This window comes from Ptychodera flava, chromosome 3, assembly GCF_041260155.1.
Source record: "Ptychodera flava strain L36383 chromosome 3, AS_Pfla_20210202, whole genome shotgun sequence".
NCBI classification, from domain to species: domain Eukaryota; kingdom Metazoa; phylum Hemichordata; class Enteropneusta; family Ptychoderidae; genus Ptychodera; species Ptychodera flava.
This window is the reverse complement of record NC_091930.1, coordinates 27,666,000-27,810,178: the sequence shown is the minus strand read 5'-3', so window position 1 is coordinate 27,810,178 and position 144,179 is coordinate 27,666,000. Positions and strand designations below refer to the sequence as shown.

The window sequence follows — 144,179 nt, the reverse complement described above, 5'->3', positions numbered from 1 at the left end:
ATTTTACTAGGTTATCGGTTTGAATAAATTACTACGTTATCAGTTTGTTTCTAAGTTATCGGTAAAATTTTACTTCGTTATCGGATTTGATATGTTATAGGTTGTAACAAGCCTCTTCACCATATGATAGTTGACTTGCTTTGGCGTTGGCACAGTACACGTGACGGAATCCTTATGTGATTTAAAATGATGGCATTAGATGTATCAAGTTCAAGTGGTCAAATTAATAAACAGAGGTACTCAGTAAGGCATTTGCATATCTCATTGACAATTGACCGTTTTAAAAGACTAAACGCGCTAAAACTTTTGCAATCTTCGACAATAATAATGTTAATCCTTTCACATCAAACAAAAAGTAAGAAGATTGTTCATATGATAATTATATAATCGCGTTGATTTTTTTTATTATTTGACGTCATCGTATAATCATATAATTTTGTGTCTCGGCACGAAAAAAAACAGATTATACGAAGACGTCAAAGTGAAAAAATTCCATTGGATTATACAAATGACTCAGGGCACCGTTTAGCCGACATGTCAACTAACATAGATTACCTTTATTCTTTATAAGTCATAGTTATAGTAAAAATACCTGGTCTCACGATCTCCATTATTTGGATAATATTTGGTAATATGCCGTTAGCTGCTTCACATGTGTATCTCCCATAGCAAGACTCACTATCAACAAGAACCGTCAGTGTACTGGTAACATTGTTCCCGTCTATCTTCTCATCAACTTGTTTGTTGCTGTCGTGGCGTGAAATGAGGCCACCTTCTGTATTGTGCCATGTTAGACTTGGCGTGGGAAATCCATGCACCTTACATGTCATTTCAACGACATCGTCTATTGCGGCTGTATATGTAGCGCTTGCACTGATTTGCTTCGGAGAATCTGAGGATAAGACCAACAGGTTTGTTATCAGATAAACTGACTTAAGTATTCTCAGAAAAATCTTAATGATATGGCCCAAAAGATAAAAGTATACGTGTTTCCGCTAACTCAACTTGCCCTTATATAACCCACCGACGCTAGACATGTTTTAAATTTTCAAAACATGTTAATAAATTATTGAAATGTTATCGTATTTTATGGATCTCAGCTACCACAAACAAATAAACACTTGATCCCTGACCTATCTACACTTATTTTCGGAGAAAGCACACATTTTCATTTGATATGATCAGTGAAAAGTATATTATGTATTATATCCATGGAACAAAACAAGGCAGTAAGAAAGAAAGGACAATGCAACTTTGTACTCATATTGAATATTATCATACATATATACATACATATATACATATATGTTATTATATTATAATATATTGCCATGTAAGTCGCGCTGTGTTCCACGTAACTGAGGGGTGGTGCTCTCCATATTGCCCACTGGTTTTGCGCGAATTGAATGCCTATTAGATATATTACATTTGTAGCATTACCTTGGGACTTCCGCTTAAAAGTATTTTGCCTATCTTCGAGATTTAGGACGGTAAGTTAGACTGGATTACTTTACTATGATTCCACTGGTAAGACCCAGTGCAGTTCATAACAAAATGTTGCGGTATGACTGATGCCATGACAGTAATCTCCTCGCCAGATATGAAAAATTGATTTAATAAAATAAAGGGAAGTAAATTTATTTCATATGACGAAAAAAAAACCTTGAAATATACATGAAATTTTGATCACATAATAACAAAACGACAATGAATTATAAAATTTTAAAATTATATACAAATTCAAATGAAAGTAATTCTAAAAAAAAATAATGAATTCAATGCTGAATGTTTATATAAAAAAATATACCAACACGCAAACTAAAATGCACATAAATTTAGGATTCAGGACAATACGAACTTGATGTCGAACATACCGAAGTTAAAATCTCATTGATATCTACGAGCTTGTAAAAGTGAGCATTTATTTAATTTTGAAAACAACGTGAAATCACAATGAAAACTATACATAAAAGTGTGTAATTTCTAAATTTTGAAAACATCGAAAATGTGTATCGAAAATTGGAGAGAAGCACTGAAAACAACAAAGTTAAGGCTTTCAAAGAAAAATTAAGGTGAAGCCGCCGGGGTTTTTACAGTTATTTATTCATATTGATACTGGCTAGCTCCATCTGTCAATACTGTACTGATCTCCAGGGGGGACCAGTGTAAACGAAAATATATTATAATACACAAAACTCAAAACCGTGAAAGGAATAAAAGGCAAAAAACAATAAGATAGAAAAATTAACATCACGTGGCAAACAAAAACGAAACATGTACAATAAAAACAGCTCAATCAATAACTACACCAAATTCACATAGGAGGATGTCTTTTAAAGGCGCCCTTCTCAATCCCAGGTTCTCGCATTAGGAAATGTGTCAATAGCTCATTGACAGTTTGTCATTCTTTTGTTTTCCATTGAATATTTCATCAAGTACATAATATTTATATTAGATAAATCTGATAATTGAGTGGGGGCTTTAAGCATTTGTATAAATTTCCGTAAAGAGATGATACCGTGAAAAATAGCAGATAGACTGTTAAAATATTTAATAGCATGATAACTTAAGGAATCACATGCTTTGGTTGTTCTGAAAGAGGGTAACGTAAATCTATGATAATGACCAGTCCGATAATGATGTGTTGGTTTATAACAATCGAACATGGTTTCTAAATATGGCGGAACAATATCCCCTCCTTGATTATTTCAGCCCAACTTTAGCAATAGCTGCGGCCCATCATTAAGAAAATGATGCCGATTTTTAGTAAAATCATTCAGAATTATATTGGCTCCTCTATGATGAAGTAGCTGTAACCTGTTATTTGAGTAAAATATAATTGCGTCATTAAAAACATGTTATGATGGAAATGCACACTTTGATTTAAAACAGAGTTCAAATGTAGGTGAAAATAACTGAATTTGATGCAGCCAGATAACTGTTTAAACTACTGTAGTCTGTTTGCCTCCTTCGTTGCCGTACCTGTAATGCAACCCAACTTCCGTTGCATTAGATTACTAGTTCTAAAATTTAACGTGAACATGTCTTGGTGCAATAAGTCAGGTCAAGAGATTCTTCTATCGCTAATGTAAAAGCGGTCTTACGTTTTCCGATAATTCTTTATTGTGATATTTATGAAGTATTTTGCTATATGAATTTCCCTACTACCCTCCGAGTCTGCCCGTGAAACGGAGCTTTTTATACGGTCGATAGATACAGCAGGTGGGCAACCTCATTATTTGTTCCTGAAATACATATCAAAAACCATCTATTCCATTTTGTAATATTCTGTACAAGTAGCACAGGGGCTTCATAAATTATGTTTTAAATAATGGCAAGACTTAAATATCTTATGTTATGGTCAATTTCGTTTGCTGGACTTTTTGATAACTTTAAATGGCTTTGACTATAGCCATTTATTAAGATTGACTTCTTATCTTCATCGTTGCAAGACTGTAACTTATATGTTTACTTTCGGACCTGCTTTTTGTAAAAACAACACAATAAATATGAAACACTTTAAGTGTTATCACAAAACTTTGACCCATTATATATTTTGACGAAGTGAACATGTCAATTGACCTCTGTCACCTAAATCATAAGCAAGGTTGAATCCACTTTGATCATTTGCGACAATATGATTATTTATACGCATAATATGACACTTCAACAATTAATTCCTGTGATTGCCACGACAGTAGCCACACCGTTACTTAGAGCTGAATATTGCATAACAGATTTCCAAGTCTTTGTGAAAGAGATGGGTTGCTTTATACAGACCGCGAACATGAAACACAAAGGCTAATTAAAATGTATATAAAAACAAATACGACGATAGGAACAAAGCACAGAAACGTACGTTGTGCACCTAAGTGTTTAACTTAAGACAATAAAACACCCTGCACAGTCAAAATGTGTTCACAGTGATTCATTTACGATTGTGATAGTTTGTTTGTTTTATATTGTGCCAGTAAGCATATAAATCCCTGTGTGAATAAAATTATAAGCATTTTTTTCGGTAACGATTAAACATCCAAAATGTTAGAATTTAGAGGGGCTTGTATGCAATTTGGTCTACACCTGATTTACTACCACTGAAAGAGCCAAATATGACAAACCTGTGAATTTCACTAGATCTACAATTTAAACCACTGAAAAATAATCCAAACATGTAACACTTAAAGTGTTATTAGCATACTTTAACCCATTGTGTGCTTTGCTCTTTGTCCGCTTCCGCATCTGACTGTATATATATATATATATATATATATATATATATATATATATATATATATATATATATATATATATATAATATATATATATATATATATATATATATATATATATATATATATATATATATATATATATATTATATATATATATATATATATGAGCTGGTTTCAAATGTCGCCACCAACCAAAACATATATTATTTCTCGAATTTTAACACTACCTACAAATAGAATGGTTCGTCACAATCATATATGTAAGAGTGTCGAGCTAGTAATCCTTTCACTCTATCTGAGGATTGCAAGATGCATGAAACTTAAGTAATACATTTCAATACTTTGTACTTGAAGTAATCTGTTTATTTATAACGCTCTGCTTTTACATTGAGCACTGTAAATTCCCACGAGGACATCTGTATACTTCGATTTTATATATATAACAACATGGAGAAATAAAGAAGATCTACATCGGACTCACTGATAACACCTTCAATACGCGCTTCGCTAACCACATGCAATCTTTCCGTAATAAAAGAAATCGGCACTTACCGAGCTCTCCAAGTACGTCATGTCCCTCAAACAAAAGAACCAGGTCTTTGACATTCCGTGGTCAATTATTGAAAAAGCATCACATAAGCAAGCGATGTAATCTTTGTTATGATGTAATGCACCTCATGTGTTCTCTATGTAATCTACGCTGTTCAACAACGCTGGATGTGTTCTCGATGTAATCTACGCTGTTAAACAAACGCTCGGAGCTGGTTTCAAAATGTCGCCACAAAAACAAATATCATTTATCAAATTTTAACACCACCTACAAATAGAATGGTACGTCCCGAAAATACATATATAAGATTGTCGAGCTAAAAATCATTTCACAACTTCTTTGTGTGTGATGATTGCAGGATGCATGAAACTTAAGTAACAGATATCATTACTTTGTACTTGAAGTAATTATGTGTTATTATTTATAACGCTCTGCTTTAGCATCGAGCACTGTAATTTCCCACGAGGACATCTGTAATCTTCGATATGATTATATATATATATATATATATATATATATATATATATATATATATATATATATATATATATATATATATATATATATATATATATATATATATATATATATATTATATATATATATATATAACATCTGTAAACTTCGATATAATATAGATAGATAGATAGATAGATAGATAGATAGATAGATAGATAGATAGATAGATAGATAGATAGATAGATAGATAGATAGATAGATAGATAGATAGATAGATAGATAGATAGATAGATAGATAGATAGATAGATAGATAGATAGATAGATAGATAGATAGATAGATAGATAGATAGATAGATAGATAGATAGATAGATAATACAAATTTTCATCTCACGGCGATACACATATCTGTGCACAATAGATCGCATAGCCATTATCGGTCTTCTTTGATATTAACCACGTTGAGAAAAACTTCAAGTACAGAAATATCTGAACTAGAAGACTTCCACTGACACTCAATGTTCAAGTAGCGTTTGCGTGAAAATTGATTATCTATAAAGAGCCCGCACTGGACCTCAAGGCTATACATTAATGGCGCCAGCTAACAGCACTACATCACCTTAACTATATTTTTCTGACAGGGTTGAATCAAATACTGCTTCACTACATGAGAGTCTTTGAATGGGGCAGGTCAAGCATGAACAATGTATTACGATATTTAGATTTTTCATCTAACGCTTTTGCTATGCGAATTTCAGATTGACTCGTCGCCAAATATGCCACGATTTATTACGTATATAAGATATGATACTGGGTAATGAAGTTTCATTCATCCATTTGAGAAGAATTTTAACGAGTACTCACAGTATACAGTCAGTTTCTGTTCCATAGAAGAGGAATTTTGACTGCCATCGTGAAAAATCGTAACTGCCACGCATTTATAGATACCACCGTCTGATCCTTTGACTCCATTTATTGTATACCGTAAGTAGGTCCATTCTCATGGGCGATATATTTGCCATATAGTGACAAAGTTATCCGATAGGGCTTTGGATTCGCATTTTCTGCTTTGCAGTGAAACGTCAAATTATTGCCCTCTACGATATTCGTGTCAGGAAACACTGTCAGTCTGACATCTGAAAATATCTGTACAAATTAGAAACAATACAAAAATTGATTGATAATTTCTCTTATTATCAATGTCGCTACATAAAATGTTCGTATCATTTCAGGCATCCGTAGCATTGCTTTTATTATTACAATAACTTCATAACTATAAGATTTTACATGAGCTTACACTCACATTGCACGTAAATAACTATATATAGACGTTTCTCAAGTGCCCTTTTGTCCGTGGTAAAATATATTTGACATAGAACAGATGTATTCAACGCAGTCGTGTCTGGTGCAAGGACTTAAGGCGTAGAGTTTCAAATTGTGGAAGCAAACTACCATTAGGGCTTTACCAGTTCACCTCAACTATTTTTTCAGGATTAGCATCTTTCAAGAGGCAATAAGCAGCCACTGATGTTCCTCCACAATTCTACTGTCACCAACTGTGACTACAGAAACACTGGGACCATCTATTAAAATGAAGATGGCATATATAAAGGTCTTTGTATATGCAATGGCGTTGAAAAACAAAAAAATCTCTCTCTTCTCTCTCTCTCTCTCTCTCTCTCTCTCTCTCTCTCTCTCTCTCTCTCTCTCTCTCTCTCTCTCTCTCTCTCTCTCTCCTATACAGTCACATTGATGTTTTAAGAGACTCCTTACACTACCAAGTTCACCTAATTATTCAAACTTTGACTCTTGCCAACATTTTAAAATACTAGAAGACAAGGGGAAAGTAAAAGCTACTTACACTGGACATTTAAGACGATTTTTTCGTGACATGATAGTGTAGCCCACCTTGACATTGGCAATGTCATGTGTTGAAACTGACAGTCAAATTCTGCACCGTTATCAGACTTTTCAAGCTTTGTATTCCATGTTATATTTTTCCTTTCTCCTCGATAAGACTCTTCTCCCCGTTTCAACCAAACTAAATTCCCTGGTGCTTCCTCCGCTAAATTTATGGCACATCTAAATGCTGCGCTTTGGCCTTCTATCACCGTTGAGCTTGGATAAACTGAACAATCTGGTGTATGACCTGCCACAAGTAAATGTATCATTTTAAAATTGGTATAATCAAGAAAGTTTGTCATTTTGTGTACGCTGAGAGAGGACGACCCTCTTTTCATTCATACTAGATAGAAGATGCTTACTTACTGTTCTGCAACATCTGTTCCACTTTCAACAGCCGTTATTTCTTGGTGAGCTCCTGACTGACGGGTTGTCAATCCATTATGTGTTTGTCTTTTCTCGATATCAAAGGTTCATCCATGATACTTTGAAATTCTGATAACCAGTATTTTTTTATGCAAGGAAGTATTTCACTATCATTAAGGCAATGTGTAAGAGAATTGGGATACTGCATGCATATGAGTTGCTTATACATTTGGTCTGCATACCAACCTACCTAAGACATAAAGATCAGCAGACGATGCAATACTTTTTCTTCTTTGCGACTCACAAGTGTACGTTCCCGATAAACTTGATGTTGTATTATACACGAGTAGATTGTACGTGTTTCCCTCTATGATTAGTCCATAATGTTGTGTAGGTCCTTCTATGGTGTTCCCGATAGTTAAACGATTTGTGCCATGAATCCAGGCTTTGTTGCTGAGTGTTTCTTGAAAAGTACAGTTGAGTTGTGTGTCATCGCCATAATAAACGATGGTATTTTCAGGAGTCACAACAAACAAACTTGCGTCTGAAGCAGGAATGTTAAGATTGTCAATATGTACATGCTTGGTGTGTCAAGAGGTCCCCACCTGGTCGATTTAATACATGATAAAACATTCCTGTCTTAACCATGGCCTATCCAGAAAAGGGTAACACAAGAGACTGATACGGTCACCGGGGTATGGTAATTCATTATCTTTCATATATCCTCGAAATCAAAAGCCCTTTTATTTTTCTCAAGATATAGCTTAGTTCGTTCCCATCTTTGATTCATTTTACATAGTCGACCACTGTACAAACTTCTGCACTTCTTTCAACATGGTTGTATTTTTGAGAACTTTGTGTACTAAGGTGCTCACATTATATTAGGTTTGACAAGGGGTTTCAGCTGATTTAGTGCAATAGATACTATGGGCTTGAACAGACGTCTGTGACACGGAGGTATTCAGTAATCTTTAAAAGTTGAATATTCTCCACCCCAATAACACACAAACGAACAAAAGCAGATAAAATTTGAAGAAAAACTTATGGTAATTCATCAAATTAAGGAATTGGTAGAACTTGGGAGAGGACACAGGATAATTTGCTCAAAAAATCACTTTTCAGGAATATTAATTCAATTTTGATTAAGTTGTTTACAAAAAATTAGAATATTCCTTGGGTTTACCGAGCTTGTCAAGCAATCGTAATTTGCTTGAAAAAGTTTTGCAGGGATATTATCCAACACAAAGGTTAATAAACCTAGCGGTCATTGACACATCATTTAAACAACAAGATCTCAATTATAAGTCGATATAAATACAAACCATAATTGCGACAAATGTACAATAACGCTAATTACGTTTTACGAGGATTTTACGAAAGTTTGGACGAAAACAAGAACATATGTTTGAATGATATTAGAATGATGGAAATAGTCAACACTTAATGAAGTTACATGATAATTTTACGTGATGGGTTTGCAACGTACAGGTGTCACAGTTAAGTTTCACTGTTAATTGTGACATTGATGTTTATGATGATTCATTTTATTTTTATGTCATATCCATTGTATGCTTAAAGCAACGCTTAAAAGACATGTTTAAAATCCAATTCAAAAAGGGCATTGCAAGAAGGAATACAGCGGATCCAAGACATTTAAATCATGGTAGGAGTGTATCTTGGGCGACGACGCCTGTCCAGCTGGTCTATCGAGAAATGAAGTCTGTGTAGAACCAGCGAACTAGAACGTCTTGTGTAGCCAATACTTTGAGGATCCACACTGCCTATTAGCAGTCAAGGCGAGTCCTCGAGACAAACGATCCCAGCCCGAAAAACGAGTGGTAACAAAAGAAGTGTTAATTTATGCAAATCACCCAATTTCACGTCTTATTTTTTCTCCCGATTTCAAGATTGCCCGAAAATTTAACTCCACTCTTCCTCGGTCAAATTTTCTGAATTTTTTTTGTTTTTAAACGCAATATAACAAAACGACTATTTTGTTTTTCAACACAGTTCTTACATTTTGAGCGATAGGCATTTTAATTTTGCTAATCATGTTTTAATCACTTTTGAGTTTCAGTCTTTCAACCTAAGCCATTCTAGAATGAGGATAGATAATGCAAAATAAAGTAGTCTTTTTTTTCTATATATACTCTTGCTTCCATTGAAACATTGCACTTCGGAACAGAGTGTAACCTTTTGACTTAAATTAATATTTATCATTAAAAATTGAGGTTTTCTACCCCAAATATACAGCCCTTTATCCTTCGAATATACTATTGCTACCATACTAGACGTTAGATTCTCTGCCATTTAAAAATAATTATAGTATGAGAGGGTTTCCTTGTTACCTTATATAAGAAATATTCCTTTAAAAAGTATGTGTTTGCAACGTGCAGCTTCACCTTAAATAAAGATGAAGATAAATGCATGAATTTTGTACTCATTAAAATATCATGACGATATAGTCAACGTTCATCGAGCCACTAAGCTACTACACTTTGCTAACTTCAGTGTCTGTGCCCCACACATTATAACTTAGCCTAGCTAGCTCAATGCAAACAGTAAGCTGCCACATCGCAAATCACAGAAGCAATATGGAATACCGGAATGAAACATTTGTATCAAAAGTCAAATGAAGACTGAATTATTTTGATCAGCTATAAGCGGGAAAATGTTTGATATACAATAATATACACACATATACTGAATCTGTACATGTGTCAAAATACGTTCAGAATACACGTACGTATACTAATAAAATGCAAAAGTACAGCTTACGCTAAGTGTTCAAAGATCTGCATTATGTATACTCTTGATCTGCATAGAAATACGCTACGCATATCAACGTATTGGAATGTTCCATATGCAAAGATATACGCTACATATGCAATTTGTATTGTGTTCCATATAAGGCAATATACGTAAATATACTGAACATATACCAAGCATTTTGTCCAGTGTATTTGATATTATCTATTTAAATCATTTATTTTTCGATTCCACATCTTAAAATTCATAACGAAAATGTAACATTTCTAGGACTAGGTATGATTGGTATATACACAGTAAGCTGGCCTTGTTTAGGTAAAATCATCACGTCACCCACATTGTGCATTTGAAAGCAATTGGTTAATGATGTTTTGCTAGATCACTGCTGCAACATTCTAGATTTCAGGTGATATTGGAAAAATGAAGTGTCTCACAAACATGCAAAGGGATTTTTTAACGCTGCTATTCACTCATGTCCGGTTTCACGGTTCCGTTGTCGACTGACCTGCATTTGACCTTTTTATGAGTGATTGGAGTGCTGGGAATACTAAGTCTTGAACTAGCCAATATAGAGAGCTTGTTTTCTCTTTTTGTTTCAATATCTGCACGTTACACATCAAGTAAATCATGCATTATTAATCGTGCGTACTCTATGGTTATCAAGGGCAAAACCCTGTATCGCATCGAAGTTTGTTGGAAAAAAACTTGAATGTGAAAAACGAGCTTCAATGGGTCTGTGATGTTGAGTTGACACCTTTGAGTTTTGCATAGACTGTGAGTACCATTTTATATCAATTTCAGCCTTTTGGATGGAATAGAAAAATATCAGATTAAATTTGTCTGTATGAACTTACCAGATATCACCAACGCTAACATAAGACAGATGATTGTTCCGCTAATTTTGCGTCTCATTTTCACGCATCTCATCGGGTGAAAGGTATTTTTCCAACTGATATTATTTCCGTATCTGCGTACGCAACTTTTAGAACAATAAACGCGGGAGCAAAAGGTTCGCTCAACTGTCCCATGATACTTTTCGCCCCAGGGTGAGTATGCTATGTCATTTCATGCACGTACTGGCATGGATTATGCCTTCGCCATTGATTGCAACAAACATCGCCATGCGTTTTTACCATTTTAGGGTAACCAGACTCTTGAATTAACTTTAAACTTCATCACCTATGCGTTAAAGACTGGCTAAATTAACGGCAATTCAAAATATCCCTCTTACTAATGGCGATACTTTTTGGTAACTAAATGCAAAGCAGATGGCATCACTAGGGCTTTAACAAGAGTAAGAAGATTTATGGCAAAGCAAATATAACTAAATGCGAAAAATAACGTTACTTCTTCTCTGAAAAATTATCCTCAATGAATGTTACCTAAAGGACTAAATGCGCCTATAGCTACTCTCTCACTATTTCACCGTTGTCATATGTACCATTTCAACATTTCAAAGAAACAGTGAAGATTTAGTGATTGCAGATCGAAATTTCATATCTTTAGCATTCACCATAGTTCACCACAACTTGATAAAAATGAGACACTAAAATCAGTGAATGAGTCATATCCATAATTACCTCTTTATCATTTAGAGGAAACAAAAGAAAAGATAAACCTTCTCGCTGGTGACAGTACAAACACCCTTCTCCTACGGCATATATGTCCAGAATTTACAGTACTGTGTCAAACAATCAGTACTAATTCTAACCGTGATCAAAAAGGCGTTCTTAGAGCTGGACTAATCGGGCAATTACCAAGTTAAGATTTATAAAGTGCAAATCGTTGTAATTTACAGTATGGCAACACTTAACAGATCGATGCGTCGTTTGATGTTTAACAATTTTACTGATGAAAGTTTAATAGTCACTCCATATATCATTACATCTATCATTATCATTGTCATTATATAGGTATTGGTCAGAGTATGTCCATTTACAGAGTTTCGTGATTTGATATGCCCACGTTTATGAGTTTGTTAGCATGTAACCTGCCTTTCCCGTTGATTGTTACACCTTGGATTCCTTCGTTTAGAAGGAAAGTACTTTGATAGTAGTTATGTCTACCATCAACGTGAAGGATCATGTCTACATAACTTTAAATAAGTAAAGCAAACGAAAAATTTATAGAGAATGTTTTAAATAACAAGTGAAATTATCATAATGTCAACGGAGCAGTTCAACCGTCAAAATGAGTTCATTGCGCCTTTACCGTAAAGTCTGATCAGACCTTAAATTTTATCTACAATTTAGCTGTATAATGCTCTTAATCTCCTGTCTCCAAGGCTTATAAATACAACTCTGCCGGGGATACCTAGTCTGTTACGTATGTAGATTAGTTTCCATATTTAGATATTTTTTTCCCATTTTATTTATCCACATGTGTCATCCCACTCAGTCAAACAATCATGATGAATTTCCTATTGTCTGATAGCACTTGATATCAGTTGAATGTTGGTATCTCTCCGAAGTATATCATATATTTGACAAATCTTCTTTGATGTGGTCGTTTGATTTTGTCATTTCTAATTGTTCATATCGCCGTTTGATCCGAGATACAATATATTCTGTTGCACCGGTCAACATTTTATTAGGGTCAAAACAATGACTTGTACCGGGAACATCATTTGAGTCAGCATTATATGTGTTCTTTGTTGACTCTTCTAAATTCATAACGTTTTTAGAATAGGGTAGAATATTTGACTTATCGTTTTTTCGTTCTATCCTGTCGTCGACGTCGTCGTTCGTAACGTTAACTTACACGCGTCCGGTTCTTTTTACAACGACTGCTTCGTGTCTGTTAGGACTGTTATCTTCATCGCATCGGAATTGCGTGTTTTTATTTGTTAAGCTGCGTTATTCACAGTTGTTGATCTCTCTGATCTGTCACAATGGTTCCTTGTCGGTATTTTTTCGTAGATGTCCTTTTCTTCCGGCAGATTAAGAATGTTTTCGCCTTCGGACAGTTTGTCCGCTAAGGCCTAGAACATGAGATATATAACAGATAATTGACGTACTCACCTTTTGTCCTGGTGACTAATGCTTACGTATACGTGTGATCCTTTCAGCTAATCGAATCTAACATGATTTGAAATACCTTTCCCTATCTTCATCCTTACCATCACTTTTCCACTAACGTCTATTTCTCCAAACATATTGGTTGGTTGCATCTATCAACTTACCGAAGATATTGAGAAAGTCACTGATGGGCTTTACTTCCACTAAGGATTATTGCAGCTCCGCGCCCACACAAAATAAATGACCAATTTCGAATTATTACCTGTCAACTAATTCTATTGTCCCCGATGTTTTACTCAAATGCTTGGTAAGTCCGATGCACTTGACACCTTTCGGGAAACTTGTTCCTCACTTATCTAAAGAGCTCTTTCAATAATTTTGTACGGCCCCTTGTGCTGGTGAGGTGTTAACACATCCTTTTGCCAGTAATAGTATGACATTAAACTGGTCCAATACTCATTTTCATTCAAGGTAATACATTACCAGGTCCATGGGACATTTGAGATTTACAAATTTAAGTAGGACCATCCTGAACCACTGATAGTTAGTGGTGGGACCAGGTGTCCGGAATGCATTGGAAAGCGTACCCTACTAGCATGCTACACCCATCAGGATTGGTCCCAAAATTGTCTAAATATTGTATGAAGTGATACAATATATAAATCACTGTAATAAGTCAAAGCAGGGAACGCTGTCGCTAATCATTTGAGTGACCGAGGTGTCATATTTGGCCACTGTGTCGACATACCGACCGTAGAACTCTTGAAAGTCATAACGAGTCTGTTTGATGTGTATCCCTGTCTCACTAGTTTTGATTTCAATAATCTGTGTCTCAGTTGAAAATCAGCAAAGGAATCACAAGCCCTACAATATCTGAGAAGTTGAGACACGTACACACCATAAGCAGGTGCAGTTGGAATATTACTTGATAAGTGGGGATAATTTATGATCTCAAAATAGAAATCATCCCTTTTGTCATACACCTTTAGTTAGTATGTAGCCCATCAGTACCTACTTGTAGGAAACAGATCAAGATATGAAGCAGAGTTTTTACCCTCGGTTGTTTCGTTGATTTCCAATCATAAGGATAAATATGATGTAAGTAAGTTGATATGTCTGGATTGTCTAGACTAATCAGATCATCAATATATCTCTGCGTGTTGTTAAAACGCATTGCAAGTTTTTTAGACCCTGCTTTGTAGAGAGATTGTAGGAACTCTGCTTCAACTACTTGATTATGTATAGAGTGTAGTTTGTTGTTGAGTGTTTGGCGTGTATCGTTTCCCGTGCCATTTTTCGTGTTGATTGTTTGTGTCATATTGTATGTAGTGTTTTGGCAGAGAACGTAATGAGTGTTCCATGGCGAGACGAAGCTAGATAGGTTGTGTCTGAGACAACCTGATTCTTTGACGCTTTTGTTTTACAACGTGAGATGTTCCTTCATCAGTCGCTTGACTTTATCTGATTTTCGTTCGTGTTTGTTTGTTTGCTTTACATTTCTAACATTATTGTTAGAATGTCTTTGCTTCACATTGATGTTCCATGTGTTGAAGACGCTGTCATCGCGTCATTGGTGTTCGTTTGTGAAGTTTTGCCTTCACTAATGTATCTTTTATGTTGTTGTTTCTTCCCATTGATTGAGATTTGTATTCCTAGAATTCCTGATTTTTGATCAAGAGATGTTACCACCAGTCGCCTAACTTAATTGTGGTTTTAGGTCCATGTAAGATTGCTGCGTTGATCTCTTAATGTTTAAAATATGTTGAAGACGCTGTCACCGCGTAAATGGTGTTATCAATGTTTTTTCCTTGTGTGGAAGACGCTGATAAAGTGTCGTTTCTGTTTGTTCGTTTGTTTTTTGTTTGTCAAGTCTTGCCTTCATAGTGATTTGTTTCTTGGCGCTTTTGGTCATTTGTAGGGTGGAAACCGTATAATTGAAACAGCTTATCATTTGCTAGGACATTCAAAAGGTGCCAAGCCCTTTTTCCATTAAAGGAGTAAAGTAAACTATGCATATCTAATAGATGTGGTGTAGAACGTCGTTCCGGGCCGGATCAAAGACATTTTAACAATACTGTTAGAAATGTACAGCAATCGTACACGAACCATAAATCACATACAGTCAAGTGACTGATGAAGGAACAAGTCAGGGTTCAAAACTTAAGCGTCAAGGGATCGCGTTGTGTCTGACATAACCGATCCGGCTTTGTCTTCCCATGGCACACACTGAACATTAATTGCCAAAACACTGTATACAAATAAAACAAGTGCACTAACAAATAACATGAAGAAAACATAAAAAACACGGCACGGAAAGCAATATACTTAAACAGTCGACAATACAATAAACACACGAAAAAAACAAGGGAAATCAAGTTGTTGATGTGTGTAGCCAATTTCCCTGTATTTCACTTTTCCTTTTATTTTACTTAGCATTACTTGGCGGTTATTGTTTCAATTTAGGGTACATGATGAAAATGTTCGCATAATAAATGGCAAAGATATAATCATGTATCTCTTAGGATCCCTCTCAAAAACTAATCGGTGAATAAGTTATAAGTATTTTAGACAATAAATATGTACCTTGCTGTTTTTATTTTCATCAACAATATCGCTGGTTGTTTACGACATTCAACTTATATTTGAATGTGGTAAGGGGAAATTGATAAGTTATAATAGATAAAACCCATTCTACCTGATAGTTTGTTTTAATGATTGGCAAAAGCCATAGAGCACAAGTCATGTATATGTCAGACATGTGCTATACTGATTGTGTTATTTTTGGATTGCTGGGATCTCAAACCAAATAGATATTCACTGAAATTGGTAGCAGCATAAAGAAGTGATATTCCAAAGCCTTCTCATCAGGACACCTGGTAATCCTAATAATTACAGTTACTTAATGTAACTAACAAAAGTAATGATATGAAATATAATCACACTCTCAAAAATTTACAATCAAAGCCTACAACTAGTAGGGGCTTATTTTGAAGCCTTTGATGGAGCAAATGAAGTGTCCAACGGCTCAGTTTTGATAGAATCCCGAATTTGATTTTCGATCGTAATTGTAAACCACTACACTCTAGTAAAGAATGTCTTGTAATCATTTTCAAGAATAAAAAAACAAGCTGGAAATTCTTTTTCAAATTACTATTTATTACTATTTTTAACGTCTACTTGTGCGTGTACATAGAACGATATTCAGGAATTAGGTGTTATATATATATATATATACATATATATATATATATATATATATATATATATATATATATATATATATATATATATATATATATATATATATATATTATATATATATATATTATATATATATATATATATATTATATACTGTAGTGACGTACTGCAGTGATTCTCGACCAACAGTTTTACGCTAGCAAAATGGCGGTGTCCGGATAGCCATGTCGGGTAAAGCTAGAAAACAGGTGCTATTTTAGTGAATTTTGAGCGGATTTTTGGTCGTGGTGATTCCTAATAAGCAAGCTGTCGATGAGTGTTAGCAATTTGTAATCTGGATGGAAACATTTTCGAGATATCGGCGAACAAACTTGCGCAAAGGGTGCTTGCGGTGGATTTTGACGCTAGTCTGTTCAATATACCAGATCTGTGGTGGCGGGATTAAAATCTTTAAAGTCAAAACCAGCCCGTTAAAGGCAGGAATCCCGTCTGAAAACACCACAGATATGGACCCGCAGCTAAGTACAGATCTGCGGATACTATAAAGTACGTGTGTATTGGAACATTTTTATCATACAACATTTACCTTTTTTGAATACGATCGCATTTCCGACAGTCGATAGACGTTGGTCCTGCGTGTATACAGAACGATATTCAGGCAATCTACAATAATAATGTTTGTCGAGTGAAGTCATCACTGTGACAAGGTGAATATTCAAACGACGCATTCTATTGGTAATTCAAAAGCATTTAAACTATAATCCATGTGATTAACGCTCGTTTTACGAACATTGATCATTGTTGACGTTTAATATATACTTGATCACCCGAACCTTTAGGGTCATTAACACCTTGACTTTTACAGGAAATTTTTACAGCACCGTATATATACTAGTCGCAGCGGGGGCTGTTTAAAGTGTCAAACGTACACACCTCTGCGATAAGAAGAAACAGGGAATATTACTTTATTAAATGAAACAAGGAAGTGATATGCATGTTTGTATTCAAGTTGATTATAATCGACGTCATGCAGACATTGACTTTCCTAAAGGGCAAAGGCCCAGTAAAATAAAATATATCAAACACAAGATTCTGAGGTTTCAGAAAGCTAAAACGTGTGCCTATTCTGAAACAAATACGTCCACTATTAGGGATCTGTAAGTATTGGTTAACAACCTAATTACACAAATACACATGCATTATCATTTTGCTGATCACATCGAACCGAAACAAATTATCTGATGAGATTTTTATGTGTCACAAGGCATGTTTTGTTTTGGCCAAAGCTTGAGTACACATCAGTACACAGCCGATCTTTATGTCTAAGTTATAATTTGAACAGAAAAAATAAGTCACTTCTTGAAGTCGCACGCCATAAGAAAGTTAAAAAACCACATCAGTTGAAATTCTACATATAAGTCATAAGAAACGTTGTTTGCAGAATTTGACTGATCTACGCCGGAGAAAAAAAAAATAGATGATATCACAAATCCAGGCATTATTTTGCGGCGATTATTTCAGGGGCAAGACCACTTGTCGCGGAAGTTATTCCTTAAGAATGCAATAGGTTCGAAATATCTAAATGGCTAATACACCTTTCAAAGCAAGTAGCACAGCTATTAGCTATCCACATATACGCTTGGTATGCGTTTCTGGTATCCTTGTTCTATCTATGTGAATATTCTCCTCCTTCTGCATAAATTTCTGTCGCATGTAACGTGTTCAGCTAGTCCGGTTTCAATATACTTGTATTTGATATGGTTTGAAAACGTACGTAGAACTAACACATTATGGTAGTTTCACGGGCATCACCGGTGCATGTTAATAATTGTCAAAGAAAGACAATAATTTCATATTAAATCGATAAATTTGGCACATACAGAACAAGAACAATGTTGGAGTGTTTCCCGCTTTTCTGAGTCGTTAGTGATTAAAATAAATAAAAAATAGACTTCTGCAATAACATTAAAACGTTTGAGTAATACAATTTCGTTCCTATTTTTCTGATTGCATAATCTGAACATCTGCGTATACGGTCCTCTCCTTAGGGTCTGGCTTGAATCGCATTTTCCCCGAGCCGTTATTTGTCCATTCAAGTTCAGCATACGTCACGTCGGCTTTCGACTTCGTGGTACCCTAATCAGAGAGGAAAACGACGATAAAAGTCAAGTTGAGAAACAGACAAAGTTTGGGGAAGTCGTCAATTACGGCGATGCACAATTCAACAGAGAGATGGATACCATCTACTAAACCTTCACATTCAGCAAACCATAATAAAGTTGATTCCCTAACTTTACCCTGAATTGATGTCATCCATTCTATTCAGCGATTTGTTTCTTTTACAGATACATCACGTACTAGTACCAATGTGGACCGCTTCTTCATGGTTGTAAAGTTACGGTAAACTGTCGTCCCCTAAGAATATCTGATAGCTTTGTTTTACATTTTGCATTAATGCTAGCTCCTGCCAAAATATTAAATTAACATGTACTCACTTTCTGCTGACCAGAGACTCCGCCATCGCTCATTCCATTCTGACTTGAACTTTGGCCGTTCGATGTTTCCTTAACTTTCACATTCTCATAGGAGATTGACGTCTCTGCGCCTTTCCCTTTCGGTGTAAACATGACGTACCTTTCCCCTTGTTCTACTCTCGACGCGTTGTTCTCAGCCGTTGTCGACGACACATCAGACGATGGTATTGTGCTTGAGGATTCTACCGATGTAAGGAATTTATATCGTCTATCCATTTTGATTTTGCATGAGAATGTCTTTAGATGTAGGCACCGTCCACATTAAGGTCTCTTGTCGATGCTCTTTATGAAATGGGATTATGTGTTTTTGCCGAATATCGTGATTTCAGTAGCGTTTAAGGTAGTATGCGCATCGGGAAAGAAATTCGAAAGTCTCATTTTTTTACAATTCGTTTCTGGTCTGCCAAGTACTATGGCTTTTTAAAGCTACTGGTAGAAAAAAAGTTCCATTGTCCAATTTTTTTAAAAACAATCGGAAATTTCCATTTTTCTTCAAAGAGTTAACACAGTGATGGCGTTTTTTTAATATCAAATATCGGTAAATCTCAAATTTGCACGGTGATTCCTGACTTTTATTCTTGATTTTAAAATAGAATGGTTGAAAATGGTTGAATACTTGGAGAAAGTTTTAGCAAAAATTTAAGTCTCTCACGTTCGAGGCGCATACACTTCGTAACACAGAAGAAAGAGTGCTATCTTTAAGTCGCGATGTTCACATGGCATTTAAAGCGATGTTTTTTAGAGTGCCCCCTCAATCAAAGGCCTGTTAACTTAACAGTTGGCTTTGTTAACTTAAACGTGGAGCGATGGTTTCGCCATACAGCCGATCAACGTTAACTGTAAATGAATGCACATTTCAATGGATGGTAGTTATTAACTTTAGATGAATTATTCGCTATTTGTGGTTTCCAACACCAAGTAAGGTTTCTCGTTCTACTTGCCGTAACATTTTACGGCACAGAATATTGAACTTGTCAACAGACACACTTCATTTGGTTAATGTCTACAAGTGAAAATCTGTCCTGAGTAGAAATCGATATAAACGATGATTATGCACATAACACAATGTGTTGAGGAGCTAAATAGTGGATATCTGTCATACCCAGGGGAGTACAATAAGAATTTGCAACGGACGTAACGAATTAAAATGTAAAAAAATCTCATTAAAATCACAATAATTGTTTTTACTTTCACAAGTCACAAACTACTCACGCTCACCATTCTGTTGTTTCTTTCCATTTCCTTTGTGTAAGCATAGGACTACGGCCCCTACCAATGAGACGAGGACCACAGCAGCAAACACAGTTGCAGCAACGATGGTAAATGAGCTTGGTTCCGAAGATGGATCTTTGGATGAAAATAAGAATAATTATCACGTCGCTTGTTATATCTACTCAGAATGTTTGATTGTTTGCGTGTTTTTATTTGTTGTTTAGCTGGGTAACAAGGACCAAACAACTCAGAATCACAGCAACTATAAAATGTTCAATTTGTTCGAAAGCGTTATTAAATGCTATATACACATATATGAAGATTCGTTGTCTTTCTATTAGGTTGTTTTCACATATTAAAGGGGCAAAGTCACTACTTCTGGCTTTATTTCTGTATCCTGTGGAAAATTATTCATCTATTAAACTATTCACATGAGAATGCTACATTGTCAGTTATTAGTACTCCCTTTCTGCAGGTAGATAACACGATATGTGTTTCGATGGATGATTAGTTTCCTATTTCATTTGAATGTTATATGTCTACGCAAGATTTGAGAAGATGATTTATTAATCAATAAGTTCCAGGAAGCAAAACAACGTAAACTATTCAACTTAAAGACAGATACCTTAAATTATATAAAAAGAAAAGTAACTTTGAATCATAAACATATTCTTATAGTTTCTCTTTCTGTTCCATAGCAAAATGATAACGGAATGTTTGTGTTCATGTTGCCTATGTAGCGTACGTTTGTTTAATGTCTACTTTATAGTTGAGTGGATTTATTTGCCAACAATACCTTTGAAAGAGTCGGTGACAGTAAGTTTTATGTGCTATTATGCTGAGATCAATGCTGCAATTTTAAAACGGTCTCATATTTTCAGCTCGGTTTCCGCATCATCACCTGCTTACATTACCCCTTTGCAGAAACATCGACTGGGTTATGCGGTTTCCAAACATAAATGTGAGAAAGTACATAAAACAGGAAAAAAACCCGAATTTTTTATCTTAAAAAAACAAAACAAAACAAAAACAAAACATTTATAGTTCCCTCTGCCCCTGGCACGAACTGAAAGTCAATTTCTGCAATTAGTTTCAATAAGGTGCAACTACTGTAGCAATGTTGAGCTATGTATTTATACTTTACATTAATGAGAGAAACAAATAGCTTTGATGATATATTTTCGATCGGTATCAGCTCCCGTAATTACTGAAAACATTTTTATATAGGCAAGGCCAAGGACAATGCTGAGCAGCGGGAAGGAAAATATGGTTATTAACTAGTGAACTAGGTGTCTTTTTTGTTTAAATCTCTTACCAATCTGTGCGCCCATCACGCAGTTATTATTATAGACTGCGAAAGAAAGGCAAGGCGGTATCTTTATGTGGGTCATTGTTATGATTCAAGAAGATGTCAAGCCTTTGAGATTGCTTAGTAATAATACAAAGCCGTGTCAGCATCACCATAAACCTTACTAGTCAAACTTCGGCACAGTTTTGTCTTTCAAACGGTGTAATGACATGGGGAATCTAAATTTAAAATCATGTTAATGAGATCAATTTTGAACAAGAGGACATAATTCCGTTGACGTATGTCGAAGTCAACTTTATATGAACAGCTCATCATTTAACGTAGGTCTTTTAAAATACAACTTGAATATGGTATAGGTAGTATAACAGTGACTCTCAAAGCGAGGCGAGTGTTGTTTACGTGACAAAGAAATGGTATTTGCGTACCTTAATGTTCTGATGGAACACGGTGCGAGCTCTGGAATACATGGTTTAACTGTAGCGTACACGCTCAAACGAGACACGGTCAACCCTTCAAAGCTGAGCGCTGCTTACCGTCGGCATTTGCAGTGTGTAGTGTTTAGAATCCGTGAAAAAATGACAAAAAGTACATGTACAGATACATTACATTACACACATTACAGATATTTTCATGAACTTACCTACAATGTTCATTGTTTAGCACGACGTAAACATGGCAATGTCTATGCTGCAGATTTCTGTGTCGATTCTAATATGATGTAGTGGAATTATCTTTTCCCTTGTAACCTTTAACCTTTCGTTCTCTGCAACAAGCTTCCTGTGTCTGTATTTTTACATGTTACCTGCTATTCGATATACCCGTTGATTGTCAGCTAACATGCTTGCGTTTGGCGGTGCAAGAAAAAGGCTAGCATTTTCTTTGCGGGGAATAAATCTAGATTCAAGTGCTTGTGTAAAGCTAGAGAGCAAATCACGTCCACCTGTGCAATTTTTTACGTGTAATGTCTCCGCTTGATGCAAATATTTAAGTGAAAGCCTAAAAGTCGGGATCTACTTTTGTTTTTACAAAGTTAAACAGTAAACTATAGTGCACAAGATTTAAAAGTTGCGGCCAGATATGGGCAATCGCATACATTTCTTAACTGCATATACATCTATTCGTAAACAGAGCCAGAGCGAGATTCACCTTTTTTCCTGATATTCCAAAATGCATTGCTGTGGCTGTATCATGACCCGTGTCTTAACTCAAGACAACAAAAAATACCCTGTCCGATTATGTGTTTTTTGTTTTTTGTTTTTTTTTTTGCAGTGGGTACCGGTGTTACACAAGAATGACATAAATTTACAATAGCTGAACACGTGCCACATGTATTTTGTATCCGTCGGCGATAAAAGTATAGGACAGGGTAAAACCTTCCATACTGTTCTATGAGTAACACACTCTGCGTATAACTTACAACTTCTTCCACTGCATATGGAAACGTGTCGAGTTCAAAACACGCTGTATGTTTGTAATGACAAGCTATTGCGGTTATGGTCGTAGAGGTCGCCCTTTGGCGATCACAGTTTAATGATTAAAGGTTGAAAATATAATGGTTCCCGTTCAAATCGTATAACAACCGTTCCATCATGGTATTTCCTTCTGCTCGAGAGATAGCTCTTCAAGGAAGTGTTCGCGAGCATTTTCTTAGCATGTGTGCAAGCTTTTCGTTGCTGTTTGTTCTCATTTGTTGTTGTTTTTTTTTCTGATTTATTTGCTCTCTATTGTTTGTGGGTTGATGGATAGGTAGGTAGATAGATAGATGGGTAGGTAGGTAGGTAGGTAGGTAGGTAGGTAGGTAGGTTGGTAGGTAGGTAGGTAGGTAGGTAGGTAGGTAGGTAGGTAGGTAGGTAGGTAGATAGATAGATAGATAGATAGATAGATGATAGATAGATAGATAGATAGATAGATAGATAGATAGATAGATAGATAGATAGATAGATAGATAGATAGATAGATAGATAGATAGATAGATAGATAGATAGATAGATAGATAGATAGATAGATAGATAGATAGACAGATACACAGATAGATAGATCCTTGAATGGATTCTATATATTTACAAGATAGACGGTCTATTATTTTTTTAGCTACGTCACGAACCCGTTGAAAGGTGTTGATGGAAATTTAATCTCAGTTTTGGAAATGTGATAACTGCACAGTGTCAAATGCTACTCTCTCATGAATATAACGCTTTATGCATTTTTACATTATTCAGCGATAAAAACCGTTGAGGAAAAAGACCGACTCGTGTTTGTTTTGATATCCTACTTTAGGTATCTAAAATATGATATCAAAGCATACACGAGGCGATCTGGTAATATCCAACCGAAGATTAGAGACATTAAGGGAACTTTTGACCAACAATTATGACTTTTTTTGAAATTAAGAGCATGATACACCAAATCAGAATTTTCGATCTTGTATACATACAGAGGAAACCACTCATTGTAGTATAAATGCACAAATCTTGCAATAACGTTGTAATCAATTTCGAAGACTGGAAATTATGATCATTTTCAAATTTGTAAGTTTAATACAGTGGATATTGAACAGGGTTCACGTTATCCTAGTATTTCGTGTCTTTATAACTTTCTGGTACTCATGCACGCCTAACACTGGTCTCAACTTGGCCAGGGTAACGATACGCGTCTTCAGGGAAACTGTTGTAATAGCAACAAATTCCAAAATATGTATTAGTTAACCATGATCTCGTGACACAAATTTGACTTAATTCAAAACGTCATTACTCCATGGCGTGATCCATTAGACGGAGGAAGATCCATAAATACATTTCTTGATGTCATTATATATTCGAGATATCTGAGTAAAACACGAGCATCCTTTTTTTTCTTTTTATATTGATATCAACGTCTTCCTTAGCACAAAGTACATTTGATGTCTCTTCAGTAAAACACATGAAAACTTTTCCCCACACAGACTTAGACGTGGTGGCTGTGACCAATCTGGCTGAATTGGTCATAGCCACCACGTCTATTAAAATTCATGAGTTTACTTTTCTTGTTTACGTACATACTTATATCAGATGGAAATCTGAGGATTTGCGATTACATCAGGTTGACAACCCCCCACACAAGAGCAATGAATTAAAATTACTCTTTACAAAGCATGCGGACAAATTTGTTGGTTCCACACATGTCACTTACTCTTTACAAAGCATGACAAATTAGTTGGTTCCACACATGTCACTACAAATACAACACTAACGTTCATTGGAAAGGGACAATTTGAAGCCGCCTATTAAAGCTCGTGCCCGTGTGCAGTGATATGTTCGTCGGTAACGCTGTGAATGAAACGTGCACACAGCGGCCCACACAACATCGTAAGCTTACTATCGTGGTATTTGTACGTGCGTGGTACGTCCGTGATCGTATTTGAGTGCATAAGTTACCGCAGGCTACCATACCAGTAACTCGCGGTTACTGGAAAAGCCGAGGGTAGCCTAAACTGAATTTTCCTGTAAACGTCTTAATTTCTCTTAAAAACATCACAGCAACTGGACTGCGAGTCTCCTCTTTGAAAATACATTCGCATTTACTCAATAAAAATATATAGGTGAGTGACAAGGTTTTGAGAGGGTGTGCAACGTGCAACGTAGAAGAAGCTGCCCCAAGGCACCGTGTGTCCGCGGAAGCGGCCGGGGTGGTCCGGAAGAGAATAGGCCTATCTGCCCTGTACTGGCCGTTAGGCCGGAAACGAAAACATAAAAAACTGCTTGAGATTCAATGTTTCTAGTGTTTTTTGACAGTAAATAAGGAGAGAAAACCACACTTATGATTGATATTATTCGATGTCATTTTCTTTTTGTCATGTTAGTAAATTTGGCTATATGACTAGAAATAAAGTATCCGACACCGTTCTTTTGACAAATATCCTACAAATATCCGAGGCGAAACAAACATTTTTTATTAACACAAACAATCGGATAAGAATGTAGGAACACATTTTGAAACGAACCAAACACAAACTCGACACAAAAACATTTTGGATAGTTAGGTGGGGAGCGTCTTTCACACTTTATACATTGAACCCGACAAGATACTGACACGGTCCTTCTTCAACTGCAACTATTTTCTTCACCGCACCCTTTGTCCACCAGTAACAGTCATCGAGGGCCTCAACTTTTTCACCTACTGAGATCGCGTAATGAGCCATGTTTTCTGTATTTTCCGGTGTTTGGCTTAATTGCTAATGAAACTTTTAATTTTAAACTTTTAATTTTAATTTTTGTTTTCAAGTCAACTATCCAAGTATTTTAAGAGGGGTGATCAAAAAGGCCAGAACAGCCAATTTTGACCAACCGGGTTCAAGAACCCGGGAAAGGTGTTAAAAGTGTGCGATAGGTGTGTTTACGACATAAACATTACGAACAGTAGGATTAAGATAGGTATGAATAATCCAAACTGCCCAGTTTTCTGTGTGGGGAAAAGTTGGAATGAATCTATAAGTTAAAGATAATTTCTAGTATGGAAATATACTTGGCATACAAAAAGTAATTGACGTTTACTATGCAGGGAGCTGAATTTCAAACTAGCTTTAAGAGGCTCTGCCTAATTTTACATCAGAGGTATTATACTGTGACTGACGTTATCAGTGTTGACCTGAGTGAACTTAAATGATTAACCCTAAGCTAATGATTAAAAAGGTCAACAGACATGCCTCCTGTATATATAAGTCACCTATAGTAGGTACATATATACCTATAGCTGAACAGCTTACACTGTTACATGCATTTTTTTGGTATTTCGTTCTACCTGTAAACTACAGCTGCTGTTCCTCTCTGAAATCTTTTCAAATTCCCAGGGTTAATTTCCTGAAATGATGTCATGGAACTGTCTTTGTATTATGACATAAATTAAACAAAACAATAGACATTGCATATGAAGCATTTATCATAATACTGTTTATATTAAAATTCGTTTAAGTGTAGGGGAGGGGACAAATTGTTTTTATCTCATGTTTACAATATTTCGAAACTTGCCAAACTTGCAATAACAACTCTGATTACTATGGTGTCACCAAAGCTGTGCTATGGTGTAGTAATATAAATGGTATTGAAATGAATACATGGTATATTAGTTTATGACTATGATAAAGTAATGATATATTTGATAAAAGGTTAATATAATAGGTTGAAATACTAACGATGTTGAAGGGGAGGGGTTTTGTGACAAGTGTATTTGCAAAATTCGCAGATGTTGCAGCTTTATTGTTCTCTTCGACGTCTGTCTCTGTTAAAGTTTTTGGCTGGTTCGTTCGAAATAATCAACAGCTTTCTTCTTCAACTGATTGTAGAGTGCTGGTATCAATTGGTTCAATGGCGCCCAAGTCAATGTGAGTCTGGGAAAACAGTGATTATGAAAGTTAACGATCAATAGACAGCTGTTGTCATGCGAACTTCCAAACATTGTAAAACATTAGATGACAGATATTATCTACAAATAAAATAATTTTGTAGTTAGGAACGTCAGCAAATTTCAGTTTAGAGGCTAGATAAATAAAGAGAATCATGGCTTATTTAAACGCACTTGACAAATTGAGTCTCTCCTTGCAAAACCTTCCCTATGTACGCATCTTAGACTGTTAGATTCCACTGGACCCCTCCAGTAGACTTAAGGTTATGACTCAGTACAAGTGATTGATAAATGTTATTCTTATCACCTTTCCATCGCACTTCAATTTCTCCAGCTTGGCCGTTAATTCAGTGAAACAAGGTCTCTTCTTCTTACTTGCATTCCAACAACTCAACATGATGGCGTACCTGAGAATGATTAGTGTCAATTTTAAGGACTGTTCACTGGAGAGAGCAAACGCCGACAGAAGGGTATTTGCTATATGAAGTTACATTTTGATTTTAAGTTGAAGTTTTTTTTTTCCACACAGGTTCCATCTCTATTCCAAATTTAGCAAAATCAATTCAAATGAAAAAGTACTTTACTCGGAAAAATTACCCAACTCACACCTCTATAATCACCAATTTGAAGGTACAGGCATATATATATATATAATATATATATATATATATATATATATATATATATATATATATATATATATATATATATATATATATATATATATATATATATATATAATGCTAAACGCAGATATATCAATTATATTAGGGCTTTGTGATATTAAGGATGCAAGTTCGATGATATGATACTAAATGCCCGCAAATACCATACTTGGGTAGGGACATTAATCGTAGTAACTATGTAACTCTCAAAATGTCATCTGTATCAAATATTAGGATAAAAAATCTATTTATATACTTCTCCTACCACTGTATTGTAAAGTTGATTAATCGGTTCTTCGTATATGCCTTCGGAATCCGTGCTATTGGATTTGTCGTTGTTATGATGTTCATATATATTCATGATCACCGAAGGCAACAACTTATCAAGATCCCCTAGTGCGCCCTCGTCTGGTGGACTTGATGATTCGTCTGAATTCTTAACATACACTATATCTGTAAAACGGCGCAATGATCAAAGGAAGATATGAAAAAAATGGAGATTCGCAGAATTTACATGATTAAAAATCATTAGTAATAAATTTGAAGCGAGTTATGTGAGAGGCATTCTCCTATTACGGCATACTACCCCAATTTGCATTCAATTGAAGATCCATGTGATATAGGGAGTGTGTATGCATTTCAGTTAAGCAAACCTTTCGATGTAACGGATTGAAGGAAACCAGACAAGAAATATTAGGTTAAAATACGTGATGAAGTAAGCATTTGATTAAACAGAGAAATATCAACCCATTCCGTCCATGAACAAAGAAATAAAAAACATGGATAAACAATATGCAATAGGTTTAATATCAAAATTGCATGCAAAAAAGAAATAATTGTACAAGTTGTACGAGTGAGGTTTGTAAAGCGTGATGAATAGAGTTTTATATATGCTCACTTGTACTATGTGTTTGTGTCTTCTTCATATGCTTGCAATACAGTATAACCCCAACAATAATTGCCAAGATTGCTACCAGAGGGATAACGACTGCAGCGGTAACAGATACATCACTTGATTCTTGAAGACCTAATATAATTAAGGTAGATAAATACAAAATTTTTCATTTTTCTGTCAAATTTTCAAAATTCTCTGAGAATACGCCTTGAAGTAAGACCCAGAATTGAGATGTGTCGCCAGTTCAATATAAGGAATGCTTTCCGTGTAATTCACGATTTTTAAAAATCAAAACAAATGCACGTGGCTATCCCGGTTAAATCGGGGAGTTTTTGTAAACATTGTGGACATATTTGCATCGCTATTTGCGTAATCTCCCTTGAGTGACACAACGGTGCGTGGCACGAGCTAATTTACATAATGACGTGCTGTGACTTCTCAAAACACAAGGATTACTTCCGTCTGTAAACAATAAACCATAATTAAATGTTTGTCGAAGCCTAGTCCAATAAACAAGTATTCGTACAGTTCCAGACATAGTCTACACCAGACAGCAAGTCATTTTTCTTAGTGTGGTCAAGACATTGTGTCAACGACGATTTCTCAGCAGTGCGACGTTTTATCACTCTTTGCTTAGGGTTGGTAGGAGCCTGCACACGCCGCTTTACGGTGGTTGACGTCTTTTTCGCCATGTTAGATAAACAATTACAGTGTTCATTCTAGGATTTAAAAACTGTGGGCCCCAACTCCTGTCCCAACAGGGCCATTTTAGAAAATCGGGGGCCATCATCATCACACATTTAAAAACCTTGAATTTTCTGCAGAAAATACTATAGTCTATCAAGTCAAGAAAAGGAGAATACTGGAGATCGGACGCCCCGTTAACCAACCAAGCCTACTAGTACTGCAAAGTTGTCCCTTGTACGTACGCAACAGGCCCAACAATGGCAACAGCAAACCGTTTGGTTTGATTCAATTGTTTACGTAACTTATGTGATGAATTATTGATATGTCGGACTTGAACAACTGTACAAATTGCTAAGGACTGTGATTTTGACGACTGTGGAAACGATCATGATCAAAGCTTAGCGCACCGGTAGGATTTCTCCGAGAGTGGCCCTCGATTTGCACGCATCGACAATTACTGATACACTGATACAGCACGAGAGTGTAACCCGTACGACCTAAATAAAGTGATCGATACATCAACTTTTAAACATAACTTTACACAGCGGTGTTGTTCTATGCAAAGACCTGGCTACTCTGGAAAACGAGATGTGTCCGACCTAAAATGTGTTGCTCTTCAAAACGATCATGGATGTTTTCCTTGCAGTGCTCAACGTTTCGTTTGTATAGACGGTAGACGTTGCAAACGCTTCAATCAAACGTTTAAAGCCAAACGTTTCAAGCGTTTTTCTCAAACGCTGCCCGATCATCCTGGGTTCATCAACTATACCAGTGTCAAAAATCCGAGAGGCGACTAGCTTTCCACCATTACGCAGCGGCCAGTGCCCTGGGGCCAGTGCCGTTGTTATACTTTCATATCATCGGCCATGCCACATGCTTACGGCTCCAATACACCGTTGCCCCTACATCAGTCCTTTCTACCCAGCTCCCTATGTACCACCATATATGCTGTAGTGGGTATTTAATTGCAAAGGTTGATGCATGGGTAACTGAATCGTTTTTACATGTCACACTATGACTGGGGTAATGACCTTCGGGAGGGAGCTACGCGAATGAACTATGAATTACGTGAACTCTGCGCGATCGACCCATATAATGTTGCATCCTTAGTGGCGCATCAAACGTAGAAATGAGGGCCATTCGAGATTTTATTGCGCGAATTGCGCAATGGTGCATCCTAGAATTAATTCTGCAATTAGTGCGATAGTACAATATCAACACTATCATCTACGGTTCTGCAATGTCTATAGCGTGTGAGGGGAGTGTGATCTGGGGAACGCAAACAAGTACTTTACATATGAATTTAGGACAAGCCCGTCAGTAATGACTGCTGACGTCATTGTTTTTCCCACTGAAGCCATTCGCTGTGGCGACGTGTCGACACGCAAGGCTCCAAAAAATTGGTAGTTTTCCGCGATTTATTTTATTTTCCTGGGACTTCTCTGAACAACTGTCTTTCCAGGTCGACATCATCACTTGGTAACAAAGTATGCCCGTGTTGAGGCTCACGCACGTTTAATTATCAAATGCCGTAGCGTAGAATTATCAAAACATGGTTTTTTTTTGCGTTTTTCTCGAATTCAATGTGTGAATGAAGTACCCGTCTTTGGCACCTCGTCAATTCGCGCTCACAAAGACTAGCTGCTTGAAATTCACACTGTCCATTGGAAACATAATGAACTCAAAATTCGTGTCTGGGATTTCCTTTATGTGCCTTCCTTTTTTTTTAATGCGCTCTTAAAGGTGTTGGACGAAGGCGATTTTCAAGGAATTATAATTACCACGCCATATAATTTGAATGGAGCCTCCGAGAAAAAATCGCAGACACTGTTTTGAAGGATATTGTCAAGGCTTGTCAATGAAGAAATTCCAACCGGAAATCTTGCAGCGTGTTTGCATAAGGCAGGAAAAAACCGGTTTTGGAAGGTTCAGCAAAACGCTTGTCACGTGACTCTTATTCAAATAATGACCGTGTACTGTGCTTGGTCGGATAGCTCTATATCAGGGCTTTCAGAAAATGTATACTTTACTGGGGTTTGGGACGTGTTCAATTGAGAAAAAAGTAAAAATCTGAAAGTGTCTAAAAGGTATTTATCATCGTTGAACTCGGCATCGCACTAAAATGTCTTGTGTATGCCCTTTGTTTTAAAAACGCTTAAAATATCATGTAATAAACAACGAAATGAAACCACAAATTACGGAGAATAATAATTATCCACGATTATTTATTTCCCTTGTTGTTGTCAACTGTGTCATGGACGTAAAATAAACCTATAGACTGTGCATACACACGTTATTTGTGTCGCAAGTTTACCGGTAGCGGTACAATTATAGTCATCGTCACCTTCCCTGCAACTGTAGTGGCCCTGGGGCCGTTTTGTCAGTGATGTACCTGAATATAATCATCATCGCCGCAGTTTTGATCTGCTTCTCCAAAGTTATCCGGCGGTACTGGCACAGCAAACGACCTTCCCGCGTTCCGGAAATAACTACTGATATTCGCGCTGCATTAGTTCCGTGAACCTTGTGTCTAGTTTTTATCTCTTGACCATATTTGTTTGTATCGCAGGATTACTAATTTCGTAACTGAGTCAGGTTGATTCTTGTATCTCCACCGATCTTCACAGCATAGTCGAGCCTAGCCAGACCGGGTACGTGGGCTCTCCGACTCATGGATACCTACCAGACACTGTACCGTACCGTCGTACGCATTTCGTGACATCGACACTGCACTGATGGCCTCGCATGACGTCATGTCACGTGACCATTTCGCGGCCAATATGAATTCAGATTTTTTAAGAGGACCTGTATTTCGAGTGTTTTATGTATGAAATATAATATTATAGAAATGAATACACAAAATAATTTTTAATGATTTGGGTATTATGGCTTTTTTACTAAACAACAGTATTAAGTTCAAATTAAACAAAATCAGGTAATATATGGACTTTAAATATTCCATTTCACACACGCTACCAAGTCACCTGGGCAATGAGCACACACATTCAGTCAATATTCCAAGCTTAGTATGTTTATCACTATCAGTGGGCTGGACACTTGTTTGACAGTGGTTGGGCCTGCAAGAGCCTCTCTTTCCAGTTACCTTTATTAAAACATTACAGGCTCTTGCCTACTGACTGCCAAACTCGTGTCCTTGTCTGTTATTCTACTTCATAATTATTATGAAAAAATGAAAAAATAACAGGTTGACAGAATCCCGTACAGACGCAGAGGCATTGAACTGGGAAATTAGACGTGCGGATATTGTATCATAAAATACAAGAATAAGGAATAGTTAAATATAACTGATGTTTGTAAGTGCGAACAAGGATTTCTCAGTTCAAACAGTGAATTATTTGCATAAGATACGTTAGATCGTAACTTACTATTTTGACTTAAAGATTGACCAGGGACAGGTGCCTAATATGGGACAGGATGCGCTAACCGTTTTAAAACACCTGGCATCATTTTATGGTTCTTTTACCTCGGGATAATATATCATTTTCACGTCTTTAAAAGTGATATGTGTACTGGTATGGTATTGTTTTCATAACCTGTGCTATCCTGTACTTAACCAAACTTTGTTATTGTGTGCTGTACTTTTTGTGCTTTCATGAAAGCTTTTTCTACACTGATATTTTGTGACTGTGAAAACAAAGAATCACACTTCATCACATCTATTTACGAAATATTTAATTTCTGTGCATATCAAATAAAGACATTGTTGCAGACTAAGCCAGGAAGTTGGAGTAGACGGCCATGGTAACCTCATACCAATCTGAATAAAATCAGATGCAGAGTACGGCGACGTCTTCTTATGCGTACGCGGTATTCTCTCGCTGTCGCCTCTCACTACATCTGACCAACTCCCATGGAAGATCGCGTTCAAATCTCACGCACTGAAGCAGCCAATCAGATTGCACGTTACGCGATCCATGTAAACATCCGATCTAATTGTTATTCAAATCTGCAGCGTCAAGTACACAACACGACGCACTTTCAAATTTCAGTCTAGAATTTTGTGGCCGCTCAGCTGCCTTGTACACATTATATTGGAGTGTATAAGTAACAGGTACTGTAGAACTGATTAGCCTAAGTCGTTCACTGGGCGCTGCTCACTGTATGTGTATGTCTCAAAAGTAGCCCTGCATAAGATGCTGTGTGTTCCCGGTGTATCTATGGCCTGAGCTCCCACCACAGCCCTGCTGACTGTGCTACCACGGCGACCGCAGTTCCAATTTGGATCGCGCACAAAAAACTACATTTTCTAACTACTTTCGGCCGAAATCCGATGTATGCCTACCCAAGACACTCAATCGCTTACTCACAGATTGCAAAAAAAAATGATGTAAACCGGAGAGGTGGGACAGTTGCGAGCTCGGTCAGTGCCCACGCCAACCAACTCGGCCAGTGGGAGAGGTCGGCCACTTACACATGATCATATGATGATTGCGTACATTTTCTCTTCACAGTAAACAGATCCTTTTATACGCATGCCAATTTTAGTTTTTCGATGTTATGTTGTTGAACATTCAGAAAACAATGAGAAGATGTTCCACTCTGAAAAACACGTCGGCTTCGGCATTTCTGCAGATCGCGACTCGGAGCAGGTCGCAGGCGTATAATGACTTAATTGTTATTGTTGGATGAATAACGTTTTATGTTATGGTTTGACGGCAGTAAATTGTAAGTTTACAGAGTTTTTTTAATGGAAGGAAAACTAGATGTACCACACTGTGCGGCTGATGTCATCTAGACTTGTAGTTAGTGTTGTTCAAGCAAGTAGGTAACTTCATGGTGGAAGGAAGTTTGCAAACATCACGCTCATGAATGGCATTGGCATCGCTTTCACATAACTTTTGCGAGACCTAGAAAATAGGTATACACTGTAGTCTCATCATATAACCATACTCCTACTGGCCGAGTTCGCCTACTTGCTGACTTCTCCAGCAGGCCGAGCTCGCAACTCGAATTCTGCCACAGACCAGGGCCAAGTTCGCAACTGGCCGACCTCTCTTCTATTCAAAAATTTGCACTACTCCCACACCGTTTGTAATAGTTTACCAGCGATTCACGGTCGGCTAGGTGTCCAGGAACCGGCCATATCTTGAAATAACATACCTAATGGAGTTATCTAATGAGTTACTTGGCTGAAAGTAGTTAGAAATGGTTTATACACTGTCCAAATCAGGATAAGTCGCCGTGTATTCCTCTCTGCAGGGCTGTAACGGGAGGCCGTACATTACACCGGGACACACAGCATCGTACACACGGCTGGTCTCAAACTCTATCCGCATGATTTCCGTTTGCACAGTTATTAATAAAAGGCATGTTTCAACATAAAAATTAAAGACAGGCGATTTTAAAATTCGCTGTGCGCCTTTGTTTACAACTTGGTGGATAGCGCAGTTACACACTTCTGATTTTCATGCATCTTCTTCGTGCATATGCATGCTTGCGAGGCATACCTATTGTCCTCTGTTTTGGCCAGAGCGCGAGATTTGAACGCGACCTTCTATGGGAGTTGGTCAGATGTAGTGAGAGGTGACAGTGAGGGAATACCACGTATGCATAAGAAAACGTCGCCGTACTCTACATCTGATTTTAATCAGATTGACCTCATACATACGGAGCACTCATTTTCCTGAATTTCGGAAACACCACTGGGAGGGAGTTAGAAAGAGCAACTGAACTGTTATGGTAAAATGGTAACGACCCAAAAAATGGCAAACGACCGAGGGAGAATCCAATGGCAGGTCTGCATGGTTGCTTTACGAGTGACACCTGTACACCTGAGGTAAAAGATGCACCTAAATCAGAAGTAGAGCAGCACATTGAGCTCACTGCAGGAAAGCGCAAGAGAAAGTCCACAGAAGCTCGACTTCAGGGCCTTCACTCTGTCAGTCGAGCCAATAAGAAACTGATAGGGATCGCAACATCAGTACAAACATGACGAGCAAAAGTTTACTACATCAGAAGAAAGATCATACAACAAAAGTGAAGCTTGTGAAAAGGTTGAGATGATAACTAGATGGCAACTCCCCAAAACAGGCAATACAGGGGCATGGAAAGAGTTAGATAAGAAGTTTTCTGAAGCACTTTCAACCCTAGCCAAGTAAGGGGACCCAGCCACAAAGTTGGAAAGAAGAGGAATTTATTTACAATTTCAGGAAAGAAAAAATGGCTTAAAGCAGCAGTGACATCACCAATCAGAAAAACAAATAAACAAACAAAGTCTTGATCAACGAAGAATAAGAAGATTAAAGAAAGATTTGAAGAGAAAATCGAACGAACATCGGGTAGTAAAGACCTAAGCAGGAGATTTGCTAGATGAATAAAATACATCCTGAAAATGATCACATTACTCAATAAAGTTTGAAAATTAGACATGAAGCCAAAAGACAATAAAGAGTATTCAGACTCTCAAAAGTGCTTCAAAACAAACCCGGATCAGTATTTAAAGAATATGTTAGACACCCAGATAAGTAGGGACATCCTGATTTTTAGGAAGGAAGTAGCGGATAAATATTTTAAGACCAATTACAGAGACAATAAACGATAGTATAGATATAACTCTCTGAAGGGGATCCCAAAGTAAGAAAATCATAGACACATCTTCAACGGAAAACCTCCATCTCCGATAGAGCTACAAAAGGATGTCTTGTATAAGAGAAACAAATCAACACCATGCAAAGATGCTATTCCACAAGAAGTGCCCAGGAGTTCCATCCATTCCATCTTGAAAAATAATTTAGGATTCCATTATCCTGGAGAGTAGGCGAAGGCGTTCTTATCCCCCAGGAGGAGGACCAAACCAAACCTGAGTTGTTCAGAAATATATCATTAAAATTGTAAGCGGGAAGTTGTTTTACAATGATTTGGCAACAGACTGCTTTCATATATAGTTGGAAATAGCTACATAAATCGAGCCATTCAAATAGGTTTCGTACCAGGTGTAGCAGGATGTGTAGAACATACGCGAGTGCTGATTGATACCTTTCTAGACGCCAAACGGAATGCAAAAAAGATCGTAGTTGCCTGGTGGCACTTGGCCAATGCAGTCGTTTCGGTGACTCATGATCTTATCCACTTAGCAATTAATTGGTGCCACTTACTAGCCAGCATCCGCGAACTCACATTTTTTTACTCTGATGAATTGTTTGTTAGAGTGAAAACCAGCCAGTGAACATCTGCGTGGCTCATGTACCAATTAGGACAATTTCAAGGTTGTCCACTATAAGTAGTTCTCTTTTGATTGTGTTCAACTTACTTTTGAGCTTATGAAGACAAAGGAAATCCTTGGTCACCAATTTTAAACCCAGATATCATAAAAATATATAAAGCCTACGCTGATGACCTGACTCTCATTCCAAGAAATAAGGAAGGTTGTGAAGAGATCCTTTACCTTATGGAAGTATTTCTTAAATGGACCAGAACCTTGTGAGCTAAGCCAGCAAAATTCAGGACTATGTCAATGAAGAAGATAACGTAGTCGTAAATGACCAGGAAAAGACTACCAGGCCTTACTGGCCATATAACCCACACCTAATGATCTAAGGTAAAGATATGCCCTTTATCCATCAGGCACCGATGATATTCCTCGTGCAGCAGATCTAGAAGGATGTGATTGAAATAGAGGCAGGAAAAAAGTCACCAAAAGGATGTAAGGGCCTGATGAAAAAAACAGACACAGATAAAGTGAACAAAACTGGGAAGTTATGGATTTACGAACACCAAATTTTGAATAGAACTACTTGGGAATTCATTATCGACCGTTTTCCCATTTAGCTTGCTGAAAGCCAAGAATCAACAGCAAACCATGAACAGAAGAAGGGGACAGGATTAGCATCTGCATCGAAAGAGATATAAGAATGGACTGCAAATCAAGGCACTGACAACACATCTCAAATGCATGCAGCTTGTAAAGTATCACATCCTAAAGTACGCTGCCGACAGAGCGACACAGTATGTCCATGGCCATAAGTAAAATGAGTGAAAGAGTTAGAGACCAGAGAAAGACACTCTTTCTTTAATGAGCTATGTAGAGGGCAAAAAGGAAGACTGGGAGTTGGTTTTGTAAAGAAGGATAACAAGATTGTGGCAGGAATGATAGACAATTCGAAAGTACATAGGAATATACTCACAAAATTCGTCAAAGAGGCTACTGAGGAGAACCTGAGTGTCAATGTGTATAGCATTACACCACAAGGCTGAAGGAAAACTGCAATGCAATTGGATATTATGTAGAATCTGAATTCCAAAAAATCTCTCTGAACTCTTTGCAGGATACTTTAAAATCTCCTCTAAATCTCAAGAACTGGAGTAACCATTCCCTTGGTTTATGTAAACTTCGTGGCTACAGCAACTGTACTATGATCCATATTTTCAACTGCTGCCAGTATTACTCAGGACAGGAAGGTACAACTGGAGGCATGGTATGGTATTACACCTAAGTATGCATGGCATCCTCTTGCAATTCTTCTGGTTAATGCACCCCCAGAAAATAATCAAAGACGTGTCAGTTGTCAGGGTTAGTTTTAAAGAATATAAAATACAACTTTACCAAAAATACAATTGAAATCCGACTTTGACTAGAGACGAGGAACATATATTCTTATACCGTTACTATCAAGACTGGGAAACAGTCTTGGATGAAGATAAGAATCCCCCCATGTTTCCTCCAGAAATTGTGGTAACAGCCGAGCCACCGTATGTCACCATTTATTCGACGAAAGAAAGAAAATGCGTGGTGGAAGAGTTGACAGTTCTAGCAGAAGAAAATTTTGTAGCAGCACACTCCAGGCAAAGTGCAATTATATGATCATTCAAGAGCGCCATGATGCTGGTTGGGTGAGACAGAATATATTGCAGTGGCAGTAGGTTCATGGCTCAAGTACATGGGTCTACTCGAATAAAGGAATCAGGACGGCTGTACATAGCATTTCCATGGCAGCCCTTATAACCACCTATACACTCTGGATTGCAAGGAATAACAGAATCATTGGCAGTTGGGAGTTGTTACAAAGACCATAAGGGGCAACAGCATGGAAGCTGGAGACAAATCGCACATCCTTAGTTCGGGGCAACTGCCACCTGTTTAAAGTTCGTTCAGGTAGTCAAAATGATCCTGGGCTCGGTACGACATCTTTACTTTCTGTGCATGTCAAAAAAAGACGTCATTGCAGACCAACCCAGGAAGTGGTTTTAAACGGTCATGGTGTTTACTCCAATCACTGCATGAAAACCCAAAAATTCAGATAAATTCACATTAATGAGTTGCCTGTATTACTGTGTAATACACGTGAATTCACATGAATCCACATGAATACAGGCTTGCTGAATCCAAAAAATGGATTCTTGACTGTATTCATCTGTATATGCACTCTTCAGCTAAAATACAGATAATAATCCATGTTAATACAGTACGTATTATAGGGTTTTTATGCAGTGAATAAGTTTACTTTACCTCTCTGCTATAACACCTATGACATCCGTAAAAGTCAGAGGCTAGTTCTTGCATTTGACAGGAAACAACATACCTTTTAGCTGACAGCATAATCTAAATAAATTTGAAATAATTTCTTTATATAAATTAGGCCCACTTTTCTTTACCCAACAATTTATAAATTGTATTTAGATATGATCGTGAGCCCATGATGCATACCTCGAGCACTGCGGTCCAAAGGCTCCCCATTTTGGGCAATAATAGCGTCCCAACTTTTTTGCCACACATAAGTCGAGTATGAATACAAAAAGTCAAATCCACCTTCCGCGTTTTGTTGAAAATTTCATCAAATTTCCTCGCTGCACAGCTAGATAAAAGAGTCGCAGATTCCATTTCCCGTATATGTTGCCCTTTCCATTATGATTTTTTAAAATATAATCCCATGGTATTTTTCTCTGTTTGACGTCATCGTATACGAGTGTTTTTCGCAGAGCCATACAACTTCGTGCTGAATCGCGAAGTTGTGCGGCTCCGCAAAAAAAACACGAGTAAACGATGATTTCATCACATGAACAGTCTTCTTATTTTTCTTTTGACGTCGATGGATCGAAATTATTGTAACAAATTGCATGAATTTCGTCGCGGTTTGTGTTTTGCTTACGCGGATTACTTTCATTTAATGAGTAAAGCGGCCCGTCACCAAGGAGATACTTTCATTCATAAATCCCATTTAGCTGAAATTATTTTGATACATCGAATGCTATCTCCACCAACCGGACGTACGGATTCGGTCACGTGAACGTGTCAATCATTTTCTCGCACTTTACAGATGCCAAAGCAAGTCAGCCATCGGCGGGCATAGCTTTCAGCGAGCTAGCGACGGATAGCCATTGTATTCAAAGTTATTTAATATTTACAAATAGATTTATGAAGTATTTACAACAACATGATCAAAAATCCCACCTCCGTGTCAGCTATTTGGCAAGCTTTCCGCCTCCACTTTGGATTCAAATCTGCGGGCGCCTACATCTTAGACTTCAATGACTGTTTGGTTGAACCGGACAAACCTTCCTGAAGACCTTCATCAACGGTTGGTTTCCTTCATTTAAGACAACTTACTCATGAAAGATGACAATATCACACATTTTGGTCAGCGACCAGACTTTGACGAGGAAAGGACACCCACTCTAGAAAGCCTCACATGGTTACGATTACTACACCCTAGCTTACCTACATTAGTCAATCAACGTTATGGAAATGACTTAAAGTCAAATACACTAGAATTACTCAAACCTGACATTTCCCAAGCCTTGGACACACTGCTAGAAGAGGTGCATTCGTTGTCTGATGCAAAGGCATTACAGTCAGCACAAATACGGTCAGCACAAAATCGTAAACAACGTGCAAAAACTTGCCTATTATGTAAACAGGCTGGCAAACAGAGTTACAACCGCTTCCTTACAGCTTGTCAATACCTACCTGCTGAAGACAGGCAGTATATTATTTAAACCCGTAAAACCACATGTCTAGATGACGAGTATCCTGATGATTCACACCATGACATGCAAGAGCATTTCGGCTCCATGACTGTCACAACAGACGATACAGTTTGCACCTGTCTTGTCAATACCAAGCGTTCGCCATTTTAAAGCATTTTATGGGCACCACCCAGTCAGTTTGACACTGTACTTAGGTGCTGAACCCGATATGATCAAACTGTCTGTTGCCAGGTATATTGGCGCCATGAACAAAACAAGCCCTTCAGGCTGATTGACAAACCCCTCTTCAGGTGAAAGGTGAGACTAACTTTACAGTAACTCGTACTAACATTGACCTCACCCTTTAAGCACTTGTTTTCGAAAAACATGACGTAGATATTCTAGCTGGTATGCCATGTATGACCTCAAATAACATCTCCATTCGCCCTGCAAAACAACAAACCATCATAAAAGGGATAGATGTCATACAGTATGGACGCCTGTGCAATGAATCACACACACCACGTGCGATTCCAAAGAATGATCATCTTTGTCAACTCAGCAATGCTGTACCCCCGCAGACAGCTGCCACAGATACTAACATACCACATATCACACCTGTACGGCATTTAGCTACGGATCATCACTTCTAAAACGTTCCACTGGACCAGGATTTCATCTTATCTGAGGAAAACAGGTCACTACTTCGAAATTTACTACATCGTTACGATGATGTATTTGAACCAACTGTCATTTGATACAATGGTGCAAAGGGTCCCTTTGAAGCATCAGTCAACATGGGGCCGGTCGAGCCACCTCAGTGCAAAGGTACTCTTCCCCAATGCGCTAGAGACAAGCTGGTAGATTTACAACAGAAGTTTGGTGAACTTCAGAATGCAGGAGTTCCTTCGCCTAAAAGAAAAAGGAGTGACATCTGAATACTTAAACCCATCATACCTGGTGAAGAAGTCTCAAGGGGCAGATACAGTAAGCCACAGCCCTCACTTATGCCTGATGTCAACTCTACTGTCCACTCTATCTCTTGCTGGAAATATACTATTACCACCGACTTAACCAGTGCATTTTATCATATACCTCTCACAAATTCCTCAATGAAATATAGTGGTGTCGTCACACCGTTTTGAGGCGTACGCGTGTAAACCTGTTGTGCAATGGGGATGCCTGGATCCAAAACTCCCCTAGGAATACATCTGTGTCGCGTGTTAGGTGACTATATTCAACAGGGGACAGTTGCCAAGATCGCTGATGATCTATATTGTGGCGGAAAACACACCATGTAAAGTAGAATCGCTATGCATTCAGTCCGTTCATCGTACAGTGTACCCACCGAGGTTGTTATCTAGCGGATAACAAACCCTGTGTCCAAGCCATTGACAAGCTATGCCATGGTGAATTTTCAGCCAGTCCACGTCTCACGTCATTCCTTTCCATCGTAAGCAGATACAAAGTCACTGTTTGCCGCCTTTCCCGCTCTGCCTATATTCCATCGAACTTTGCAGGCCGCAACGCACCTACTTGTAGTGAGCCTTGTTGCCAAATATGCATATTCATACATCGTACAGAAGATTCAGTGGTCAGATCGCTATCTGTTTCTGACATAATCAACGGCCAAGTACGTCTATCCTTTGCCAACAGGGCAGCTTGGATCAATATCCTGTTAGAGTGTCATGATCCACGCCGTGTCAATGCTCACCTCAAACAGCTCAGGGAACTAGACCCTCCAAGAAACTTATAATTAATTGATTGTTGTCCCACGTGCTGTACTTGATGACCTTTTTACGGCCATACACATCAAACTAGATCATTCATTAAAACACCAGCTCAAACTGGTCATGAAGCTTCATTTTTATGCGTTTGACTTGGAGAAACACATTGACCGCGTATACGAATAGTGTCATATCCGTGCATCATTGAAGAAGTATCCGGGAAATGTTGTCCAACAGTCAATTGACAATGCCCAAGAATGTGTAGGCACCGCGTTTGCAGCAGATGTCCTCACACGTAACCACCAACTCATCTTTATAATGTGAGAAACCACCACCTCTTTCACGTCCACATGCATCATTGATTATGAGAAGCACTCAATCTTTCGTGATGCCCTCGCATGTCTCACCATGGAGCTACGCCCACTAGATGGCCCTAATGCTGTTAATCGTGTCGATCCAGCACCTGTTTCCAGGTCTGACTTCTGATGGCACTCTACACAAACTCCGTATCAGCCTAGAGCTAGGCCGGACCAAAAACCCAAACAAAAACCCAGTGCCTGAGAAGGCAGTGTATGAATTAAAGGAAGAGCTTCTACGTCAAGAGCCTGTTGGTGGTCCAGTCACTCCACTCACTTTGAGTATTGCCACCGCTCGCCTAAACTCACATATAAGGAGCAGAGGCCTTTCTGCTCATGAAATCTGGACACAGCTCGATCAATACACTAATGACTAGATACTACTCCCAGACCGCAACCTCATAATTCAACAGTACAATCAACGCTTAGTCAACCATCCATACAGTCGAAAAGCAAAAAAACCTGATGGAAAATTTCTCACGAGACTATAGACGTTTGGGACTTGCATTACCTCCATGGTGACCAGAATAAGTCGCAGGCAAGAAGCAGATACTTGGATACCAGCATTGATGGAGAATGGTGCTTCATCAAAAAGTTTGCGGGATCAAAACTGAGAGCGTCCTCCTACAAAGTCAAACGCAGCGAATGTTAAAAAGTTAAAAGCCAAGTCATTTGCTGCCCTGATAAAACCTACGTGGACCATTACTCAGAAGACCACCAGGTAACTGAAGATGCCATCCCTCTCAGTGCAAGCAACATGTCTTATGACAGTGCTAAGCCGTGCTGTCATGAAGAGCCATTACAGGAACCGCCCGCTGATCCTATTTACATATGTGCCGATGCTCCTAAGCTACCAGCAGAACTTAAAAGCTTACCTCACTCGCAGAACCGGATACATGTACATGCCCGGTGATGGCATACCTTGAGCCTATACAGTGCGACTTAGCTGATAAGTCAGTGCAGTGTGGCAAGGAAGAATCCATAGAAAAGCACTATCAGGATAGGCCGCAGAGGGACCATCACCCTCCCAAGCATTTGGAGGACTACATCCTAATATAGGATGGGTTTCACTTGACATTGACACTGTCTCACTTTCCGGAAACAATTTACTGACTTTGCTCATTAACTGTTGTTTTGACGTCTTGTGCTTCAACAGTTAGTGACACTCCCGCCTGTTTCCCCTGACAGTTTATTGTTACGGTTTGTTTAGTTTTTGCTGTTTGCATGCCTATTGTTGTGTTAAAAAAAACAAGAGTGAAAGTGGTCGCGCCCGTAGGCCTTTTTTATTTATGTAACATTGCATCATGGGTATCTCGGCCATGTTACCGTTCGGCTATTTAACCGCGTTTCAACCGTTCATTTGTGTTTGTCTCCTTACAGGCGCTAGGCCTTTAAAGTCGATGATACTGAGCAAGCAAAGAACACTTCTACCGATCAGGAAACAGATAACTCAAAGACGACTGGGCAGTTGTTATTCTGCTTTTTACAGTTGGAACTGGAAAAGTGAGTGCCCTTACGATGACTTCGCGAATGTAAAGAAATGTTGGAAGGTACATGTTAGTCGGACTGTATAAGTAAAGGCCTCAATGCTTCGCATCTTATTATCAAATGTCGGTTTAAATTTCAAGAAAAGTCAGCAAAAATCTTAACTGTGGAAACAAACTTGGATAGTAAAAAGGACGATAAATAACTATTGCATATTGATGCAATCAAAGGGCTATCATCATGACATTTCCTTTCACGTATTGGATTCTGGCGATACTAGTAGCACGCTTACATATGACATTATTCACGGCAACCAACATGTTGTTTAGCAAATTATTTCAACTTTTCAAATTTCCACAAGTGTGCGAAAGTGGATGCCACCAATATTTTAGATAATTTTCTGAAACTACGAGACATTACTCGTTTTCCGATCTTTCTCTTGATATTATTGCAATGTGTCATGATCAACGTTTCACTTTAGAAAAATGCTGAATTTCTTTTGCAGAAATAACACGAGATAATTTAACCATGTACAGGTCAAGGAGATGCAGCTGTTTAGCAGGAGCGGATATTACAATCTAATTTTGAATCCCACTTACGGTAGTTGGTTATGAATGCTTTCTGATCTGAATAAAGCGTTGTGTATTTCAGAACGGCTTCTTCACATTGACGAGATCGTCTTTGTCTCGAGATTAGGCGAACCGGAAGTTGACCAAAAAATGTATGTCGCAATCCAATTTCTTTCTGTGATTTTCATTCCGAGTGTTTTTTTTTCCACAAACGAACAGACTATAAACCTCTCGACCAGTATTTGCCATATGCATAAATCATGAAAGACAAACAGATAGACAGACAGATAGGTAGATAGATGTGGCAGCGACTGTGTATGTATAGATAGAGACAGAGAGGACAGAGGAGCAAAGAGAAACAGTACAGAATGAAATAGGGAAACAGGGAGATCATTGTTCGCCGCGTTCGTTCAGGGAAATTTAAAGTCGAAGGCGACGCTAAACTATCAGAACTCAAGTACCAACATTAATGTGGAAATTGAAATTCGAATTTTATGGTCATTGGTTTCGCCTTGAAATGATATGGTTATAATATGACATATCCCTTCGAAAAACAAATCAGCGATGATCACAAAACTATTTTAGTGGCGTCATTTTGAAGGCACGTCAATAATAAAATACAATGGGGGTATTGGCCCATTGGTCTCTTTCAACGACAGCTCGTAGTGGGAGATATCCTTGTTTTCGTGAAAACAGTCTTCATTCAGTGACAGTCACTCTCAAAGTGTTTTTTGGCTTAGCGGGACATTGCAAAAATAATGAGTACCATCGGTAAATTGCAGTTTGCAAGCAATATTAAAACAGGAACGCAGTCCTCGCTTCTAGCGTTTATGCAAACATAAAACATGACTGGGCAACAACATTAAAAGGTAGTCACAGTTGGCTCAGGTAGGGATGCCCTCGCAAGGATTCGACTAATTTAGTAGTGATCAAATATTTGAGATGGTTGTGTTGCCGATTTACTCGAAAATTGAAGACCGTGGTTGACTTTGCACACTCAGCCCTCAGTGTCACGCCGGAGGTTTTAAGTTGAGAACTTTTATTTCCGTCTGAAGATACAGAGTCGACGCCTACAAGGTCAATAATACTATTGATTCATGATAAATATGAGAAAGAGTAAAATAGAATTAAAGGTTCATTGCTTCAAAAATTTGTAGAACAGCCACACATTGCGTAAATAATAAATTCACACACCAAATTCACTTCCATCACTGACGTGCACTGTTCGCTTATCAGACCAGGGAAGGTGTATATTATCTATTTAATTTGTCAACAATTTAAACAAAAATTTCAATTTTTATCTATCATGATAACAATGCACAGTGTTCAATAAGGGACGTATTGTGCCGTCATTATCTTTGCCAAAGCAAATGTACTGCCTAACGTCGAGTATTGCAAGCTAAGAACCTTTCTTCTATAAACTTACAATCTAGTTATTGACAAAGGGGCGCTTTTTCTAAATGTGAGTTCAAGCCCTTGATTCTTAGTGCGAATCCTCGTTCATATGCAAGACAGATTTATCTATTTTTCTTTTTTTCATTCTGATAGTGACGATATCTTGAAACAATGAAAGGGAGTTAGATAATATTAAGTGAGTAACAGCAGCGATATGACTGATTGATTGGTTGTGAAAAAGGCGAAGTTTGCACGTCTCTTATTTGTTTCTTTATAAGCACTCGCAAAAAAAACACGGCGGCGCTCCGAGGGATTGGGCTCATAATGGAAATATTGATGGTGCCCGAGCGAAAGGTGAGATTGTAATTAACAACGATGAGCACCAGCTAGAAGGCAGGCAACATAAAGTGATCAATCCCGTCCTAGCGTGTGTTGTCTATTTTTATTTCACCGAACAAACACTTTTGTTTTTAATATTTTGTATAGAATGTAGCCAAGTGTCCAGACTCGACACAGTGAAACTTCAATTTCTTGCTCGATCGCATTGCTACATGAAATTGAATGTGAACTTAAAATGACAAGCAGGGACATCGTTGTTCAAGCTTATTCGTATGATGTATTAAATGTTGATATCAAATTGAAAGTCAAGCTTACTTCTCGTATATTTGTTTCAAGCAATACCTATACATAAAAAATCAAGACGATGTACAATGCAGAAACAACGCGCTGTATTTCAGAACAAGGCAGAGGGCTTTATCAGTTCATGACACTAGATAAAATCAGCGCATGCCACAGGGACATATCACCGAAAACATATTTATCACTTTTTGTTCAATATGGCGTGAATGGGCTTAACCAATCACAGCTAACGGCTGAAACGTGAAGTGAAATAATGCTTGGTAATTAAATTTCATGCATCCTAGTGATAAGATTTTCTACTCACAATACACAATCAATTTATGTTCTACAGAAGAAGACTTTTGACTTCCATCATTAAACTTCGTAAATGAGACGCATTTGTAGATGCCACTGTCTGATCCTTTCACTGCATTTATGGTATGTTGTAAGATCGGTCCGTCCTCGCGGATAACATCTTTTTCACCAAGTGACAAGGCTAGCATGTAGGGCCTAGGATTTTCATTTTTAGCTCTGCAGTAAAACGTTACGCTTTCGCCCTCTGTGATATTCGTCGCAGGAATCACCGTTTTACTGGCACTTGAAAGATCTGTACGCAGCAGGAGAAATTACAAAAGTAGTTAATAATCCATTATATTACCAATGTTTCTAAAATCGAAAGTTCTTAGATTCAACCGAATTCGCTTAATAAAAACATAGCCGCTTTTATTATTTCCAATTCATTCCCTGTGCCATTTCCGTAACAACATGAATATGAAGTTTAACATAAATTTACACTCCCTTTGCATATGGACGTCGACTGACACATCACAAGTGTTTCCCCGCTTCTGAAAACAAGTTTCTACATATAGCGTTTGTATTTATTGGAGTCGTGTTTGGTTGAGGTCTCGAGGAGTAGATTTCCGTTTTGTGCAAACGGACTGTCATTAGGGGTCTTTCGGTTCACTTCGATTATTTATTTCAGTATCATGATCTTTTGAACTCTAATGAGCGGTCAATGATCTTCTCATAATAATTGTACTGTCATAAACTATGTATACATGGGGAGCGTCTAATAATTTAACGACTCAAACTAGTCATTTGGAAGAACGACCTACATAAAACACCACCTCTCCAATTTTTTTTTCAAAGAAAAATGTTTCTTTTTTACATGTGTGTATTAAAAGTATTTACACAGATAAACTCTGAATACGAGAGAGACAGTCTGAAAAAATAATTTTAGCAGCCCTTGAAATGTATGATGTCAAGGTTAAACTTATGGTCAATACAAACCTGTATTGGCAGATTTGAGGTAGTGTGATAAACTTCAAACTGCTGCAAATCTTATATCAACGGTAAACACTATGTTTATAATTGTAGCGTAATTTAATGAAAAGTAGCAGAAAACATCGTCTATCCCTTAAGAGCAAGAACCTTTTGACCAGGATCAAACAAACGTTTTAAGGTGTTTATCGTATTGAAAATTCATGAACGACTGAGATGACCAAAGATTTTTCCTGGATAATTCTTGTGTGTTTGACTTTACATAGCGAAATTCGGATACATATGTTAAGATTCCAAAAGAAATCATCGTCTGATTAAGCAATAACCACCGCCGCAGCAGGGTATTCAGGTTTTGAAGTGGTTATTCATTTTTTCCTTCGAGCAAGATGGATAGCCATCTTTGCTGTCGATGTAATGAAAGGAACAGACAATGATCTCGTTTATTGACAAAAAGGGAGCATATATTTACTAGGAGGGTTGATGAAATACAAGGCAATCTGTATAACGTTATTCCTGTGAATAAGCCACATCGTTATTTTAGCTATGGGAGCTAATAGGGACTGGATATAAATGCACTCAAAAAGCATAAAGTAACCAATCTTTATCTTTATAAAGTGGACAATTTGGATCAATTCGCATGGTGCTTTTCAGTCCAAGTGAAATGGCTTGACAGACGTATTTCAATTACAAGGTTAGGAATGAATGTTCACTATTGATCGAAGACCCGTAGGAGTTAGCCAACGTTTTTCAGTGTCATCAATAATATCGCCGACCATCAGGATCTCTGCGTCTACAACGAGGGTAAGGTGAAAGGCGCCGAGTGAAGCGGATGTATGATCAATGGGGTTTGAAATAGAGGCTCTTTGAAATACCTGCTATGCTTAAAGGTAATCCCTGTCGGGATTTACCAAATTAGTTCAATAAACGAAAAGTTTCAATATAAAAATCCGGCAAATGAGTTTTCTTGATATCAACATTATTTGTCAAAAGCAGCTGTCTTTCGTAGCGTAAACGTCCAACATTACTGACAAAATGTGGAATAGGCTTATACTGCGCCTTTTATTAGGAAAACCCTATACAGTCATACTGATAAGTAGAAACCTTAGCTACAATATTTATCATTATTATAAAACTACTATGGAAAACAATGTCATTTTATGAGAGCTAAAAAGCCTTATGGAACACAATATCTGTACAAGGTACCGGTTGCACATGCCCGAATCCGCATATTCCGTGCATTCCGCAGTCAGCGATTTTTCTTTAAAATAAAATAATAAAATCTAATAACTACATTTATGGTGCATATTAAATCAAATTATAATGCGGAGTTCACAGAGCAAATCCAGCGTGAGTGTGAAATGTCTCAAAATAGTCTTGACGTAAGCACTGACGTGATCCCTAACAGTATAAGTACAAATATGAACCGTCCCTTATTTATACTAAAAGGATTTTCTCTCGAAGATATCAGAACGATCTAGAAGTTCTATGGATACGCTAATTGTTGTTCTTAAATTATCTTCGTTTTAAAGTAGTAGTAATCACGACCTCCTAGAAAGTGGAAAACATGACTAATTAAACTCAATTTCATGTAGGAGAATGAGCTATATAACAGGCTGCATCTGAGAGCTCAATGAAAAGGTTCTAATGGCGTCCATTGTACAATAGCCTTAATGTATCACGCCCTGAATTTACTTGTACTGAGCAGATGCAATTCAGAAGGCCTATTTTGACGCCAAGTCCCGAGTGTAAGGTGCATAACAATAAGATTTTTGCAAAATGCTGCAAAGGATGTACTTAGATATTGGAAACACCACATTCCATTTCGTATGGAGCAATACACTCGTCAATCTTTCTTTGTATTTTTGTAATAGCTTAACAGACATAACATATTGAATTTGTAAGCGTAAACTTACCAGATCTAATCACTAAAATCAGAAAGCAGATCGTTGCCTTGGCTAATGCATAATTTGATTTTACGTCCATGATGATACCACTCGTGTTCGTCGCGTCACTATGCCCACTGTGTCTTGGTCCGCCACATATACAGGTTGTGTATACCAAGCATACGTACAAGCTTGCCACAGAAGTTGCCCCTCCTTAAGGGGTGTGATTTGAAATACATCAATTTGATTCGACCTTAGGCAAAATGGTAAGCATAGGAAGTATTGCTCGTTGCGGGAATAATATGTTCAATTTACATCATATTAATACCTTAAAAAGTATGGAATGTTATGAAAGCCATGTCTGTTGACATAAATGGTAACCGCTTTTTCTGGCAATGTTTGCTCTGTAATGAAGGAAAAGTGGCTTCACACATCACTAATAGTGTCTTGTGTGTGCTTTGGTGTATTTTGTGTCTAATTTGTGTTTTGGCTGTCAGTGTGGAAATTAACAAACGGGTCGTTAATTTTTAAATAAGACATGGCGAGACGTGAACGAAGTCGGATATGTCTTTGACAGCCGCGACCCTTTGCCCCACGTTTCGAAACCAGAGTGGTCTCTTCTTCAGTCGCAAATAGATAGGGGTATATATTTCTTATTTAAATATTGTGTGCCATGTTGTTGAACTCCAACCACAATTAGCAAAGAAGACACGACTAGCAGTCAAAACCTTGATATTCTTTATCGTAATATTATCTTATTTAATTGTTGAAGCTTGACTTTGATGTCTTACCAATCTTCACATAGCATTAATGTTTATCAGTAAAGACTTCTGGGTTAGGCATGAAAAACTGCGACCACGATTTGTATTGTGTAGAGCAGAGGATCGTATTCACAGGCGGCAAGGCTAAAGATTATGAGGTTCTGCTCGTTACGGCTCTGGTGAGTATATGAGGATTTTCTAACATTACCGTCCCAAGACTACATCAAGCGACATTTAAAGCATTTCACGCTGAATTGAATTAGATGTGTTCGTTATTAAACAAGCTGCAAACTAAAGTACCTGCATTCTGCTAATTGTGTTTGTAATAATGAATGGGCAATTTCAGGAAATTTCCGAGTGATTTTGAACTCAAAACGTTCGGCAGCCTGTCACGTGGCGGCGACATTACGGTTAAAACTGTTCGGCTAAAAATGTGACAGGTTTCAATGTTGAACAGAGTTGAAATATATATTGTATTCTCCAATAAGTAAATTCGTAAAACTACTTACAAACACATTGCATAAAACAAATCCAATTGCATCGAGAACGTTACCCCTCTGAAAAGATAAAAATAAGTTAAAGTATATGTGTAGAAGAAAAGGAAAAAATTTCAAATCCATTAGAAATAGGCTACCGAGCCCGCCCGTTAAGACTGTCTATTACCTCTATTGTTGTATTGTCAAAACATGCTGTAATAAGATTCATGTTCCCCGGTACTAAATTTCGCGTACAGGTTATCAGATGAAAGTAATGAGTAATGCACTTGTTTTTCCTTTTATGTGACCCACATAAAAAGTTTATCAATACAAAAAAGGTCAACCGCCCCCGCTTTGATATAGATTTTGAGGTTAGTCTAAGTGATGCTCGCTTGCTTATTGCATACATTGTCATGACGTCTTTAACTGCTGATTAAATCGTTATTCTTTGTGTTAAATTCTCTACCTGATAATTCCGCTCCACTTATCAGCCGGACGCATATGACTGAGGACAGTGAGTTAGCGCATTTCCAGTTAATGTAGTTTACGCCTCGAAATGGCAAGTCTTGGACGTTTACGCAAATCATTCATTGACTATTTCAACCATATTCTTACTAAAACAACAGTAAAAATCACGGTTAGCAGTTCAAAGTTTTGTACAAGACAAACAAATTTCCTGACGTTTAACAATATCAGGAATTTAAAATAACCGCCATTCCTGTGTTGACTCTAAAGGGAAACAATACATTTTTGAGTTCCGAAACAAAAAAATACGGTGAAAAACCGTTCTTTCTCGGCGAGATTTAAATTAGCACCGACTATTTACATCTATATATTCAATCATATTCCGGAATCAAGTAGAGATGTGTCTAAGAGTGTATTATACTCTAACACACTTCTCTATAGTTGATTTGGAAGTGATCTGCATAGACAGTTACTATTTTGGTTTGTTTTATCTGTCTTCCGCATACAATGTATTTTCTTCCGGAGTTGGTATTTTTTGCTGACGCCTATGTGATTAGGTAGGTATTTTTTTGCAACGTTGTATAGGCACAAACAAAATTGTCATCAGACCACGAACACAGTTACTACATTATCAAGAAATGTTCAAAGCACAAACTGAACGTTATCATAGGTGACGAGCTGCAAAAAAACCAAAAGACCCGAGAGTACAATGAGGAGTTTCATCAAAATATAATATGATATATAATCACTTTACACGAACGTAGTCATTAATTGCGAGATACAGATCGGTAAATTCTCGTTAACTTAATATTCCGAATCGTTAAAATTTAACAAAGGACAATAAACCGAATCAAAGCTATATTGTCAAACAGCTTACAATAGTTATACTTTTAATAGCACATGGTCTTTTAAGATAAGGCTTGTGTTGAGGACGCTTTTGTGCCTCATTGTTGTTCGTTTGTTTGTTAGCTTTTTTCTTCTGTTATGCGTCTTTATTTTTTGTTTCTTCTCATTGATTGAGTTATGCAATCTAAGTAAGAATTCGTGTTTTTGAGCAAAATATAATGAACATCAGTTGCTTTAATTTGTATGATTGTTATTCATGTCCGATTGCTGTGCTGTTCTAATAGTGTTGGTAAAATGCCTCTGTTTGATTTATTAAAGCTTGAATGTGTTAAAATGCTAATACTGCGTTAAAGAGGTCAATGCACAACAACTGTACCTGACTTAATCACAATGAATTCACAGCAGCAGCCGATGATCAGAGTCTTACCTTGTTTGCCGCATTGTTTCCACAGTATCAGGTTCAATGGGGGTTAGATTGCCACCGACGATAAGAAATATATTTATTTCGTTTTATTCGTGAAATTTTTGAATTTGAACAATCGACCTCACTTTGCAATAGAGGTCATGACTCAACGCCATCATGCCAAACCATGCCGGTGCAAACATTGTAGGTTTATATCTCGGCTAATCCCTCAAAGGGCGGTGAAAAAACTGCCGTTTGCTGGATTACTGCCAAAGGTGAGAACACGTTGATCAACACAACGAACCTCCCGGAGAGAACTTTTGTCATGTATACCCTGATAACGTAACAAAAGATTGTCACACTTTACGATGGCTATGTTGTTAACACTTTGTCACGATTGACATGTTTAAAGGGATGCACGGCACGCTTCATAAAATGATGGTATATCCACGAATGGCGACAAAGGGAAAAACGACACAAAGATGACGGATACTCGTGTATGGATAAAATTCTTTTGCAGCAAATGCCTCAAAAAAAACATTGACAACTCAATACCAACTCTCTCCGTTTTTCATCTATCACACATCGTCTGCTTCTTGCGTGTTATGTGATTCGTGGCAAATTTCTTGATACGTTACTCATATCAGTCGCTTGTATTCAGATACACGCAGGCCGGCCTTAGTGCAGTAAACACCGTTATACACGCCGGCCGGCCGGCGGCCGATAATGTAGTAAACGCGGTGTTTACTTCAGCACGGCACGCCAGCGTGTGTCGGAAAACAAGCGACTGAGGTACTGTATAATTGTGGGAGCAAAACATTACTTTATTATTTGTTAAATTTACTTTATTAATTGTCGTCAGGCAGTTTTTTACACTGCTATCCAATTCAGATATCGCACTTTGTAACATTACAGAAGTGGCGATTTCAGAAATAAATTCTTATACGTCTTTTTATTTCTTGGTTGAACGTGCAGCTTACTATAAAACATGTATTTTTAGCTGGAACCTTATTTTACCTAATTAAGCTGTGTGTTTAAATTCGCTAATTTAAGATGCAATTAATTCAAACTGTTCTCTATATTTGCCATGCCTTCATAGCTAAATTAAGCTGCCAATTTTACTAAAAATCCAAATTGCGCAATATATCATTTTTTGTAAATTCGAATTTTAACTATATAAATTTTAAACTCAAGAACAAATACACCATTTTAACTGACATTTTGCTCATGTCATTACCACTGTGAGTGCTATCATGTTAGCAACAGGCATTTGGTCAGTCGCATTTTTGGTGGCAATATTGGTTTTTTTGCGAAAAAATTCGGTTACCACCGAATAATGTTCAAAACATTTGAACTGAAACTTTGTTCGTATTTTTTTCCTAGAGTTTGGACTTTCCAGTTTGCGAAAGGCATATGGATGGGTCACATGGTTTGGCTGCCATATTGGTTTTCATAAAATTAACAATAACCAGGATTGGATATTTAAAATTCTTCTTTACGAGATTAAAAACACAATTTAGGCTCAAATTGTATACGTAGTGTCATCGGTGCAATTCCTGTAAACCATGGCAACAGCTTTGTCTCCGCCGATGCTGCTTTCAGGTTTCATTTTATCACGTGATCTCTGAACTCTCCGACCTAACCTTGCACTCGAGGTCATGACTCAATAGTATATAAAAAAGCAAGTTAGCGATAAAATAATATTATATAGGGCTCAGCCCTTGGGGTCGCGCCAGGGGTTAAGATCGGCAATGTTATTTGTATTGATTCATGATAAAATATAATTAATTGTCACTTCATATACGTTTATATGCCAGCTATTCTCAGTTTCCCTCTGATGAAAGCAGTTCACTTACGTACACGACGTCAAACCCTGCAGCAGTGCAGGTATGGATTTTCTGTAACGTGTAAAAGTTTTGGACTAAAACTGGCAATTTGTACAATTATAACAGCCTATTGCGTTAAACAACAGAGGTATTATGCAATCATTATCATTGCAATGGTAACCACACTGCCCACCTTCCACTTGCTAGCTAAAAGCTATAGTGTTCCGTCAAAAAACTGGCAATTTTTACATCTAATTATTGACACAGGGGGCGCTTTTTTAAAATCCTATCCCAGCATTCTTTGCGCATACCCCCATTCATATGCACGACAGTTTTCTCCCTTTATCTATATTAACGATATTCTGTATCAGCGACAAGGTGCATAATAACATTTACTGGCTAATAAAAGAGGTATATTTCATAAATGGCATGTTATATAATAGTAATTTGCACGTTTTTGTTTATTACGAGTACTCAAAAAAATGGCGGCGCCCACGAAAGTAGGGCACACTTCTGGTTACTCGCATAGTATATTATGAATATGCGCATGCGTAGTCAGTAAGCCGCTGGCGCGACCATATTCACCGACGTCTTCAATACTAAACTAAGGATGCTATTACGAGAACAGTTGACCCCAAAAAAGCATTTCCCTTTGTTGAATATGACCACCTTTCAGACATCCAGTGTACGTTTGTCCTGCGTGTACAAAAAATAGAGACCCTGTTGTCAACGGTAATGTTTAGGACGTGTACTGAATCCGTGACATATTGCATCAAACAATTCTGCAGTAGCATATAAACAATAAGCTAAAAGATCCTTTTTTTGTTTAGGCGATAAAGATTTGTGGTTTTCTAGATTAAAGTCTGGAGACATACGCGCCCTCTATCCTCCGATATGAAAAGTACAGAAATGAATTGTAACATGATCCACTTTTCAATTGTTTCAATTGTATTATCAAAACCTACAGTTCCCATGTTTATATATAGTTCAGAATGGACAGTTACCTTAAGGCGATGTCTCATTTTAATGGACAGCGGGCAATCTACGCAGTAACAAATTTATCATTTTCCGGTTTATCACTTTTAAATGTCAAAATATGTTATATGCCAGTCATGCTCCCCACAAAATAGAACAGCTAGACCAAATACAAGTTATAGTTGGATTGCATTTGTCTATTTTTGCTGAGACTATCAGTCAAAGTAATTATTTGTCGTCGTCGTTGCATCTCAATAAGAGCTCATTTAATGGGATAGTTTAAAGCGCTGATAAACTTCAGGCCACTTTTGGTCTGCGAATAAGTTTGTTCGATGAAAGGCTTTTAACACATTTTATCAGTTCTGTGCTTTTTCAATAAGGATTGAATGAACAATACAAGACTCACGCCCCTTGTCAAAACGGACCATGTCCTAAAGGCCTCTCGTAACATCACGTCTTTATACACTTTTTATATCAAGATGAGATTCTTCACCGTGACAGGCATACTTATAAGGGACGCAATTTTCCTCTTATACCAACCAAAGAACAAAACCGTGAAAACCACGAAAAACACCAACGTGAAATATGGAAAGGAAATGATAAACTAGATCAGCTAGTAACAACCAAATATGAAATGAATATGCTCATGTGTTTTACAACAGGTTCATTAATAGTCAGTAAACAGACTAGAAAAATTTTAGCCTTTATACTCAACAGAACAACTTGACCTACTAATGTGACCCCTGAATGGAAAGAATGACTTTGAGATCGACAAAATTACAAACTTAGTTATCAAGCATTGAAATTGACTGCTGATGACTCGACATGTATTGACATTTACCAGACACTACTGGACACATAAAATACAGTATGACATGAATTACTGCATACTTTTTGACTGTTATGGAGTCGTGTAAAACAAAGTACCTTTGACCTGTCTTATATCAAAGTGACAAATCAACGAGCAAGGAGATGTTACGCAACATTCGCAGACCTTATGATATAATCACTAACCTAAATACAAGAACGTTAACAAAGACAGACGTTGAATATTCTGACAGCAGTTCAATTGAGCACATACGACATATTTCTGATAAGAATAGACGTGTATACGGTCTACTGAAAGAGTAACTATCTATGACGAGGATTTATTGTAATATATTTTCAATATTCCTGTCAATAAACCAAATTCATACCAATATAATCGACACCCGTGTTAGGCAAGTAATAGGAACAATCAGATATCTGTTTTATCATTATGTGTAGCAGGTTTTATCAATTTTCGCACACACTACTCTAAGAGTTAAATCACTAATTACAAAACTTTATTTAGTGTGTAAATCAGCTAATTATTAACTTGACACGCCCAATGCTTCTCAGTAAAATTAAATTTTTATTAGATCAATACCTGTTACAAGTTTCATCAAATGTAATGCTGTACGTTTTGTTTAATATCACTAATTACAAAGTTCATTAAAGATGCAAATGAACCCTTAATTAACTCCACATAACTAAATGCTTTACACCACAATTAGATATTTGTTGGATCAGCATATGCAGCAGATTTGGTGCAGTTATTTCAGAGTTATATGACTAATTACAAAAATTCATAAAATATGCAAATGAGCTATTAGTTAACTTGAAACTGCCAAATGCTTGTCAGTACAATTAGATATTTATCAGATGAATATCTGTACCAGATTTTACTGACTTGGGTGCCGTAATTTCAGAGTTATATACCTAATTACAAAGTTCATTTAATATGCAATGTGAGCCCTTAATTAACTTCACAACTACTAAATGCTTTACACAACAGAAAGATATCAGTCGGATCAGTATCTGCAGCAGATTTCATCACGTATGGTGCAGTTATATCGGAGTTATATGACTAATTTAAAAAGTTCATAAAATATATAAACGAGCTATTAATTAACTTGACACTGCCCAATGCTTCTAAGTATAATTAGATATATATCAGATCAATATTTGCTGCAAGTATCATCAAGTTTGGTGCAGAAATTTCAGAGTTATGTCACTAATAACAAAAGTTCATTTAATATGCAAATGACCAGATAATTGACATGATACTCACAGTATCATGATAATGTTCTGAGATTGTCATCTGTGAAAGGTTTCATGAAATTTTGTGCAGTATTTCTTGATATATGTATATACTGTCATTACCGTCTCCATAGGGAAACCATTGTACAGAAAAAAACGATATCGCGTAACTTCATTAATATCCGAGCCTAACTAACCAAAATCTAATCAGTTCTTGCAAGTGGCATATGGTACCTGTGTACCAAATCTGACATGAATCCGTTCAGGCGTTTTTGAGTTATCATGTAAACAGACAGACACACAGACGCACATACATGGGCGGGCAGACAGACAGACGTCGCTATGACATTAGCCTACGTTTTCACACACGTGAGCTAAAACTTAGTAGAAATCTAGGCCTTGGTGTTACTTATTGACGGGAATGCACAAGATTTATATCTATTATCATTACCTATATATGTTGGCATTAACATGTTTCAGTGAATAATTTTATAATTACTGCTCCTGTCAAAACTTTCTGCAAGCACTGTAGATGTTACATCACCTGCATTTATTTCTTCTGACTAAAACTATGTATATATTTTTGAGCTGTAGGTTTGGATACTTTGATTATACAATCATTGAAATATGTGTCATAATACATTTCACTTCAGTACTTTTTATATCAGATGATGGAGGGCGCGCGTCTCTCCAACTTGTCATCAGAAAACCACAAAGTTTGTACATACACAGGATGATAATCAACGTCATGCAGACATTTGACCTCCTTTAAAGGGCAAAACGCCGCGCAAAATAAGAGGTACTTCGTTCTGAAGAGCTCTTAAACGTGTGCTTTTTCGTCAAACAAATACATTAACTATTAGGGAACTGTACCTGGTCAACGATTTGCCTGAAGTGTTTAATTACACAAAGACATTGGAATTATCATTCCATTCATCGTATGGAAATGAAACTAGTTATCTGATAGACTGTGTGTGTATTAGAGGTAATGTTGTGACAGGGTTATATGAACTTTAGAAGTATATTTCATAGCGATAATTTGAACAGAGAACACTGACAAGGTCACTTCTGAAAAAGCTTGTCATCACCAGAATAAAGCTCCGTCAGCTGAGAGTTAATGCTTGTGTCATAAAAAGCGTAGCTAACAGAATTTGACTTGTCCATGATGGCGGCAAAAAAAAACATCAAAATGTATCAATTTTGTAGTGACTATATCAAGGGCAAAACAACATTGAAGCATTGGAGATTAGCCATATCAACTTGTCAACAGGTTTCAAATATTCGCATGCTCTTACATCTTTTATTAGAAAATAACTATTTTGTATGATAAGGAAAAAATTCTGCTAACCATGAAAACGCTTTGCATAGTTCTGGCATCTTTGTTCATCTTTAAGAGGATTTCATCTTCTTCTATAATACATTCCTGTCGCATGCTAAGTGCTCCTAGTTCAAATTGAATGTCCTTGTGTTGAGTGGAAATTCTTCTTCGGTGGGGAGCTAATCACTGTCAGTGGAACTTTTTTATCTCAACACACGAGATTTTTGTCGCTGTAATTTTGGGTTATAGCACTAAAACCTTCATCAGCTGAAAACCTCGATCTTAATGTCCTGAGCTTTCAGACACATGACATCGAAATCGTGTAATTCTGCTGATGAAGCTTGCAGTTATGCAACAAGAAATTTCAGTGACGGAAATTGTGTGTTAATATCAAAAGTTTTACTGTCAGTACTTACGTTGCATGTGGTCAGAGAACATGTGGAACTCAGATATTAAGACAATTTTGCGGTTATCATCGATGGCATTAGTGTGAGTTAATTATTGCCAAAGAAAGAATATATCTACATTTAAAGATAACCAATTGAGCACAGACAGAACCAAAACAATATTGACGTGTTTCCGCTTTCTGAAAATATGGTTGGTAAAAATAAATACAAGATAAACTTCTGCAATAACACTGAAACGCTCCAGAATCACGATTTCCTATTTTTCCGGTTGCATAATCTGAACATCTGCGTATACGGTCCTCTCCTTAGGGTCTGGCTTGAATCGCATTTTACCCGAGCCGTCATTTGTCCATTCAAGTTCAGCATATGTCACGTTGGCTTTCGACTTCGTGGCACCCTAATTAGAAGGAAAAAGACGATAGAAGCCCAGTTAAGTAACGACCAAATTTGGGGAAGTCCTCAATTATAGCGATACATGATTCAACAGAGAGATTGATACCATCTACTCAACCTTCACATTCAACAAACCATAAAAAATTGATTCCCTAACTTTACCCAGAGTTGACGTCATCCACACTATTCAGCGATTTGTTTCTTGTTACAGGTACATCAAATACGATTGCAACTAATTTAGGATAATTGGATGGTTAAGTAATGTCGATTTAATATGCAAATGTAATTTCACCTACTTTTCTTTTTATATTACGCACTTGTTTTTATGAGTAATTTGTGATATTGCAACATTTAGCTATACGCCACCTAACATTTTTGAGAAATTTGCAAACTGCGAAACTCCATATATCCGAAATTAGTTCCAATTGTGTTATCACGTACAATTACCAAAGCGGACGGCGTTTGGAGGGCCGCGTTCTGCTTCGTAATGGTTGTAATGTTACGGTAAACTGTCGTCCCGCAAGAACATATGATAGCTTCGTTTTACATTTTGCATAAATGATAGCTCCTGCCAAAAACTAACATGTACTCACATTCTGCTGACCAGAGACTCCGCCATCACTCACTCCATTCTGACCTGTATTTTGGCCGTTCGATGTTTCCTTGACTTCCACATTCTCATAGGAGATTGATACCTCCAGGCCTTTCCCTTTCGGTGTACAAAGGACGTACCTTTCCCCGTGTTCTACTCTTGACGAGTTGTTCTCAGCCGTTGTCGATGACACATCAGGCGATGGTATTGTGTTTGAAGATTCTACCGATGAAAGAAAATATTATTGTCATATAATATCTAATTATTTTGATTTTGCATGATATGTCTTGACATGTAGGCCCGTCTGCATTAAAGATCACTTGTCGATGCCCTTTATGAAATGGGAGAATATGTATTTTGGTGGAATTTCGTGAATTCAGTAGTTTTTAAGGTGGCATGCGCCTCGGGACAGAAATTCGAACTCTCAAATTTTTTACAATTCGTTTCAGGTCTGTCAAGTACTGGGCTCATTATAAAGTTCCTGGTAAAAGAAGAACTTTTATCGTACATTTTTTTAAATCGGAAATGTCATTTTCTTCAAAGAGTTAAAACAGTGATGGCGGCTTTTTTAGATATCAAATATCGGTAAATCTTTGGTAATATGTTTATCTAGCGCCAAAAATTGCAGGGTGACCCCCGAGTTTTATTCTCGATTATGAAATAGAGTAGTTGAACGATTCGTGGAAGAAGGTTTTATCAAAAGTTTAATTCTTTCACTTTCGAGGAGCAAATTGCCTTTAAAATGTTGTACACTTCGTAACACAGGACAAAATCAAAGATAGAGTGCTATCTTTAAATCTTACTGTTGGCATGGCGTTTTAAGCGATGTCGTTACGGAGGCCCCAATGCAATAACCTCAGTCAAAGGCCTATTAACTTAACAGTTTGCTTTGTTAACTTAAACGTGGAGCATTATTTTTGCCATTCCGCCGATCAAATTTAATTGTAAACGAATATACATTTCAATGCACGACAGTAGGGGAGTAGAGTAAGAATTTGCAACTGACGTAAACAACTAAAATGCAAAAAAATCTCATTAAAAATTACAATTGTGTTTATTTTCACAAGTCACAAACTACTACCCTCACCATTCTTCTGTTTCTTTCCATTGCCTTTGTGTAAACATAGGACCACGATCACTACCAATGCAACGAGGATCACAGCAGCAGACACAGTTGCAGCAACGATGGTAAATGAGCTTGGGGCTTTTGATGAAGATAATAATAATTAACACATCGTTTTCTTATATCTACTCAGTTTGCTTGTTTGTTTGTTTGTTTGCGTGTTTGCTTATTTATTGTTTAGCAGGGTAACAAGAACAAAACAACTCAGAATCACAGCAACTATAAAATGTTCAATTTGTTCGAAAGCGTTATTAAATGCTATATACACATATATGAAGATTCGTTGTCTTTCTATTAGGTTGTTTTCACATATTAAAGGGGCAAAGTCACTACTTCTGGCTTTATTTCTGTATCCTGTGGAAAATTATTCATCTATTAAACTATTCACATGAGAATGCTACATAGTCAGTTATTAGTACTCCCTTTCTGCAGGTAGATAACACGATATGTGTTTCGATGGATGATTAGTTTCCTATTTCATTTGAATGTCATATGTCCGATCTATAAATCAATAAGTTCCAGGAAGCAAAACAACGTAAACTATTCAACTTAAAGACAGATACCTTAAATTATATAAAAAGAAAAGTAACTTTGAATCATAAACATATTCTTATAGTTTCTCTTTCTGTTCCATAACAAAATGATAACGGGATGTTTTGTGTTCATGTTGGCTTTGTAGCGTACGTCTACAGTTTAGTGAATTTATTTGCCAACAATACCGTTGCAACAGTCGGTGACGGTAAATATTTATGTGCTATTAGGCTGAGAACAATGCTGCAATTTTAAACGGTCACATTTTTTCAGCTTGGTTTCCGCATCATAGCCTCACCTGCTTACATAATTACCCCTTTGCAGAAACATCGACTTGGTTATGCGGTTTCCAAAAATAAATGTGAGATAGTAGACAAAAGAGGAAAAAACAACATTTTTTTACCTTAAAAAACATTAATAGTTCCCTCTGCCCCTTGCACGAACTGAAAGTCAATTTCTACAATTAGTTTCCAATAAGGTACAATTACTGTAGCAATGTTGAGCTATGTGTTTATACTTTATATTAATGAGAGAAACAATAGCTATGATGATATTTTCGATCGTTATCAGCTTCCGTAATTACTGATTACATTTTCATAGGGGCAAGGCTAAGGACAATGCTGAGCAGCGGGAAAAAATGATTATTAACCAGTGAACCAAGTTGTTGTTGTTGTTTTTTAAATCTCTTACCAATCTGTTCGTTCATCATGCAGTTAGCTTTATAGATTGTCACAGAATGCTAAGGTGGCATCTTCATGTGGGTCATTGTTTTGATTCAAGAAGACATTTAGCTTTTTTAGAAATGCTTCACAACCATACCGAGACTATGTCAGCATCATCATAATAAAAGACTCAAACGTCAGCACCGTTTTGTCTTTCAAATGGTGTAATGAGATGGGAAATCTATGTTTAAAATCATTTTAACGAGATCAATTTTTAACAAGAGGACATAATTTCGCTGACGCATGTCGAGCCTAACTTTATATAAATGCTCATCATTTGACGCAGGTCATTTAAAATACAAATTCACTTTGATATAGGTGATACGACAATAAGTATCAAAGCGTGGCGAGTGTTGTTTCCGCGACAAAGTGATGCTATTCGCATACTTTAATTTTCAAATGGAACACAGTGCGAGCTCGCGAATAAAAACATGGATTAACTGTGGCGTTCACGCTCCAACAAGATACAGTCAACCCTTCAAAGTTGAGCGCTGCCTACCGTCGGAATTGGCACCGAGTGGTGTTTACAATCCTTGAAAAAATGACAAAAAGTACAAGTACAGATACATTACATTACACACATTACATATATTTTATGTACTTACCTAAAATGTTCATAGTTTAGCACAACGTACACATAGCAATGTCTGTACTGCAGATTTATGTGTCGATTCAAATATGATGAAGTGGAATTATCTTTTCCTTGTAACCTTTAACCTTTCGTTCTCTGCAACAAGCTTCCTGTGAGTGTATTTTTACTCGTTACCTGCTATTCAATATACCCGTGAATTGCCAGCTCACGTGCCTACGTAAGGTTGCGTAAGGAAAAGGCTAGTATTTTCTCTGCGGTGAATAAATCAAGATGCAAGTGCTTGTGCAATGCTAAAGAATAAATCACCTCTACCTGTCAATGTTTTACGTGAGTTGCCTCTGCTCGATGGCAATGTTTGGGTGAACGTGTCAAAGTCCGGATCTACTTTTGTGTTTACAAAGTTTAACGGTAGGCTATAGTGCGCAAGATTTAAAAGTTGTGGCCGGCCACATTGTGTCTAAATATTGGCAATCGCATTCATTTTTAATTGCATATACATCCATTCGTAAACAGAGCCAGCGCGAGATTGACCTTATTCCTGATATTTCCAAACGCTTTGCTGTAGCTGTACCATAACCTCGTGTATTAACTCAAGACAACAAAAACACTCAGTCTGATTATGTTGTTTCTTTTTTGCGACGGGGTGTTACATAAGAATGACATAAATTTACAATGGCCGAAAACGTGCCAAACATAATTTTTGTATCCATCGGTGATGAAAGTGTAGATCAGGGTAAAACCTTCCGCACTATTCTATGAGTAACACACTCTGCGTATACCTTAGAACTTGTTCACTGCATATGGAAACGTGTCGAATTCAAACACCCTACATGTAGCAGCAAGATGTGCGATCACTGCATAAATTTGACGGTTTTATACTAGTTTTGGGAAAAGTAGTTTAAGTTAAAGTGGGGACGTCAAATGTAATATTAAACTATTTATTGTATGTTTGCAATGACAAGCAAATACGGCTATGGTCGTAGAGGTCGCCCTTGGCGATCGCAGTTTATTGATTTAAGGTTTAAATAAATGGTTCCATTCAAATCATATAACAAACGTGTCATCATGGTATTTCCTTCTCCTCGAATGATAGGTCTTCATGGAAAAAAGTATTTGCGAGCGTTTTCTTAGCATGTGTGCAAACTTTTCGTTGCTCTTTGTTCTCATTTGTTGTTTGTTTGTTTTCTGCTTTATTTGCTTTCCTTGTATTAAAAGATAGAGTTTGTTTATTTTTAGAAATGTTAAAGATGTTAATAGGAATATAATCTCAGATATGCCAATTTGAAACTGCGCTGTGTTAAATGCTACTCTCTCATGAATATAATACCTTGTGCATTTTGACATTATTCAGCGATAAAAACCGTTGAGGAAAAAGACCGACTCGTTTGTGTTTTGATATCCTACTTTAGGTACCTAAAATAGGATATCAATACACACACGAGGCGATTAGGTAATATCCAACCGAAGTTTAGAGACATTACGGGAACGTTTGACCAACAATTGAGATCTTTTTTTGAAATTAAGAGCACGATACACCATTTCAGCATTTTCGATCTTGTTTACACACAGAGGAATCATTTGTTATTGTATGAAAGCACACATCTTGCAATAACTTCGTAAATCAATTTCAATTTTGCAAGTTTGCTACTGTAAAAGTTGATCAGGGTTCAAGTTATCCGAGGATTTTGAGTCTTTATTACATTCCAGGACTCATCTACGCTTAACACTGGCCTAAACTTGACCAGGGTAAGGATACGCGTCTTCAGTGTTCTAATAGCAACTAATGCGAAAATATGTACTCTGTAAACCATGACCTCGTGACCAGACCTCACTGATGATATTTGAGGTCACACACATATTTGACTTCATTCAAAAGGTCATTACTCTATGACGTGATGAATTTGAAGGAGGAAGATCCATAGGTACATTTTTATTGTCATTATATATTTGAGACATGTGAGTAAAACTCGAAAACCATTTCTTTTCTTTTATATTGATATTAATTTTTCTCATAACACAAAGAACATTAATTTCTCTTCAGTGAAACGATCTATCAGTTAAAGATTATTTTCAGTATGGAAATATACATGACATACAAAAAGTAATTGACGTTTATTATGTAGGGAGCTGAATGTTAAACAAGTTTTAAAAAGCTGTGCATAATTTTACGTCACAAATGTTTTTTCTGTGTCAGTGTTGACCTGAGTGAACTTTAGACGTTCAACCAGGCCAAGGTTTGAAAAAGGTCAACTGATATGTCTCCTGTACATGGCACCAATAGTAGGTACCTACATAACAATGCCTGAACAGCACACACTATTGTATGAATGTTCTGGTATTTCGTTCTACCTGTAAAGTACAGCTGCTGTTCCCCTCTGGAATATTTTCATTCAGTTTAATTTCCTGGAATGACGTCATTGAACTATCTTTGTATTTTGACGCAAATTAAACAAAGAATAGACACTTGCATATACAGCATTTGCAAAATACTGTTTATATTAAACTTCATTTAACAGTAGGAGGGAACACAGTGTTTTTATCTCGTCGAAACTTGCCACCTAGTAATAACAACTCTGATTACTATGGTGTCACCAAAGCTGTGCTATGGTCTAGTAATATAACTGGTATTGAAATGTTAATTTGATGTTGTTATCTTACTTGAATAATTGGTATATTAGTTTATGACTATGATAAAGTATTGATATATTTGATAGAAAGGTTAATATAATACGTTTAAATACTAACGATATTGAAGGGGAGGGGTTTTGTAACAAGTGTATTCGCAAAATTCGCAGATTTTGCAGCTTTATTATTCTCTTCGGCGTCTGTTTCTGTTAGGGTATTTGGCTGATTCGTTCGAAATTATCAACTACTTTCTTCTTCACGTGATTGTAGAGCGCTGGTATCAATTGGTTCAATGGCGTCCAAGTCCAAGTGAGTCTGGGAAAAAAGTGATTCTGAAAGTTAACGATTACTAGACAGCTGTTGTCACGCGAACTCGAAAACATTGTAAAACATTAAACGTCAGATATAATCCTACAACTAAAATATTTTTGTAGTTAGGAACGTCAGCAAATTTTAATTTAGAGGCTAGATAAATAAAGAGAATCATGGCTTATTTAAATGCACTTGACAAATTGAGTCTCTCCTTGCAAAACATTCACTATGTACCTATCTTAGATTGTTAGATTCCGCTGGACCCCTCCAGTAGACTTATGATTATGACTCAGTACAAGTGATTGATAAATGTTATTCTTATCACCTTTCCATCGCACTTCAATTTCTCCAGCTTGGCCGTTAATTCAGTGAAACAAGGTCTCTTCTTCGGGTCTGCATTCCAACAACTCAACATGATGGCGTACCTGAGAATGATTATTGTCAATTTTAGGGACTGTTCACTGGAGAGAGCAAACGCCGACAGAAGGGTATTCATAAAGCTTTGAGGGAAAATTAGGAACCCGTGATTTCACCTAATTTAAATCCTAAGTTACATCGAAGAATCAAACAATTGATTAGGCAGAAGGTATGGATATTGAGACACCAAAATCCAACAATGTATGCCTTGAAAGATGGTCACTCTTGTCACTAAACGAATTAGTGTCAATTTCCTCAAGCAAGTCTTATTTTATATGCATTCCGTAAATGTCCACATTTTCAACAAAAGAAGTTAAATTATTGAAGAAAATCATGTGAGCTTATTTTCTCCAGCACCATTTAATGAACTATGGATTTTGACACAATGCATGGGTAAATTCATATGTTATTCAAAGCACAATATTTTAACGTGTGTGATTAAGTAAAACTCACAATTCTGCGGAACATTGCGGAGGTTTTGGCATTCGATACCCTCTTGTACAGATGATGTCACTTTCTTGTTGGACATGCCGGCGTAAGGTTTGTTCCCTGAAAAGGTAAGAAGAAAAGTAGCATAAAATATAAATCCATTAAGTTACGTTAAGTTCACTATATAACCTACACTCAAGTCACCCCTTATAATTTTCAAACCAACTTCTATCGATTTATACTTTACGTTATAGTGATCGATGTGACATTTGTACTCACATAAATTCAGGAAAGTGTATTTCTTATTACTCCATAGAAAGAACATATTGAGTACTTACCCAAATTGGCTATTTCCCAAATCACAACACCAAATGACCACACGTCACTGTTCGTAGTAAAGGCACGCGCATCCATTACTTCTACGGCCATCCATCGAATAGGTAATCGACCCTAAAACGAGACAAAACTTACAAAACTTTGCCAAAAAAGCTGAATCCACTAAAGATTGTGCTAGATTCTTGTGGGTTTTTTTATTCTATTATAATGTTTTCGAATTATGATGGAATCCACAATTTGTTCTGCAGCTGGATTCCTACTGCCGGATGTTGATGGAAACCTCATGGATTCTACTGTATATTGTAAGAATCCTTTAAAATGGATTCTGCTATAGCCCTCTGGAAACGAAACATTTCACATGGTGCAACATAATATTTAACAGCCTTATAGATCAGATACATTACTCATGTTATTCGTCTCATCAAGAGTCAGGCATTTACTCGTTATTTTAAGGGTTTTGGTGACAGTATACACACTGCAGTGACTAACTTAGTTATTTATGTGCTACCGGAAAGTAATTTACCAACGTTCATGAAAAGTACAAATAGCATTAGTGTAACTAACAATCATACAAACAAGAAAAAGGTTACGCGAACTCACACCTTTTGAATTCAACAAATTGTTGTTAAGTTATCTATCTATCATAATGAAATAGTATAAATATCAACTATTGAAATTTCTTACTCATACAAAATAATAAAAATAATTATGGCCAATATTCTAATCATTGTTCTAGTTACGGTATTGCTTGAATAAATTAAATAGTGTCAAATTCTTTGAGAGACGGTCGGACTTCTCGAATAGGAAAAATAAGATATTTAAATGACTGCTCTTTGCAACGAATATTTAAAATTAAAACCCCGTTCTCATCGACACGTTTCTTGTCACTTTTATATGAATCTAACGTAAGTGAAAATAATTGACATCGTTATTTGTACGAAAATAAGAGAGTGTTTTATTATCACGAGCGATTTCAGCAGTTTCAAGTCCATATTCAATCTAAAATTCAGCATATCGAATAAAATTCAAAAATAAATGTAAGGTTGATACACCATGCTTCAAAGTTGCATTTGCTTACCAGTGTCCTACGCTTGTACTGGCGTTCATTCATAACATTACTGGATAATCCAAAGCCGGAGATTTTGCAGACATCATGTTCATTAAGGAGAACATTCCGAGCCGACAGATCTCGATGTACGCACTGTGGGTGAAACATGCATATACAAAAACTGAGAACGTGATTGAAGTTTATGTTATCGTATAAATTTAAGTAGGTTCTAATCAGGGTTGACGCAAACACGCAAAGAAAGGTGGTAATAGTTTGTTACTATTCAGAGGTTTATCACTGATTCATCGTATTCTTAAATCGGGTTTCTGTTTACTTGAAATATTTTATTACCTGTTTCGATGAAATATATGCCATTCCAATCGCTACTTGATGGGCATAGTTCAATAGGCTGGAGCTTCTTAGCATCCAGTTACCATTTTCATAATTGGCGTCTGTAGCTCTCTCTAAGTTACACGTCCACAGATAATTCTTCAGGTTACCCCGTGCCATGTATTCTAATATGATGCAGTAAGGTTCTGAAATACAGATCATGTGTGAAAGCATGACATTCCTAGGAAAAAAAACTAGGAATAGGCCAATTTACTTAAAGTAACGAAATGTCACGAAAAGATTCAAATTTCATTTAAATTAACAACATGTGACGACCGGGCCTTTGATGTCTTGGCTTAGTGACTGGGTACAGTACGTTGTGAGTCGGAATCCCATCGAGAATTTTGTGAATATATCGATTATAGAGTGACGAGATGTTGTAGTATGTTTGGCCTCAATTAATATTGGATGCCAATGAAGTTACTAAGCTGTAAAGTACAATATTCCGAAATGTCATATCAAAGAAAGAGTTATTACGCTAGAGAGTGATCCCTAGTCAGAAATGTTGTTTGATTTATATTAATGTCAAGTTATGTGGACTTCATAAATGTATTTTAATGCTATCAGACAAATTCCTACCCGAGTCACGACAGCAGCCCAGCAATGCAATTACATTTTGATGAGCACCAACGGACCTCATGGCAACAAGCTCGTTGAGAAAATGCTGCTTATCAGCAATGGAAACGTTATCTATGAACGTAAGGAAATGTAAGGGGAGATATATAACTTTTGAATGTATACACAAATAATACATTTCGAAAACATAAACATTTTATGTTATTTAACTTCGTAATTTTGCAAATTGCATCATTCGATTTTTTCAGTTAATATACACAATGCTATGAACAGCGTATTGCGAGACATCCTGCTTTTCAACGGCTTAAATTGACAGTTACGCACAACAAAGAAACACTGCTTTTCACCATGGCAATGAGGCTTACTGGTTTTGCTTCTATCTCACACAGTTTCGAAAACCCTTGTTTCTACGTCTTTTGAGACACAATATAAGTAAAATAGTTCTTGTCCAATGTAACAGATAACAGGAAGGCATCGATCTTACCTTTGAGGATTTTCACAGCAACAACCGAGTTTCCATCCCTTCCGGCGATGTTCCATGCCTCAGCCTTCACGACTTTACCGAAAGCGCCTTCATTCAACACCTCTAGGAAACTGAGAAACTCCCACGAGACGTCTATGTTGTCAGACCTCCTTAGGTGTGAGTATGTTGCTTCAGCTTTACCGTAAACTGATAACGGTGCGTAGTGCTTGACCTCATCCTGCCGGAAATGATCATGAAAAGAGATTGTCAACAACAGTATTCATATCAAACAGGCAAGCATGCAAAATTACGTCATAAACAAGCCCTAAAGCGATTATTTTCGTTAAAGGATAAATAAATGATATCATAAAGGCGTTAACTCTTTACTTTTTGTTTTTATTGTTATATGAAGTTTTGAGTTGAAGTTAAAGTTTTTTTCATACAGGTTTTATCTTTATTCTAAAAATATCAAAATCAATTCAAATGAAAAAATAATTTACTCGGAAATCAGAACGGTTATTAATATGGACGTAAATATAAATTCAATTTTGAGCAGAAATATCTAACTCAATGTAAAATCAGAAAAATATGCAATAAACCAGGGCGCATTATTTATCAAAGTTTTCACCAGTTTCCTGCAGTTATGAGTTATGATGCGAACTGGAAAAATTATGCAAGGTACACCTCTATAATCACCAGATTGAAGGTATATATATATATATATATATATATATATATATATATATATATATATATATATATATATATATATATATATATATATAATGCTAAACGAAAAGACGTCAATTATATACGATACTAAATGGCAGCATATACGCACACTATGGTAGTACATTAATCGTACACCTATGTAACTTTCAAAATGTCAGCTGTATCAAATATTAGGATAAAAAAACGATTAATGTACTGTTCCTACCACTGAATTGTAAAGTCGGTCTATCGGTTCTTCGTATATGCCTTCGGAATCCGTGCTATTAGATTTGCCGTTGTTATGTTGTTTATATTTATTAATGATCACCGACGGCATTACTACATCATGGTTCCCTAGTGCGCCCTCTTCTGGTCGACTTGACGATTCATCTGAATTCTTAACATACACTATCTCTGTGAAATGGCACAATGACCCAATAGAAGATATGAAAAATGGAAATTTGTAGAATTTAAATTATTAAAAAACTTTAGTAGTACATTTTGAGCGAGTTATGTGCGAGGCATTCTCTTATTACGGCATACTACCCTATTTGCATTCAATTGACTATCAATGTGATATGGGGATGACGTATGCATTTAAATTAAGCAAACTTTTTGATGTCACGGATTGAAGGTAACCAGACAAGAAAGGTTAGTTTAAAAATACATGACGAAGAAGGCACCTAAATAGAAAAAAATCGATCATTCATTCCGTCAATAAACAAAAAAATATGATAGATATACGCTATTCAATAGATTAAATATCAAACGAATATGTGAAATAACGAAATAATTATGAAAGTAACTATATTATTAAACAAATAAATGGTAGATTACTCAACAGTTCAATAGATAATTATATAAATAAGAAATCAATCAATCAATCAACAATTATAATAAAGTGTTGAATATCAATTGGTTCAGTCCAAACACAGTGCATATGTGGAATTTGCAGCGGATACTTGTAGATAATTCATACATGATATGCAAAGCATAGTCTTGTCAACTATTTTAGACCTCAAATAAATAAACAAATGAATAAATAACATTGCTTGCTTGATTAAAAATGTAAGCCGAAAAAATCTAAATCTACGTAAGGTTTGTAAAGCGTGATGGATAAAGTTTTAAATACTCACTTGCACTATGTGTTTGTGTCTTCTTCATACGCTTGCAATAAAAAATAACCCCAAGAATAATTGCCACGATTGCTATCAGAGGAATAACGACTGCAGGGGTAACAGATACATCACTTGATTCTTGAACACCTAATATTATGAAAAGAGAATATTTAATGCCACAGTCTATTAAACAAAGAGTTTGAACAATATAGCCAAACTAAATTCAATATAGAGATAATGTTTTTTACCATATTCGGCATTGCTTTTCCTAACAATCTGCATTGCTTTGGTCACATTTGGTTGTATTCCGTTCAAGGCTTGACAACTGTATGTACCGTAATATGAATCATCAGCAACAGTTACTGTCAAGTAGCTGGTGATACGTTGCTCCACAACAATGGTCGCAACGTCTCTGGTGGCATCAATTCCCTGAATGATGTAACTGTCGCCGCCAAACCACTTTATTATAGGCGTTGGATAACCGTCAGCGCTGCAGGATAACTCAATAACGTCACCTTTCTCAGCTTCCACTGTTGTTTTAATGAAAGTCACATTCGGTGAATCTGGAAAACGAGTACATGGAAAAGCTTATTTCTGCTAAGGCAAAGAGTGTGAAAAAAAGATACTTATCAATGTGTTCATTGGTCAGCAAACATGTTATGTCCCAGGCTGCTCAAAAGCTGCATATATAAGCATGTTAAGGTTACATGAGCCTCAAAAGCGAAAGACTTAAACTTTTACTGACACTTTCGTCAATGAAACTTTCAGACTTTCCCTTACTAAAGCAATAATTATAGTCAGGGTCACCGTGCAAAATTTTGTTGTAGACAAAGACCTTATCTAAGATTTCCTGATGTTGAAATCCAAAATGGCCGCCATCCCTATTTTAACACTATGGGCAACAAATAAATGTTCGATTTTCGAAAAACTAATAGAGTGAAACTTTTCTTTTACAAAAGGCTTTAAAATGAGCCCCCACAAGTGGTAGATCAGAGAATCATTGTTAGAATTTGAGCCCGAATTTCTTTCCCTGAGACGCATCATTCTACCTTAACTGCTTCGCTTGGTGAATATTTAATATGTGCAATAAAACACACACACGAACTTCACAACAAATTAGTTCCACAAAGACATTAATCTGTGCTATCTTGTAGTAATTATGTGTCTACCAAAAAATCTGCGGTTCATGTTATATTCTAAAGATTGCAACAGACAGTCCGAAAGTCCGGGTAAATAAACAAAACCAAACAGCTGATGAACTATTTCGGGAGACTACGATCTTTAAAGTGTATAAATTATCAAAAGTTTTAGCCGCCATATTGCTAAAAATTTAAATATATATACAATTATCCGTAAACGCAAGTGTATTGCAAAAAAAATGAAAGTACATAAGCTTAAATTTGCTGATCATAAAAATATTACTACTATATTCTATTCTCCAAAATTAGTTCCAATCGTGTTGCATATATGGAGCCGATTTTACTATCGGAGTAAATACTTACAGTGTACATCAATTTCTACAATGCGGTACCATTTCCCCTCGCGCCGTTGTAAAACCTGTTCCACATGACGCAAGTGTATACACCGCTTTGCTTTCGAGTTACGTTCTTTAATATCAAGTCTTGTGTTGAGGCAACTGTACTCCCAAAAGGATCTTTCCAATACACATCATCTATCTTGGTAGGGTTGGAATCCTTGTTCGTACAACGAGCGGTGAATGTGTTCCCTTCGATGAGGGGATCTCGACTCGTGACGACTATGAATACTTCTGGGCCGTCTAAGCAGCAATAATGACATGTATCATTTAGTGGATGCTCGAAATATGTTATATATCTTTATAGGAAGATGAGATTGATAGAGACAGAGCGGCATATAGGTACACAATGTATTAGATAAACAGAGGCCGTGTAGAAAAAAAACATGAAATTGGAGTTAGCAATACAGACAGAAAAGAGTCGTGTTTCATACAACTCAAGTCAAAAGACGTATATACTGGCAGAAACTAAGCATAACAATCTGTAAAGGCATAGAGTCGCATAAGGCAACATTTTACGTACAGTTACACAGTAGATGAAGCTTACGTATGTGCAGAGCGCTAATAGAGCATTACTCACATTGGACATTTATGGTGACCTTTTCAGTACACGAAATATCTCTCCACTTCCAGCTTGGTATGGTCACATGCTGTAGCTGACAATCAAAGATAACGTTGTTATCGAATCTGCTGAGTCGCGTAGTCCACTCATTTACGTGACCTTCTTGTCGATCCATCTCACTGTTACCTTTGATCCAAACAAGTTCACCTGGGGCATGAGCGTGCATACTAATTTTACATTCAAACGTGCGTTCTTCCCCAGCTACTGCAGTTGTGGTTCCAGAGACTGTACACGTAGGAAGAGTATCTACATAAAGACAAGTAATCACAAAAAGCCCTGTAAACGGGCGACGTAACTACCCCATAAATTAGATACGTTAGAGGGGATACGCGTTAGCCAATACAATGCCGCCATACGTAAACGTAAGTCCATGTCTCTGAACCTCCGTAAGCTACGTATGACATGTATATAGGTTACGCACAAGTATTTGCCATGTACGCACGGGTTTACATTATGCTTATACGATATGATGGTTTATTACTGATTAAAAGATATAAATCATACGACATTTAGAAACTATTACTCGCTTTTTTCTGTCTCGTTGTTGAATATTAAAAATGTATTAGAAGAGTACTATTTGGCCCAGCGGTTTTGACTGTGATGTCTTCGCTAGGTGACTGGGTGCCGGTATGATGTGATCAGGAATCCGATCGAAAATGTACTGAAGTAGGTGATTTCACTGTACATACCCTCAGCTGTCATACTTTAAGTTCTGATGGAAAATGTAAAGGTGCTTGTTTTTAATAGGTTGATGATAAATGACGAGGTGCATACACTTTTAGGGACGAGAGCCAATTTGAAAGAGAGCCTCTGCATAGTGAACAATTTGACCCCCCTAGTATACGAGTTGAGGGACAGAGTATCGCAGTGCAAGCAAAAGTTATTCTAGCTTCATAGGAGCTGTGACCTTTGTCAGAACTTGACAATATGCCGACAATATGGCATAATGTTGGAATTATCCTCTATCAGGTTTCAATTGTTATCTTATATGAAAAAACGACCTAGGTAGTTATGTCGATAGGACTCTAGTCACCTTCAATAGATAACGGCACCTTCAAATTAGTACCTCTCTCTCTCTCTCCTCTCTCTCTCTCTCTCTCTCTCTCTCTCTCTCTCTCTCTCTCCTCTCTCTCTCTCTCTCTCTCTCTCTCTCTCTCCCTATACTGAAACATACCTATCACGTAAACGACGCAGATGATCTTTGTCCAGTTAGAGTATTTCCACATTCATAAATGTCTTCATTTTCACGGATGATGTTGAATAAGCGGAGATTGTATTCTCTGTCATCTTTGCCGTCAACAATCTCGAAATCGCCCTCCTCGAAAGCTGGACCCTGCCCCATGTCACTGCCTCCCTGTTCGCTCCCCTGCCTTTGTACCAGGCACAATTATCTGAAACAACTGTCGTAAATGTACAATTCAGCTGTGTTGTACCTCCAAGACGAACGAGTGTGTCTTTAGGGGTCACCACAAAGAAACCTTCTACAATACCTGTTGGAGGAAGAACAGGATTAATCTTATATCAGCATCCGACATTCGACTCCACGATATCGCAATGTCATTGAAACAATGCAAGATCATAACATAACTCGTCCATAATTTTATTATTTGAATTATTTTTTTCGTGTTTATCATAACCTGAGTTGTTAAATTTGACTGCTTCTTTTACTTTCGTTACTGTGGATTTAGTTTACTTTTTTCAAAAATACATGTTTTTATTTCTTCGACATGTAATGAACTCACGAGAGTCCACAGGCATATGACTTGTTGCATTCTCAGTTCAAATGACATCAGCAGCATCATATCTTTGTTACTCGATAACACGCCCTTCAATATTTAATTGTTCAGTTTAAAACGTTGCTTTTGTGGATGAAGATTTATTCTGTGTTATCTTCGATCACGTCTGTTCCAATTTGCACCCCGCATTAACTTCTCTTTGTTGTGCCCAATTATTTTTAAGTCCATGTTAAGTATCCACCCAAAGACAGAAATAGCCTTGTAAATGTCTGTGTGTATACGAACTGATAATTGTATTACCTCGTACCATTCGGGTTATTGGGTTTGTCTTGACATCATTGTGCTTACTACAATGCTGAGATCGTAACTGAACCTTTTACGATTTTCATTTCTGTAATTCACTTTCCCTGTGGCTTAAGACAAGCTGAGCGCCTCATCGCTGCACAAAAGCAACAAATGAGCCATGCGATTCACTGAAAGGAACATGCATCACTTTACATGCTATCAAATATGACGCTAGTGCAGAAAGTCAGTTTAAAATCATCACACCAAGCAAAATACAACGGTCTCCCCTTTACAGCTAAAGTGAAGTGAAAGTATCAGTATAAGCTAGATTTGGGTCAGATGTTAGAGCATTAACCGAATCAAAATCATTGACGCTTGTTATATCGACATCGCCTTTACATTTACATCTAGTGTTAACAATTGTCAATTTGAGCAAGTTAGAAAAATACTGATGATAGTTTTAGAGATATGTGCCATCTGTGAGATTTAATAGGAATCTATAGCTATCTGCATTATCATTGATAGCAGCAGTGTTACCTGGATATTGCATTGTATTATGAATCAAACATTTACTAATATTACCACTAACACTGCACAAGCAAGTATCACTACACTTCTCAAAATCTCTTCATTCGGTAATGTTTTATATTTGAAGTTGGTAATATAATTGGATACTATGATTTAGAGGCACATTGCCGAGCCAGAGGTAAATAATTATACCATATCCATAATTAGTACAGGACTCTTAGAACAGGATTTTTGGCGATGATATATTAAGCCGATAATGCAATGGTTATGGCTTTTAGATTGATATGTTTGTGATGTTTGTCATTTTCAGGTAATATGCGCCTCGAAAGTGAAAGACTGAAACTTCTGCTCAAATTTTCCTTAATGAAACTTTTAACCATTCTTTTACAAAAGCAAGAATAAAAATCAGGCGTCACCGTGCAAACTTTGATCCTAGAGAAACAAATTACTTAAAATTTTCCGAAATTTGGAATTCAAAATGACCGCCATCCCTGTGTTAACTCTATGGGGAAAATTAAAAGTTTCGATTTTTGAAAAAAATAAGACAGTGAAAACTTATCTCCTGTCAAAACCCTTAAAATGAGACCTAACAAGTTGTAGGTCAGAAGATAATTAATAAAATTTGAAAGCCCTAGGCCTAATTGCTGTCCCCGAGGACAAGTTTGCACAGCGTAATTTCCATTATGGAGGATAGCGCCTCGGGGACAGATATTTGGACTCTTAATCTTTTACAGTTCTTTTCTAATATACCACTTGCGGGATCATTTTAAAGCTCTTAGTGTAAACACTTTTGACCAATTTAGTGTTTCGAAAATTCGAAAATTTTATTTTATTCCATAGAGTCGACACAGGGATGGCGACCCTTTTAACTTTTAAATATCTGTATATGTTGGTTATTTGTTTCTCTACTACCAATATTTGCACGGTATACCCCGATGTTGATTCTTGATTTTGAAAGAGAATGGTTGAAAGATTCCTTTAAGAAAATTTGAGCAAAAGTTTGTCTTTCATTTTCGAGGCGCATATTACCTTAAGCAGCACAGTATGAGTTTGAAAACACATAATGCCATAAGGTTAGTACGAGGTCAAACACTGTGCAATCCATCATATTCAGTGCATTGCAATGTTCGGCAGTGACTCTATTTATTGGAAGACATTGAACTCATTGCTCGAGCATTAAATGTGCAAACACTTACCGGTAAGAAGGATCGTGCAGAAGAGCGTCAACGCAGCCATCCGTGAGCCATAAATGTCCTCGACAAGATGGAATAGAATGAAGTGGAATGATGTTGTCTCGTAACCTTGTAACCTTTAACCACTCAGCAACACACTTCCTGTCTCGATGATGCCTGTTCTCATTAAATGTAATTCAAATTATATAAGTGTGCAATCCGTTCGATGGCGCTATTTATAATTCTAGCATTAAAACATTTTTGGTGACAATTCTCTTGTATTGTAGTTTGGCGTACATGTACTCGATGGCAGATTGGTGTGCGGCTGTGTATTTTTAGTGCAAATGTAATGGTTGTTATAGTTATAAATTTACATTTTTAGCTCCTAACAGAAAACCAACGCTCCAGTTTGAAGCCGGCATGCATTTCGATATATTAGTGGTATGTCTGTACTCTATGATATTTATGCTTAAATTATCACAATTATGGAGTAAAAAGAACACCATATATATTATTATGATGTAAATTAAAAATATGATCTGATAAATTTATTGCGTAAATAAGATATTTTTGAGAATTGATATGAATATTTAGTTCGAGATGCTACTCAGCAATTAAAATTCCGTGCATATTAAATGAAAGTTATTAGCGAACTTGGCGCTCTTTTCGTCTAAATGTGCAGTACAAGTAAGAGTGATCTGTCAACGACTGCCATATACGTTTGAATCAATTTCGCATATTCTCACAGAAAGGACGAAGTCTATTTTTATATTAATTGTTTTGACTTCAAGAATATCGTATTATATATACATTTGTATATATATATATATATATATATATATATATATATATATATAATATATATATATTATATATATATATATATATATAATATATATATATATATATTTTTATCACATGAACTGGCCCGAATTCCCACCTGTGTGACGTAGAACAGGACGGATAAGAAATCCGAATTACCCCTGTTGTACGTCATCAACCGGAACTTTTTTCGGCATGAGTATACCATTCGTCTCACCGCGGCCGGCTCCGAGGGCCGGCTCCGAGCTTGCGAAGTATTTACCTGACCAGCTTAGCGTGATTTGCGTAAACAATATTCAGAAAAAATAAAGTGATACTTGTTTGTTATAAGCTGTATTCAGAATGGCCTGAAAGTTTGACATGCTTGGTTAAATATTAAGGTGTTGAACTGTACTAAAAATACTATATCCTATAAACCTGACGGGCTGCAGACGGTAACTGCTGACGACTAACGATGGGGCCGGAAAATAGCGGGAACATTAGGACAAATTTTTTTGTCGTCTGCGTCGTCTTTCTCAGTATTTTGCCAGTCGGTAAGGAGCGTCTAACGTTCGCTGCTACGAAAACTCAGCAGAAAACACGGCAAAATGACCCAAGAACGTCCAGAAGATCTCGACGAAGAAATTCGCGAGCTATTCCGTCTAGCGGAGGAATTGGGAGCTACTGGAACCGATGATTTTTTGGGTATGGAGGAAAATACGCGGCCCGTTTCCTCTAACGTTCAGCCATCGCGATCGCGCTACGTCGAGTTCTCGGAGACCGACAAGCAAGAGCTGATCACCGAACAGAGGAAGAAAAATACGGTGCAGTCCACAAATTGTGCCGTAAACCAGTTCAACAAGTGGATGCGTACTATGCGACCTTCAGAAACAAGACCGATATCCGAAATTCCACCAGATGTCCTTGACTGCTATCTCGGCAGCTTTTACGCTGGCGTCCGTCAAAAAGATGGTTCTGAGTACGAACCAGACTCGCTTACGACCTACCAGCGTGGGATAGATCGCTTCCTCGGTGAGAATGGTTACAAATTCTCGATCAGCCGCGATAAAGAATTTAGCAATTCGCAGGCAACTTTGAGAGCAAAACGTGCCCAATTGAAGACCCAGGGCAAAGGCAATAAACCAAATGCAGCCGAAGAATTAACGGAACGCGAGGAGGAGCTCCTTTTTGAAAAAGGTGTGATCGGCACACACAACCCCGAAGCGCTACTATTTCTCGTTTGGCTAAACAACCAGAAACACTTCGGGTTCAGAGGCTGTCAAGAGAGCAGACAGATGCTGTGGGGAGACATCGCCTTGAAGCATACCGCTGACAACACCGAATTCTTAGAATTCAACGAGAGGGAAAATAAGACAAGATCTTCCGGGAAAGTGAACGAACAACCTAGGGCCTATCCACCGAAGGCTTTCGCTATTCCTGACGACCCCTCTCGCTGTCCCGTGTACGCGTATAAACAGTATGCGCTCCGTCGACCGCCAAGTCATCAAGAGAACGACGCGCCCTTCTATCTGGCGATAAATTACAAACCAGAACATCCATTTGGTTCAAACGTCAACCGATGGGAGCGAACAAGTTAGATACCATCTTGAGTACGATCTGTAAAAAAGCCGGTATCGATGGTAAAAAAACCAACCACAGCGTGAGACGAACAACCATCAGACGTCTGCATGACAGCGGAGTTCCCCCAACAAAACTCATGCAGCTCTCCGGTCACCGAAACGTGCAAAGCGTGAACCATTACGCGGTGAATTCGCTCGACGATCAGCAGCGGATGTCGGAGATTCTCTCGCGATCATCACGTTTAAAACCAACCTGCACTGCGTCAGAAATAACACCAAATGACAGACCGGAAGACGCCAACAACCCAGAACCGCGACCGGTTATTTCTGGGGCAACGTTAACATCGAACGTCAGCAGCAACGTCGTCTCCTCCGCGACCGCGTTTCAACATCCTGCAGCAACAGCGGCAGTCGGTGGAATATTTGGTACTGCAATTTATAATAATTGCACGATGAACGTTGCAGTAAATATCGGAGGAGCAACATCACCTCAGTCTCGGAAACGCAAACGTCGTCGTGTAGCAGTGATATACGACAGCAGTGAGGACAGCCAATGTCAGTAAGCCGGTCGGCCATCTAACCCAAACCATAAACGGCCCTTTTGAGGGCCACCACATTTTCCAAAAAGAGAACTACCGTTACTTTGTCATGATGTTCAATAATCAAAATTACCTTTTGAAAACGTAAGTTTTTATTGTTCTAACAACAATTTCTAGCGATAAGGTGCCGAATAAAAAAAGTATTCACGCGATAATCGTACAGACCAAAACAAACAGAGACGGCGAAGCTGTCATCAAATTGCAAATCGACCGGCCCACCCCGGCCGGCAGTAAGTGATTGACAGACGTTTCCTTTGCTCTGTATCGAAATTTAAGCCCATGTGACTAACACCGGCTCCCTGATTGGTAGCCTTCAAACCTTACTCACATTTATGAATGAAAGTAATCTGCATATCACCAGGAGTAACCGACCGTTCACAGCTAGATATGCGCAAGCTGGAAAGAAAGTAATCCGGCCCACAAAAATTCAAATCGATGGAATATCTCTGCTATCCTACGAAATAATTTTGTCACATTTTATCTAACGTAGAGTTCGGAGACTGTTCATGTGATAAATATATAATCCCATGAAATTTTTCTTTGTTTGACGTCATCGTACACTCGTGTTTTTCGCGGAGCCGCACAACTTCTCGCCTTCGGCTCGAAGTTGTACGGCTCCGCGAAAAACACTCGTGTACGATGACGTCAAACAAAGAAAAATTTCATGGGATTATATATAATATATATATATATATATATATATATATATATATATATATATATATATATATATATATATATATATATATATACACATTTGTTGGCGTTTAGGCAATGATCGTGACTTCTCGACATTACTCATTACGATTTACATTTGAAACTTCACTCTAGAAAGTTTCACGTTGTTTTGGCTTACCATCGTCTTACACTTGTATTGATAGTTCATCCACAACTTTGCTAGATAATCCAAAGCCATAGATTTTGCAAACGTCATGTTAAATATTTCATCACTAGTGTGATTTCTACTTTTTTCTGCCTGCTTTGACTGAAACATCGATAAACTTCTTTCTCATCAGAAAAGCCGAAATGGCATTATCGTGTATAATTCAGTGCTACATGTTCTGTTGAGGAGGTTTTTTGAAAGGTTATTACTCAAATCGAGGAATAGCAGTGAGAGATTGCGCCGGCAACGTCAGTTCGAAATCTCCAAGTTTCTTTTGAATCCACCAAGTTGAGCGTGCGCATTGTTACATGCGTCCAACAGAATGTTTGTACGTATATTCTATATTGCTATTTTAATGATTCGGTCATTAATGAACAAGATGTAACTACTACAATATATTAGTGTTTTCTGAGGACCTCTTCAATTTGCATATGAAGCAGATGCACATTGATCGGTGAACTAAGTACACCCATTAGTACTAGCCATTCAGATACATTTCACAGCATTTTTCACGATCGATGTGTACTCCCTGAGTTCCAAGTAGTGTCTAACTAAATGGCCCAGTTGCGATCACGGCAGTGTTTCTTATTTTGGAATATTTGAACTTGGTATCCTCGTTTGTCCTCAGGCTTCACACAAATATAATATTATGATATTGTGCAGTATTAAGAAGACCGTGATTACCCGTAGACTTGAAACACCGTGGTTTATTCTGGTAAGAATATGTTGAACAAGTGGAGTCGGTCCATCTCACGGCTATTATAGAAATAACGGGCGACGCGCTGACCATTAACGTTTATTTATGGGCTAGGGCGAGAGGAAAGCCAAAAATTAACGGGCGAGGCTTACAGAGCCCGTTAATTTGGCTTTCCTCGAGCCCGCGCCCATAAATAAACGTTAATGGTCAGAGCGGAGTCTGTTATTTCAATTATATTATCACGAATCGGAGAAAAACGTCAAATTTGTGAAAATTTTCGGAGCGAACGACAACAGGGCTCCAGAACTGAGCAATATGCGACGCACTGTCACGCGTGTTGTGAAATATTGGCAATTTTCAGAAAAAGGTATCTCAACTTGGCACACAAGTGCTCCATTTTATTTTGTGTTTGATCATGATTTACGTTTGAGCTGTAAAGTTACGATATTTTGAGTTGTTAATCTTATTATTCATATTCACGAGCATGTAAACAGACCATTACTGTGTATTTGTGGTCAGTCACGTGGTTCAGCTCTACCAATCAAAATGCGACAGGCAGGGCATGGTAATATAATGGCAGGTAATTGACAAAAAGCGAACTTTGCAGTGTATGTATGTACGGAAGAACGATAGCAACAGATTATTTGACACGAGTATTTATCGTGTTTACTACGTCCACAAGTAATTGTTTACCCTGATACATATTACCATGGTGACAAAAGAATTGTATAGACGGGCATTGTTTCTTCTGAATGTAATATTCGTAAATATGATGACAGAGGGTTTTTTCTTCGCTGACCCGGCGCACGCAGGCCCAATATTGTCATTGTCTAAACAATATACTTCCAATACAAGCTTGGTTTGTATATTGCCGCTGACGATAAGATTAGGATTTATTTCGTTTGACCTAAGTGTTCACTGAACCTTATGAGTGGCCTGTCACTATGCCAAAGACGGTCGGGGTCATGACCTGACTCATAAAAAAACGATGCAAAGTCAGCCGTGGAAACTTACGAGCATTTTAACACAATGTTGCTAATAATATAAATTATGCAAATACTTGCAAATTGTTTATTAGACCAAACAGCATGCCCTTTGATATAAACGAATGCGTGACCCATACATGTTCGAATTTCAAGGTACATCTTCTTAAAAAGACAGAAATCGAAAAAACCCAACATATTAATATGTTGCAAACGTTGCAAATATGTTGCATCTTGCAAATGCCACAATAATTCAAAAAGTATACTATACATGCATGTGTGAGAGAGAAGGCTTCCTCTGAAAAGTTTTCTCGTGTAATATTTGTCACTAAAAGTAAATTCATCCTGAATAAATTCACAATACATGAAATTTTCAAATAGATCAGACACGTCACTCACATAATAAACTGTCGCCATTTTTATAAGGTGGGTTTTGATCATGGTTGATGTTTAACATTTGACAGCCTCTAAAAATTGAAAGATGGGTACGCAATCTTGGACACTCCCGCTGACTATCGCCCAATCTCTCACTCTACCCCTATCCTGTAGCTGGGAGATACCGATAACAGACAGTCAATTGCAACCGACGATATAATGGGGTAAAATTTCCAAGAACCTAGAAATAGTATCATACTTTCTTAATAGAAAACATGCGTGGTTCAAAATTTATGGCAGACACATATTTGACCTCAATTACAGAACATTGCGCCGAGTCAAATGAAATTTTACTCGATTTGCTGTTTTGTTTATAGAAATACAATAAACTCGACAAAAAATATGTACTGATAACGAACAAGCTTCAAATCGCTGTTTTTACGAAATATTGATAGAACATCGATACATATTACATCCATTATTCTCTATCAAAGGGGTTTTTCACTATAGAATTTTTAATACCATGATTTGAACTAATTTGGGATAATTGGATGGTGAAGTAATGTCTATTTAATCAACAAATGTTATCTCATCTGCTTTTCTTTTATAATACACACTTGTTTTATGAGTAATTTGCGATATTGCAACATCCAGCTATACGGCATCAAATACTTTTGAGAAATTTGAAATTATGAAAATCCAATAATCCAAAATTAGTTCCAATCGTGTTAAATTACAAGTCTGTAAGTTAATTTTTTCTTTATACAACACTTAAAGAAAGTTATGCCGTCGTTTGAAGGGGAGATCAAGTCCAGTGGCCCGATGCATCTCATATGTCTAAATAAACTTATAAACAACATGCGGTATTTTCTCAACCCTGAACAGTTAGGGGCATGGTTAACTGTATTTTAACGTCAGAAGTAAAATTCTTGAAATACATAGTTCCCCCTTCCACATTTTAGTTTAAAATTACTTTGAAGATTACTTTATGAAGTACGAAAGTACGAAATTAGAACTAAAAATAAAGATGGAAATGAGCATTTACGATACGGAACAGAAACTGACTTCCATATACGTGGGTATGCTGTAGGCAGTGATGCTATGACCAATGTAGTACGACCCAGCATGGATCTCGGACTGTTATCATTTGAAAAGAGGGGGCAAAAGGTCACGGGAAATAACTAACTATGATAAATGTAGCTTTGGAAACGCAGCTATCAGTGGCTGGGTAATCTGCGTCTATGCGGGTCATCAAAAGGTCAACCCCGCCACGGATAGTTGCGGGCCGCCTCATAGCGAAAATGGGTAAATATTACTACGACCCAACTTGGTGGGGTCTTTGAACGACAAAATAAACCAAGTTAGCGTAATTCAATAAAATGACCTACACCTGTCTGAACTCTGATTATTGTTCATTCCTCATGTCCTTTTTTTAACAAATCTCTTGTTCGTTTACATATTTCGGCTGATTTTCCAAGGGCTACTCAAGATTTTCACTCTGACCGGTTCTCACTCTATTCACGTTCGAACGCATGTCGTTCTTATTAGCATATCAATGGAAGTCAGAGTTCGCTGTCAGAGTGAAAATCTTGAGTAGTCCTTGGAAAATCAGCCGAAATATGTAAACAAACCAGAGATTTTGTTACTAAAAGGATATAAGGAATGATAGCTCCGTTTCCATAGCTATGAACAATGAACCTTAAAGCCAAAATGATTGACTATGTTTTTTGTATACGTGTTGTGCCTTTAAAATGCTCCTTTCTTGTCTTCTCTAAATTATGTTTAATGCAAGTCATAAAAATGACGATATCATATGCAATTGTATTTTCAGTACATGATAAATATCCTTAGCTGTTGATGTAGGTTTCCGTGGATATTTAAGTACAAATTAGAATCATGTGAATTCTTTTTTATCAAGTACAATTTTTCTCCTTTGATGGACCTATGCAGATTCCCACATTGAGTCTCAAAAAAGGATGATGAAAATGTGATTATCTTAATTTAGGAATACACTGTAAATGCCCTTAGAAGTTAAACATGATGACAAGGTTCACTGGATATCACGAAAGTAAACAATGTTATGAATTAATTTATCAACTAAAGATATTATTTTGTGTTTATGTGACTAAGCAGCGGAGGAAAAATTTACGGTTTTACATTGTCTGTTCTTGTTCATTTATTTTATTGGCCTCAGGCTGCAACCACATTGAAATCGTTGAAAAGTTGCTACTTTCGTTTCCTGTTTTTGCCTTTGCCTTTGGATATCTGAATCTGTGCGTACTGGGTCTTCTCTCTCGGATCTCTCTTGAATCGTTGTTGCCCGGATCCGCTATCTGTTAAGTCCAGCTCCGCATACGTCAATTCCGCTTTCGTTGTACTCTAAACAAGATGTCAAAATTTGTACAAACCAGTTATAGAGAAATGTTCGACTGCGTCGATACAGGAACAAAACAAGCAATTGAACGCCTATACTGATAGCAGAAGCATCAAGCGTATTCTTATATATATACTATCAGTATTAAGCAATCGAACTCTAATACTGATAGATGATATAACACTATACGGTTGATGTATCTGAACTTGTGCCAGCTTTATTATCACCTATTCATTTTCTTCGTCTCTTCCCACAATTCTGGCTCTTTAATTGATTCGTTCGTTATTCATACAAAGCAAAATATGCCGTGACAGGCCCTGTATGGACCCTGACACATACAACCTTGTGGTACAGATCTGTGTCAGTAAACACGTCTTATTCCTGTGACACGGCTGAGGCCAGTGCTGTGATGACGTGGCTCTATACAGTGCTGCAGACACAGTGATGTGACAGGGACTAAAATTTCTGCCTGTCCCACCACTGTATTTACAGGACTGTACACAGCGATGCAAATACAGACCTCTGTCACAGGGTAATTTTTTTTAATATGCAAACAATTAGGCCCTATGCCTGTATTTATTTATGTCGTCAAAAGTGGCCCACTTTTCTAAAAATATACACCCCTGAAATCTAACATAATTTCAGACCCCGTAACAGGCCCTGTAAATTCAACTGACACACAACTGTTTGTACACCAGTATTTCAGTCATGTGGTCACAGCAGTGGATACACTCAGAAATAACATAACTATATACATTGCTTTAATACCAGGCATGGTGCAGACTTGTTCATACACCCCCACCCTAATATCTGGCAAATTTTGCAGGTCTTGTAACAGAGATAATTTTTTAGGGATTATTACAGTACTGATCAGAAACTGTTTAAAGGCATGCACTAAAATCATGCTTGTAGTTTCCTTGCTGTGCATTGTACTGGACAATGTTTGAATGTTACTTCGACTTTGATAATGTTTTAACCTTGACAATTGCCGTTAAAGACTGCAGAGGTCTTTATTACGCAATGTTCTTTAAAATGTTATCAACGGCAATGTACTCACATTTTGCAGACCAGCATCCGTGCCGCCCTTCACTCTATTCTGATCTATAATTTGATCGCGCGATGATTCGGTGAGTTCTAGAACGTTCTGATATGAATTCGATTTCTCTTCGTCGCCCCCTTTCGATGTACAAATGACATATCTCTCTCCCTCACCATCAAGTATATCGCTGCTCTCGGCCGCTGTCGATGGCATGGCAGGCGATGGTATTGTACTTGATGACTCTGCAAAAAATTATTGATATCGCGATCATATCGCTTGACATCTCCTTCATACTATTAATATGCATTAACAATTTTCAGACATACCTGTCATTGAAAGCCATTCGCATAAGCGAATTCTTGATTAGGAGTTTCGATGAAACTTCGTGAAACCAAAATATGTACTGAGATTTTTAGACTAATCTTGTTTTTTTATTTGTTGAATTTTGAAATGTACGACAAGCCAACGAAGTGTTTCAAAATTTCGTTGTTCCACATAGTCGATACACGTCATTTCCGAGCGACATTTTCCCAAGGGTTAAATGCTCTTATGGTATCATCTGTCATATTCTGCAAAGAAATCATATTTAGCAAAGTAAAGTACGCTATGTTAGAAACTGCGCATGCTTACCACGCCTTTGTTTGTTGCTATTCCGTCTGTGCCAGCACAGGGCTATCACAACTGCCAATGCAATGAGGAACACCGCACCAGAGGCCGCAGCTACAGCAACGATGGTGAATGAACTAGACTCCAGTGATGAATCTGTGGACGAAGATCGGAAGAATAGAACATCTTTTGATTTGTCCTCTTTTAAATTTCTTTTGTATTTTTGTTTGCTTATTTACTTTATTTGAATGTGACTGTTAAAAATAACTGTATAAAATGCTAAATCTATGTCAATGATCGTCAGTGCATTGTATAGGTACGTGGGAATTTTTTAAATGATCCGCTGATAAAGGCACTGAATGTAAACATAGAACAAGTTCTAACAACAAGAGAACCGAAAAACAGATTTCTAGTACACCGCATGCATGTAACATAACTTTAACACCCGTGAGAACTGAAGACATAAAAACCAACTTTAATCATTTAAAATTAAATAAATAATAACATACACTCTTCAGCCTGTCGTCGGACAATTTATGCAATCTTGCATTTTCCCATTCTGTCCATAAGATTCGACAGCCCAGGTTACTGGCGCATTATCGGACTTTTAGACTTTATTAGTAAGACCGTTGAGGGCATGTCGATATGATCAGACATTAGGGGCTGTGAGAGAGTGTAATAATTTCACTGCCATGAAGCAAAAATAATAATTTGACATTAAACTGCGGAGAATTTCTCCTCTGACTCTACCTTGCTTGATTATCTTCACGGTTGATGTAGCATTTGGGGGTATATTGTTAAACGCTTTACAAGTATATATCCCATAATAAGACTCGTCGACGACAGTGATAGTCAGAGTGCTTCTTCGTAACTCTCCTGAGTCGCCGAGGGTCGTTTGTATGTTGTCGTCATCGTTTGTAATCGCATTACTGCTGTTGTCGTACCACATTATCGTCGGCGCAGGGAAACTATCGACTTCGCAGACTATTTCAACGACCTCTCCGATGCCAGCGCAGAATATGGTGTCAATAGTTGTGATATTTGGTGAACCTGTTTAAAGGAAGGACATGATACGATAGTTTTGTTGACCAAGAACATTGACGAAATATCACGCGAATCTTGTTTTCACCACTCAACGCTATCGATACAGCTTGCCTCTTATCTGTACCACTGCTACGTACTGTCCTTTTGCATCATATTTAGTTTCAAAGGTAACATAGAAGTGAGTTTTATACTTTCAGACAGATATTCGGACTCTCAGATTTTCCAGTTTTTTTTTTCTCTACCGCTTGTTGGTTCTAATTTTAGATCGTTTGTTGTAAAAATTACATATAATCGAAGTTTTTCACCCGAAAATCTAAAATTCATTTGTTTCTCTTATAGGTTTAGCATTTAGATGGCGATCAATTCGAATTTCAAATATCAGTAAATTTTAAAGGTAATTTGTGTCTCTACTTCCAAACTTTGCATTGTCAACCCTTATATTTATTTTTTTATTTGATAAGAGAATGGTTGAAAGTTTCCCTGTGGAAAGTTTGAGCAAAGGTTTTTTTTTTAACTTTCGAGGCTTATATCAACTTCATAAAAAAATGGACATTTTTTTGTTTACCGTCATGGAATGTTGCTTCATAGGCATGTACGGTAGATTCGCAAATAAGTGTGAATGCAAAGTACTCACAGTGAACATGTATTTTTATAGATGCAGAACCACGGCCTCGCTTGCCGTTGTAAAACGTATTCGACATGACACACGTGTATTCGCCTTTTCGCCCTCTCGTGACGTTCTCTAGGACCAAGTCTTGTGTTTCGGCCACTCTATTGTCAGCAGAATCTTTCCAATACACATCATCTATCTTAGCAGGGTTTGCATCGTTGCTTGTGCAATTTGCAATGAATGTGTCCCCTTCCATGAGTGGGCCTTGACTCGTGAAATCGACTGACACGTCCGGTGGGTCTGAGCAGTAATTAAGACATGTGTCATGAGTGACTGCGCCAAACATATTGTAGATGTCTTAAATAGGAAAATGGGGCAAATAGAGATCAAGAAAGAGACGAGTACACGAATTGAGAGGTGATTATGGAGCTGCAAAAACCTGCTGTAATCTATTTGCACACGGAACGTTACATCAAAACACTGCCAAGCGTACAGAATTGTTTTACATTGCACATAAAGGCTTTAAAGCGTCTAAGCAAGTGACGTTACGTTCGGGTTATCGACCCAAACGTCACGTTTCTACATGCTCTCACAGAGTACGAAGGAACAGAGTTCAAGTTAATGATCGAATACGCAACAACAGAAGCATGTAAACAGCAGCTACACTATTTGTGGGTCACAATTTATAAACAAAGTTGAAAAGTCATAAAGGGTAGGAAGACAACGTTTTTGGTACACTCATTCGACAAATGAAGCAATCATTTGTTCAAAGCGCTGAGCGCAAGCTACTTACATTGAACATCTAAAGTAATTTTTTCTTTACAGGAAATGTTAGACCACTGCCAACTTGGTACAGTCATGTGCTGAAGCTGACAGTCAAAGATGACGTTATTATCGAATTTGCTGAGACGCGTAGTCCACTCATTAACTTGGTCTTCTTGTCGATTCATCTCCCTGTTATCTTTGATCCAGACAAGTTCACCTGGGGCACTGGCATTCAAATTAATTTTACACACAAAGGTGCGTTCTTCCCCAGCTATAGCCGTAGTACTCCCGAAAACTTCACAAGTAGGACCAGTATCTATATTCGTAAAGACAATAAGAGCCCCGAACGTTGAGGTACTGTACCTAGGGATCTATTATCTGTACGTTGTCAGTAGTATGTATCAAGGTAAAGTTGTAAGTACTCTCCGGTTCAGGAATTGTGTAATTTTGAATCCTCTTTTGTAAGTGAATAAGTCACAGTGACATTTGGTGTGTGGAAAAAGATTTTGATGGAGATTCTTCTGAACTCCCGTTATGGAGACAGAGACTGCAACTCAATTTCATCGAGCTTTGTCGTCACGGCAACATCGAACTGCTGCTACTGTAACCGTAGCTAATAAATACCATCATGATTTAACGTATTGAGGTGAAAGGGCGTGAGAAGATACTTTTCGAGTTGAGTAATGTGATCTGAGTGCGTACACTTGAAATGCTTACACTACGATAAAGTATATGGCTTAAAAGGAAAGTCTCTTATGGCCGGCTTTGGAGGGGAAAGTACAAGATCGATATTTATTAAATGTCTTTGAATCTGAGAAATGACATGTTACGAAAATATTGATCGAAGCGTAATGAGGGATTTTCATGGGAAGAACCGTAAGCTTGCATCATGATCAATGCTGGGAAAATAGAAACAGAGCTACATGTATATGTTTAATATGTAAAATTTGCAAGTAAGGGGTTTATTGTTCTACAAAGAAAAACATATGAAATGTAGAGGATTTGTAAGCACAAAGCAGAAACTTTATGATGATTTTATCCCGTGGGCCTGCATATAGGTTTATCATGACTCAAATTAAGATGTTTGCACTCGTAAGTATAGGTAACGTGAGCATCATTAAACGGACAAGATATAATTTGCCTAATCATTGACTATTCGTGCCCTTTCTGTGGTAAGCCACTGTCACCGTATCCTTAACCTTTGTGACCGCATGCTGTTAGATGATTCCCGAAGAAAGTTCAAAAGGTTTGTTAATCAGCTTAAGTTAGAATCATGATGCCCATCGCGAGAATAATCGAGGACTCTAAGATTTTTTAAAGATACCCTTATACCTACCACTTGTGGGGGCTTACTTTGAATTTATGGAGTAAATAAAAATATTTTCACCGGTTTAATTTTCAGCCTGAATATCTGAAATTCGATTTTTCGGAATAGAGATAGCACGAGGAAAACTTTCATTTTGAATTTAAAATATCGGTAAATATCGGGAACATTGTTTCCATACCACAACAATTTTGCACGGGTTTGTTTATCATTAATTTTGAAAGAGAATGGTTTAACGTTTGTTTGAGGAAAGTTTTAACAAAATTTTGAATTTGAATTTTCGAGGAGCTGATTACCTTAAGAATACGCAAACAATCTCTTCCTTTTTAAGGGGTTTGAAAGTTGTCATCCGTTCGTGTTCTCAAAGACACAGAAAGGGGTGTTTATCACTCATCATTACTATCCTTGAAACAAGGGAAACGATAGACTTGCCCTGACTTGTCTGTTAGCAGACAAATTTCGTAAAAGAATGAATTGAAGGATTAAACTTTAGCAGACTTTTGTAATGACGATAAGGGGTTTGCGACATAGAAGCAACATTCTCTTGCAGACTGTCATATTGCTGGCGGGATGTGCATAGCAGTTTACGGAATCAGGAACTATTTCTCAGGAATATTTCTCCGTGGCGATTCTCTCTCTCTCTCTCTCTCTCTCTCTCTCTCTCTCTCTCTCTCTCTCTCTCTCTCTCTCTCTCTCTCTCTCTCTCTCTCTCTCTCTCTCTCTCTCTCTCTCTCTCTCTCTCTCTCTCTCTCTCTCTCTCTCTCTCTCTCCTTTGTTGAAACATACCTATCACGTAAACGTGCGCAGATGATCTTTGTCCAGTTAGAGTATTTCCACATTCGTAAATGTCTTCATTTTCACGGATGACGTTGAATAAGCGGAGATTGTATTCTCTGTCATCTTTGCTGTCAACAATCTCGAAATCGCCCTCCTCGAAAGCTTGATCCCTCCCCAATGTCACTGCCTCCCTCTTCGCTCCCCTGCCTTTGTACCAGGCACAGTTGTCTGAAACAACTGTCATAAATGTACAATTCAGCTGTGTTGTATCTCCCAGACGAACGAGTGTGTCTCTAGGGGTCACCACAAAGAGACCTTCTATGAAACCTGTTGGAGGAAGAACAGGATATTCTGTATCAGCATCCTACATTCGACTCCACGATATTGCTATGTTTGCGGAATCATGCAAGATCATAACATTACTCGTCCATAATTTTATTATTCGAATTATTGTTTTCGTGTTTATCTTAACATGAGTTGTTAAATTTCACTAATGCTTTTACTTTCCTTACTGTTGAATTAGTTTGCTTTTTTTCAAAAATACATGTTTTTATTTCTTCGCCATGTAATGAACTCATAAGCGCAGGTTGTATTCTATGTCGTCTCCGTTTTCAACAATCTCATAATTTCCCCCTTCAAATACCGGTCCCTCCCTATCCGAATTTTCTACCCTGGGTAGGTAACACTGCTGGTGGACAGAATTGTCCCCGAGGTTATCGTTCGCCCAGTTAAAGCGATGAAATTCGTTTCTTCGCTTCGATAAAGTGTGTATGTGCGATGTATGATAGTGAGCATGCGTGCGTGAGTGCTTCACGAACTCTACAACGTGTTGAGCGGTCTCAGTCAGAAAAATGTAACAACTTAGCCGGCTATTGAACCACTCTTTTTTGGGAGTGGAGATTTAGCCGACTGGTTCTGTCTGTGACCTCCCAGCTAGGCGACTGATGCCGTATGTTGTGGGTTCGAATCCGATTGAAAACTATCCGAAATTTATTGCTTCCCTGTCCGATCCACTGCCTTTGTACCAGGCACATTCATCTGAAACACTTGTATTATATGTACAATTCAGCTGCGTTGTATCTTCGAGGAAAACAAGTGTCGCTATTGGCTCGACTTCGAAGAAACAGTGTACAAAACCTGTTGAAGAAAGAACAGCATCACTAATCAATAAATGGCATTGACCTCAGACATGGGTGACAAGCGGTATGTACGTTATTATTCGAATCACTGAACCGACATGATATTTTTCACAAATGAAAAAATGTCAACGTCAAGTGATTTTACTTCCGTCAGCCGAGGAATAAATAATTAGCTGATATAGAAAATGCTGCTTTCCTTCGATTTTACAGTGTTTTACTCTCTGTGTCTATTTTACAGCTGGTATTTTCTCTGCAATTTTCGGTTTGTGTCTATCTTGCTGTCGACCACAAAGAACTCAAACATCAAAGAATTCAAATTAGAACGTCGTCAAAGTGGAATTATAGCTATTTTAGATTAGATTATGTTTCGTGTTATCAGGGCTATGACTGTCTTTTTACACAAGCGCCAACTTATTATTGTTATGTCTGTTTCTTTCTGAGGTCGAGCTTTAGTCACCAAACCGTATTAATAAAACCATTTAGACACAACACCGCGCTGAAATTATGGTTATCAGCTTCTGAATCAGTGAATTGCATTTCTACAATTCGACTTCCTTTCAATGTCAATTGTGAATACGTCATCCCTATGTATATGTATTATCGGAAACAGTGGCTGAACTCGATGATTTCCCTTAATACGGACGTGTCATTTTAAATGTCACGTGATTGTTTGATAATATCGCAAGGAAGCCACAATTTTTGAAACTTCACGCTAAGGTCAAAATATCATGTATTGAGAACCCTGTGTCCTTGACAGCAAGTGAGAGTGTCGGCACTTAGAATATATTATTCAATCTCCAAAACCTGCCATAGCTTCCAGTGAATCAGCAATTAAAATCATCCTCCGTTTAGAACATTGATCTATGCAAATCCCGCTGGAATGTTTGTTATGCCGCTATTAGTTTGAGTTCCGATTACGTTTTCCCTGTTGGAACGAGCGTCTCGTGTCATTAAGGCCACTGAGAAAAATAGCTCCCAGAGGAGGCTTTAGTTGAACTCTGTGCCCATTGGTTTGATTCATGATGTGTGTGGGGGGAGGTATTTCCTTTAGTGTGCCTTATTATTATTATGACATGATGATCATTTCAAGCAGTCTGTAGTTTCACTCAAGAAATACTTGTCTTGCGAAACTCGTCACACATCAGAGCAGAGGCAAGCATCTCTTGATTAGCTCAAAGCAAGTGCTATTTTTTAGTTTGACTGTTTAACAAACCTGAGGAACAAACCCAGATCTGACTCAAAAGTGAAGCAAGATGTGTGCTTTACAAGAGAAATTTACGGTTGACGCATTTCGTACCATACGTACTAAACACTTCATTCCCCTCCCTCACCACATCTACATGACTAATATGGTGTGGTTTTACAGGATATCATGACAATGACTATTAGTTTGAATGCGCCACTTATGTTGTAAAAAGCTTGAGGTGGATTGCACATTTCAGCTGAACAAAACATGTTTTCACAGCAGTGTTTTCTGCGGAAATACATTCCGAATCAGATAAACTAACACGTGTAAGATTAACGAGTGTAGAAGTAGGTCAATCAAGATGCATTTGAGGTCATTCGCTATCACATGTACTGGAACGACCGCCAGCGGCTATATAGTGATGGACCAAATTGAAAGTATTACAAGAACAAAACATGTGCACTTACCTGCAAGGCACATTGTACAGAATAGCGTAATCATAGTCATGTGTTATTTCGGCAAATGTCTCCGGCAAGGCAAGGCTTGATGAAGTGAAACGATAGTTTCCTTGTAAACGTTTGACCTTTCGTTCTCTGCGATATGCTTCCTGTGTCGGTATTTATTTGTCTCACAAAATGCAATGCGAGCCTTCTCCACAAGTTTCAATCCAAACAATGTCGTGTGATGACGCTGTTGAAAGCTAATGACGTATCTTTTGTTGTCTGAACACAACAGCCAGCTTGTATATTGAAAAAAGTCTCACAAAATACAGTCCTTGGTGTTACCAGTCTTGTGCTGTGTCCAAACACTATTTATTCGCGGGTCAAGCAAATTTAAACGTGAGCGGAAACGTGAGGATGGGTTTAATTAACCTAATAAAAACAACTTTAGACTGCTCTTTGTTCGCGTCGAACACTTTAAAAATAATTGAGAAACGAAGATTGGGTGATAGCATTATTTAAGTTTGCAAAATACTTCAACCCGTTTAGTCGACAGACAGACATACATAATACTATGTACGAAATTCAGAAACCAGTTGCGTCCGTGGTATTGATACAAGTCCTGGTTTTAGTGAATTTAACAAACGAAAATGAACACATTCTTTCTAAGCTGGTAAATAGTTCAGTATTTGTAGAAAGTGTATATTACAATCTTGATTGACTTGTCAACATTTTATGTTAGGGTTTTGAAAACGTCCTTTCATTAAAATTCATGAATCAATATTGTGAAAGAGATGTTTTTAAAGTTACGTATTACACACAAACACAGCATACTGCCAGGCATCGTTGTGAAGTAAGTATCCATCTCAAAACAGTATTTATGGGCGTAGGTGGCGCTCTACACTGCTTGTCTTATATTTTCACAAATTTTGTCGCCAGCTTCCAAAAATTGTGCCATGGGTTCATTGAAGTTGTTTTGGACTTCCTAGCAAATATAACAGCACTTGTTTCCGAGTAGCTTTGTACATCCAGTAGTTAAACCTTTATAAATTAATCTCAATACCGTAAAAATCGTTAAATGACACTTGAACACTTTTTAACAGCGGATTTGCTGTCATCTGTACCGTCATCCAGAAAACATAAACCATATACTAAGATGCTACGTTATATTCACATTGTCGCAATTTCTGCAACCATTTGGTCGTTGCTGTTAATAAACCGTTACCTCGGATTTTGATCACCAACTCATGAAGCAAACAGAGTGGAGATTTTCCTCAATCCATATCAACAGCTTTTGATCCTTCGACAAAAGGAAACTAAGTTTTCTGTACACAATTAAAGTTAGATATCGTACTTTTTTTAAAATAATAACTGACACAGGTCCGTCACGAAAAACGCTTCATTACATACTAGTAAATGGGGCCTAAAAGTAAGTGACCAAACATTCGGGGCAGTTCGTGAAGTTGTGTTGATTCCGCCCGGGTGAGCGCGAGCATTAGGGAAGAAAATAAGTTTTCAGTATGGGTGACGGCTACAGAGTCTCCAACGGTCCCAGCACGTAAGGACAAGGGTAAAATGAAATATTTCTTGGAAGAACTTAAAGAAAAAAATCAGTAGCAGGTCTGGGTGGTCATGTTTTAACATGTTGATTCGCTTACTTGTTTGGAAATGTTTTTTCTTTTTTTGTCTGTGTTTAGCTAACATAACTTATGGGTGCCTTTCTTGGTTTTCATGTTGTGAAATTAAACTCAGGATCAAATAAAGCGAAAGTAAAGAGCCCGTTAAGTTATATGGTACACTACAAGTGCCTAATATCCCCCAGGACCAATAAGACTAATTACAACCACCTTGCTATAAATTGTTATCTAGGTCTGCACGAAGGGCCTTGGATAAAACGCGGGAGCGGAATACAGTGTGTCTTATATTGTGGTGATCCGTGAATAAACGATAGATGTTGCAACTAGGGGGATAGAGGTCGCCCTCTTGAGACTCCATGAATGTTTCGGTATCTTTCACAATATAAAGCGATGTAACTTTGTCCAAATTTCAAAGTACTCTAGTGCTCTTCTACCAGAGCACACAGTGTAATATGTTAACGTTATTTCAAAGATATGTGCATTAAAGATTAATTCATAGGCTAATAAGAAGCTGTTTACGTAAAAAGGCTGCCAATAGGTTTCTCGAGCTAGATTTTTTTATTATTTATTTTTATTTATTTATTTTATTTTTTTTAATTGTATTTTATTGTTTTTTGTCTTTTTAATTGGCTGGCAGAGGGAGGGCTGAAGGATAAGTTTCGTAATAAGCCGTTGGATGATTTTTCCCGCCTTTCCATAGCGAGACATGAACAAACGTTTAAGTCCAGTACAATGGATTCGACTGTTTTCTTTGCTTTGACAGTCGGAGGAAACTAAGTAACGGTGGTGATGCCTATTGAGCTGGAGATTGGAGAAGCACTAGGTACATTTTATTTGTTTGGAAAATGGGGTTCGCAGACATTTCTTTTTCTGTCGGAAAAGGGAGACTAACAAGATGATAACACTAGACTGTGGGAGTAAATTATTACATATAGCGATAGAGCAGCTACAGAGAAAACATCATTACAGTAACAGAGTAATTAATTCATATAGACGGTCGCTTTTAGAATGTTCTCGAAACAGGCTAATTGACAGTTCCTGTAGCCGTTGTTCATATACACACTTGATCGACCGGCACGATAAATGTATCAGTTACTTATACAGCGAGTTATATTGTACCTGGATTCAGATTAAAAACATCCCTACACTGCATTGATGATTGCTCTCCTCTCTCTCTCTCGTCTCTCTCCTCTCTCTCTCTCTCTCTCTCTCTCTCTCTCTCTCTCTTCTCTCTCTCTCTCTCTCTCCTCTCTCTCTCTCTCTCTCTCTCTCTCTCTCTCTCTCTCTCTCTCTCTCTCTCTCTCTCTCTCTCTCTCTCTCATAACCGACAATAGCAATAAGTCATCGTGAACTTAACATTGCCTAAGTTACGGCCAAGCGAATTCAAAATGACTCATATCCCTTTGTTAATTCCATTTGTTATATTCCGTACGTTTTCTATTACAAAATCAAACTATACTTTCAAATGTGCCCAAACTACTAGAAGGTCAACTAAAAATTAGGGAGCATGTGTATGCCAAATACCTGCTTGCGCAAATTCTGTCTCGAAAATAAATATGATCCACTGCTGTCTGGAATGGATCCATAACATTTCGTACAGAGCGTTGAGTTATGTGATCTGTGCACCACCGGAACGACGCTATGTCTACGTTTTTAGAGCTGTACCTTGATAGCCAGTGGAAACGGCCAATGCTATTGCTAATTTCTTTTTATGGATGTTGTTTTGACAGTACTGCATCGGTGATAAACATTGAGGAACTAAAACTCCAATAACATCACGATTCGGATGGACGATACAGTCTGGCATCAGCAACCACTGGACAATGGTATTTTACAGATTTCAAAGCGTCGTTACCATGGATTAACAGCTTTACACGAAGAGCTTATGATGCCACCATTTCGGATTTTCAAAATTGCTTGGTAAGATAGATAAATTGCTTTCGAGGGATCTCTTCAAAAGATGAGATAGGCTTTGACAAAAGCGGCGGGACTTATTTAAAAGCCGTAATGATGTGAAGAGGTCGTCTCCAGGACCTAAGGTGTTTGCACACTAGCGATGTCGACTGTATTTGTTCGTTTTAACTGTCAATTCGTGTGATGAGTGCGGTGTTGTCCACTTGAAATGTCGGTGATAAGAACGAGAGAGACAACGCCACCGGGTAACTGGACCCTCGGCTGACGTTTCCAGGGTATCCGCCGATTGTTCGCATTGCAAAGACGCTCACCTTTATCAGTTAGAACTACCATACCGTTCGTCTCCAAGGCATTCGTTGATTGACCAAGTTACAAGTCTTGTACACTAGTTTTGTTTGTTGTAACTTCCTTACCAACGCGGACTTCAACAAAGCAATTACTGTCTACAACGCCGGTTATTGTCGGTTTTAAACATTTTGCATATTTAAAAAAAAGCTAGGGTCAGTAATTCGCATTCGTTGTTTCATCACCACAATAAAGAACTGTACGCAACTGTCATCGCGATTAAGAGAGGCAGAGCGTGCTAAGTCCAAGGCAGAAAAGCCGGACATCATATGTAAATATTGGTTCTATTATTTACATGTAGATAAACACTAAATACTACTTATATGAGCTTTACACTGCTCACCAGACAACGAGTAACGAAAACAGGTCGTCGCCAAGATTAACACCTTGACATTGCTCGACCACCTTGATGCACCGTTGAATGCCGCTGTCTACGGAGTCTTGTTGAATTATTTGGTTTAGCCGTGACCCGTTTTATTCGGTCATGTTGATGGGGATTAACGAGATAACGTTTGGCTGTTTCGGCGCTATCGCTATGCAAGCAAAAGACTGGCGATGGCCGTTTAGTTCAATATTGCATGTTTACCTTCGCAATGTAAAGCGGACAGTCTAGACGACTCCGAAGTTACAAGGTTGACATATAATGAAGCAGAAATGTCAATGAGTACAAGATGATTGACATCATCATACCAAATTATAATAAGCTTTCTTGAAAGGCACAAAATGAAATTATTCATTAGACTAGAAGCTGTGAACTCTCTCACTAAAGAGACATGCGCATACAATTTATAGTCTGTTGACAGTTTCAACAGAACGTTCACTACCTATATCACTCGGAGCGAGACCAAGATAAGAAGGCGAACTCACACTGCACATCTACTGTGAGTTCTTCCTCACATTCCAGTGATGTCAATCGCCAACGTTAACAAAGTTGGTCACATTGTAATATAGTTCAGTGTCTTCATGCGTATATTATATACACATGCTACATCTGGTTTAGCGTCCACTTACATCAGCCTGAGTTCCATCGCATACATTACAGTAGTTGCAACAGATGGGGGCGATTGCTACTCAATAATTATTCTGTTGAAACGAATGAGTCTTTTACTAGTTTGATAACATTGACAGTTTGTCCGAGTTCAAGTCTTTCATTTTTGTTTTTTTCAGTTTGATGTTCAGTGAAAGTACATCCCCTTATTTGCTCGGAAAAGTTTTTTATTTGTCTTCAACGTCGACGTCTAAGCACATCTATAACCAGACTCCGATACTGAAATATTGTAAGTTTTGCAGATCCTCTATAAATTCACGATGACCTAACACAAATAAAAATTTGTTCTAGATCTGATATGTTTATACTGAAGGTTACAACTGAACGGGTAAATAAAGATTCTCAACTTCACATTCGACGACCGACAGAGATAATCAGGTAATGTGTGTGGACTTTTTCTCTGACACATCGTACATAGTATAATGTCAGACGACTGTCAAAGTTACATTGAACTCAATTCTGCAAGGTCGTTTACTGTGACAAATGTTGACCTTATCATAGGAGTCGATTCCATTGTCAGGGTATAGTCGTAACAGACAACATTTATGTCAATCACCAATTGGCAACAAAAGATGTCACGGTATGGATGTCATTCTCAAGTTCAGTTTCTAGGCGACTACAAATATGTTTGCGTCGCGTGTAAAATTCGAGCGAGCCAATGCAAGAGAATGTCATTGTTTTATAATATTTCAGTCTCTCTGAGTAACAAGTGTCTATGTATTCCCTGGCAACGCCGCGTTGAGAAAACTGACTAAATCTTAAATATACGAAAATGCGTTGCACGAGTTTTGACAGAAAAAATGTTTACTTCATTGTTGTTGAATCGTAGTACAAGTTCATACACGAAACGCATTTTTATGTGGCCTGAAAAAATGAGTCCACGTGGCGTGAAAAGTGTACATCAAGCTTTCCATCCGCGATAGGAGTTTCTGGCTAAGTGAATTAGTATCCCTGTTGACCATAAACTTCTAATGACCTGACCATTGAGAGACTCACTGAAAGCAGGGTGCAGTCACCATACCGTCCAAAGTTCGTCTCCGTATTTTAATCTGCAGAGAATACGACTAGCAATTTTCTTCTCTATTTATGTAATTTCTATTTTTTACTGAAAACTCCCAAAATCCTGTATTTTTGACTACCGAGGTTTAATTGTTACACAGCATCGATCATTTGAAAACACAATTTTGAAAAGAACAAGGTAGAAACAACAAGTTGATATAACGTACATTAATGAGACAAATATGATGACCTAAATAACGTAAACATATACGTGGTGGGATACTTCTTCAGACTGTCACCGACGGTACGAACCTAATTATTATCTTTGCTCATGTCTTCCGATGACGTTTATAACCAATAATCACTCTGTTTGTGTGGAAGTTAAAAGCTATCCGTACTCGTCTGTCTGTCTGTCTGTCTGTCTGTCTGTCTATCTGTCTGTCTCTCTCTCTCATTCAAATAGGGGTTTTCTGTAATTTACGCTCAGGGACGATTCGAACATAGTTTGCAAATCCTTATGCAATCCCAATGCATCGCACAAATGAACATTTCCCAGTCAAACCGTAGTTGAACGATCTCTATGGCAACACTGCAGCTATAATTCTGACACAGTGTTGCCGAATGGCAAGTCACGTGACTTTCATGAATCCAAAGAGACCAACGATTAAAGAGGACTGCAGAAACTTCAGGTGAAATGCTAGACTCTCTGTAGTCATATGAATATCAAAAAGGGTAAATTTAGCGATAAACTCGGACAGACTGTAGCATAGTTTGAGAGGCATCTCTCTTGTTAAATAGCTATAACGTCCAGAAGTAGTTGGGCAGACGGGAGATCGCAAAATATCTACTATCGCCATTACTCTGGTGCTGTAACTTCACCAGACGAAAAAGAAGTCCTCGCTATATCACAGACAAGCGAACTTTCCGTGTCTGTGACTATATGAGACTCCTCTGCGGTGGGTGTGATATAATATTAGAAGTATCTTAATAATTGTGTAATTAGTGCGTTTGGAGCTAATCTGCTCATGGAACCGACTGAACTAGCCTACCAGTCACTTTATGTTTGTTTTTTTTGATAGATTTTCAACTTATTCAGTTATTCCCTGTCTCCTATTCGTATTTTTACCTATTCCAATGTTTCGGATATGGTTTTTGCCAGTCTGAGGTTACATTACAAGCTAAGTTTTAGTATTTACTTCTCGTAAGTTCTCGAAAAAAATCGGCTGGTTGATGGCCCCTTATCCCTGGCTGCATGCTTGTTCACAGTGCTTATTTGAAATCGTTTGTTTTCCATTCGGTAAAAATCACTGAATCCTACTATCATATTCAAACACTGTGCTGACAAACCTGTCAATGACACATAACTGAAGTTCTGCCTCAAAAATGTGAAAATCCACTCCGCAATCAATATAAGTTCTCTAAAAGCACAAAATCTGACAAACAGCATGTAGGGTCGGGTCAGACTTAACAAACATCTGACCATCCGCGACGTTTCGTCCTCGATTAAAAAATATGCTATACACAGTGAATACTCTACCCCTGTAAACGCATTAATTATATGTAGACTTAGCGAGAAGTGATATGTTGTTTTTTTTTCTGTAGTTTGCTTTCATCAAACTATTTTTCCAGCCTTGTCGCATACGATGGACAAACCAATGCTCAAAAACCTTTTATCAAGGGAATGCGTTGTCAAGGATGTTGGACATGTTGGGTTACAGGTAAAATAATTTGAGAACTGTTGCTAGGTAACGTGCAATAACACTGGTATATACGGTGACTTGAACTGGTCAAGTTTGTTTGCGCGTCTCTTTTGGAGTTTCCACCTCAGAGTTCCTTCTACCAGCATCCCGATTGTGTGATAAATGGTGACGTGACTCTTGAACTCGCAAGACACCAATACCTGTACATTATTAGGCTACACAGTGACCTGTCACAGAGCGCGCTGCCGACGCACGAAACCAACATACTGTGTCAAAAATGTTGATGAGTCTACAAGACCTAAAATTCCGATGCCCGGCTACTAAGTGGCCGTGAACTTGAAGTCTACTATGCTTAGGATCGCTAATTGGAATATTCCTTGATTCCATGACATAAATTTTGATGATTGAATATAACTGAATGGAGGAAGGAAGGAGGGAGAGGAATAAAGAAAGGAATAATTTGCTAAGAGCCAATATAAAGGGATGAAGATCCAAGAAAATGCACATTCCGTTACAAATATTTATCTCAATTGTCAGAAAAATCACATGAAACATTGCTTTTCCACTTCTAAGTTCAATTTGTGTTTTATAGTTGACTTGTTTATCATAAGTGAAACACGATACTTTATATAACATATCGATCGATAAATCTGAATTTTCAGATAAAGAATGGGTGTACATTTTTACTTCACCAATTTTGAAATAAGCTTATGGCCAGTTTAAGTTACACAGCACACTATTGTATAAGTTCTTGGTTGAGATACAGTCACTTAGCAGCCACATATAGGATTAGGACGTGACGTCATCTTAAATGCATAAGCCGTCACAATAAAGTTTGTTACAAATGTACAGCTATAAACCCAATAAAATAATTTAACATTCAGAAGATATTCAATCGATATGAACACATTTTTACAGTACAAGTAAAGTGACATTACTGTACAATGTTTGTACAAAGCTTTAAATTTATCTTACATTTAAATATTGGTATTCTTATTTATATGCCATATAAATTATAAATATCGAAATTATATACAAAACATATCTCACACATCTTTATGAAACATATGTTAAACTCTGCGCTCTCTTTTCAAAAGAAAACAATCTAAAAACAAACTATTTAAAAGTCAATGATTAAATTTAAAACAATATATTGTGGTTTATTTTTAAATATGTTCCAACCTTGCAAACATCGTTATAGATATGGAAAGTGCTCATAAGATTTGATTTGCAAGATAGCGGTGCAAGCTAGTACATAATATTAACTTGTACCGGATGGGAAGTTTGGTATCCGTGCTAATGTCAGGTGTTCCCGGGAGGTACTTGTATCGCGGCGTACTCAGTCCTCTCTACGGGTGTTAGGTTCTGCGGACGTTGTTCCCCGCCTGATAAATCCAGCTCTGCGTACTGATATCCCCTCAGTAGAACCTTAAAACAAAACAAAACAAACAATGACAAATACATAACTCCTTTGTCTCTTGTTAGGGAAAAAAGATACACACAAAAAAAAGAAATTAAAAACTTGGGATTTTTTTGGTTTGTTTTTTTTTAAGATAGAAGGAAGCTACAAAATTGATTGAGTTTGTAAGCTTCCTCTTTTCACAGATATTTTGTCCTGGTTCTATATATACTGCTAAGTAATTAAATCGCAAGTCATACTTTTGGTCGAGTCTTCTTCATTAATAAATATTGGTCAGCATGTTCAGCAAACACACATTTTGAGGGCAAATAGAATCAGAAAGTGTTCTTAGAAATTATTTACACTGCCACCGTGATTCTGACAATCATATGTTCTTGTCTGTGGACGGTAATTCGTGTAACTATAAGACCATGCTAAGATCACATCTTACCACATTGTGTTCTTCAAGACTAACCACTGACACCGCCCCGTCTTCTTCGAGTGGCGCGCTTCTTTCCGCCTCCGTGTCCAAATTCGATGCGATTGACAAATTCGTTTCCTCTACATTATTTGAAAATTAATTAATTGTTAGTAAACTAGAGGTGACAGTTGATGGCCGCAAAAACACAGACATACACTCGCACACAAAAACACACACCTCTGTATCGTCATCCATCTCAAGTTAAAGCCGCAATCCCGGATTCTGGCCCTCGTATTAGTTCATTTCACTGACTACATACACTGACTACATTAGTCCTATGATTTCCTTTAAATGTTTCATCGCGTTGATTAATTCTATTCTGATAATACTAATACTAATTCAAATGCTGATTTTTGAATTGTGATCGTCATTTGAACTTCCCTTCCTTCGTAATCGAGCAGACCAATAACACGAGTTATATTCTTATTTTAATGCGCTAAGATGAATTGAGGATCAGAAAAACGTACGATTACTGAAAATCTTTTTAACTTACCTGTATGCTGGCTTGCCTGTGTTTCATGAATGTGAGAAACCTCGTCACCCTGAACTTCATCAGATAACTGATAGTCGTTTTCAACGGCATTCTTGGTACCTGGACTGTAAATATAGGTTGGGACACCATTTTGTTAGAGAAATCACCAAGTGTTCTCTGAGGCTAAATATTGCTAGAATTGAGTTGTACGATTTTTCTGATGACAAAGTGAAAAGCATATACGCTTACCTTTGTGCGGCTGTATCTGGATTGGGAAGCAAAAAAATAAAACACATTAGCTAAATATTTGAGACGAGTTAAGCCCCACTAGCAAACTTATGTTTTCTACATATCAGTAGTAAAACACATCTCTCTGTTTGCGGCCTCAACCAGCGCCTAATGTCCGGTAAACCTTTGCCTCTGAAGATCTAACTAATTTCAAACCGTTACATCCACCAGCTTGCCAAATAATGGGCATCCGTTTTCTTCAAGACTACTGTAAGTTGTGAGTAACAGCAACAAAGTTATACACCGATGCCACTACATCTTTTAGAATCCTACGACACCAACATTTGTATATGCGAACCTTAGAATAAAAATTCACGTCTTTCTTGTGTTTCTTTTCAAACCTGGCTAGCAATACGAACAAAATGGTACTCAATATGCTTGAAAGTCGTAAGATGTTTGCTTCTTGCAAAAATTCAAAGCAAAATTTGAAGGAAGTACTAAGTTGTCACCTGTAACGAGTGGCTCTACAGGTTTCCTATACTTCTTCTTGTAATAATAGAGAACACCTAAACCACAGACTGTAATCGTCACCACGGCGAGAGATACCGTGACAGCTATCAACACTGTATTCGACCCTGTGAAACAAATGACACGTTAGTATCGTCATTTAGTTCCTTTAAGACAACTCTTGATATAGCTTGCTTGGAATTTTCGAGCGAACAACACGGTTCTTTGGAGTTAAAGTTGAATATAAAATTACGGATAATAAGACTAATAGCCAATTGAATGTCGTCTTAACAAAAATCCATGCATCGAGACTCAGAGTTTACCAAGACAAATTTGTTCAAATATGTCTTAAGGCATTTAAGTTCCCTCTTGATAATTAAGTCAAGGCATGGTGTAATTAACTTACCAAGGCCTGGTTTAACAATTTCAAAAGATTGGCCTACACCCGGTGGTATATTGTTAGACGCGGCGCACGTGTACATCCCATAATATGACTCATCGGCGACAACGACAGTGAGAGTGCTGGTGACGATCGTCGTGTTCTCAACGGACGTTGTTATGTTGATGAATATGTCGTCTCCGAGGATGACGTCGTCGTCGTTGTCAAACCAAGTTATCGTTGGCGTAAGAACGCCGTCTGCTGTACACGACATATCGATGACGTCTTCTATGCGTGCTTCAAATACTCTCTGTTCAGCAGGACTCATTTTTGGTGAATCTGAAAGTAGCATCATGTAGATATTCGCTAAAATTCAAAACACAAGATCTTCTGAGATATGAGACGGATCGTTTGGGAGGAGACAAACAGAACATTGGCAAATTTGGTGATATATATATTTATCGGCAAGGAACTAATGAGATAAAACAGCAGATTTCTTCTTACTATTTAACCGAAAAAAAATATCTCAAAGCCATGTAAACTCACACCTTCTAAATATCACGTGACCTAAGACATACCCTGTACACAACAGGAACATGTACGATACAAGCATCTATGGCCAATTAATATTATCTAAGGACACCATCAGATAACAAGGCAAGCCTTCGCATACAGTGAGTGAGCCATCGTTTTAATAGCTTACTAAGTTACCCAGTATTTCAATACAGTCTTCGCCAAGATGAATTGATAAAACAGGGTGGTCTTGCACATATATTGATTCCACCATGTATCTTTTCTACCCTCACAATGAAAAATGATCTCAAATTTTAAAGATATTCTATACTTACAGTATACAATGATTTCTTCTTCGTCAAGCCAATGATGGACGCTGCCGTCGTAAAATGTAGTGAAGGCTTCACATTGATATACACCACTGTGTGACCCGGTGACGTTATATGTCAGTCGGATTTCTTTTTGATCCTCGGCGATAATTTGTCCATTCAATGTCAGAGTCATATTGTGCGTTCCTGGGTTGCCACCGCTGGCCAGACATTGGAAAAATACGGTGTCCCCTTCCGTGATGTTTGTGTTTGGAGCCACGGTCATGTTGAAATCTGATAAATCTTAAAAGGAAGAAATATCGACCGTCAAAAACCCAACAAGAGGCAATCAAAATAATTATTTTTATTATTGATTAAACACACACACACACACACACACACACACACACACACACACTCTCTCTCTCTCTCTCTCTCTCTCTCTCTCTCTCTCTCTCTCTCTCTCTCTCTCTCTCTCTCTCTCTCTCCTCCCCAAACGTATCGCAATTACTCGTTCGTCATCAATAAATTTACACTTGCTTGGAATGAGGTCCACATAAACAAGTGAAATAGCTCTTCGATTCGTTTACTTACATTGAACGTCCATGACAATCTTTTCCTGACATGACACTGTCGACCATTTCCAGTAAGGTAGGGAGAAATGTTGAACTTGACAGTCAATTACCGTTCCTTTATCCGATATACTCATGCTTATGTTCACCACACTTGATTGTCCCTCTTCCCTGTAAATCTCAGTCCCATTTTTAAACCACACTAGTTCACCTGGGGCATTAGCATCTAGGTGATCGTGCAATTGAAAGTAGCATTTTCACCCACTTTTAGTAATTGTTAGGGTACACAGAACACTCCGGGTTAGTATCTGCAACAATCGACAATTAGGAGTAAATGAAGGTACGTCAGCTGACTTGAAAATAGCACGTACACGTCTCTTTGACTTTTAATCATGTGCTTTTCAGCCTGATCCCAGGGTTTATTTGGGCTCTGATTGATCATGAACAATTTGAAAAATAGGTCTCAACTAGATATACTTTGTTTTGAATTGAGCATGAAGGTGATGTGTTGGCTTAAGCCTAAAACAGTACACCTCTCCACTTGAAGAAGAAGAAGAATTGTACACGTCAAATAGCGGATATAACTAACCTGCAGAATGAAGTGAAACTAAAAAGAATAGAAATAAATTAACTATAGCGGGGATATGAGCAAGTCACTAGCATGAGATAGGCGTTACGTGCCCCCTCTCTCTCTCTCTCTTCTCGCTCTCTCTCTCTCTCTCCGTCTCTCTCTCTCTATCTCTTCTCTCTCCTACACAATTGTTAAAAACTCACTGATAACGTAGAGATGTGCTGGCGCGAGCTCTGAGCCTTGATATAAATCCGTACATTCATATAAATCTTCATGTTCCATTGTTACTCTCGATATTCGGAGATGATACTCATCATTGTCTTCGTCTCCAACAACCTGATAGTGAGTATTACCATATAAGGTATCTCTATCGTCTGTTATCGCCTCCCTGGTTGCACTGTCACCTTTGAACCACGCAGGCCTCCCGGGGGCTGTGTATGTGCAGTTAAGTTGCGTGTCCTCTCCTTGTATAACTAATGTGTCGTTCGGTGTCACGGCAAAAAAGCCAAACGTACAACCTGGGGATGAAATGATGGAACATATTATGATGTCCCAAACGCAGCAGTCACCACAAGGAAATAGCATAGACTGAGTTTGTTGACGGGATTGCCGATAGAAATAGATATTTGCTTCTTTTATTTTTTTCAATAAACATGTGTTAATCTATAAATGTGATTTTTATCTTGAAAATAGGGTAATAAAGTATTGTTTAATTTATCGATTGCTTCATCTATTTATTTATTTATTTATTTATTTATTTATTTATTTATTTATTATTTATTTATTTATTTATTTATTTATTTATTATACTGGCACTATTACAGGAGACATAACACACGGTGAAGAGGGGCTTGCCAAAGAGAAATGCATTCCTAATCAATGTGCGATTTCCTTCAGTGTTTTTGGCTGCGAAATATTTTTTTTTTCCTTTTTCTGTCTTTCACGTATTTTTCGATCAGCAAATTTGTTTATTCGTTTTGATAAACCAATGCTACATGAACACACGTGTCGCGTTGTACCGCCAGAAACCGACCACTAGCCACGGTAATGTTCATACTAGTACAAATTCACACCCGCGTGATGTGCATATTTCACAGCCTAAAGCTATTTATTCAAAAAAACTTGAACGGCTAACCAGACTGGCACTGCTGACATACCGACATGATAGGGCTATCAAGGCGCTTGCTGAGTTACTGCTTGGAATTTGCATAAGGGCACGCTGCCCGATCTGCGTTGCTCGCAGCCAGGTCAACTTCCTGCAGGTGCAGCCAACTGAGCTATTCATTGAAAAAGCTATTCCGGGAGCAATTTTTGAGGGCAGGGGAAACTTTAATTTTGCTTGGGCGGGGGACATATTTTTAAATGGCAAGGGAGCAAATTTTATTTTTTATTTTGTCGGGCAGGGCAGATATCGGTTTATTGTCCCTGTGACAGGGCTGGTAAAAACGAGAGAGAGGGGAAGCTACATCTAAAACAGGGGTAGGGGAAGTTAAATCATGGTGTTTCCGGTAGAAGGCCACTGCAGTATGTGTCTGCACAAGGGAGGGGAAAATCAACAGGTTTTTCCATCTCAGGGTAGGGTAGCTTCATGTCTGCAGGGGGAGGCAATGACAAATTTTGAGGGAATTTTTTTTTTCCAGGGCACGGGAAATTGGCAAGTTTTTTCGCCACAGGGCAGGGAGCTTCAAAAATTGACAGTGGGGAGGGGAAACAGGCAAAATAAGTGGGGAGGGGTTAAAATGAAATTTGAGTGCGGGAGGGTAAGTCGAAAAATTTTCAGTGGGAGGGCAAATTATGACAGCTAATTATTACCCTCATGACTTAAAATTAGGCAGTTCACATTACCTGTCATGCACAATATATCTTGCCATTCTAAAGATCCCTTTAAAAGTCCATTGTACGTTTGGCTGCACCTGTTCCCGGGGCCACCTTTTCTTTTCTGCGTTTAATGAACACGTACAAAACGGATGGCTTGGCGAGGGTGAAATGCAGATAAACCAGAGTTCCTTACTGCCACCTCTTTTTTTAATTGCGTGGCCAATTTTTGGAATATTTTACCCAGGGCATTGAGGACCATAGTTCAACATTTCATTTAGCCAGGCAAGAAAAAAATGGCATTGGAAGAAATTTTCATAGTTCATTTGATCCTCGGAACACTAGTACATGGACAATCCACTGCATATGTATTAAATGTAGACCCATGTAAATTTGTTTTAAAGTTTTTCACCGTTTTTACTTTTAATTGTTGTATATTTTACGCAAGCCTTTCTCTTTTGCTCCTTGTGTAGTGTGTTATGATAAATTGTAATAAATAAAATAAAATAAAATAAAATATTATTATGAAACTTGATGCTCGCGGTCACGAAAGTAAATTCTGTTGTAAGGCGAAATGTTGACTATTCAGTCTACAAGGATTTTGACCCCACAAAAATGGTGTACTGCCTGCACATTGGGATAGGTACAAAGCTGTGTAGAGGCTCTACGCTATACCACAGAGATTAAAAAAAAACATTGTTAGTATTTGCTAATGACCCTAGAGTTGCCTTTGTTACCATGGTTTCCGTTTGGGACATCAATAGACCTGTGTGGAACCGTACGGAAATCGAAGAAAAAAGATACTCTTGCGGCACGGATTGGTGGAAATCAATGTTGACAACTGCAAATAATAAGTATCTATGCATGGTGAATGCAAACTCCAACATCATGTTCACGCAAAACGAATACGATGTGTTGTAAAGAACCTCGCATTTACATCGTTCTCAATTCTTTTTTTCCGACGAAATAAAAAAAAAGAATCATCGTTGGTTGGAATATATGCTGATATAACCTAACGATTACATTACGAAAGGCACGAACTCTATTATTCTATTATGACGTTTCATTTATGTCGACCCGGTTCCTTGACAAGATACTCACACACACTGTCGGCATTCTTCAATTCTAACGACGGAAATTGAAATGAGCGATAACTTTAAGACCTACATTTACAGATAATAGGCATTGTAAAATAAAGAGCTCGTTCCTGTCCATGTTTAATTATGTAGTCAATATATTAATGCATCAGAAACAAACAGATCTTTGATTTTAGACATTGTTGCACACGTTTACCCTATGCAGTTGTATTATCAATCAATTGTACTTACCGACAATTCTAAAGTTTAAAGCAGTGACGAAAGCGACTGATCGTTTTCCACGCAACTATTAAAGAACCTCACACGCGATCCGTTGGCAATTTTAACCAAAAAGACATGCTTAAAAATCCAGGCATCAATTGTGAAGTTATTACAACATTGTCCTCGGCACCAACAGAATCGTACAGTCTGAAAGTTCAGCGTTATTCCATACTCCAAAATGATCAACATCAGTAAAAAGCTGCCGCAGCTTATAGGAATAATATTGTATACTTACCGAGATTTACTGATGTTAAAAAACATAAAACTGTTAATTTCTCTATGATGGATGTGTTGCCGCTTATCTTAACGGTAGCCATGTCAAATATTTCCAACAATTAACCTAGACCTGAGTGACTGCAACTTTCATGAGAGCGGGACGAACCGTTTGTGCACTCCGACCGTACTTTAATAATCTCTCCTGGTCTACTGACGCCTTAGGCTATCACATATCTACGATGAAGCCGATAGAGGGCGCAAAGTGCGGCAACATGTTGCATTTTCATCGGTGAAATTGGCGATTGGATTTTAATCGAGGCAGGCGAGAAGTTAATCTCGGTCCGTAAAAGGCAATCATGAATACAAAAATGAAAGATTGCATTATATCCAAAAACAGCGAAGCTTTTATAACAGCCGACTATTGATTAAATGATTGTCTCTATCACTCCTATAATAAATTATAGTATCAGCGAACCAAACTCCATATGGATATTCCAAGGTTTCTAAATGTAGTTGATACTAAATATTATGTTTTTGTGCAATTTAACATTCATTTGAGAATATCGTGTTTGCGCTGGACCAGCGCTACTGATTGGCATCTCTTCTTAGTCAACGCATGCTTTTGAAGACCTGTTTCACAGTGGATAGCAGGAATGTTTCCAATTTATTGAATCAGGTTTTAATCAATAATTATTTCACAGATATAGAGTGATGGAATCTAAAAAGATGTGAGATGACGTTTTCGCAGAATTTTCCTGTTTTATGACAACCCTTTGAAATTATTTGGTTTCGAAAGTTTGAACTTTTGTTACTGTCGCTCCGAACTGAATTGGGAAGTACGGACGCGTTGAAATCTCGTCAATGGTACAGTCCGGATTATAAATTATGGCACACCTTATACTAGTTGTAGACCAAGCTTAGATATTGTTGATCAGAATAAATGTGGTAGGTATGTGCAAAAATTCCCATCACAGATGTGTGTCGGGATAAGTCGAGGTGATTTTCCCTTCATGAATAAATGAGTAAGAGAAGTTAAGGAAAGTGCAACAAACTGCCAAAAAAGGAGATAAAGAACATACCACTGCTATTCATTTTGGTATGGCGCCGTTGTCATTGTAGCAAACGTAAATATTTATCATCCTGTTTAATTTTTGCATCGAAAATAACATTTGCATGAGTGAGTACAATACCGTATAAGTTTCACGTACCAGCTAGTGTAGATGCCGCTGCCGATGACTGTGCTCAAGCAATGGTTGTTCGTTTCAAGGGACGCATGTGACCTTGAACAAACATGTCGCGACGTCGTTATATAGCTCCGTGATTCGATTTTAAAATGTGGATTACGACTCTTGTGTTCAGAGTCTATTATGCTTTGCTGGTCGAATTCCTCGGTGACCGCGCTGATTTCTGTCAACTCTACAGTGGCGCCGTGTGTCCCGAAGAAGTTGTTTGTTTGTTTGTTTGTTTGTTTGTTTATTCAGAAATGAATAGGTTGGAATTTTTCCCAAATTAATTTGTGCACATGTTTTGCAATTTTCTGAAAACGGACAGAATTTTCTTGATTCTCAACTCTGCAACCCAAAATAATATGGTTGCCAGTTCAGGAAATACTGTGAGAAAACTTTGATAATGTCGGCAGTTTTTTGTTCATCTGCCCCACTTCGACCTTATTGTAGGAATTCCTATCTTAGTGAGACCATTGAGTGAGGTCTCGTTTCATATTTTTATTAGGATGACAATGCGGCACGCACTTCAGTACTTAAGCTTATTAAATTCATCCATCTACATAATTGCAAACCATGTACTAATATGGCATGCAGTCCATATGTTTACCTAGTATCAAATAGGTGACTAGTTATATTTTGACCAATTATTGAAGTAGACCTGGTCAAGGAAACCGAGTTATTCATAGTTTGCTCTTGTATTGTGCGTGACTTATATTAAACCATACATGTTTGCGAAGACCAATTCAATAATTTGTTTCAGTAAAGCACATTTTCAGAGTTAGAGAAGAGTTTATTTGGCATCTTAAATGAGGTTCCAAAAAGATTTGAAGATAAAGACCATAAATAGAGGGTTTGCTTCCATAGTAAGAAATTATTATTAGTATATCTGTGAAAAATTACAATATAACAAGTCATGGGTCCCACACTATTCACAATACAATAGAGTGTGGGCCATATGTAAAAGCGTTGACGTATATGTAACCATTTCTGTAATGTTGCTTGGCCGTTGAGTTTTTAAAGGCAACTTATTGAACACTGAAGAGTTTTCGAGGAACGGTTGAGTCTTCGAGGAGGCTGAGATGGTTACTTTGATCCTCGTAGTAAAATGAGAAATTTTACAGAAGTGCTTCATTTTTTAAGCGCCTCCTTCTGGTATTAATTTATGAAAGTGCATGAAAAAGTATTGTGAGATAGTCTAAAACGATAAATTATTGAGGAAAAAATGTTGTAAGGAACCTTGCACCATGTTGTTATTGAATTCTTTTTACATCTAATTTGATTAATTATAAAAAAACGCATCTATCGTTTATGTATTTTGAACAGACAACCAACTTTACACTCTAAATCATCAAATTCCGTCACATTTGTTAAAATTTATGCAAAGTACTGCGAAACACTAATCAAGTATGTAAATCAGGCGAGAATGACAATTCATTAGTGTGAAAATGTTGTTGTATCTCCGATCACTTTCCTGCTTTAAATTGTCCTTTCCCATTTCTTCCCACCAGTCTGCCATTCATTAGTCATACTCGTCGAAACAAAATACAAAATCATTGCCGTGCACTTACCTGCCGTTAAGGTCATAAATACAAACAAATATTCTACACATATATTCGAGGTTATCCAAACTGGTTTCTTGGAAGTAACCATGATGTGTTGACTAATGTTGACTCGTAGAGTCGATGATTGAACGGTCCGCAAGTGAACACAGGCGCATTTGTATCTAGTCGAACTTCGATCACCATCCCTTGACTATAAAACACTGCTCACTCGCCCTTGACTGGAAGAACGACATGATCGAACACAGAGTGTATAAATATATATAGAGGGCGCTATATTTATCGACAAAAATACACATTGTGCATGAACAGCGAGTGTATTTATGTTTTACCTGGGGCAATATCATCAACTGAACATGTTGGACAGTTATTAATTAATTGAATACAGGCATAATTTCGTCACTTGAATCATAAAATCAGCAACCAAACATTAGGGATTTACTCGTCCCATGTATTAAAAATTTTCCAGCTAGTTGCATGATCGTCAGTACGTAACCGAAAAATATAAGTAGGTGAACGAGAAATTCTTACTCTTTTCAAAGTAAGTCAAGTACGTTACGAAATCGCTGTTGTCATGGTGACATACTATACTTTACGGCTACGATCAAAGCCTAATATAGTGACTCATTTCTCGCTAACCCCTAAACACAGTAACATTTTTGCATAATTATCAGTTTTTGATATATCGACTCTCGTGTCAGGAGCACCTCTATCATAAAAAAAGTTTTCCTTCTGCAATAAATCCCTGATAATTGTGACTTTATCAAGGTCCTGACAAGATATTGAATTGTGAGGGGTGGCTTTGCTGATTGATTGATTAATCAATAATTAAATTATAGAAGTAGGGTGTCATCGACTTGTCTGTCGTCGGGCAAGACTTTACTGATTCGTATGTATTTGAGTGCAGCGTTACAGGAATTGCATGCAAACTAAAAATTGATATTGTTTCTTGTCTTCAATACGTTTCAAGAGGTCGAGCCCCACTTTAAGTTCAAGCTGCGAGGCGCCCTACCACGTACACTGTGCCCCGCGAATAACTTCATACTAACGCTGTCGCTTATTGCACTTGGGTTCTGTATAATGACGTAAGTAGGTATCACCCTAATTATTGTTATGTCAACCATTCATTCATTATCTGTCCAAGATTGATGGACTGGTCCAAAATCGGTAGAGATTGTGAGTGTCATTCGGAAGTTATACATCGAGTGACAAATAGAGGGCGGTAGACTAAAGGCCTTCTATTGTTAATAGGTAGATAATTAAAGAGAGAGATAGTCATACAGAGAGATAGATAGATAGATAGATAGATAGATAGATAGATAGATAGATAGATAGATAGATAGATAGATAGATAGATAGATAGATAGATAGATAGATAGATAGATAGATAGATAGATAGATAGATAGATAGATAGATAGATAGATAGATAGATAGATAGATAGATAGATAGATAGATAGATAGATCGACAGACAGATTTATTTAGATAAATTCTTGCTAGGTAGATAGACAGACAGAAAACTGGATAAATAGATAGATAGATTGGTAGGTGGGTATTAGGCAAATTGCCTTTGTAAGTAGTTAATATAACAGTCTGACAGCTGACAACAGACAGACAGACCGATAGCAATAAATTTAAACTGACACAACCAAGCTGTAGATTGTAGTACTACTCTAAATCTTAATTACGAGATGGCAAACGTGACGTACACTGTGTCACAGGTCTCAGCCATCAGTGTACATTTACCACCAATTTATACAGTCTTTGATTGTTTCTTAAGATAAACAAATATCACGCCACGGAATAGCCTGTTCTCGAATCTTTACCAATAATTAATTTAACGTATAACGCTATTTCCTATTTCCTTCTCGTACGGCGATCTTGAAACAACCTTCACACGCCTTAAGCTTCGAGATGAAAGCTCTAAAAGAGAGGGCGTTAAGCATTTCGACCTTTTTAAGAACCACGGTCATCGCTGGTCAAAGCGAACGACGAAGCATGGCGCTACCTTACAATTGCAAGTTTCTTTAAATAAAAGGATTCACTTTAATTGTAAGGCAGTGCGGTGAGAATACGTATAAATTACAAATTTTACTATCGTGATATGCTACGAAATACATAATTGTGCACTGAAAATTAATGATGTGATAATAGAGTGACATTTAAGTATCTAAAAAACTTACTAAATGCAAATAAAATCACTTATAATACATCGAATTATAAACTCAAAGTTCTGCTACTCTTCCCTTTAAAATTGGCTAAAATCATTCAAATAAATGCGACATATATAATTGATAATGTTTGTTTAATTTTTGTGCAAGGTGAGGATGTGTTGAGAACTGGAAGGTGGTGGACGTTCATAAGGGTGAAGTTATTGTGTTGTGTATGCTAATATCATGGTCAAAGGCGCTAGGCTCAGGGTCGCCATAACAACGACCGATAGTTATCACCATACTGAGATCATAGCAACTTCTGTGTCAAAATGCGAGGCTCTTACTTCGTCAAAAATACAAAACAACCAAAGTAAAACATCAACAATAAAAATTCATCAAGCAACTTCAAAATTACCAAAATAAATGAGACAAACTACTTATGGCTACATCTCCAAAAATCAATTCCTCAGGCACTTCGGTAAAACTAAGGACAATTGTATCACTTACAGATCACTAGAACCGGCATTAATTGCCAACTGCATAGATCATACAACAACAAGATACACCAACACTTCATAATGAAAATAACAATAACACTTCAAAGAAAGAGAGATGCTTCGTTTGCATACAGTCAAGAGTAATAATCTAATTGCAAAAGGGTAGCTTCTATTGAGCCGGAAAATACATTCACCAAAACTGAGAGTCGTGCATCGTTATTTTGTTGTTGTCGAACCTTATGAGTGGGTGTATTTCAAAATGCCGAATCTTATCAATGTCATCTGTAACGTAATCAGTCCGTGTACTAAAACGCCACTAAACGGTGAACCACAAGCATCGTACGCATTGGCTGGTCGTACTTGTGTTCTAGTCTAACACTCTTTTCAAACTTCTTCAGCAATTTCTGTAGATAACCAGTCTCTCGTCTTAGACGCATGATGTTTGCACCAACATGTGAAAGTCACATTGCCCTCCTCGGAGGTCTATGTCTGCAACCCGCCTTCGCCTTCGTCGGTAAGGTTCACCTTCGTCCGCTGAAGTACATCTCCATGCACCAGTACGTGTAACTACAGAATCAACTGCACTTCTGTTTCAGTAGTACTTCAGGCAGTTTTGCCATATCTCGTACTCGTCGCTTGTTGATGTTACCAGATCTCAAGGATATATATTGGTGCGGCTTTAGTTTCCTCCGGATTCTCCACCAATTTTTTGCGCTCGCGGTTAGTAGAATGTTAGCTGAGGAATCTGTCTCTATCGCAATTCCTTCAGTTACTGGAGCTGCCTCACCTAAGATGTTGATTGAAGCTCCACTTATAGATCTAAACTTACATAACAACAAAATTATCATCATTATACAATGTTCATCGCGTGGAAATTTCCCGCCTGTCTTTGGTTGTTTCTTAAGATTAAAAAGATCACGCCATTGAGTATCCCGTTCTCGAATCTTTACATATAATTAATCGAAAATATGACTCTATCGCCTCTTTCCTTCTCTAACGGCGATGTTGAAACAACCTTCACACGCCATGACCACGCGAGAGACACTTCGAGAAGAACTTTCTAAAAGGTAGGGCGTTACATAGCATGAGGGCGTAATACATGCTACATACATAATTAGCACTGAACCATTAGGACTAACAGAAAAAGGAAACACAGGGCTAGAGAAGAGAAAAAGGAAGACTCGTCCCAAAAATCAGGTTTTATCATAGTAGTATTCTTTATTATCTTTTATTTGGCTATTCTTGAGACCTTTAGCTACGACGTGGCAACTGAAAGGTTTACACAGATTTATTTGCATATGAAGCAAATATGTAGAACTGGCAATCTGTACCTCGGACAACTTTGCAATCCAAAGAAGATGAAGTTCGACAATCGTGACTCCCGTTTCTGTTAATACATAAAAAATGTAAAATAAATTTTCTGCTTTTAAAATTCCATATTACATCATTTCAGTGTTTGAGTCATGTCACTAATATTTCTACTGAACGAGAAGAACCCCGACAGGCCATGATAAAAACAAAACGAAGCAAAAACAGATTTACAATTGGCTGCTGAGACGGGTCCGTCATATCGCAAAGAGGGTTAAGTAGCAAACGAATATGCAATAGAATCAATCAAACAATTTTATATGGAAAATATATGGCGACAGTAGCATGAGTTGTTAATGTAAAGAGGTTTGTTTTTAGATCTGAAACTGCCACTTTGAGTATTTGGTTTGCGCTTCACCAAACAAGCATCTTCGCCTTTTTTTATTTTCTGTAACACTTCTGTTACCATAGCCGAGCACCGTACGCATGCTGATGCTAGGTGTTCTTCTCGCCAACAATGCACGATCTCAGGCATTGGATTTCTGAAAATTATTTGATTTTCGTAAAGCAAAACGTCGCTTTTTCAGGCTAATGTACGTTCACTCCAATTAACACTGGTCTGGCGGCCAACGCCATGGCGTACGTCGCACTTTGTACCCTACTACGGCCTGCTCGATACAACCATTATTCAGTATGTTGTGAATGAATTAAGGTCAACTGCCTTTGCAGGGGCAGTGTTGCAACAATACTCTGTCTCCGCGTACGGCTAGATGGCAAATCTTTCTGGTTCATGTCTTTAGCGCAAATTGCAATCGCATCTAAGCTTTCTCAAAGTCGTATATGCACTGGAGCAGTGGCATTGAAAAGACTTAGGCCGCAAAGACAACCGTCGGGACAAAACAAACCAACGGTAACATCAGGACATTCCAGAGTAGTTAGAATCATGGAGATTAGCCCACTGAGGCAACACTGAAGGCTCAGAGAAGGTCGTTTCCACGATTAACGGAGCTTAGCCTTGCGTTTCAAAATAAGTTCAATGAACTCGTGATAACATCTTATGCCACGATCAGGGGTACTGGGATGGTGCTACCCTATGTGACCGTATTTTGAACTTAGTGATATGTTAAGCTAATGTGATAGAGACTACAAAAACCCGCAAACTCGTGTATTGTATTGCAATCGACGGTTATTAACACGCCGCCCTGGAAGATATCCAGAATCCACCACTTCGCCTTCGCTTCAAAAATGACGGCCATCTAGCGATACCGCGGTAAAAACGCTAAATTTTCAAACTAATATTAAGAGCCACTGTGTATTTTCTAATAAACTCATTTTCACGCCTACGACATTTTAGTGCCTGATGTACAAGGCAGTGGTATTTTTTTACGAATTTTCATCAGTTCTACGCATGAATTTTTTGATCGAAAAATTGATGCTTTGTAAAGTTTGGTCAAACATCCAATGTATTCACTTTTCCCCGGACGTTTTTTGATGAAAGTCATATGGTCAACCCGGTCAATGTAGTATCATTCGACTCTTAATGGTACGAAATGTGTCAAACTGTCATCCGACCCCTATCGACCCCTAGCGTTTTCACGTAATGGGGGCTTTCTTTCTGCCTACTTTTAGCGATTTTCTAAAATGTGGACGCCTTATGTAAACATAGCCAGGCCGTCAGGCCTGCAGTTGAGGACCGGGGCAGCAGGTCACCTCGACCCCTGTCCGTTTCGACCCAAGTAATTCACACCCTCTTGTCGTTGTTTGTGGTCAAATCAATCCCGGTGCCTTAGTCACTTCGACCTCAGTCAGTTTTCATGTTACATGTACCTGACAACGTTTTACTGAGTACATTATGCAACTTGTTTCTGTGAGAAAAACTGCTGGCTTCGCTACAACAATCCCGGGGCTGTGAACAATCTGATACTTGTGGGAGGCCTGGGGTACCCCGGCCCCATTGTCATTTACTGACTGGGGAACGTGTCTCACTGAAGTACGGATGGATAAAGCATGTCATTTACTGATTTTTGGAAATAAGGCATTCGTCATTATCGCAATTGCTTGCCATATGCGGCAAGATTGGATGAGCGAGGCCGGTCCGCTCGCCTGGTGTCTTGACGCCAAATGAGCCTATTTCCGGTTTAGGCGTTGGGCTTACAGCAATGCATTATAGGATATCTTCCAGGGCGGCGTGGAGTTATTATAAGTATTATAATATTATAAGTATATAATCACGACTCCATACAGGACAAATCTGCGCTTCAACATTTCCTTGGTGATATTAAAAGGTGTAACCTATAGGAGTGAGCAATTTGGCTTGCTTGTTTACGAAATCACATATCTGTTGCTATGCATCTTATGACACTCGAAAGGTCAAATTGATTGCGCGTCTCTATTGAGAGCCTTCCTCTTATCAAGTACATACCAGATCTACGATCTTCGGCCTGAGATACATCTAAGCGTACAAGGCTAAGGCATGTAAATTACACAGTTTCACAGAAATTTCGCTCTGACAGCACGGTACAAGGCTATGAATAGTCAAAACAGTCACAGTGTAGTAAATAGTCTTTGTGATCTTGAACCATGTATTGGAATGAGCATTTAGTCCAGTTAAATACTCTACAACCAATTGCACGTAGACATGTACGATCATGACAGATTAACCTTATTTATGCTTCTTTATTTCCTTATTTATTACTTGTTCTTGATTGGTCTGTCAGTCTGGCTGTCAGCCTATCATGCTCGACTGATCAATCATCTCAATTTGTTACAATATGTTAAAAATTGATGTAGACTTCGACTTTTGTAGCAATAAAATTAGTCATCGCAAATCGCCACATCAAATATATTTCATATAGGTTTAAATAAAAATCACACTGTACGACATCTTCACCTTTGAAGAGCTTTGCATAATTTGGGGAGTAATTTTAGACGACTGTGCAGGAGAACAACTAATACGAGTCCAGTGATTGCATGATTTATTTCCAACTTGGAGCTACCTTCCAATTTAGATTTCGTTTACCTTTAGAGTGATTTTACCTCTATTGTTTCCAAACCAAGCATAGTATGTTGACATTGAATGAAAAGCGAAAAATCATTAATTTGAGCCATTGCCTCAGTAACAATAAAAAGAAGGATAGTTTCAGGTCTGAGGTAAAACCATTGACGACAATCGTCATTTCGCAACTAAACGCATCATGGAAGTACAAAGTCTGAAACTTAAGAGTAGAGTGAGCCCTGCAAATAACTTCAACGTTCGATGTTTTGTCATCTAATTTCCAAGCTTGACACTACATAGATGTGCTGATCACATGATCTTGTCAGGTGACTGTGCTCATTACAATGTAGTCACGATGCTGATTAAAATGACGGTCCAAGAGTAGCCCATACTTGACACTGTTTCTCGTTAGCAGCGCAGCCAGCGGTTGAAAAGTGGGAGGGATTTTTTTCTTAAATCGCCCTACTACGGCAAATCAGACAGGAGTGAATCTCGGTTTCACATGTCTTAAGTTGCATAACTAGCATGACTAGACTGACTAAACCTTCAAAACGACAACATTTAGCGATTATGATTTAAAATTTTAAACCCACAAAGAGTCATTCTAACTACTTCAGCGTTTACAAAAATCATATATTCTTCCAAAAGTTCAAATGTTTTGTTTTTTTAAACCCCAAAAAACACTAGGTGAATTCAGTCTTGGAGGAAATAGTAATTAAGGATCACGGGAGCAAAGTTGAATGCCTATATCAAGGCACTTATAGGTAGATTTCGTCGCCTACAGTCTGCCTTATATCTATTTGGCCGTAACGAAAATTAATAAAAGGCTCCTTAATATTTCTAAACCAGTATTGGTAGCCCTTCCAAGCCATTTATTTTGACAATTCAATTGCAATTCCATAACATTCTTTCATTGTCAAATATCTATCATTATTCACCAATACTTAACAATACGCTTGCAAAGTGAAGTGTTTTCAAAGACCGTTTACTGCAACTCTAAATCTCTTCACAGGAGCCAGTCAAATGAAATGGCCGTAAAGTCAAGTAATATTTTAGCAGGATGGAGAAACCGCAGAATATGTACTATTGCTCATTTGTTTACTGAGCTAATCCATTTATTGAACAGACCTCCTCAATACTTAAGCTCACTAAGTCGGGCAGAAATGCTGAGTCCCAACAACGCAAACACGTCTAACTCTTCCGTAATCTTATTATCATTATTTTATCTGTTGTTGCAAAACAAACAAAAAATGTGACAAATCAACAATAGAAGTGAGTACATGTCGTTATATTGCTATTATGGGAACTAATAAAACAAATAGATAGTAAAATAATTGCACACAACTGTCAGATATTGTAGCGTAGAAACGACTGTTTGTCCATCACCTCGGTGAGGGGGCAATAATTTTCGTGCAAAAGGTCATGACTGGAATTACATGGGCCAAGCCCGTGTCAACATTTCGTGCGTTTTAAAATCAACCTCTCGTTGACCTGTATTACTGTGATAACAATCATGCTACAATCATTGGTCAAACGCTGTTTTTGATTAAAACAATATTCGAAAGAGATTTTTTTGTCGCACGGAGGCATTCCAACGTTTTTATTGTATCAGAAATTATCATTTTTATGCTTATTTGATATGTTTGTAGACATTTTTCCTACAGCAATAGGTTAGTTCACCCGTACTGTTGTGGATTACAAAACATACAAGAACTTACTTCTGTAATTTCTGAAAATAAACGGCTGGTGATGGCCACTTTTCAGTGATTGCATGCTTGTTCACAGAGCTTACCTTAAATATGTTTTGTATTCTATAAAAAATCACTGAATCTTCCCATCGTCTTTAAACATGCTGAAAAGGCGGTCAATAACAAAAGCAGACAGGAAAAAAGTTATAAAATCTACATCTAAATTAACAACTGCTATACGAAATATAAAAAAATGAAAAAAATCTTTCAGGGCGAGGTCAGCCATAGCAAACATCCAACCATCTACCGTGGTTCGTAACCGTTTTTAACTGGTATTTCCATTCCCATTAGTTAAAAAAGCTAACGCTTCTACACAATGGCCACTTTATATCCCTGTAAACACATCAATTATATGTAGACAACGAGAAGTGACAGGTTGTTTTCTCTTATGTTTGATAATATCATTTTTTTCCAGCAAGGTCGTACATGAAGGACAAATTAATGCCCAAAGATCTTTAACTCTTTGCAAGGGCATTTGTCGCCATAGGTGTTGAAAATGTCGAGTTACACGTATAAGAATTTAAAAACTGTTGCTAGGTAACGTGTCTTAACACTTGATATATACTGCGACTTGAACTGGTCAAGTCTGTTTGCGCGTCTCTTTCGAGTTTCCACCTCTGAGTTCCTTCTCCTACCTGTCGGCGTCCCAGCAATGTGATAAATACGCGGCTCTTAGGCGGTCTGAGCGCCAATACGTATAAATTATTTAGCTACGCAGTGACCTCTCTTTGGGTTCAACCGTTGCACAAAACTAGTAAACTGTATTTTAAAAAACCTTAACGAGAATACCAGACCTGGAATCTGATTGCCTGGTTCCCAAGTGACCGACAAGTCTTAATATCAAGTATAGGAAAGCTATAATTAGATTATTACTTAATGTATGTCATGATATGTTGGCTTCAAGTTATGGATGGATTGATGGATAAATGAATGAATGTTGAATGGAATGAATTTCATCGAGTTATTAATGAAGGAAGGGGGTGGCAGAAATATTACACTAATAGCCATTACAAACAGATAAAGGTCCAAGAAAGAGCACATCACGTGACTAATATTTATTTAGATCTTCAGAAATAGTCACACTAAACTGTTGTATTTATATTTTAAACTCTAACTCATATTTCTAAGATGGTGACATAATTATCACCAGTGAGGCACGACAATAATACATAACCTGTTTGAAAGAAATACTCACATTGTTATTGGCTAGAGTATCAAAGTAAAGAATTTTGCAAAGTGTACATCGATTATGTCCGATTGTTTTTCAGAAGGTGACAGGTGAAGCATTATGGTGAAAGAGAAAACAAGGATGATTTCAATGAAATCGAAAACAATGCGATAGAAAATGTGAATATTGAGATCAAAAAGATGTGTACATTTTTATTTCACTCATGTTGAAATGAGCTGAATACCAGTTAACACAGCGCAGTATCGTTAAATAGTCAGTTGACATGCAGTCACCGAAAGCCGGCTAGACCAGGAGTTGACCTCATTTCAAACACACAGCAATGGCTATAAAGTTCGCTGCAAATAAGAGCTATAAACCAATAAAAATCCCACGATTCAATAGAAGCACATTTTAAAAGTCAATATAAAGTGACATAACTGTACAATCTTTTTTTACAGAGTCTAGATTAATTGTACGTGTAAATTTTGACATTTTCAATTTTATACAATATAATTTATAGATATCAAAGCTATATACAAAATATATCTATGACACGTTATGAAACAAATATTAAACAATGTATTTGCCTTTCAATAGGAAAAAAACACAAGTTAAAAACAAACGATTTTAAAAAATGACGGTATCTGGTAAAATTTCCAGCAAATATTGTATAATCTTTTTCGAGCTTTTGTATTACTTTGTATACACCATTGGTCATATGAAAAGTGCTTTAACACTTGAATTGAAATCTATAACTGCAAACCGTAAAATCAAAGTATAGCGAAAAAATGTTTTGTCCAGGGAGGGGAGTGACTTTTGGCATCGGTGCTAATGTCAGGTGTTCGCCGGAGGCACTTGTAACGTGGCGTACTCAGTCCTCTCTACGGGTGTCAGGTTCTGCGGACGTGGTTCTAAATCTAAATCTGCGTACTGGATATGTCCCTCAGAAGAACCCTAAATACAAAAAACAAAAACAAAAATGAATAATTACGCCTCTCCCTCTTGTCAGGGTAAAAAGTACACAAGAAGAGATTCAAAAGCGTCTGTATTTTCAGAAAGAGGAAGCTACAAAATGCGTTATTTTGCAAGCTTCCTCTTTCGCTGATATCTTTGTCTAGTGCGAAGTCGCGATAAATATTTCAGTTATAGATTCCTGTTTTTAATTCTAATGGTCACCGTGTGTTACAGTTCGTGTCACCATATCAGGATATAATTTTTACTGTGTTCATGTTTCATTATCTTATGTTATTGAAGCACACCAAGCCTTCCATATAAACAAACGTACACAGGGCATGTTCGTCAAAACACACATTTGGAGGGAAAATGCGATCAGGAACAGTTTTTCGAAATTATTTACACTACTGCCGTGATCCCAGTGTGCAAACATGTCAATTACAGGTGCTTGCTTGCGGAAAACAATTAGTTCAGCTAGGACAATGCTAAGATCACATCTTACCACATTGTGTTCTCCCAGACTAACCAGTGATATTGCGCCATCTTCCTCCAGAGGTGCGCTTCTGTCAGCCTCCGTGTCCAAAATCGATGCGATTGACAAATTTGTTTCCTCTGTATTATGTTAAATTGAGTCAATGTGTAGGTTAATATAAATGACACGGGCATTTGCATCGATCGCTGTACATCCAAATCTCATAAATACAAGTACAAGAGCCACAGTCCTCGATCCTCCCATTAGTTCGTGCGCACTATCTACTTGAATGCTGATCGGTCCAGATTTTATATAAACGGTATTAAGCGTTAATATTCTATTTTGTTTATACTAATATATCAGGTGTGCCTATATATTTTGCATTGACATCAGATGTAATATAAACAAGCCTTAGTTGATTATCACGAAAATAATAATTGTTAGTTTCTCTTCCAGTTTATTGAATGCGAAAAAAATCACTACAAATTCACAACTTCATATTTAGGGATAACAAGTTTGAATCCAATTTGAGAACACGAAAAATTGTAAGATTACTACATTCGAGTCGTTTCCTCATCTTACCTGTTTCGCGTGTATTTGACACTCCATCACCCTGACCTTCATCAGATAACTGGTAATCGTTTTCAACTGCTTTGTTGGTACTGGGGCTGTTGATAAGGGTCGGCACAGTGTTATTACAAGTGTTACAACGTGTTCTCTGTATGTACGGTATTTTGCACTTTTAACAAAATATGGCGAAACGAAATGTGTGACTTACCTTTCTGTGGCTGTGTCTGGATAGGAAAGAGAAAAAATGATAAACAAATTAGCAAATCATTGGTAACAAGTTGAATGTATTATTTGAATATGAAGCCCCGGGGGATATTTTCCAAACATTAACACGTATTCGACGAGTCGCTAATGTCTTGCAAGCCATTGGATTAAGTGCAATCCACAGCGTCCTTTGAAGGCACTAGGTACTGTCAAATTGTTGAATGCGTCCATCTTGCTATAGTAAATTTATCAAGGACATTCATACTTTTCCCGTGCAAGTATATTGATTCTGAAATACTGCAATCTGATTGGTTTACACATTTAGGTAGCGACATACCAAATAGACACTTTAGGATTTGTATTTTTTCTCAGCTATAGAAGTCCCAAACTTTAATAAAGTACGTACATAGCGAACGCTGCAAGATATCCGTCGACAAGCATTAGCAATAACCTTCAAATCAGTGTTTACGATTTTATCTACGAGTCCTCATTCAAATTATATGGCGCGACAAATACACTTCAATGAAAAGCACCTTCATCTAAAACCTTCAATATTGCATAACAAAAAAAAAACAAAAAACAAAAAACAAAGGCATATAAAGGAAATACCAGACACGAATTTGAAGGGTATTACCAAGACTTGTTAAAGCAAAAATCAACCGGAAATCTTGCAGCGTGTTCGCTGAACGGATGAAAATCGATTTTTGGCAGGTTCAGCTAAATGCTTGTCACGTGCTGTTATGTAAATGATGACTTATATTGTGCCTGGTCAGATTTCTCAATATCAGAGTTCAGAAAATATATACTTTATTGGAGTTTGGGACTTCTATAACTAGGAAAAATAAAAAATCTGAAGTGTCTATTTAGTATGTCGCTATCTTAAAGTTACTGTCCTATATTCGCGATAGAGAACGGTTGATTCACACTCTCGTCAAGAATCTTTGCCAGAATTTCAATATACTGTTATGATAGACTAAACCCTGTGATGGTGTCCCACTCGGTTTTCACCAGTTCTTACATAATGTCGCTATCAACTAATGGCCAATATCTCGCTTAAGTTATGGGCACCTTTGTAATCTTGCTTCCTTCAAGTCGGCGATCAGTCTTCAAGTTATTCGCAGATGGGACTAAATCTTTTAAAATTCAACGAAACACATAATTTATATCACGTGCATAACCGCACGGAGTCGAATTCATACTATTTGAATTAATGTTTCAGACTTTCAATTTTCGATCTAGCTTTAAATCGATTGCAACTAATTCGGGATAATTGGATGATGAAGTAACGTATGTTTGATCGGCAAATGTAAGGCCCACATCTGCTTTCCTAGTTTACGTTATACACTTTTTATGTGCAAATTGTATATATTAACATTAAGCTTTAGAGAACCAACACGTTTGAGAAATTTGGAAAACATGAAGATCCAATTATCCCCAAATTACTTCCACTCGTGTTCATTTTTTATACCACCAATATGGCACTTTAGATGTTTGAAAGAGTTTAGATTCTTTCGAAAATATCAAGTCATGTTTTGATGCAAGTAAGCTATTACCTGTAATGATTGGTTCAGCTGGTTTATTATATTTCTTCTTATAGAAATACAGAAAACCTAAGAAAGCACAGACTGCAATCGTTACCAGGGCGAGAGATACCGTCACAGCTATCAACACTGTATTCGACCCTGTGAAAAAATGACACGTTATTATGATCGGTGTACTTTGAATTACTGTAAGGCAACTGTTGATATATTTTTGGCAGAAATTTCGACAGCACAACGCGCATTTATCGTATTTTGAACAAAATTAATGATAATCTTACTAATAACTACTACACTTTGACGTCATAAATTATGGGGACTTATCATAATATACTTGGCTGGCACAATATGCTGCAACATACACATGAATATCCTCGGATCGAGACGGAGAATACCGGAGATTTACAGCAACAAATTCGTTCAAAATGTGTCTGAAGACATTCAAGTTCTCATCTGATACTATAAAATCGAGGCATCGTATATGTAACATACCTGGTCTGACAATTTCAAAAGATTGGCCTACACCCGGTGGTATATTGTTAGACGCGGCGCACGTGTACATCCCATAATATGACTCATCGGCGACAACGACAGTGAGAGTGCTGGTGACGATCGTCGTGTTCTCAACGGACGTTGTTATGTTGATGAATACGTCGTCTCCGAGGATGACGTCATCGTTGTTGTCAAACCAAGTTATCGTTGGTGTGAGGAAGCCGTCTGCCGTACACGACATATCGATGATGTCTTCTATAACAGCTTCGAATACTCTTTCTTCAGCAGGATTCATTTTTGGGGAATCTGAAAATCAGCATTTACATTAAACTTTTTATGCAATAACATCTAATTGGATATAAAATGTGTTTGTCGAAAAATAGCGAACTGAAAGTCGGCGATACGGATAACAGGATGAACCGAGCACTGCACTGAGTTATCAATCTAAAGGGTGCACAGTATATTGTAGACCTTTTATAACTGTTACATGACCTTCGACAGTGTAAATGATTGTGTACATGTAGTTACCAATTACCATATTTGAAAGAAAACGGCCCTTACGTTGTGTATTATTAGTACTAATAACATGGATGATTATCGATCTGGCACAACAACTCTTATTAACTATTTAGATTGACTTATGACGTCAGCAGTACGTTTGATAGAGTGCGCATCATAAAAAATAGCACACACTCGGAAGAGACTCGAGCGGATGAACCAGCAGACGACCGTTGTTATAGATTTGAAGAATTGAAGAATGAGCAAGCGGCAAGAAAACGTAGCCAATACACTGAGAATAGATCTTGCTTTTGATCACCACTTTCTTTGTCGCCATCATTTTGTTTGTCTCATCAGCCCTAACACATGACCTAGATAGTTCGCGACATTCGACAAATGCACCTTTCTCGTACTATCGACCATTTACATGCTTACATACACATATATGCAAGGGAGCGAGCACAATTAACATTAGGGGTGGAATAGAAAACGGGGGAATTACGGAGTACAGTTAAGTGGGGGCTCTGACATTTCCCTCAATGCAAATCATAGCAATAAATCACCCTGAACGGGGCGATATATTGTTTTCATAAATCAGTTTTCTGAGATTATTCAATAAAACAGCTTTTTTATGACATACGTTCATAAACAGTTTGTGCTTGTAAACACTATACTGATGACTGCCAGAGTGTAGAAAAAAGAAAAGACATCACAGTTGATTTGCTTCGGGGGTGTACTAAAAGGTAGACGTTTTTCGATTTGGAAAAGACTTTTAAGGCAAACCTATCAGTATAACAATAGACCCTCAAGAAAGATTTTCAAAAGGCTCTTATTTAACATGTATAGCTAGCTTCGTATCATATTTTCATAGTTTGCCCGGTATCTTTTGATTAAATTTCAGTATCATGTTTGTTGCATACTTAAACACTTCTAATCGCTTATTCTAGTAAATATATGAATGCTATTCGCTCAGTCATAGATTGAGTACTCACAGTAAACAATGATTTCAACTGTTTCGCTCCACATGTGTTCACTGTCGTCGTAAAACATCGTGAAGGCTCGACACGTGTAGTTGGCGGTATCCAATACCGTAACGCTAGGTAGTACGTGATGAATTTCTCTTTCGTGCATGATGATGACGTCATCATTGAATGACAACGTCATATTGTATGTACCGGGATTTCCACCATCTGCTACGCAGTGAATTGAAACATTATCTCCCAGTGTGATGTTTGAGTCTGGAGTCACCGTCATGCTGAAATCCGACAAATCTGATTGGATATAAGAAGTAGATTCAATTCGTCATCGTCTTATCTATCAATAAACATATCAACCGAACATTCTTGCTATCTAATATATATATCTATATGTATCTACTCTACTGTCTGTCTCTGTTGTCAACTGTCTGTGTCTGTCTATCCTTCGATAAAATACATTCATCATTTTATGTTTTTGTTTTTTCCCATCTCAACCCCGAAGAAAGAATAAACTTAATTCTTTACTGGTAACGTGACAAACAATTTACATGAGAATCAATGAGTGCTACTTATTGACAGTAATAATTAAATGTTAATCATTACTTAAATTGCTCGAGACATAGTAAAAAAGAGACCAACTCACACTGCACATCCATGGCGTCTTCTAGTTCACATACCAGTGTTGACATTCTCCACGGTGGCAAGGTGAAGTGCTGTAGTTGACAGCCAAGCATTGCTCCGTTATCTGACCTCCTCATTTGCACTGTCACTGTACTCTCTTGTCCTTCTTCTCTGGAAATTTCGTTCCCATTTTTAAACCAGACAAGCTCACCAGGTGCGTTCTCGTCTAGGTCAATTGAACAGTTAAATGTAGCATTTTCTCCCGATTTCAATAAATTACCGGGCTCGACATAACACTCGGTCGACTTGCTAGAATAAACATACCACATGGGAGCCTTCAGTAATTTAATACAGGGGATAGGGGTAGGCCGGGGGAATTGGTCACATTTTAAAAAATCTTTCTTGAGGGGAAGGTCATTTTGACAGAAGCTAATTTTATTGCGAAACCTTTGATTGTCCGTGTAATATTTCCTGAGTTGGAAATCACCAACGAAACACGCCGACTGTTTTAAATATGTACACATTATCCACAAGTTTCACAAGCAAAGAAGATGCAGTGGTATCCTACACTAAACACCTTGAACAGTTAAAACTGATGAAAGACAAGAGACAAAAACATATGCAACAATTGGAAAAGCGTATATCAATTACCAAACTTACATATATGCTAAGGTTTTGTTGTTCGATATTTGAAAAAATGTGCATAGTTCTCTCATAGACTACCACGTACGTGAATAAATATTTCAGTGAAATTCCAAAATCAAATTTCTAGCACAACCATGGACTTATAACCACTCTATTCTAATCAAGAACATTAATATCAATAATAAAGCGTACAAAAATGTACAGATTTACCCATTTCTGTATTGGAAAAAATATTCATAATTTCATTATAGACTGCCATGTATAATAATCTACATTTCGGTGAAATTCCAAAATCAATTTTATGCTCAAGCAGGGACTTGTAACCAATCTAGTCTAATCAGAAACATTAATATAAATAATCAAACATACATAAATGCACAGATTTACCTAGTTTTGTATTGGAAAAAAATTATTCATAGTTTCATCATAGATTGCCATGCATAGTGAATTGACATTTTGATGAAATTCCAAAATCAAATTTCTTGCACAACCATAGACTTGTAACCACTCTAGTCTAATCAAGAACAATAATGTAAATAATCAAGCATACATTAATGCACAGATTTATCTACTCTTGTACTGAAAAAAAATTATTCATAGTTTCATCATAGACTGCCATGCATAGTAGAATCTACATTTCGTGAAATCCAAAATCAAATCTTTGCACAACCATGGACTTGTAACCACTCTAATCTAATCAAGAACATTAAAATCAATAATCAAGAGTACACAAATGCAAAGATTTACCTATTTTTGTATAGGAAAAAACTGTTCATAGTTTCATCATAGATCCATGTATAGTGGACCAACGTTTTAGATGAAATTCCAAAATCAACTGCTTGTACAAAAATGCACATGTTACTTCCCACTTCAAGCAAAATACACTTAAATACATTACCAAACATATATTATATACATATATATCATGTTTTGTGAGGGAAAATTGTCAATAATTTGCCTGATAGACTCCATGTATTATGATTTGATATTTTTGCATGAAACACTTAAACAGCCACATTTTATAGTCTCTATTGAACGTAGCCTACGTTTGTATAAAAGATGAAAGTTAAAAGACCAGAAATATGTTGACAGCAAAATTAATTCTTGAGGTTAAGCTCATTCATACGTGGTGGACAAAGAAGCGTCTTCATAGGAAAACGGTTAAGAATAAATCGTATTTGACAGAGAATAAAAATACGCTTAATTGGGTCTTCATGCACAACTTCTGCGTTTAAAATAAAATGGTTTGAATACTCACTTATAACATGCAAATAAGCCGTTGCGGTATCGGTAAGTTCCGAAATATTCGTGCATTTATATAAGTCATTCGAGTCTTCGGTTGTTTCCAAAATTCGGAGATTATATTCATAGCTCCCGTCATCGCCGATGACTTCATAACCAGCGATTTGAGGCGTTCTTCCAATGTAATAAGGCTAGGGTCCTTGTACCATGCCACTAAGTTACTCTCTTCGCTGAAACTACAATTGAGTTGTGCGCTATCACCTAAAAACACCAATGTATCATTTGGGGATACAACGATTATGCTGTCGGCATCTGAAAAACATGGCAACAAAATCCATAGCATTTGTTTAGAAAATATTTGAGTTTATCAGTGCCTTACTATTATGTTCAATACACACAGTCACAACGCCATGTAACAGACTTTTGTGATATTGCTAAGGATGGCGTAATGTAGATCATTTTAACCCATTCATGACCTGAGTTTAATAATCCAGAACATTCTTAAGGTCACTGTTATTCATGACCTTGAAACCAAATAGCCATGTTTACAACACTCTGAAAATTCGATTACTCACAAATGGAGATATTTTTGAACAGTAGTTAGCATATAGATAGAAGTTCTACATTGTTCTTATTTTCTCTTATATAACCGCTTGAGTATAATTAGGAAACGGTACGGTTTTCCGTCAGACATTTGGGATTGTGACTATTTTGTGTTACTTCAAGACTTTCGAAACTCCAGCAGTATCAGTTTCAAGACTTGTCAAGACCTTCACAGCAACGCTTGATTTGTACTGTGGGCTTTGCGCAACTTCAAGCGTGCAAGCAAGACAAAGGACTGCTTACTCTGTCTCAGTGTCTGACTCAAATCTAAAACTTTGAACTGTCCCAGCTGAGATAAGTAGCCTATACAGTTTGAACTGTATCCCTTGACATAGGGATTAGTTTATTTTTTGTAATAAATTTGTTCTAAAGGAAATTGCTGAGTTCACCATTTTGTCTTTTTCACACGTAACAAATTTGAACTTATCCGGAGTCGAACATTTTGAGCCGTTTGACACCAATTTTGCCAGCCTTAACCAAACTACTGTGTATTGTTAACTCAGCGCATTTTCATCATGGCGGAATTCAAACCAGACGAATTTATGGAGGACCTTGATCAGGACGCATTTGATTCCATCACAAAAGGACCTAGTTACACTGGCCAATTTCCTTAAAGTAGAAGTTAAAAAATCTATGCGCAAGAGGGAAATACAGTACAATATTGCCAAACATCTAGTTGATTTAGGCCAATTTGAGGAATCCACCCTGAAAGATTATGAGCCCGAGTCTACCTCTGAACTCAAAAATTAGAATTAGAAATGCAGGCAGATTTGGAGCTAGAAAATTGAATTAGAAAGGAAAAATTACAAATGGAAGAAAGACAGAAAAGAGACATTACAAATGGAAGAAAGACAGAGAAGAAGAAAGGAAAAGGGATAGACAATTAAAAAAACATAGACTAGAGTTAGAAATGAAACGTTTAGAGCTTAGGCAGTTAGGAAGAATATCCACTACCGACAATGTTGGCATCACTAAGAATTGCAGCTTAGTTCCCCCTTTCACAAAAAGGATGTTGAAACATATTTCCTTCATTTTAGAAAATTGCTTAGAGTCTGAATTGGCGTAGGAAGTCCTGGTCTGTCTTTTGCAGAGTGCTTTGATTGGTAAAGCCAGAGAAATTTACATTACATTACTTTAGTTTAATCCTCAAGGGCTATGAGATGGTGCCTTAAGGTTGCCGTCAAAAATTAGAGGATTGTAAGAAAATGAAGGTCAAACTTATATTGAATTTGCTCAAACAAAGGAACAACTGTTTGATCGTTGGTGTTCTTGTTTGTCGAAATAAAGAAAACTCAGGCAGTTAATTTTGATTAAGGAATGTAAAAGTTGCATTCGAAGTGATCATCAAGACATTTATCAATGAACAAAAGGCTGATACATTGGAGGTTGCTGCTCGTTTGGACGATGATTACTCATTGACTCATAAAACTTACATTTTCAGAAAAACAATCCCAGTCTTTTCCATACCAAAACAATGCAGGGAAATTAAGCTCATTTTTTCCCTCTAAGAATTTCTCAAATGAGAGTAGAACATCGAATAAAACATTTTACAGAATTCAAGTAACACTCCACATCATCAGATCCCAAGTCTCAATCTCCTTCTGACAAACAGTTCGGTACACTTTCTTGTAATTATTGTAAGAAAGACGGCCATTTAATGTCAGATTGTTTCAAATTGAAAAGAAAACGTGAAGGTCAAAGTGGTCAAAGTGGATCTAAGCCTACCGGCTTTATTTCTTCATCAACTCAATTAGAGTCTAATAGCCTAACGTGTACAACACATTTACGAGGTTCAACACCTCTTATCCCCGAATTAATGGGGTCAAGGTCAATTCTTCTAAGATAGCAGTATGTGTATTTTCTAACCATTTATTCACGATCATTATGGTTTGATAACACTTTCCAGTGATTTGTCTTCCCCACCCCTGTCAAAATTTGAAAAGATGCACGGGGCTTCCCAGTCTTTTTTGTTACTTTGCAGATTCCCTGCCGTTTTCTGAAAAGTCATTTTCAGCTTCTAAAATTCCCATAAAAGGAGAAGATTGTAGTGACTACAGCCCTGTTCCTCTCCATAATGTCTATTCGTCTTCGACTTTGTTGCTGGACCTATGACTTTAGGTATTAGCGAGCGATTTCATCAAACCTTGAAGCATATTATTAGGACCTATTAAATAATGAATATAATATGACCATTCATACTTAAATACAAATATTCTGGTATTAATTATTTAATACATATAAAAACCTGTCCAAATTAATTGCAGTAAGTGGATTGGATACTTAGAACTGATAATTTGATGGATCAATTTGACTGCTTTACTTATAACTTGATTCATTATTGATTATGTGATTAAATGATTGACGGATTGATCAAGGGTCCCATCCGTCAGCAAATATTCAATAAAAAGCATGAATAAGTCTTCTGTAACAGTTTGATATTTCCGAATAGGTTTGCGTTTTCGTGATTGCAACTGCCAGTTGAGTTCGGCACTTCCAATGACGTTTAGAGTATAAAACTGGCCTTTAAGTGAGCACTTGATTATTAATTAAACTGATCAGAAAAATCTATTGCGAAATTTCGGACAATACGCAAATCCGCTCTGTAAAGCCGAAAATAACAACATTATATATTGCCGGTCTTATTCAGTGATCTCTTGTACTACAGTACGGTCGTAAAACTCCGAAGTAGAAAATCGAAGAATTACACGCCTTTACAATTGATATTGATTGTTTTGTTTACAAACGAGGTCCCTGCAAAGGCTATGTATCTAACTTTGACATATTATCTTCTCAAGAAAGGTTGATCAGTTACACTATTTGTTTACTATCTTACTACATTGCGTTGCAATGTATTTTAATATATATCATTACCTGGTACGACAAATGGTGGGCACCTAATATTCTGATGAGTCTGCTTACGTTCACGGATGGTATTTTTATTACCGACTGAGAACGCTGACAATACGTACACCAGCATGCATTATTTACATACAACCTATATTAACTGCCAAGCAACACGTCATAAACTGCTGTGAGACAAAGTGTACGGAGCGTTAGCTACTATTGTGGTAATTTCCCACGAAAATTGCCACGAAATCGATATTAAGTGTTTGTTTTTCATTATTAGGGTAAACTAAATAAATAAGTTCACTCCGCTCTACCGCATTGTGAAGTTATACCCACGATCAACACGAGCTCGTTTCAGAGCAACCATGAAATAGCCTGTGTCAGGGCTCTCAACGTCAAATATGTATGTGACAGCTTTCTTTTGTTTCCGATGACAGTTATTGCACCATAAACAGCGTCGAACTTAACGGGATTTCCACCAATTTCACATTCTAGCAAATATTTGTACGACTGGGAGCAGTAAAACGCCTAGTAACGCAATCATGTTTCCGCCTGCAGGGTGTTCGAAAATTATCTTCTCATGCATAGACATTGTCTTTCAGTGCACCAAAACAGTCACAATTACAAAACTTACAGGAAGATCACACGAGCTAATGAAATAATCGCTCCCTTACGGTGCGTTTTTCTTTTCGATAGTAGCTACGTGACCTTGATATTGTGTAGTAATGAACAAGCATCGGTCACGGTGGTTAAAATTTACGATAATAATGATGAAAACCAGACGTACACAATTGTTGTACAATGAAGATAAAGGAACTCCGTGTATAAGAGCTAAAAGATTTTGTAATCACTCAGCAGTCATGAAAATACAATTGCAATATATAACAGACCTTCCTCTACAAACTAACATAGAACAAACTTTAAGCATATTTTACTTTTGGACTACTTACAAAATAAGTGTTAACATTAGTGAGATTGCCTGTTTGCTAGACTGGTTGGTTGAATTGTATGAATGGGAATGGTATACGTAACTACTTACTGTTCGTTATCAATACTAGGAAACCCATAAGAAAGTTTGCCGTCTTCATGCCTGAATGTGTTACAGCACTGGAAAAGATGTATCCGCTTGCCCTTAGTTCTCTCTGGCAAGCTTTGCTCTCCTTAATCTGATTTACAACTTTAGTAAGCAAGTTAACAGGGGCGATGCAAAACTGAATGATCGACAGAGGGCGCGCGTGCATGTAACGTTAACGCAAGTCGAACAGTACAGTTCTAAAGTGTCCATCTCATTAATCCTTAAGCATAGCCCTAGATCTTTGTACAAAAGGCATTGGTTTTGACTAAAGCTGATATGAAGATAACTGTGATTTTAAGTGTGTTATATTGGTGATATTCAACCTTTGATGCAGATTGTTTACGTCAGTGATAAAATATAATAATATATATACATGCTACTCCGCGAAAAACACCAGTATACGATGACGTAAAACAGAGAAAAAATACCATGGGATTATATAGTTATCACATGAACAGTCTTTCTAGTTTTCTTTCATATGTGAATGGATCAACATTATTGCCAAAACTGCATGATTTTTGTGGCGATTTCCCTATTTGTTTTTTACTTACCCGGCATATTATCATTAATTGAGTAAGGCCGTCCGTCACTCAGGACATATGCAATTGATTTACATGTACTTTCATTCATAATCCGATCAAGTTGAAATTTTGATACCTCGAATGGTACCTCCGCCAACCAGACTTACGGATTCGGTCACGTGAACGTGTCAGTCATTGTCTCGCGCTGTCCCGACGCTAAGGCAAGTCGGCCATTTGCGTACATACCTTTCACCGTGCTAGCGACACGTCAAATAGACATAGTATTCAGAGTTATTGAATATTTACAAATACATGTTATTTATAATATTTATCTCTCTCTCTCTCTCTCTCTCTCTCTCTCTCTCTCTCTCTCTCTCTCTATATATATATATATATATATATATATATATATATATATATATATATATATATATATATATATATATATATATATATATATATATATATTTATATATAATCCCATGGTATTTTTCTCTGTTTGACGTCATCGTATACGAGTGTTTTTCGCGGAGCCGTACAACTTCGAGCCGAAGGCGAGAAGTTGTGCGGCTCCGCGAAAAACACGAGTATACGATGACGTCAAACAGAGAAAAATGCCATGGGATTATATATTTATCACATGAACAGTCTTCTTATTTTTCTTTGATGTGGATGGATCAAAATTATTGTAACAAATTGCATGATTTTTATCGCGATTTTGTGTTTTATTTACGCGGATTACTTACATTTAATGAGTAAAGCGGTCCGTCACCCAGGAGATGTGCAAATGTTTACAGGTATACTTTCATTCATAAATCCCTTTAAGCTAAATATTTGATACATGGAATTGTGTCTCCACCAATCAGACATTCCGATTCGGTCACGTGCGCGTGTCAATCATTGTCTCGCGCTGGACCGATGCCAAGGCAAGTCTGCAGTCGGCGGACATAGCTTTCACCGCGCTAGCGACGGATAACGATAGTATTTTTGGTTATTTAGAATGTTTACAATTATATTTATAAAGTGAATGCAACGGCACGATCGAAACAGTAATTATCATTCTTAGAGATGCTGTGGCTTTCGAAATATCACAAGTTTACGGCCTTGGCGAGCCCGAAAGTTTCAGATCGATGACACACAGTCACACATAGTGTTCGCTTGTGTAGTGGGCCGGGGCACTGCCGTCACCGGTCTCCGCCGGTGGCCATCTCAGTCGTCAACGTTTTCGTCATACGGACTTTGATGTTTGCTGTGACACATATATCACCCGTAGGTACTTCCCAATTTTGTTACTTGACGGGAAATTTGTTCTGTTATGTGTTATCCGAGTCATCAACTTTCGAAATACATAGGATTCTACAGCGCTGTAGGCTACAGGTCGACAGCTTATGTCTTCACTACAGCCTTACGCTGCAGGTTTGATTCCGATCGAGAAACAACGGAATAATTTGTGTGATGAAGGAAATTTATCGTTGTTCGTCGATACTTTTTGCCTTCTATATCGCTTTCCCGTTTATACTGTATTCATTTATTAAGTTAAACTTTCGTTGAGGTGTATCTTTCGGATTTATCGCCAACCGGGATCGCCAGGTACGACGTCGCTTGGCGATCGCCAGGTACGACGACGTCCACATTGAGCCTTGCGACTGGAGCCGTGACGTTACTGAGCCAAACGATCGACGGTATCCTCATTCAATTCTTGGGAATAGCTAAAGTTTAGCGACTCGAAATTTCGTTGGGCATGCCTTCTATGTTTCCATATCTGGATTTTTGGGTCACCTTTTTTGTCAAAATGCCATGACAGCACGGCATCGATCACGACAAATCGGTCTGTGTCGCGACATGCACGTACGAACGGTACAATTGCAGGAAAAAAGTTCCGGTTGATGACGTACAACAGGGGTAATATGGATTTCTTATCTGAGCTGGTGTACGTCCACAGGTGGAGATACGGGCCAGTTCATGTGATAAATATATATATATGAGGTTATTACAAAAATACCGCAAAGGATGCACGAGGACATTGGCGCAGCGTATCGCCCGACGCGAAGCGGAGGGCGATGCGTGGCGCCAATGTCCGAGTGCATCCTTTGCGGTATTTTCGTAATAACCTTATTATTATACATCTTACATTCCTGATCGGGGCATCAAAATGTCGGAGTAGTGACCGTTTTCGTGCAATGTCAACAATTTTTCTTCCGATTTTATCGCGCCAGTGTGGAACGCTACCTCGGACGCGCTTCTGCAAGTTTTGGAGTACGTACAGAGCGCGCGCGAGACTTGTTCTGGCACTCGTCCAAGGGGTCCCTTGAAACCGTTCTACAGTGAGCGCGCAGATACAGCCGAAGGCAATTGACGCCTTGAAACCGTGCCGTACGGAACGGGCGCGAGTTCCGTACGGCTTTTTTAGGCGCACGCTAAATTCTATTGTTCTCGATGGTAGATGTATAAATAAATATAATATAATATATATATATATATATATATATATATATATATATATATATATATATATATATATATATATATATATATATTATATATATATATATATATATATATATTTATATATATATATATATATATATATATATATATGATTTCCTAACCACTGTACTATTTGAGTATTTATCTAAGGTTTGCGTCATAACCTGACAACCTCACTATTAATTTCAAAGCCAAATAACCCCTTCGTGAATCTTATTTTGCCTATATTGGTAGCGTGATTTGATGGTCCGAACGGTTCAAAACATGAAAATGTATACTTTATTGGGGTTTGGGACTTCCATAACTGTGAAAAAATAAAAATATAAAAGTGTGTATGTGGGTATGTAGTTCAGTACGTTAAATAATTTGGTTCGGAAAGATTGAGCTTTTGTCACAGGGGCTCTAAACTGATCTTGGATGTATGGACGCCTTAACAGTACTGTTGGACAGCTGCAGTGTGGCGCACATTTTACTCCTTGTAGACTAGGCTTAGATAATGTTGATCAGAACTGGTTGATATTCGCCAAGCTTCTCATAGTAGCTGTTTTTAGTGAGTATAGCGGAATGATTTTCCCTTCACGAGTAATTGAACGACAAAAAGGGGAAAAATATGAAAATAAACAAACAAAAAAGCAAAAAGAAGTGTGATGCAATGTGGTACATGAATGGCGCCATTGTCATTGTATCGAATGTAGTATTTACCACAAAAAGTTTAATATTTCCAAAGGCAAATAGCAATAGCATGAGATAATATGCCATAAACTGCTTTTATAAGCGGCTGTAGACTGCCGCTGCCGGTGATACGTAAGTTTCTTCGGTGATGTGAGCACTGGTTCCTTGTTTGCTTTTGACTTGAAACAAACAAGTCGAGACTTCGTTTATGACTCTAGATTCAATTTTAAACTGTGAATTACGACACTTAAGTTCGTGAGTTGGTGCTTTGCCTGTCAAATTCCTAGGTAACCCGGCTGACTAACGCAAACTTTACAGTGCTGTCGATTGTCCTCAAGTAGTTTCTTCAGAAGTACATTGGTCGGAATGTTTCCAAAAAACATGGGTGTATGCGTTTTGCAATTTTCTGCATTCAGACAAGAATGTTCTTAATTTTAAACTTTGCAACCTAAAATAACATTGTTGTGCATTTCACACCAGGAAATAATGTGACAAAATTTTGATAATTCCGGCGTGTTTCAGTTCACCTGCCCTGCTTCGACCTTCTTGAAAACATTCCGATTTTAATCAGAGCAGGGGTGGGGGTGGGGTGGGAGTTGGAGGTGTCGTTTCTAAATATTTGTATAAGGATGCCCCTGCGGCTAGCAATTCATTACTCAAGCTGATTAAATTCACTGACGAACAAAACTGCAAACCATGTGTATGAGGCATGCAGTTTACGATGTTTGCCTAGTGGTGATACGGGTGACTAGGTTATATGCTGACCACATTATTGAAGTAGATCTCGTCAGCGAAACCAAGGAATTCATTGTGTGTTCTTGCATGATGTATGATTTATTTTAAACCACACATGTTTTCAAGGACCCATTTAGTTATGGATTTGTTTCGGTACAACACATTTCAATGTCAGATGAGACATTATATTGTATCCTCAACGAGGTTCAATAAATGATAAAAGGTGTCGACAATAAATGAAGGGCTTACTTCCACGCATAGATACAAGTTAATACTCGTATCTGTGAACAATTACAAAATAACAAGTCATATGTTCCTCACAATGCACCGTGGTTAATAATTAATGTGAGATAGTGGGTTGGAAAAGTGTAGATGTACATTTAACCACTTCTGTCTTGATGTAGCAAATTGACTAATGAATGTTCAAAGGACATGCTTATAGAACGCTAGAGATTTCGAAGAACTCTATAATGTTTTTGAGGAGGCCGAGATGAATTATATACGGCAGTATTCGTAGTAAGATAAGATATTTCACAGAAAGGCTTCAAGCTTGGAGCGTCTCCTCTGGTATCAATTTACGAACTGTATAAACAAGTATCGAATCCGGAATTAGTGATGAGATAGATAAAATGATACATTATCGACAGAAAATGCATATGCTGAATGAATCATGCACCGTGTTGATACAGTTCTGCTCACGATTGTTATTTCGTTGATAATAATTAAAAAAAAACAAAAACAAAAACAAAAAAAACAAAAAAAACCGAGGTATCTGCCGATTATGTATTTTCCAACAGCCTACTACACTGTAAAAATAGTGGACGCTAGACGCGTCTTTACGCGTTCAAAATGTACATGTCGGTGTTCAAATTTGAACGGCTAGTGTTCATATTGTTAACACTAGTGTTCATATTATTAACAATGATGTTCTAAACCTGAACACGATGTGTTAACAACCATCTCCTTCAAGTGTTCAAAAACTCAGCATCACTGAAATTTTACAATACTGTGAAACAATTAACAATCTTTTGTGTTTTTTACTTTACAATGGCTATATTAAATTTACTACTGCCTCGCTGTCCGGCAAACGTACACGGATTTTGGTGTAACGAATTTCACACTAAGTGAAAAATATTTCCGGTCTACAATTGCTGAAAGCATGTTTTTTCTAAAAAAGGAAGTATACAAAATAATTTTACACGTTTATTACGGGTTGAAATTTTCAAAATTTGAAAAGAAAATCAGAAAACCACCATGAACGTTTTAATTTTAACATCGGCGTGCAAGAGGCGTTCTACTTCTAAACACTTGGTGTTCAAGTTTGGTGCCTTTTCCTATCCCATGATGCATCAAAACGGAAGTTGCGACATTTTTCTTGTAAGCGCACCCTAAAGTCGTGATCGTGCGGAAGCAAGACCAGAAAGGGTAAGTTTCCTCTCAAAATAGTAAAAGGTATTAGATTTTGAAGCATCTGTATTATTATCCTTCGAAATTAATTGTATTGTACCTTGAAATAGCTTAACTACGTGAAGAAACCTGTTTTCTTTCAGTGGCTGGTATACCAACAACTAGCTATAGCTGTGAATACGCAGTGGTACTTTTGGCCATGGTCTATCGATCGATCTCACTCGGGTCAAGGGTCAACTCAACACTACTGTAGCGATAACCCTTGACCTGAGCGCGATCGATACGCCTTGCATAGTACCGCTGCGTAATCACAGCTAACACATGTCTTTTAGTAGACACAATCGCATGTAAAACATCAGTTAAACATCGCAGAGTATACAATGTATTGTTTCAGCATATGAGAGTTTGGCTTTTTTATTTTAATCAGTTGATGACAAGAAGCAGCAAATATTTTGTAACAGTATTGAAGAGAGGCACTGTATATGAAAGTCTCACCCTTTTCCTTAACCTAATCAGCCCCTTGTCTTTCATTTAAAGTCTCATCTCGCCATTACCTACACTAGTACAGAAATTTGCGAGAAATTTTGCGAGAAATGGAACTTTCTCGCTCTTTTGCGAGAAGTAAGCGAGAAAACATACTTTCTTGCAATCAAGCTGCGAGAACTGTGCTTTCTCGCATGCATCTGCGAGAAATTGAATTCTCGCAATCAATCAGCGAGAACTATGTTTTCTCGCTCTGCATCTGCGAGAAATTGTGAAATTTTTGTGAAATGCTTACACAGAAGGATACAATTTCTCGCGATGCAAAGCGAGAAAACAAATTTCTCGCTGACTGATTGCGAGAATTCAGTTTCTCGCAGATGCTGAGCGAGAAAACACAGTTCTCGCCAGCTGATTGCGAGAAAATTAAATTCTCGCTAGGTTATTGCGAGAAAGTTATGTATTCTCGCTTACTTCTCGCAAAAAGCGAGAAAGTGTCCATTTCTCGCAAATTTCTCGCAAATTTCTGTACTAGTGCAATTGTTGCATATTTTCAGGATGTAAAAAGTTGGATTTAACTGAAAATCGAAGAGTTGTTACAGACGCTGGTGGTACAGATAATGAAGAAGATGAGTGTACAGGTAGCTGTCTGGAAACAAGCTTGAGAACCTCAGTTCATCTTTAATGTAGATTTAAACTTCCAAGGGTCAGTAACTGAATTTTGATAAGTTTCTGTACTTTTGTTCTGAATTAATCTAAGCTTTGGTAGCATGCTATGATCAACTAAATGTTGCTGGAGAATAAGCTTTCACAGATGTGTAGTCTCCCTTATCAGATGCAAGGGTGGAATAAAAAATTGAAGCTGAAAGCGACAGAACATTCAGAGTAAAAATGTCCACTCTGAATTACTGAATTTTCTGAAATTTTCACTCTGAATTTTCTGTCACTTTCTGCTTCAATTTTTCATTCCCCCTTGCATCTAATAAAGGAGACTTCACGTCTTTGAAAGCTTATGCGCCTGTAACATTTAGTTGATCATAGCCTGCTACCAAACCTAAGATTATTTTGTATTGTAGCTCAACATGTCTCTTGTTCTTAGCAACTGGTTTTTAGCTTTGCTGTCAGCTAAATAGGTGGATGTGTAGCATCGTCCTTAAATTTGTACATCCACAGGTTTTTCTTCAAAACAGCCTGTACGAATCCTTTAATATTTGGATTACAGGTCCCCAGGGATTACCCTAATCAGATATGTTCAAATTATGATGAAATATGCAAATTTATATTTTTAGGCTAATTTTGCTATTTTTTTGGCAAAAATCTTCTTTTCTTTTTCTGATGTCTTCAGTATTTGGTAAACATGTCCTTAAGAATGACCTTAGTCAAATGTGTGCTAGTTGTGATGAAATATATTTTATATTTCATGGCAATTTTTCATTTTTGGTCAAAAAATCTTCTTCAAAACTGCTAATTGAACAGCTTTGATGTTTGGGACATAGACCTCTACTGATAGCCTTTTTCAGATTGTTCAAATTATGCAAAAATCTGCAACTTTGTATTTTTAAGACATTAAAGACATTTCAGATATTTTTAAGACATTAG

The 144,179-nt window shown here is 37.5% G+C and overlaps 3 protein-coding genes and 3 long non-coding RNA genes across 6 annotated transcripts; 1 reads left to right on the top strand and 5 right to left on the bottom strand.

Moving 5' to 3' along the window:
* Nucleotides 1-26,506: 26,506 nt before the first annotated feature.
* On the bottom strand, nucleotides 26,507-28,665 carry LOC139129805 (uncharacterized). The gene is made up of 4 exons (XR_011551687.1): nucleotides 28,489-28,665; nucleotides 27,856-28,043; nucleotides 27,233-27,332; nucleotides 26,507-26,911 (listed from the first exon to the last, which is right to left on the bottom strand). It is a non-coding gene; the product is annotated as an uncharacterized lncRNA (long non-coding RNA).
* A 30,453-nt stretch (nucleotides 28,666-59,118) lies between these two features.
* LOC139129807 (uncharacterized) lies at nucleotides 59,119-62,234 on the bottom strand. Its single transcript, XR_011551688.1, has 3 exons — nucleotides 61,014-62,234; nucleotides 59,934-60,154; nucleotides 59,119-59,344 (listed from the first exon to the last, which is right to left on the bottom strand). It is a non-coding gene; the product is annotated as an uncharacterized lncRNA (long non-coding RNA).
* A 1,639-nt stretch (nucleotides 62,235-63,873) lies between these two features.
* LOC139129804 (tyrosine kinase receptor Cad96Ca-like) lies at nucleotides 63,874-77,302 on the bottom strand. Its single transcript, XM_070695486.1, has 15 exons — nucleotides 77,227-77,302; nucleotides 74,656-74,971; nucleotides 73,440-73,727; nucleotides 72,828-73,102; nucleotides 71,574-71,888; nucleotides 71,344-71,472; nucleotides 70,434-70,621; nucleotides 69,518-69,734; nucleotides 69,037-69,147; nucleotides 68,419-68,603; nucleotides 68,098-68,220; nucleotides 67,022-67,133; nucleotides 66,708-66,803; nucleotides 66,163-66,262; nucleotides 63,874-65,840 (listed from the first exon to the last, which is right to left on the bottom strand). The coding sequence occupies exons 5-14, from the start codon at nucleotides 71,605-71,607 to the stop codon at nucleotides 66,246-66,248; spliced, it is 1,212 nt and encodes a 403-aa protein (XP_070551587.1). The 5' UTR covers nucleotides 71,608-71,888; nucleotides 72,828-73,102; nucleotides 73,440-73,727; nucleotides 74,656-74,971; nucleotides 77,227-77,302; the 3' UTR covers nucleotides 63,874-65,840; nucleotides 66,163-66,245.
* Nucleotides 77,303-78,611: 1,309 nt separating this feature from the next.
* Nucleotides 78,612-79,601, top strand: LOC139128868 (uncharacterized protein KIAA1958-like). Its single transcript, XM_070694574.1, has one exon. The coding sequence runs from the start codon at nucleotides 78,612-78,614 to the stop codon at nucleotides 79,599-79,601; it is 990 nt and encodes a 329-aa protein (XP_070550675.1).
* A 3,195-nt stretch (nucleotides 79,602-82,796) lies between these two features.
* LOC139126016 (junctional adhesion molecule A-like) lies at nucleotides 82,797-89,087 on the bottom strand. Its single transcript, XM_070692088.1, has 5 exons — nucleotides 88,818-89,087; nucleotides 87,890-88,189; nucleotides 87,164-87,295; nucleotides 86,552-86,775; nucleotides 82,797-85,499 (listed from the first exon to the last, which is right to left on the bottom strand). The coding sequence occupies exons 1-5, from the start codon at nucleotides 89,047-89,049 to the stop codon at nucleotides 85,347-85,349; spliced, it is 1,041 nt and encodes a 346-aa protein (XP_070548189.1). The 5' UTR covers nucleotides 89,050-89,087; the 3' UTR covers nucleotides 82,797-85,346.
* Nucleotides 89,088-124,131: 35,044 nt separating this feature from the next.
* Nucleotides 124,132-125,636, bottom strand: LOC139126010 (uncharacterized). The gene is made up of 3 exons (XR_011550433.1): nucleotides 125,549-125,636; nucleotides 124,997-125,106; nucleotides 124,132-124,494 (listed from the first exon to the last, which is right to left on the bottom strand). It is a non-coding gene; the product is annotated as an uncharacterized lncRNA (long non-coding RNA).
* Nucleotides 125,637-144,179: the final 18,543 nt, after the last annotated feature.

Excerpts from the sequence above, each read along its gene's own strand:
- LOC139129804 (XM_070695486.1), bottom strand. The coding sequence starts at position 71,607 with ATGCAGATTGTTAGGAAAAGCAATGCCGAATATG. Across the intron at positions 67,134-68,097 it reads AGTACAAGCGTAGGACACTG|GGTCGATTACCTATTCGATG; the intron begins GTAAGCAAATGC and ends GTCTCGTTTTAG. Across the intron at positions 66,804-67,021 it reads TTGGGAAATAGCCAATTTGG|GGAACAAACCTTACGCCGGC; the intron begins GTAAGTACTCAA and ends TTACCTTTTCAG.
- LOC139128868 (XM_070694574.1), top strand. The coding sequence starts at position 78,612 with ATGACCCAAGAACGTCCAGAAGATCTCGACGAAGAAATTCGCGAGCTA.
- LOC139126016 (XM_070692088.1), bottom strand. The coding sequence starts at position 89,049 with ATGGAAGGGGACACATTCATTGCAAATTGCACAAGCAACGATGCAAAC. Across the intron at positions 88,190-88,817 it reads TATAAAAATACATGTTCACT|GTTCACCAAATATCACAACT; the intron begins GTGAGTACTTTG and ends TCCTTTAAACAG. Across the intron at positions 85,500-86,551 it reads CGGATGCTGGTCTGCAAAAT|AGTACAACGAAAGCGGAATT; the intron begins GTGAGTACATTG and ends CATCTTGTTTAG.